General features: G+C 33.7%; 8 protein-coding genes, 1 long non-coding RNA gene and 2 pseudogenes across 13 annotated transcripts; 4 read left to right on the top strand and 7 right to left on the bottom strand.

The window, feature by feature from the left end:
* Positions 1-12,829: 12,829 nt before the first annotated feature.
* On the top strand, positions 12,830-21,216 carry LOC110723319 (annotated as a pseudogene).
* Positions 21,217-21,299: 83 nt separating this feature from the next.
* Positions 21,300-23,344, bottom strand: LOC110723320 (leucine-rich repeat receptor protein kinase MSL1-like). Its single transcript, XM_021902668.1, has one exon. It carries the CDS (start codon positions 23,311-23,313, stop codon positions 22,057-22,059), a length of 1,257 nt encoding a protein of 418 aa, XP_021758360.1. The 5' UTR covers positions 23,314-23,344; the 3' UTR covers positions 21,300-22,056.
* A 1,474-nt stretch (positions 23,345-24,818) lies between these two features.
* Positions 24,819-31,721, bottom strand: LOC110723317. The gene is made up of 7 exons (XM_021902667.1): positions 31,419-31,721; positions 28,989-30,905; positions 28,841-28,895; positions 27,985-28,133; positions 27,784-27,870; positions 26,982-27,110; positions 24,819-25,285 (listed from the first exon to the last, which is right to left on the bottom strand). The coding sequence occupies exons 1-7, from the start codon at positions 31,485-31,487 to the stop codon at positions 25,184-25,186; spliced, it is 2,508 nt and encodes an 835-aa protein (XP_021758359.1). The 5' UTR covers positions 31,488-31,721; the 3' UTR covers positions 24,819-25,183.
* A 3,011-nt stretch (positions 31,722-34,732) lies between these two features.
* On the bottom strand, positions 34,733-38,685 carry LOC110723316 (floral homeotic protein DEFICIENS-like). The gene is made up of 7 exons (XM_021902666.1): positions 38,223-38,685; positions 37,975-38,041; positions 36,259-36,320; positions 36,039-36,138; positions 35,654-35,695; positions 35,494-35,538; positions 34,733-35,154 (listed from the first exon to the last, which is right to left on the bottom strand). Exons 1-7 carry the CDS (start codon positions 38,408-38,410, stop codon positions 34,981-34,983), a joined length of 678 nt encoding a protein of 225 aa, XP_021758358.1. The 5' UTR covers positions 38,411-38,685; the 3' UTR covers positions 34,733-34,980.
* A 9,309-nt stretch (positions 38,686-47,994) lies between these two features.
* On the bottom strand, positions 47,995-49,142 carry LOC110723361. Its single transcript, XM_021902712.1, has 2 exons — positions 48,285-49,142; positions 47,995-48,189 (listed from the first exon to the last, which is right to left on the bottom strand). Exons 1-2 carry the CDS (start codon positions 49,140-49,142, stop codon positions 47,995-47,997), a joined length of 1,053 nt encoding a protein of 350 aa, XP_021758404.1.
* A 10,976-nt stretch (positions 49,143-60,118) lies between these two features.
* On the bottom strand, positions 60,119-66,734 carry LOC110723314 (annotated as a pseudogene).
* A 417-nt stretch (positions 66,735-67,151) lies between these two features.
* LOC110723315 lies at positions 67,152-73,184 on the bottom strand. 4 transcript variants are annotated; one of them, XR_002511708.1, is made up of 6 exons: positions 72,896-73,184; positions 69,490-71,801; positions 69,307-69,399; positions 68,924-69,015; positions 68,486-68,834; positions 67,152-67,960 (listed from the first exon to the last, which is right to left on the bottom strand). It is a non-coding gene; the product is annotated as an uncharacterized LOC110723315 (long non-coding RNA). The 4 variants fall into 4 exon arrangements; XR_002511707.1 differs by having other exon boundaries at positions 69,490-71,796; XR_002511709.1 differs by lacking the exon at positions 72,896-73,184 and having other exon boundaries at positions 69,490-69,631; positions 69,737-72,685.
* A 3,016-nt stretch (positions 73,185-76,200) lies between these two features.
* On the top strand, positions 76,201-82,052 carry LOC110723313 (coatomer subunit alpha-2-like). The gene is made up of 3 exons (XM_021902665.1): positions 76,201-76,786; positions 77,679-78,173; positions 78,637-82,052. The coding sequence occupies exons 1-3, from the start codon at positions 76,579-76,581 to the stop codon at positions 81,576-81,578; spliced, it is 3,645 nt and encodes a 1,214-aa protein (XP_021758357.1). The 5' UTR covers positions 76,201-76,578; the 3' UTR covers positions 81,579-82,052.
* A 12,492-nt stretch (positions 82,053-94,544) lies between these two features.
* On the top strand, positions 94,545-96,536 carry LOC110723239 (protein SHI RELATED SEQUENCE 1-like). Its single transcript, XM_021902576.1, has 2 exons — positions 94,545-95,218; positions 95,848-96,536. The coding sequence occupies exons 1-2, from the start codon at positions 94,756-94,758 to the stop codon at positions 96,273-96,275; spliced, it is 891 nt and encodes a 296-aa protein (XP_021758268.1). The 5' UTR covers positions 94,545-94,755; the 3' UTR covers positions 96,276-96,536.
* A 6,509-nt stretch (positions 96,537-103,045) lies between these two features.
* Positions 103,046-112,130, top strand: LOC110723311 (V-type proton ATPase subunit a2-like). Of its 2 annotated transcripts, XM_021902663.1 has the most exons (18): positions 103,046-103,167; positions 103,445-103,630; positions 104,826-104,870; positions 105,423-105,545; positions 105,651-105,758; positions 105,953-106,060; positions 106,148-106,321; positions 106,596-106,733; positions 107,755-107,862; positions 107,983-108,090; positions 108,223-108,371; positions 109,116-109,269; positions 110,471-110,631; positions 110,737-110,943; positions 111,052-111,235; positions 111,332-111,415; positions 111,563-111,759; positions 111,869-112,130. In XM_021902663.1, exons 2-18 carry the CDS (start codon positions 103,517-103,519, stop codon positions 112,128-112,130), a joined length of 2,424 nt encoding a protein of 807 aa, XP_021758355.1. In that variant the 5' UTR covers positions 103,046-103,167; positions 103,445-103,516. The 2 variants fall into 2 exon arrangements, with proteins under 2 accessions (XP_021758355.1, XP_021758353.1); XM_021902661.1 differs by lacking the exon at positions 103,046-103,167 and having other exon boundaries at positions 103,184-103,630.
* Positions 112,131-112,698: 568 nt separating this feature from the next.
* LOC110723312 (cysteine protease RD19A-like) lies at positions 112,699-115,967 on the bottom strand. Its single transcript, XM_021902664.1, has 4 exons — positions 115,420-115,967; positions 114,704-114,823; positions 113,359-113,605; positions 112,699-113,254 (listed from the first exon to the last, which is right to left on the bottom strand). The coding sequence occupies exons 1-4, from the start codon at positions 115,915-115,917 to the stop codon at positions 112,974-112,976; spliced, it is 1,146 nt and encodes a 381-aa protein (XP_021758356.1). The 5' UTR covers positions 115,918-115,967; the 3' UTR covers positions 112,699-112,973.
* Between the last annotated feature and the right edge of the window lie 3,904 nt (positions 115,968-119,871).

The raw sequence follows: 119,871 nt of genomic DNA, 5'->3' as shown, positions 1-119,871 counted from the left end.
CCAATTCCAAGATTCTATTGCTAGGAAAATATCTAGTTGGTTAAAGTTGCTGTTTTGATTTGCTTTTCAAATCCTTCAGATTTCATTCTCCCTAGTCCCTTACCCCTATCCCAAAAAAATAAAAAATAAAAAATTTCCTCCCACCTCACTTTCCATCATGTACGCCATCTTACACCTGAAAGTCCTGTACCACCAAGTTTGTTTGCCTTTAATGACTTCTTTTCTCTCCTGTCTCCTCTCAATCCTAGAATAATGAGTGAACCAGGTCAAGTCCCGCCATATGTAAATTCAATTTTAACCCCTCCTATGCTGGATTTAGTCCGTATTTCTTTTGAAAAAATGCAAGCCTCGATCTTGTATTTACAACATCACAGCATGCAGACATTCAAAGAGCACCCGATCATCTAAGGATCGTGAGAATGTAAAAGTTATATATAGGCGTTAAATTTTACCCAAAAGTTAGAACTATGTATGCACACAAGCTAGGTTTTTAAAAGGTCAAACAGTAAACACTAAGGTGCAGCCTTTGAATGTCATAAGCATCAGAAAATCCCTGGGAACAAAAACCTATAGATCAACCTCTCTCCTTTTACTTATATACTATATATCTTGGACAGCTTTCTCCCTCGTCGTTTGGAAGAACTTGCAAGGGCCATCATGGAAGGCTGGCAGCAATATGACAGGAGTTTGGGTCTATGGTGGTAAATTGGCAATAACAAGTTATGGAGATTAAGTATCTGTCACCCCGAACCAAAGGGATTTGAATCCATGACACTATGGGAGTGCTGGACTTACAATGATAAGGATTGGCATTCACCAGAATCATCTTAATAATGGATTAAAAAGAAACCTAATTTAGACTTTAAGAGTGTGTTTGGCAGGGAGGAAATCATTTCTTAAGAAAAACGTTTTCCAATATTCTACATTGGTTTGTAAAGGGGTGGATAATAGTTTTCCCAAGGACGGAATTTTTTTTCCATTTTTCATTCGTAAATGCCACATTATCGGATTATCCTCTCTATTTGATACCTTCCACTTTCTCTCCTCCCTTCCATGAAATCCATCCCATCCCCTCCCCTCCCCTCCCTTTCCATCTTTCCCATCTCTCTGACTTTAAAACTACCGAGGAACCAAACAAAGGGTCATCAATTGCAATTTTTCCATATAAAACTTTTTGTCTGACAAAACGGAACCTAAGTGAGCCAAACACCTAATTAGTAGCTACTAGCTAGGGAGCGGGTTTTCCCCATCCCTGTCTGCACCATTAAAAGCTGCGAAGCGGTTGCTTCCTAAGAGTTTATCAAACCTTCACTAACTTGACAACATGTTCTTTCCCACAATCTTATTCCCTCCGTGACCATGATAATTAACACAGTTTAACTTTTTCAGTATTCATATACTAACTTTAACCATAGTTTAATACCGAGTAGGGAGCAGATATTAATGCAAAGTTTAACAATATTAACTTTTTCTTTAAAAAAAATATTAATGTATAAACTATAAAGTATGCCAACAAACTACGGCTTAAGCATAGTAAATTTACTAACTTTGAGATTTCTGGATAGTAAATAAGCTTCAAATTACTCTTGCAATTTGTAAAATTTTCAATATTCTATAATTTTTCATACTTATACAGAACCAAAGTCAAATTCTCATTAACATATGAAATCATCCAAAAGTACTAGGAATATAGTTATTAACATGGAAATTTAAATTAACAAACTATAATTCAGCTAAATTTGATTTTTCGAACAAAAAATCAACATGAAAAGTTAGTTAGGTAATAATGCTTACATATTATAAAGCTTAAACTAGGGTTTAGTAAACATACCGAAAACAGAAAATTTTGATATCTTCAGAAATTGATGAAGATTAACTAGGGCTAAACAGAATTCGTTGGAGATAATTTGCAGAATATCCGAATTTTGTTAGGGATAAAAACCTAATCAATTCAAGTTTTATAATTGTTCGTATGCGCATGTCAGGGACTTATTGTGGAGAGTGGCGCGAAAGATGGGCATGGGCATGGGCATGGGCCGAGTGGGTAGGCCCATGTACTGTGCCTCGTGCTCAAGTGGGTCGTATCTTAGATGGACCATGAAATAGTCATGCCAAGACCAGGCTTATGTTGATCTTTTATAAACGAAATCAATGCACAGTTCAAGCCACGTGCCAAATCATGTCGTGTTGGTGAATTCCTTAATACGGAGTAATTTTTATATCTCTGATTGATTAAATTGGTAAAAAAAAATAAGCAGTTCGACTCGGATTTGTACCAAATCTTGAAAATGAAGCTCATGCACAAGCCATGGCCTATCACGTGAGCCTCTCGTGGCGTATTGGGCTTGCGACGGGCTCATGCCAAATTGGGCCTTTTGTGTTAGCCCAGGCCCAACCCATTTCCATCTGAGTGGATGTGGTGCTGGGAATAACAGACCATGCCATTAAATAATATGTATGGTATGATACTCTAATAAATGTCGTTGATATTTAAGACTTGTGTAGTTTGCCTTATTTTTACTTATCTAACTTGATTTGATTTGATATGATTGTTTGATTTGACCAAACTTTAATCTTATGTGTAAAAAAAATATTAAGTGGGTCTTGTTCGATTCGTATAAATGTGTTTTTTTTATTAATATGTAATCTTCATAATTTTTCATTACGAAATTAAAGATATTTAGTGATAAAAAAAATGCACCTAAAACGAGCGATGATATAATTAATCCTAACTTATTTTTCTTTTCTTATCTGATCTGAACTTAAATTTTCTAAAGTAAAATAAAATAAACTAAACATGGCCTTAATTAACACTTCCTTTGTTTTTGTTTTAATGTAACAATTTGATCTTGCAATTAAGTAGTGCCAAAGAATGAAAAAACTCTCGTTGTCATACATGCATATGATTACATTTAAAATTAAAAATTATAAGAACTTGCATGTATATTATATTCAGCACATTAGTATAATTGTATATCATAATATATATACACACACTTGTAATTTGTGATGTGTTAAGTCTTCAATTCCATCAAAAACGTATCAGAAATTTGGTCTGGTAATAATTCACTATCACTTAAAAAAAAGGTATAAAATTAAATTAATCTAGTGATCAATACACTATCAATCGATATGCCTAAATTAAATTTGACAAGTGATTTTACTTTTTCGATGCCTAGAATATGATTAACTCATCCAATATCAATTTAATCACCACATGCCTAAAAGTAATTATGATTAAATTACTTCTACATATTCGAATCACCACACGTTGGTGACCTTGAAACATTCCTACAATTTTCTCTAAATATAAACTCTTCATCATATATACCAAATTTAGACACCCTACCCTAAAGCTTGAACCCTATAAAATGCGAAGAAATCATCAAAACAATCAAACTTCATTTGGTCATCAAATAGATAATACATTTATACAAATATTTATATATAGGCAACACAAATTAAAATTTTGGAGGAGTATCAATCATTAGCATACTGCTACAATGGCGTTAAACAAGAGTGTCGCATTTCTCTTGATCACCGTGGTTGTCATGACAACAACGACGACGACATTGGCTGCTGATCAAGGACGACCAGGATGCGCGAAGCCATGCTACAAAGAATGTTTGGTTATGAAGAAATATCAACCAAAAGAATGCAAAGTAGCATGCACTAGTATATGCAGAATACAGACCAAATTCAATATTGGTGTAAAGGCTAATTCTGTACAATCCAATTCAATACAAACCACTTCGATTTTTGGCAATGTAGATGAGCTTCTTAACGTCTACTTTAGCGCCTACAATGGCATGTAACATTTTTGTGACCTATATACACAATTTGTATACCAAACTGATGACCAAATGAAATTATTATTGATCCTTCGAATACATGATACATTCATTTAAATGGTGCCTTACCTTTTTCAATAATTTTTTTATGTTAATTTTATTTGTTGCACGTGTTGGATTTTTTCACATCTACATTGTGATCTTTATGAACGTATGATCACGGAGTATATATGGTACATATGACTATATGAGTGCAGTCGTGCATATATCGATCAATGTGACGATGAAGTATTTCATATATCCTTAAAAATGTTAAAATTGAGGAAAATCCTAACATCTAGCTATCTTTAAGATTATATTCAAGGTCAATTATTTAATTTACTCTTGTAGTAATAACTTTGACCATCTCAATAGTTTATCAATATTATTTAATTTCATAGTAGTTTTTCTTATAGTTGCACAATTGACAATTCTAATTGAGGCACATGAGGTTTTTTTTTATTTATTTTTTATTTTTATTCTTACATTAATATTATTATATATCTTGTTTTGATATTGGCACATCATAGGAATTTTAAGTTAGCTCATACTCTTGAATTAATTAGAACGTTAGCCACCCCTAAGCTTAAGAAAGCCGAAAAGAAGATAATTGACGAAGCAAATTGTCTTTTTACGTAAAAATAAAGTTGTAGTAAAATGTAAATAATATAGTCTTGCTTCATCAAGTCTATTAAACTATGATTTAAATTAAAGGTTGTTTACGATCGACCATTATTGCATTTGTTTATTATATTATTGGTTGTTTGCAGTGGCGGACCCAGGAATTTCCGACTGGTGAGTCACAATCGATAATCAAATATGTAAAATTTTTTTTTTACCAAACAACCAAATAATAGTACTAAAAAATACATCTAAATATTCAAACAGTACAAAATACAACCAAATGTTCATATAATACTACAAAAGACAATTAAATAGTAATGCAAACTTATTACAATATTTCTCGACGAGTTTTCATGTTTTGATATCGATTTATGATATCTTCCATGCTAACATTCAAAAACAAATCATTCTCCAAATAAGTAATTAAACAATCATTCAACATCTGATCTCCCATGTTATTTCGTAGTTTGTCTTTCACTTGCTTCATGCCAGAAACAACACCAACTTCAAAAGTAAATAGACCCTATCATGAGTTTCAGACAATCCCGTTTCAACCAATTTGATTGAAAGTTCACTAAGACCCTTCAAATTCCAAAACCTTTCATCTCCTCTAACAGAACAAATGTAACTCTCAAGTGTATGACCAAAGACTATTTATGAACTTGGAAATTCATTAGGATAGAATTTTGCAACCTTAATCAATTTTTCCTTATCAAACTTAGAAAAACGATCCACAGGACTCAAACAAGACATACACACAAGTAGTTCTTTAGTTATTTCGGGAAATCGATTTTCAAGTTCTTGCAATTGAAGATCAATGACACCAAAAAAAAACTTCAACTAATAATTAACAAGCTAATAAACACCCTAAATAAACACTGACCACAATTCACATAATCGCATGATAAAAAAGGTTCAAATTTCATCAAAAAGACAAAAACCCAACAACATTAAGAAAAGGTTCAAAGTTTACCAAACAAACAACAACAAAATCAACCAAAGTTTAATAGAATTAACTAATTAGACTGAATTAAATTGAAGATTAGAATTTTAAACTAAAAATTAGAAATCAACTTACTAGCAAAATGAGAATAGGAGATTAGAATTTTGAAGAAGCGACGAAGCGAAGAGCGGTGAGCACAGAGGACAGAGCAGGCGAGCAGCAGCCAGCAGCACAGCCAGCACTGGAGGCGTGAGCAAACTAGCGAAGAGCACTGTCAAACATTTCAGAGACTTTGGGTTATTGCAACTTTTCCAAGTCGTCTCATAATCACAATTCACAAATTCACAATAACTGTCAAACTTTGAAGTTTCAAACGAGAAACATTTTGCCACTGTCATAATCACAAATTCACAATTTTACAAATTCACAAGAGCACTGTCAAACTGTTTCCAAGTCGTCTCATAATCACAATTCACAAGAGCAGTGTCAAACTTTTCCAAGTCGTCTCATAATCACAATTCACAAATTCACAATTTTGCCACGACGGTGTTACAATGTTACTTGATAATTGACATTCCTTTAGATATTAAGTGCATCGTTTTTCTCAATTGAATTTTTTTAGTATATGAAATCCCTAATTCAGATAATGCAAAATTCTCTGAAATTGAGTTGATTATTGAAAAATTAGGGTTTAAATTTAGTATTACTAAATCATAACTAACAAGTAATATCAACAATTAAATAAATAAATAAAAAAAAAGCCGAAAGATGAGTAGATGACTAACCTGAATTTATCTAGCTGTGCCATCGCTTCAGTTCAGCAAAAATGGTGAATTGCAGCTTTCTTCTTTCAGTGTTCAGCAAAAAAAGCAAGGGCCCAATCCATTTCAATAAAGAGGAAGATGAAGCGAAGAGGAACTGAGGAAGATGCGAAGAGGAAGATGAAGCGAAGAGGAACTGAGGAAGAGGCGAAGAGGAAGATGCGAAGAGGAAGAGGCGAACTCAGAAGTTAGAATTTTTTTTTTTTTTTTTTTTAAAAAAAAACTTAAAATTTTTTTTGGGCCCTGGTGAGTCATTTGACCCACCAGGCACAAGGCCCAGTCCGCCACTGGTTGTTTGTGATATGATTTATATGACACTCGTACCTTTTTTTACCGTACCGTGTTATAACTTAATTCATGGAAAGCTTTAATTAAACACTCTTTCATTATTTCAAAATTAAAGGCCATTTAGTGTCAAGAAATAATAATTAAAAAAAATTATAGACCACTTACATTTTTATTATTTGTTTATTTTTGTGTACGTATGGTAATCTATAAGAATATAAGAAAAATTATTTATATGATGATTATTTTTTTAATTTTTTTTTTTGGTGTTTAGACTTTAGAGAGCCACAAGGGTGGGTGATGGGAATCGATCCCAAGATCTGTTGGAATCGGGAGGAGAGCTCTAACCACTTGATTTATCCCTCACTCTCTTAGATGATGATTGATGAGTAGTCACTTTTTGATATTGTACGTTTTAGGACATTAATTAAGATGCACGTCCAGAAAAAATTGTCATACAGAGATTGAATTAGTATATGCACCCATGCATTCAGTTTACGAGCAAAAGAATGTAACAAACATGGAGAATGGTCATTGTTTGTTATTGGTACGTGTTGCATGTATAACTTGCTGCTTGATTTATTCCACCAAATAATCTCATGCACGTTATCCCCTAAAAAAAAAAGAAAGTAATCTCATGTTATCAATCATAGATTTTTATCTTTCAATAAAATCTAACATAAACTAGCTAGCTAGGTTAATCGATCTAACTAGTTATCGATCTCTAGACGGTCTTCATAAATACTATTGTACGTAAAATAGATTGGATATTCATTGAAGAATGACTTATTTAGAGCATTTTCAATAGTAAGCTACAATACCTTGTAGCTAATTGTAACCTATCTTGATACATCAAAATTTTATTTAAGCAATATATTTTTAAGCTACAAAGTACTCCAATGGTGAGCAGTAGCACATTATAAATTGGAAAAATACATTAATTAATAAAGTGTAGCTTTTATCATACACATGTCATAAAATAAGTGGATGAAGTTTTCTTTGAAAAACCAAGTAACGTAGCTTGTTTGAGCATGATTGCTTAATCTAGCTACATGTTACTCCAATGGTAAGCTACATACTTGCAGTTTTATATAATTTGCAAATAGTTCTTTTTTGTATATCATCGGAGATGCTCTAGTTTTTGAATATTCACTGAAGTATAATTAATTTAAATTAAGATGAAATATAGGGCAAGAATAATATATTATTATTATTTTTATTATTATTATTAGTACTTTATGACAAACTTGAAGTACGACTGGTTTTTCCATACAAGTATAAATTATAATTCTAATAACTAACTCACCACTCATATCTCAAAATATTAGTGGTTGTACGGGTGTCTTCTCGAGATAAACCAAGGCAATTTGTGTTTAACTTTTTAGTTTTTTTAACATGAATTTCTCTCACTCTCCTTTGATTGTATCCTTTTTTTCCCGTCCACCCCTCTTTCCTTCCCTACTGCTTAATTACCACACAAATTCCTCTCAATTTACTTCGTACTCGAATTTTTAGCCACTTTAATCACCACCTTTGGTAGGCTCAAAACTTGCCTATAATTTCTCTAGATGAAACTCATCATATACCAAAATTAGGCACCTTAAGGTCTAAAGCCTACAATAAATGGAGAACAAAAAACATAGCTTTTTAAAAAAAAAATTAAAAGACATATTATTTCATCTTCACTTTCACTATAAAAATAAAGTACATACTCCATCAATAAAACCTAGCTATTATATACATCTACAATGGCATCAAACAAGATTGTTGCATTTCTCTTGATCACCATGATTGTTATGACAACAACTACTACATATGCTACATTTGATAAGTTACTAAAAGAATGCAAGACAAACTGTCACAAAGAGTGTTTGGATCATTTGGGGCAATTCGAGTCATCAAAATCATGTGGCCAAAGTTGCTCTATAATGTGCGGTGGTATGTTTGGAGGAGATCATCACTAAATTATTATCTTCTTTAACATTTGATAAGTTGTACTTGTTACTACTCAAAACATTAGAAATGTTTAGTCCAAAAAATGTTTTAAATAGTGCCTCTTTATTGTAGATGAAAACAATAATCTATATATGTTTCATGAATAGTGTGTTGCCGCTCATAAATTTGTTGAGTTTAGATCCACATATATTGAATCAACAGTCTTGAGATTTTGTTTTTAGTTGATTAGGGAAGATGATAAAACTGTTTTATCAATAAGATCAATAGATTTGGTGGCATCAAATAAAGGGAATGAATGATGTAACTTTTTATATACTACGTACAATAATATATAGTTGAATGCAATACAATAAAAAGTAGCTTTGGCCCACAAAATATTCATCGCATGACCTTTTTCCCGTTGTCCATGAGTTGGGCGATGAAAAAAAACAAAGATATAAATTGTTGACTAAGGTCCATCACCCAATTGGGTGTAGGGATGACACGGATTAGACTTGAAATTGGATTATGCTAAATTCATTTCCGACCCTATAAGAAGTCGGAGGCTAAATCTGACTCTGATTTCGAATCCGAATTCGACTCCGATCCGACTTTAATATCCGACCTCTGACTCCGACCCAATTTCAAGTTTTTTTTTCATTATTCAATTTATTTTGAGAAATTAAGCTATTTGGGCCTTTGCAACCCACACTACATACATATATACAATGATCATAAAAACAAAACACTAATTGAATCCACAATTGGAGTATAAAATTACACATAACCCCCCCAAAAAAAAAAATTTATATATAAGTCGGAATTGGAGTTAGATTACAGGTCAAATTGTATCGGAATCGAATATCAGTAACATAATAAACAAGTAGATTGCACATTTAAATGAGATTAGTCATTATTTAAATTCATTTTTCAAATGCGCATTTTAAAGAGAGAGGGGGGTAAAGTTTATAAAAACTTGAGATCAACATAACCTTATTGCAGTTGAATCCTTCAACATGAGACACTATGGTACTTTGCGGATCTTAGGGTTATTCAAAATGAAATTGATTAATTCAAACCTTTCATAATGGCAACATAAACCTCATATTCCAACCAAAAACCCTAAAAAAACTCTCAATTATCTCTCTTCAGATAAACCTAGCCACCATAGTAAATCTTAGGGGCTGCCATCAATTTTATCGATGGTAAGCCCCAAATTATTGTTCAATTTAATGTCTTTAGCCAATAAAGATCATCGACAATATGGTGATTATAGTCAGTCCCTCCATGTAGGGTTTAGTCAGTTCCCTAATAGTGGGATTTTTAATATAGTTTGTTTGTTTGTTTTTCGTGTGTGCAGGTAGGGATACAAATTTGGAAGATTCGTCTTCTAAATTTGTGGAATTACAGGTCTATTGGTTTAGGGGTGCAGATTTAGAAGATTCGTCTTGCAAATTTGCCAATCTTGATGACCAATCAAGTTTTATCACTTTCGCGACTATATATCAATGGAGATCCGTCAAGAACGATGCAAAGACATCTAAAATTATCCAGGAGCGGTTCAGAAGCGATGCCATTAGTTTAGAGGTGTTAAATGCTTGTATTGAGAATTTAGATATCTTAAGAGATGATTGTAAGCGCCGAAGGGCTATTATTATTTAATGAAGTCATCTATCCCTCCCTATTCCATTCTAAAAAAAAAAGAACAAACAAAACTCATATTCCAATTTGCTTACATATTACAATTGGAATTTTTGTGAGTTTGAAGCTCACTACTGGGTTGTCATAAAAAAATTCCAGTCATCATAGGTTTAATTTTTTTCATCTACAAGCTAATATTATTAATAGATCACTTGACCTTTAAGCAAATTTCGGGACATAAAATTCTTTTTTGAAATAATTTTGTCGTATTTAATCATAAAAGTAAGCATTTGTAAATGAATTTAGTACTCCGTAAAATAGAATACCAATTACATAAAGAGAGACAATGCATAACAGGGGTAAGACCGTAAAAACGACTCTAAATAAAATCTTAAGTAATTAAATAATATTTTTCGTAATAAAAAATGTAATTAAATAATGTTTCTTTTCCCTACCTCATAAAAACTATAACTATACTCTTATGAATAGTGTGTTTCCAGTTATACCCCTAAAAGTGTTATTTTACCTATTTGCCCCCATTAAAATTTTGAAACCTTTCCCCTCTTTTCTATGGGTTTGAAACCTTGCCCCCATTAAATTTTGAAACCTTTCTTCAATTCGTTTTCTCTTCCTCCAACTCCTCCAAGGCACACCGTACCCTCTCATTTTTCATCATCTAATTCATCTTTCTCATTCTATTTGGTCACTTTCTAACCTAGATTTTTATTTCTGTAAATCTACATTTAAGTTGGGGTAAATTATGGCGTTTTTTGATGACTCAGAGGTAAAAATTATAGTTTCTGTAACAGCCTACAACCATCCCAGGTAGCTTATCTCTCTCTTATTGTTTTAATTCTTCCTAATTTATACAGAAACGTTAATTTTGAATGGAGAAGCGTCGTTGTTGTTGTTCGTTGTTGAAATTAATTGGGATTTTATCTTTAACTATATCCTAATGTTGGCTTACTGAAAGATAAGTAGCCACTAGTGTTGCATGAAATGATAAATAGGAGGAAAGTAAGATTTAAGGTCAGATATTAGGTAAAGTTGTGCACAATTTTTTTATATACTAATATATATTACTCCATATGTTAAATGTAATAATTTGTTTTCTAACTTTGTTCACATCTGGCCAGGACATAGCAAAAAGGTTGGACACCAATACAAATTATGAGGGATTGACAATTGTTTGGCTTGAGTTTGCCTTAGACATCATTTGGGGATTGGAAGAATGGTTGTATACTTAAAGTCTCTAAACATCACCTTAGGGAAAATGATAGAGATATGTTTTGAGTAGGATCATTTGTGTATTTAATTTGAGTTAGTGGCTTGATGTATTCCATATTTCTTCCAAGGAAGTTTCATTTTTGCCTTTGGTATTTCTCACCTTTCAAATGTTATTTTGAGTAGTTTATGGTATATAGGTACAAGCACTCAACAATAGTACAAGTATTATATAAAACGAAAATGTCCGTAAAATTTCCCATTTATCATTGTGGTATGTGTACAACAAGCAATGCATAGCAAACAAAAATCAACATTACAATCTAGCTATATAACTATATAGCTACAACAAAATACCATGCAAACGGCCCTAAAACATAGCACCAACTACTAAAACTCTTTTAGAAGATCTAACTGTATCACACGCGTTGGAACCCCTAGTAAAAATAAAAATTAGATCAACAATTAAACATATATATATATTTTTTTGACAGGAACAACTAAACATACTTCTAAAAAAATTGATCACAAGGTTGTGTTTGATAACTAGCTTATTTGAGCAAAATTAGTTTATTTGACCAACATTAGCTTATTGACTACTCCTTAAATAAGCTAATTCAAGGTGTTTGGTAGGAAGCTTATTTAAAGAGCTTATTCCACTAAATAAGCTTATACAATATCTTAAGGTGAAATGATATTTATACCCCATTTAAATTAAAATCCAACCACAACTACAACTACCTACCATCACAATTAGCTTATTAGTCATTTCACATATTCAAACAACTTTAAGCAATCAGCTATTTACCAAACACTTTTATATAATCAGCTAGCTAATAAAATAAGTTAGTCAAATCAATTAATATAATCAGCTAGTCAAAATTAACTAACATAATCAGTTTTAGCTTTCAGCTTTTCACCAAACACAGCCAATAGCTATGAAGTGGTTAGTACAAACATATCGATTGTAAATTTGTACGGAGTAACTAATAAATGAAACCTTATTTATTTTTTTGACAGAAACGAAACCTTAATATTACCATCGAAACCTTAATATGACGTTGAGGGATGAACTGGGGACGTTGGTGGCTGTTGCTACGCAAAGAGTGAAGGTCAGGTGACAGGTGGAACAAGCTGAGGTGGCTGCTGCTAGATTTGGTGTCCAGATTGCTCATCAGCTAGGCTTCACAAAGATCGAACTTTAGTGTGATGCTCTTACGGTTGTGCAGACCATAAACAACGAGACATTGGGATATTCTCCTTTGATGTTGTTCTACGAGGATATCGAGAGAGATTGAAAGTCGAGTTTGAGTCTTTTATTTGTTGTCATGTGCGTCGGGCGGGTAATAATCTAGCACATTTAATAGCTAGACGTAATGTTAGTGAGTCGTGTTTTGAATGGACCGTAAATTTTCCTCAAAATTTCACAACTTTGACGAAACTTGATGTGATTTAATAATATTCCCCAACTAAAGTTTCTTTTAAAAAAAAATGCCTATGCATAGAAAATAAAGTACTCCGTACAACATATAACATGACCAATTAAAGCGAAGTAGTACATCCATTTTCAAAAAACAAAATAAAAAAATAAAATAAATTTTTTCTGAGATTTCTAAATTTCTTCAATTTTAAGCAGACCAAATGAGAGAATTTAATCAACTCATTTAAATTGAATAATCTTAGTTGGTTTGAAGATGTTTTGACCTTTGAATTGAATCTTTCTTCGATCTCCATCACATTTCGCTAAATTCTTTGTGTATTTTTGTTAAATAGTCAAATTTGTTCACAGGTAAGATTTTTCTTCAATTAAACTATGATTCAATCACATTATATTGTATTCTTTCAATTTGAGATTCAATTTTCGGTTTTTGTAATTTGAATAAGGTTTTTATACTGATTGTTGTTGCCCTAGATCTACGATCTTGAATTTCGGCTTCAATTTCCCAGAATATTTGCAATCAATTCAAGGTTTGAATTTTTTATTGCTTCTTTCTTTAATTTTGTTCATTGGAATTGGAATGATTGAATTTTATATTTGGTCAAGTATATTGAGCTAAATTATGTTGATGATATGTATACATTTCATTTGAGCTAGATTATTACTGTTAATTTTGTTGATTGAATTGTAATTACTTGGATTTGGTTGATTTTATTGAAATGTGGTAATTTAATACACTATTTAAGGGACGAGGTTTTATGAATGGAGGGATGGTCTTGAATTGAGCTCGAGATAGCTGTATAAGATTTGTGATGATTTGGTATAGTAATATCCAATCCAAGATCCATTTACTTATCTTTGTTCTGTAATCGGAGCACAAGACGAGTTGAATTCCCGCCCTTTCCTACTCCAGTGGGTATGTATTGCTAGTATTAGCCGTATTTGCTTTCAATTTAAGGCTTCCCATTTAGTTTCAATTAAGATACAGAAAAGCTAGATTGCACTTTGTCTATGGAGGTGGATTGACTTGATTATTACGTTTATGTAGCACCTTTGCTGATTACAACGTAAGTAGCTCACTTGAAAATTGAATCTTTTCAGTCGGTATTGAGTTATAAAATTGCTGTTCAAGTCAGGTCAGATATGTGTTGGCTTTGGGATCAGGTCGAATTTTAAATTAATACTAAGTTGGATTAATAGTTTTTGGGTTAAGGGTAGACTTCTTTGTTGGACTTGGGCACACATAACACTTCTAATGATGCTATATGCCTATATCTTGCACCATATGCTTCCATATGCACCTCGATGAGCCAGCCAAATTACTCTCAGCTGTTGTGTTGGATCTTTAGGAGCCGAGTTCCTGTCCTTTTATTGATGCAAGGAGATCTTTCATTTCAACAATTAACACAATTTAATATGCTTAACAAAAATTTGGATTGTTAACTGTCCCCGGTAAGCGGGATCTTTTCGTTAGATTATAGTGTTGTGCCTCATTGTTGTTTGCTCAAGTGAATCATAGTGCATGTTTTAATTTGTTGATAGTTTTCTGATTTGTCATTCTATTGATGTTTACTATACCATGCTGAAGCATATATTGATAACATTGCACAAATGTAATATTGAGTGAATTTAGATGAAAGCTTCAACTAGTATATGCTTTATAGCGTTTCTTGCCATTTTGTTGTTTTTGGCAGAAAAATGAATGTCAGCACAGAGGAAGACATGCGGCCAGATGGGAGTGAAAGCTCGTCAGCTTCACATGCTGATGTAAATGGTACTCACAGGGAGTCAAAACTGGAATTGTTTGGTTTTGATTCTCTTGTGAATATTTTAGGCCTTAGAAGGTACAAAGTGTTTCCCTTTGGTTTTTCTTTTTTCCTCTTTTATCTGGATCTTCATTTTATTTCATTATTTTTGCAGTTTAGTTGTATGAGGCTATTGTAAAGGAGCTGCAAAATGGACTTGCTTTCCCATTCCTAGTTTTAATATGTGGTTTAAATTTTAACAGCCTATTGTCTGACTATCAAAGACTATCCTTTACTTCAGGCTTCGATATGATGAAATAAAGATTGGAAGTATAGGTGTCCCCATGTTGTTGTTTAAATTACAAGCTGTATCATTTTGGTTTGGTTTGGTTTGGCCTAGCTTAGCAATGGGAATATGCAGTTTAGTTTAACTGTTGTGTTTTATTATAGTATAGTTTGTTGTTCCTGTTTTCTTACGATAAAAAAACCATCCCAACCGCATGTTGCAAACAAAGTTCAATTACTAAAACAACTTTGTTATTGGTGACATTGAGGTAATTAATAGTGCCGTCTCAGGCAATTTCGTGGCCCAAAGCGAAAACTAAAAAATGGCCCCTAAACAGTAGAGTCGTATTTCATAGGTGATACATCGACAAAATATTTCATACATTTTATTTAAAAAGTTCATCAAATTTACGAAAACATGGTGTTGCATGAATATTATATAATTTTGTCTATTTTATTTTTTATAGGTCAAAATTTAAAAAAGAATAAAAAAAGATGTGGGGCCCTTCAAAGCTGTTGCTCAAGGTGCTCATGTGGTCATGCCTATAGCTGGCACTTTTACTTAACTAGATTTTCTTGATTTCCTCTGACAGAAGATAGGCCTAATTTCTCTTGGTAGCTTATTGTAACGGAACCTTGATTTGTGCCTTGGTGATTTAATTTTTCAGTATGACTGGAGAGCAGAGTCATGCCCCGTCTAGTCCTAGAGATGGGGAGGATGTGTCTATTATGCTTGAGTGTCCAAAGGTATTTTGGTATTTTATCTAGCAATTTTTCTGTCACTTCTAGTTTGTCTGCACTTTTTATGCCTTTTCATATCATTCAGTTTGTAGTTATTAACTTTGTCATTGAGGGGAAGGGATAAATAAGAATAAAAGGACAAAATGAACAATGTGGGAATAATAAGAGAAGATGAAGAGGGAGTTGTAGACAGCCCATGATTTTCTCTTCCTTTGTGACGTTATCTATATAGCGAGCCTCTACACCTTTTGTAATGAGGGAATAGTAAGACAAGATGAAAAGGGAGTTATTTTCTTTTCCTTTGTGATGCTATCTACACATGAAGCCTCTACACTTTTTGTTTTGCCAAGTATTCCTTTGTTGTTTATTTTAAAGAAATCATGTGAAGTAGTGCCAAGGAACAGTGGTCAACTTTGAAGACATCTATAATGATAACATAGCTTAATAATGGCATCAAAACTACTCAGATATAAGAAATTAGGATTGCTCCTCTTATAGAGTTATAGACATATATCTATAAATTTTATAGGGTGCACTGGGAAATCAGAAATAGTCAAATACTCCTCAAATTTGCAACCTCTCAACTGCTCAATCTTCCTAATATGCTTGCTGTCACACATAGTTTTCTTGTCTGTCCTCTATCCTTTGGTGTTCTTCCACTGTCCAGAAATAAACTATTGGATGCATCTTTCTTATTGATCCAGTTTGCTTGCCCTGTACTTGACAAGGTACAATTTAGTTGGGACATGTAGGATCAAACATTTGTTTGGGTTGCTCTCACGGTCTCACCCTTTTCATGAGGTGGCATTTTGGAGTCCCACTATTTTGAACTCTTAAAAGCACTTTATATTCAAGCTGCCTTCGTACTTTGGCGGGCTTTCTTAAGTCATTTAGAGATATGGTACAGAATGTATCTTTACACGAGTGGACCTATAAGTTCGTTGTACTTAAGAAGCTACTCTTTTGATTGTGGGCTCAGATCTTTCTTGTGGGTAGTTACTAGAAACAAGAATATTTTGTTTTTATGTATGTTAAAATTTGGTCTAAAAATAGTTGCCTTTGTTTTGATTATTATTATCCTCTGTGTAAGTTATTATAGCAAAAATCCTGATTACATTTTGCAACATGTTGATGTGTAATTATTATTCAGGATGCTGATGTCAAATTGGGAACCTTGATGGGAGTATTTTTGCCATGCTTGCAAAATATATTGGGAATCATATACTACATCCGGTTTACCTGGTAATTTGCTTCTTTTGTACTTTGATTTCGATGAAAACTCAATAGCTACACGGGCAGGGCTTGGATATCATGTCTTTTCTTTTAAAAGTCTGACTAATTTAACTACTACTATTAGATTTCTAATTTTTAAGCTATTTAAATTTCTTTTCTTATCTTTCTCCACCTTGGTTGCTTTTAATTATTTGAGCCATTTTTCCTTTTGCTTTATTTTGTGCATTTTACAGGATTGTTGGTATGGCAGGCATAGGCCAGTCCTTATTTCTCGTGTCGTTCTGCTGTATGTGTACGTTCTTGACAGCGGTATCATTAAGTGCAATTGCAACAAATGGTGCAATGAAGGTAAACTTAGCAGTGACTACTCTAACTAGTTTGTGTTGTTTGATAGCAGATGATGATTGTATGCAAAGGTAATCTGTTAGCATATGCAAATTTAGTTGTTGGGCTGAACTATCATTAAGCCAAATAAATACTTACCTGGCTGCATGTTAATGAAAAGCAATACTATATTGATCCAATTATTACCCGTAGACCTTGTAAGACTGATCAATCTACGACCTGTACTTTAACCTTAAATGGGTTGAATTGAGAGACTGTACCTAATCAGTAATGTAGCATAAATCAGTTATGACCTGGTAGGAGATTGAATGGTGACCCAACTAAAATCCAATTTGAATTTTTGATCTACCAGTTTGCTGGGTCTGAATTTGTTGTGAGCAATGGTTTATTTTATGCATTATATTATATATGATATGCGATCTGTATTTTTCCCTTTTGTCCAAAATCAATTTGGTAATAAGATCTCTTGATGTTTGTTAGCTTTCATGCAATTATGGAGACATGTACTTTATATATGTGAATAATTGCATGTATTTTAGGGAATCATTTTTTTATAGTGTGAAATCAATACATATATTTGTCTAGTATGAAATGAAATAAATTTGTATTTGTGCATTACAGGGTGGGGGGCCATATTATCTCATTGGCTTGGTGTCAGCATTGGACTTTGTTTTTTTCTAGGAACTGCAGTCGCTGCATCTCTGTGAGTGCTCACCTTAGATCTTTTATTTTTGTTGTTTTTTTTTTCTTATTTTTTTTGGGGGGGTGGGGGGTTGTGGCAGTGATACCTAATATGACTTGCAAGCAATGTTTATTGTGACTTATTTTATATGTTTCTCTGTTTTGTCCCCAGTTACGTATTGGGAGCTGTTGAAACATTCCTTAGTGCTGTGCCAAGTGCTGGTATTTTTACAGGTACTAATTAGGAGATGATATGTTACTTAGGAAATATTAAGAGGTGAACGTACCTTGCATGGCTGTGCTTGATATGTTTGTCTTTATGTGGGTTATTCTGGTTTTCTAGAAGACCTGATGTTGGAATCATGGGGAGGCAGACTTTGAGCCAGGATCAAAGCTTGTGTGCTCCTGGGGATTTCGTGGTGGGAGGTTTTGGGGCTTTAGATAGCCTAGACCTGACTTTCAGTAGTTTGCATCCATAAATACCTTTATTAGCTGGTCTTTTATATGCTTTGTTTGTGGTCAGGGAAAATTGTCTCAAATAGCACAAATTTTGGTTGTCTGCAACCTTTGAGGCTTTGACACAACTTGACTTGATAACAGTGTTACCTATAATATAATTTAACCCCTAATATCTCTATTTTATAGCAACAGGCTTGACTTGATAACAGCATTATATAAATCTTTGATAATATCTAACATGAAAGCATATAAGCATAACATGTAAAAAAAAAAAAAAAAAAAATCACCTCACCTTCCTTCAATCTCCCTGTTCTTAGATGGAGAAAATTAAGGGGTGTGTAATAGAAACGAACTGGCATCATTATAGCAATTTACATCTTTGTGCCAGCATTCATGTTCAATCTTTAGACAAAGTATTACCTCTCACTTATTGGAGCAACTATTTGCATAGGTATGGTTATTTTAATTATTATTAGTATTAAATTTACTCATGATCTGGCATCTTTTGGTAATTGTTACTCTGAAAAGGTTGATGATTAGGAATTTGTACATTTCTAATTTAAAAGGCATCTAGGCTGCACGAAAACATGCTTTGGGGTGCTGTAGTTGCCACCATAGAATATTCTACATCTTATGGATGTGAGAGAAATATATATTTGGTAAAAGATGAGGGACGAAAGCGAACAAATAAAGTTCCATCTCATTAAGAGAGGTTTGGAGCATTATAAGAGGAAGGAAAGGGACTAGAAGTGGAAGTGAGAGGAACTAACTAAACTGAATGATGTTACCCAGAATATTTTATGCTGAGAGGTTGGGCACTTGTGCCGGTATCTATGCAATCCTGTACTGGCTACTCTAACTAATACTAATGGTGCGCATTTGCGCCAAACAAGACTCTTCTTGTTAGATTGCATAGACACCGACATGGTTTTTGCAATGTTTCATTCCCCCGTCTTCTCAGTTATCTGATTCATTTAAGGCTTCTTGCTGTTCCAAACTAATGAATTTGCGTGGTAATCTGGGTTGATTTCATTTTGGGAAAATTTTGATTCACTTCAGGGTTTGTATTGCAGTGATCATGTTCTTGATCTCGTGGTCATTCTCAATTGTATCTCTTGCCCTTGCATGCCTTATATACAAATATGTGTGCATCAAAGGAAAAGCAGGAGATTGGGGTGATGGTTTCAAGAGTGCTTATTTTCAACTTGCCCTTCGAAGTCTTCGTTCTCTTGGAGGTATTGATTTAAGGATTCTAATTTTTGTTTCTAATGCTATCATTTTCTTGTCAAAGATCTATGTTTGTGGATAGGTAAAATTTGTACAAAATTTGGACATTGATCATAGGCTAAGCATATATGGTGCTTTAGAATGTTTTTAGTACCAGTCAGCTGTTTGAAACTTAATTTACAATCACCCAACACTTGTTTTAAGATCATATCATCATAGGCAGCATTGATGCTTTTGGTTTTGTTCAAACCTGCTGACAGTCAGAATTGTCCACTAGCTATGGTGCTTGACTTTGTAGGATGTTGGTTACAGTTGAGGGTCATAATCTCAATATGATTGTTTACATATCTGTGAATTACTTCTTTATATCTAGACCAATTTAAATCAATGTAAGATTGTGCAATTGGTTTTATTAAGAAGTGGACTTTATTTATACCTTTTTAATTTCATTTAAGTAATCTATTTGTACCGTTGCCAAAAAAATAAATCTATTTGTACCATGTGCCTAACTTTATAGCAATTTCAGCAAATCAGGTGCATGCAAAGAACTGGTATCCTATTCCATTGATCTTCTGCCGGCCTTGGGGCAAGCTACCAGAAAATGTACCATGTCACCCCAAACTTGCAGATTTTGCAAATTGTGTGAAAAAGAAAGGTCGTGGAATGTCAATCTTTGTCTCTATCCTTGATGGGGACTATCTTGAATGTGCTGAAGATGCTAAAATTGCCTGCCAGCAGTTGAGTACGTACATTGAATACAAGCAGTGTGAGGGTGTTGCAGAAGTAGTGGTCGCTCCTTACATGTCTGCTGGCTTCCGTGGGATAGTCCAAACCATGGGCCTTGGAAATCTCAAACCTAACATTGTGGTAATGCGGTACCCTGAAATTTGGCGTCGTGAAAACCTAATTGAAATTCCATCCACCATTGTTGGAATAATCAACGATTGCATTGTAGCAAACAAGGCTGTTGTCATTGTCAAGGGTCTTGAGGAATGGCCCAATGTATTTCAACGGCAGTTTGGCACAATCGATCTATATTGGATTGTACGGGATGGAGGTCTCATGCTTCTTCTCTCCCAGCTTCTCTTGACCAAGGAGAGCTTTGAGAATTGCAAGATTCAAGTCTTTTGCATAGCAGAGGAGGAAACTGATGCCGAAGGCCTCAAAGGAGATGTAAAGAAGTTTCTTTATGATCTCCGTATGCAGGCAGAAGTAATTGTTATTACAATAAAAACATGGGATGTACAAGTAGATGGTGGATCCGCACAGGATGAGTCAATCGAAGCATTTACAGCTGCACAACGTCGAGTTGCTGATTACATGTCAAAGATGAAAGAAACAGCTGAGAGGGAAGGCACTCCTTTGATGGCTGATGGTAAACCTGTAATTGTGAATGAGCAACAGGTGGAGAAGTTTCTTTACACTACCTTGAAGTTGAATTCAACAATGCTAAGATACTCAAGAATGGCCGCTGTGGTACTTGTTAGCTTACCACCACCACCTCTCCATCACCCATCTATATTTTATATGGAATACTTGGATCTTTTGGTGGAAAACATTCCGAGGCTTTTAATTGTAAGAGGATACAGGAAAGATGTGGTCACGTTGTTTACATAACTTCTTAGACCCCAATTTTTGCTAGGGGGATAAACATGGTGTACTTGAGGACCAGAAAACTTGAAATTACTTATTTGTTCATATCTTCTGTTTTGACAATTCATTGTATCTTTACAATTTTGTCAATCATTCTTTTTGTAGATGTATGTTTAGGCAGCCCATTCTTTTCTTTTTACCCGACTCAGATATTTTTGGTTTTTGTGCTGTTGGTCATTTGATGGCTCTTCACTTCTTGAAATTCATATACATTAAAACAAGGTTGTGTTGGGTAGTGAAAACGAGCTGCAACAATAGGAAAACTCTGATGACTGCCATTGGAGCCCTTGGATGGAATGAGCTGTGTTCGGCGAGCATGGGAAGGTGGCGATTGCTGGTAGTTGATTCAATGAAGACTAATCACATTGTCGAAAACGCAGTAGAAAATTACGGCAGTTAGAATACGCTTTTAAGTATCCTGCTTTCAAAGCTGTGTTGACAAGATCAACATCCGAACGACATTTATGGGAATACACCTGCTAATTTTTAAAACTACTTGTATTTAAATCAATGTTAACATTATTATATTTTGTGATTTTGTGGTGGAACTATTTTTATAAGTTTAAGAGTTATTATGAGTTTTCTTGTTCATTAAAAAAAAAAAAAAAAAGTTTGTACCAAAAAAAAAAATACTGTGCGAAGTACAAAACAAAGATTTTATGGTCAAGAGCCCAAAAACAGACACAACAAAATTGTAAATACTACTTGATATCATTAGCAGAATAACAAATTTAAAAAACTCCACATTTTTATAGGAAGCAAATGTATCAACCTAGCTCGCATAACATAATATGCATTTTTTTGCTTCTAATTAGTTCTTTTTGTGTATCCATTTTCATAATCCTCTAAAAAAGCCTTACCCAATTTTCTTTTTAAAAGGATTACTTAGATCATGCATATATTATGCACATCTCAATTATGCCAAATGAATTACCAAACTAAACTCCTAAGGAATCCTATGCCTTAAACTTTTGCACTGAATCAGTGTTTTCTGCTCACCACCTTGACAAAAGAACAAAGTAACAGGGCAAGTATACAAGCAATTATCAACCAAACTCACTGTCGCAGAACCAGGCTCCACCCGCTTTAACGGGTCTGGTATTGGCCCGAATAAGTAGTTCCCACCGAGCAAAAGACGTTGAAACGACGCCGTTGCAACCCTGAGGGCATACACTGGGGGTATCATCCCTGTAAACATGTTATGCTCCAATGACAATGCTGATAGATTTGGCAACTCAGCCAAAAATTTTGGCAATAACCCATTTATCTTATTGTAGCTGAGATCAACAGCCAACACATTCCCTCTTTTTTTCCCTTTACCATTGGGCGAATTGACGGCTGAGAACTGATTATGAGACAGATTGAGTTGTTGAAGTGATGGAAGATCAAAAACTTCCCCTGTAATTGTACCACCTATCTCATTGTAACTAAGATCTAAGACTTCGAGGTCTTGCATGTGGAAGAAATTTCTAGGCATTTCTCCTCTTAAACTGTTGTTTCTCATTGAAAAGGAAATGAGGGAAATAGGAAGAGAAAGTGGATTAGTAGTACCAAAAGAAGAAATGTTATTGTCACTTGCATCAAAGTTGTACAAATTTTTCAAAGAACCTAAAAAAGGGAATTCACCAGAAAGCTGATTTTGTTGTACTGCAAAGTCTGTAAGGTGACTTAGCTTGTTTAAACTCGGCGGGATTGACCCGCTGAGTTGATTGTCATCTAGATAGAGCTCTTCTAGGTAAGGTAAGGAGCCAATAGAGGTTGGAATGGAGTTAGAAAATGCATTCTTAGACAGACTAAGTCGTCGAAGGTGAATCAGGTTGGAAAGGGATTCAGGCAGTGAGCCTGATAGAGAGTTGCCTGAGAGGTCTAGTGTGTTGAGATATGGGAGTAACCATGTAATGTTAGTGATTGAGCCCGAGTAGCCCGCCCCATCAAGCGCAACCTCGGTGACTCGACTTAGTCCTGCAAGACTGAAGTCACACCTGATACCACAGGTAAAATATGCACTGAAAACATGATCACAGGGATCAACAGAAAAATCCCAGGAGCTAAGACATGATCCTGGTGTTATTGATTTCGAGTCGATTAATCTCTTCAAATCCTTCAATACCTCTATGTCTCCTGGATTTGTTCTTGCATCAACCACAACTAAACAGAACAGACAGAAATATACACTAATAAGAAAATGATGCAGTAGCTTCATTTTTCTGTTAACTTCAGAAGGTAATTTTATTTTTTGGTTCACTGTTGAAGTAAAATAAACAGCAGTACTAATTGTACTACTTGAAAGAGTGAGTGAAGTAAAGGAAGATCAAGTAGTTGAGCCGTACAAATTAAACTGACAACAGATTAATTAAGTAAGGAAATAAGATCTTGGCTAAAAATACTACCTCCGTTTCTTATTATAAGCAATAAAGGAATATTTTATGTCTCGCAAATAATATCCTTTTGTTGCAAATAATAAAAAACGAAGATAGAAGTAAAAGTTAAAGCTGTAATGGTCGGTAGTGTAAGGCAGTAGGAAATACAGCATAATTATAGTTCAATAATTATGAAATAATAAAGTCAAGTTGGGAAATTAAAAATAGTTATGGAACTGACTATTGTGTGCAGGTAAAACATAGGGATTGAGAACTTTGAAAGTTGTTTATAGATCTGATGCATTGACATTTATAAGGGTTTACTAACCCAAAAACTGTGATTAAATTCCTTTACTACATTTGTCAGTAATTTGTTGGGTTAAGACTTAAGACTCAGGTTATGATTCGTATTTTGGGGTTTAGTTAGAGTTAATCTATTTGTTTAATTGTTAGTTAACCGTTAACGTACTATTAAATGGTAAAATATTTTAATGAATACTTGTCATAATAGTACTAACTATTATTTATACTTCAATATTTAACTTATAGGTAATGATATATGTAGCCCTTACGAGTTAAGACTACAAATAAGCAATTAATATATGGAAAATGCTATACATAACCCTTAGGGCTACATATAAGGAGTTAAAAATTTAAAATATATATATATATATATATATATATATATATATATATTAATTACATTAATTCGTAATTTTATCATGCATTCCTAAATTAATATCAAATTAGAAAATATATTAAATGCTTATTCTTAGCCCTAAGGGCTACATTTAGCATTACCCTTAATATATTTCTTAATTTGATATGAAATATTAATTTAAAAACGCATGACAAAATCACGTACAAATCAATATAATTAATGTCATACTACGTATTTTCATTACCCCCCCTCGCGCTATAACATTTTCCATTAACTTATTAAATTTTTGTTGGATTTTGCTAAAAGAAAAAAAAATTATGGGTTTCATTTTATAAATCATGAGATCGAGTTTGGACTTAAATTCAAAAGTCAAGGATTTCTGCTAAAAAACTGACTAGCTTACGCTTGCTCTTCAACCCATCGACCCATATGGTAGATTTGTCATCTCAGTGTCCTCAGGGCTCAGGCCAATATTTTCAGGTTAAGGTTTAACATTTACCCTGATAATTCAGTGTTTGATCACCTCAACGGCTTTACTTGTCACGTTTGGTATGCAAAAGTTCATTAAGGTAACACTTGTGTTCGATCTTCTCCCCACAATCTCTCTCTACTACCTCTGACTATCCGAGTGAGCATCATGCCATGCTAGAAAGAGCTTCATAGTTTTAACTACAGAGAGCATCACAGTGAACCAAGACTATATCCATACTTCCATAGAGTTCAAATACAACGAGACCACAACATCATGCTCTTTAGCCTTCTGGTTTATAGATAGATACAAAGAAGGATAATCCATTGTGATTCAAAAAATCAATTTCACTTCGAAAGTGGGGCAGCAGTAGCAAAAAATGGAGGATTTTAATGAAGACAGTGACTTTTGATAGTTATCCTACTATTTCGAGTTAAGCATACAATTTACAGGCCTACTTCTAAACATCACCTAATCCTCTACGCAGTCAGCAGGGTAGATACAAAGACCTAAGAGGCTAAAGTAAAAAATATAAACCAAGAAAGTGCAGTAAAACAAGCACCTCCAGTGGTCATCAAACTCTTTAGATATTCACCTTCTTGTCCTCAAGTTTCCGTGCAGCATTATCCAAATATTGCTTTACACGAGTCTGGCTTGTCTCAAATATGAATGGCATTCCCCTAATCTGCAGATAAATCCAAAATATATGTTAAGCTTGCATTTTGTAAACCATCTTGTAGAACACTACCAGCTACAGTAAGTTTTGACTGCATTGTTAAAATGACAAATAATGAAACAAAAACAATAAATCAGAGAGGGAGGCCAACTATCTCAAAACAATACCAGTCAGTGGGCATATTTAATTATGGTGACACAATCATCTTGAAGATACACAACATCACCCACAAACAAATCAAAGTGGGTAAATTACTCAATGTTAATAACAGAACCAGAACAGAAAATTACTAAGAGAAACTATAACCGCTTGCTGCTAGTGCAACATACATAGGATAGTCTATTTTAAGTCTCAGAAGATAGAAGTGACTTTGCATAGTACCTAGGGCCTGTCTGATTAAAACCCAGAAAACGAAACAAATTATAATCAAATATAGACAGGAAGAAGGAATAATTTATAAATATTCCATATCTTTGTTGCCCATGTTTGATGATTTATTTCAGAGAGAGAGAGAGAGATCCCCCATGTACCATAACTATTAGAAACATGCCATGAGCTAGTTTAGCTGCCAAAAAATGCTATATAACCAATTCTCTTCAGGGAGAGACAGATCTTTGATGGAAATTCATAGCTAGACCTGCCTTTACAGGTCATATGGCTGGTTTCCAGTTGATCAGAAATAGGTTCGTACTGCCCAAGGTTTGGATCAATTCTAGTCCAGGTTTGTATATTTTGGGCCAGGTCAGGCACGACCATAAGGGTTGGATCGGTGTCAGATTGGGTTCATATCAAGCTGGGTCCATCACGTCCATGTTGACTTGGGTAACTATTGCATCTCATCAACATTGAGTTTTTTTCTGAATCAAGTCTGTGCTATTAAAGGGTAGATCAGAATTAAGATGATTAAAAAAAAAAAAAAAATCAGGATTCAGGGGAAGCCATATCAGCAAATATCAAGTCTGTATCTAAGACATTTTGAATTATAATATACTTTATAAGACATCAGATTTTTGCAGATGTATTTTAAGTTGGATTAACCATTAAAAGAAACCTGAATTGTTACATAATCCAATGCTTTTGCAGATTTTCCGTATTACAATTGTGCGGTTCTATGCTATAAAATTTAGGTTACTAGTTATTCATAATGAACCTAATTTTATACATTGCAATTTTTACATTTATATTTACACCCAATATCAACATCATTCAAAAATGCGTATCTGACATAGACGACTATGTAGTTGCTGAGTCATTCAACCAAAGTACCAAACCATCATAAATTCTAAGAGGTGTACTTCATTCAATTCCATCTAAGAGATATATTACTTATTTACTTCCTACATCAAGGTTCCTAAGATTTACAGTGCAATAAAAGTCTACAAAGCAACCAAAATTATAAGTAGCAAAGTAAGATGAAATCTTCAGTCAAGTCGAGTTTGGGGTCGGTTTGCTTTTAATTTGGGTCACCTAAATTCAGGTCATAATCGTTTTTGGTCAGTTGAATCAAGGCAATTCGAGTAAGGGTGAAATTGGGTCGAGCTAAGTTGGGTTGATCCTAGTCCCTAATCAGGTACCATTTTGGGAATTACAAGATTCGGAAAAGATTGGGTTTGTTAAGTACATCTACCATCTGCAGACATTAGTCACATTACAGATATAAGGAATAGAATCAAGTGCGCATTTAAAATAATGTATAGTTAAATACCTCAATCAAGCAATTTGAGTGCAGACCAAGACTTTGCCCTGGGAAGACTTCCTTGCTATTTATATAGATTGAACATTTTCCAGTATTCTTTATATTAAAAGCTCCATCTTTGTCCATCTTTATAATTGCCTGGGTCATAAACAAATTAACAACCACATCATAAGTCCTCAAGGTGAAGCGATCAATACGTGAAAGAGCATAAGAAAGAGAAATGATGCTTGATCAGACAAGCAACATTTCCCAATGTGAACAAAAATACTGAAAATTCAAGGATTGGCAAAAGTTTCAGAATCAGCAATAACAGTTCAGCAGGTGGTAGATTTACGAGCTTTGATCATGAAATTTAGCCTATTCCATTTTGTTTGCACTACTCATATACCTTCCTCGGCATAAATCTATTCAGCTATCATTAATTAAAGGAATAAAGAGGGAATGGTGCATTGTGGACAAGCCGACAAGCTACAAATCGATACTCTATAGCAGCACACAAGCTTCCTCCTACCCCTGCCCCTCCAACCCAAAGAAGGAAACAGAGGACTGCAAAGCCCTAGGTACAGCAACCATTCAGAAAAGAAAATCTATGGAAGAGACCAATGCTTGAATAAATAGACTACTAAACCTCTTCAACGCTAACAGATTAAGTTAAAAGCAACTAAATTTAACATTGGTAGTATACCATTTTAGCACTATAGACAGAAGCATTATCGATAACAACAAATGAAAATATGTAATCAGCTCAAAAGAAAGTGGAAAATAAAAAAAAGCCATGGTTGATATAACATGAGTTTACAGGATATCTCACCTGCCGCCTTGATATCTTATTTGCACGCCCTTCTCTGCCCAAGTCAATGTCAACCGTAACATCCTCTGTTGCTCTTCCAAGCAAGACCTACAATTCAAGCAAGGTATGAGGGTCACAAGTCAAGTAGATACAGCGAAAAAGATGACAATTGTCAACTAGGATGCAGCAAAAAGAATGAGAACCAGAAGCCAAACAAAGTACCTCAGGTTTCTTAATGTAATGCTTTGAGTGCCGACCATATAATATTGCAATTGCACCATGTGATGATATGGCTCTCTGCATATATGAATGTGCATTTTGCTCCAACCTTATGATCGCCCTCTTCACATCCTCGTGCTGATATTTTGCAACTGAAAATAAACAGAATCAATAAAAAATATAGATACAAAAACTATTTTTTGACAGAAAATTAATTTAATAATTATATAAAATTAGATGTAATTTAAAGAGTATAGATGGCAATGCCATGGTAAGGGGAAAAGGTATTTCCTCACAAATTTCAAGCAGTAACAGTAATATAAAATTTCAGGTGCAAAGGCAGGTACATTGCAAATGTGACTTCAGTAGATCACTTATCAAAAAATCATGCGCATGATACTGATTGCCCAGAAAGCTGAAATGCCTCAAAACAATATATGCATCTTTTGGTTTAGTTAAATGCGCTATAATTGCAACCCAAAGACAGACAAGGCCAAGGGAGGACCACAAAAGGCCGGATTTAGGTTAATAGTACTCAAATATAGGTGATGTTAAAGGATGAAAAGACCTAAAAAGGAAATGTTTTAACAATGTCCTCAGAAATAAACAGATCATCATGTTATAACAACAATCTCAATTGTGTCAAAAAAAAAAAAAAATATATATATATATATATGAAAAAAATAGAGCATGGTTTTGGGAGACAAACAACTGACCTATAGAACAGATTATTAAGTGCCAACCATTATAGATGAACTTTCAACTAAAGACTAGTGTTGGCAATAAAAATTAAATACTAAGGGGAGGAATGTAAACAAAACATAGGCAGAAACAGAAGGTCCAAGCTAATTCATTGTACCTTCTTTACTGCAGAAAAAATCCTGATCTTCTGGACCCAAGTCCATATCAAGTATCTGGCACAAAAAACCAATTGATTAGAGGAAATGATGGGGAAAAAAAAAACTTTACAGCAATACAATACAGTGCTAACAGAATTTGAATAGTACCATTGCTTCAACATCAGAAAAATAAGGAATGTCAGTATCACTCTCAGAAAATTGCACTTCAGGGTCAGATAATAATGGATCTACACCAGGTTCTGCAGCCATACCATCCGCAGATCCCAGTGTGAGTGATTCCTGATTTTTAAGGGCCATTGATGTCTGACCATCCTGACTAGTTCCCCCAACAGCAGTGTGTATATGGCCCACATCTGAGAGATGACTTGACTTCTCAGCAATGCTGCAGCCAGGATGTCTAGCTAGTGGAAGTTCTAAAGGTTCTTTCTTTACTCCCTGACTACTTTGACATGGAGCTCCAGGGCCACTACTAGAACTCCTGGGGCCATTAAACGTTTCAGGTCTAGATGTCTCAAATTTAACCCCAGGCTCGTTAACTGCACGATTAAGTCCCACATCTGGACCTCGTGTCTGAGAAGCTTGACGTGATTCGCCAAACCGTTTCTGTTCTCTCTTCATTGTGCTTAGACTTTTTCCACTAGATTGAGTGCCTGTGTTATCCTTACCATGTAATGATAGGTTATTAGCCTCACTCTGAGTTCTTCTACTGGCAGATGCTGACCGTGGCTTACTAGGAAAAACAATATGATCGTTACATGGAATTTCAGGATCCTCAGTGTTTAATACACAGCAGATAACACCATTACAATATTCCGGGAACTCAGAGTTGACATATGCAGTTGATGTAGGCATTTGAGTGTCTGAACTATTTTGAAAATTACTGTCACCCATGTGAGAATCAACATCATTTTTTTCAAATGAACCTGTATTACTCGGGATATCTATATAAACGTCAGTAGCAGATGGCTCTTTCGTTTCAAACACATTGGGCAATCTATCATCTTCATTAACATCATTAGGGGAGTCTAACAAGAGTAGGTTTAACACATCAAGATTCCCTCCATCAAAGATATGCATCTCCTCTTCACTTGTGAATTCAAAGTCAGCAAACATGCCCTCAGTGCAACCTCCCGGATTTTCCAAGTCATCACCTGGTATTTGATTGGTCATATCGGGATCTGTGTGCATAACACCATACTCAGCTGTTCCTCCAGCATCATCATTAACAAAAGGATCTCCTATATGTATATTTTTTCCCCTAAGGCTTATATCATCAGGCATTTCTGGCACTGACATGCCGTCAATTGGTTTCCAATCAGGCATTGCAGGGGGTGGAGATGTGTACTGCAAATGATATTGAGCTTCACTCTCAGGTATAGATTGATTGAAGGTTGTGTTTCCTTCAAAATCAGAATGCATGATGTCTTTACGATTACAATCAGGATTTACTTGAATACCGTCTCCTTCAAACATACTATGACCAGGAAGTTCTTTGGAAGACACATTATGCAGTAGCAAAGTGTTATGCTCCATATGATCTTCAAATGTATTATGTTGCTGAATGGGAAATTCACTAACCCCACAAGATGGAGCACCACCTCTCGTGACTTGAGGAAATTCATTACGCAACTCATCAAAATCGACATGTTCATATTCCCCCAGCCCAAAATGACCAGCCATTGGATCTCCAAGCATGTCATCTGGGACTGGAGCTTCAGCCCCATTCATAAAACAACTATCACTAGTTCCAACAAGAAAAGCCAAATCACCCTGGTTATGAGGCTCATTGCATATTCTTTTCCTCATAGCATAATAACATCTACGTACACTTTCAGCCCTCCTCTTCCCATGGGCATTTTTAGCTCCTTTCGAATTATCAGCTCTGTTAGATTTTGAAGCAAGATTCGATGCAGAACGTTCTAACTCCACCATTTGTTCAGCAGCTCTCAACGATATAATAGGATCATAAAGAAGAGCAAGCCACCTATCTTGCAATTCCTTAATAGTAAATCTCCGCGAAAATTGCACGGCACCCTTCGCTAGTGATTCCAAGGAAGCACCAGCCTAAAAAAATGCAAAACACTCAACATTCACATAATCGGTAAAAACAAAATCATAACATGCCGTAATTACGCAAACAAACAGCAACAATTCATTCTTAATCACTATTACACATATAACTTAAACCTTAAACCCTAAACCCTAATTACAACACCAAAATCAAATCTTTATGATCACCACCAAAAATTAGAATCATAAACTCAAATCAATTGGAAACGACAATCAATTCGAAACTCAAATTACCCAAATAAAGAACACAAAATCAAGAATCATAATTCCAATCACACACCCAAAAACCAAAATCATACAAAGCAAAAGCAAAAAAAAAAAAAAAAAAAAAAAAAAAAAAAAAAAAAAAAAAAAACGCATTAAACCCTCAATTACAATAAATTAAAAGACCCAAATACTGAAACTTCATCAAATTCCCGAAAAAATAAACAACCAAATTCAACAAACATAAAGTAAAATTCCAATTTCAATAATAAAAGAAAAAGGGAAATTTGAAAAAAGTGGTACCTCGATTGCATTCTTAAGCATAAGGTCATCTTCAGGAATCCAAGGCGTAGGAAGAGCAAGAGCTCCCATACCTCTCACTCTTCTCCTCCTTCAATGGAGGTTTTAATTTGGCGGGGTTTAATGGAGGGTTGAGGAGAGAGAAAATGCAAAAAACCCCAAATTTTTTTAGAGAGAGAAAAAGATTGAGACAGGAGGCGGGAGGTTCGGTAAGAGGAGAGAGAAAGACCAAAAAAAAATGTGTATGTTTATCGCGGAATTTAGTTGCTGAGTTTAACGGAATTGAGAAAATTGAGGAAGATGAAGTAAACACCAATAATAATACTACTGTAAGGCCCTGTTTAGCTGATCTTATTTTTGCTTATCTGATCTGGTCTGCTCTGATTTCATCTGGTCTAATCTAATCTGATTTTATTGTCTAATTTGACCAAATATATCAGGTGAGATCTTTTTAGATTTGTAATAATGTGAATTTTATTAATATGTAATTTTCATAATTTTTTTCATCACGAAATTAAAGATATTTAGTGATAAAAAATTGCACATAAAACGATGATCTGATCTGAACTTATTTTTTCTTATTTGATTTGATCAGAACTTATTTTCTCTGAAATAAGTAATAATAAGTTGAAGTAAACAAGGCCTACATATGTATTGTTTGGTTCATGTACTCTAAGGGGTCGTTTGGTTCACAGAAGAGAATCGGAATGGAATGAACAACGTGAATGAAATGGAATGGAATGGCAAAGTGGAAAATTTGGAAGGTTGTTTGTTAAAAAAACCAGGGAATCATTCCCTCCACCACAGCACCACCACCACAGCGCAGCTCCGACCGCCGCCGAACCCTCATAGAACTCTGCCGACCGTCGCCGACCCATCCCCGACCATCCAGCCCCCATCGCCGACCGTCGAACTCCCTCCCCGATGCTCCAGCCCCCCTCCCCGATGCTCGAACTCCCTCGCCGACAGTCGCGCCCCCCTCGTCGACGGTCGCTGACCCCTTGCCGACCCTCCAGCCCCCCTCGCCGACGGTCGCTGACCACCACCGACCACAACACCACCTCGAACTCCCTCCCCGATGCTCCAGCCCCCCTCCCCGACGCTCGATCTCCCTCCTCCACCACAGCACCACATCGCCGACCACTCCCCGGTGCTCGCCGAGCCTCCCCGACCACTCCCCGGTGCTCGCCGACAGTCGCCGTCCGACCACCACCGGCGTATATGGGTGTTAGTGTTAGGGTTAGGGTTAGGGTGGGTGGGGAATAGAATGGGAAAGTGGGGGGGGGGTGGGGAATGGGGAAGAGGGGTTTTGGGGTATTTTGAAAAATGAAATGGGGGAATGATTGAGGGAAAAAGTGGCAAACAAACAGGTTGAAAGGGAATGATTCCCATTCTCTTTCCTGAAACCAGCGAACCAAACGCACCCTAAGTGTAAATGGTTTGATTATTAGAGAATAAATATATGGAGATGAAGAAAAGGTGGTGATCTTGGTTTGGGTCAAATGCAACGATTGGGGTGATTTTGTGTGATCAATTTGGTTGATTTTTTGATTTGGAAAATCTCTTTGGAGATCTTTGATAATATTTTTGATACCGAAATTGATTATGTGGAGGCAATGTGTTACGGTCTTAGTTGTTACATGTCAGGTGAGATTACAGGTGTTAGTTGCTATATGTCAGGTGAGGTAGGGTGTTACAGTTTTCAATTGTTTATATCAGGTGAGACGTAAAAGGTTGTGAAGTACTCTGTAATTTTGATTTTATCATCTGAAAGGATTTTGTTATAAAACTTCAATGGCACGTAATAGAGGTTTAATGAAGGCATGTGTCAATCTTTATCAAAAAGGAAATTTCGCAAACTAAAGCAGGTCATCTCAAATGCAAAATTAAAATTGAAATAAATGATCTAACTTCTAAGATCTTCATAAACAGTTAATACGTCGTCAACCAACATATTAATTCATTTATGTCAATTGTCTAAATATTGTCTTTTACTATAATTGATTGATTATGTTTCAAAAAAAAATTGATTGATTATATCAAAAAAAAAAAAAAAAAAAAAAAAGAGAGAGAGAGAGAGAAGTAATATGAAACTACTCCACCTACAAATCTCATTCACTTGTTCAAGTGCCGTATCGAGTGGTTTGAAAATCTTGTGTTACATCTAGATAGAATTCCAAAGTGAAAAATATGTCCATAATATTAGAGCATCATTGAATTATGAGAAATATAAACTTCTTCATTCGCATTATTATGGCATCATTGAATTGTGAGAGATTTGAATTTATTTGAATTCTTGTAGGTAATAATGCACATGTTCTTTTTATTGAAACAAAAATCAATGAGTTGTGTGACGTTATCTTGGTGATAACCCTAACTCTTTGTTTTGAGTAGAGCAACTAAGAATTTTCCTCCCAAGTGAGTCCGAAAGCCTGCAAAATAGAAAGAAAGTATGCTGCTATGAGTTGAGAAGGCCTCTCAAATTGCACATGAAATTTCATTTTTGAAACAAAAACAATGAGTTGTTTGAGGGGAATTTTAGGGATAATTTGTACTCTTTGTTATGAGTTATGACTAAAGTAGCCAAAAGTTATCCTCCCAAGTGAATTTGAAAGCTTGCAAAATTGAAATAAAGAATGCTTCCTCGAGCTGAAAAATCACCCCTTCATCAATTAAGTTAGAATTGTCTTTTATGAATACTCCGATCCGAATATAGTAAAAAGGTCTAAGGAATTTTAAAATTATGCTTTTCTCCATGTATTTTATAGAAAATATTTTGATGACAAATTTATATATCTTGAATTTATTGGGGTAAATTCCATAATAGGAATATGAAGGGACTTGTTTAGAAGAAATGAATTTGATACCATAGAAGGGTATTTTCATCCTTATTGCTAGTTTTTTAATAGTTGGGCCAAACCTGGGTCAGGCCCAAACATGTTTTATATTTGCTAATTTGCTACCATCTAAAAATAGTAGTGTTTGTCTTCTTAGTTGATTTAATTTTAATTAGAGCAAATTTGTGAGTTAGAGACTTTTATCAATGGTAACTATAATTTTAATATTAAAAATGACCAAAAAAAATTCCTTAAATGTTTCAAGCCATTTTGTCCTCGCCATTCCTTGTGTCGTGGAATGTCATTTCCATATGATGTGATAACATGAGCTTTGTGCTAGGACACAACCCAATGTCATCTCTATTAAATACACTTATATATAGAGGTCCCAAGAGAAGCGAGATGCATAACATGTCACCCCTTAAACTCTTGACATTCTATCTCAACATATCACTCCTCAACAATATAACAACTTTAACGAGTCATCAACAAACATTCACCTGTATCTAGATAATATCTTAATAAGTATCCATCAACTTCTTACAATGATTCAAACAGCGAAACAACTCAAGTTCTGTCATTAGTTTTAGCTTCACAATAGCATATAAGTTACCCTGCAAACATTAGACTTACTGATCCATTAAAAACTACAGAGTACAAACACAAACTAGCTAATAGATCTGAAGTTGTTATGAACTCATAACATGGGACTGGTGATACTTAAAGCTTCAAAGCAATGTGTAAGTTGTTACACATGATCCTGACCCTGCACCAGCATGAAGATTAGGCTGACACGGCTGCAATCGCAAAGCAAGTATACGAGAGTCATCGTTATATCCAAGCACATGATTGTACTCCCCATTATCAACCAATCCATACTGTGATTCCTCCTTCGGAATATCCTGCCAAAATAAAAATTCATGAGTAACCAAGTAGAATTTCTGTACGTTCTGGTAGTTTTCTTTTAGCCATTCGAAAGCAGGAAAATGCAATTTGCATCAACAGAGAATGACTTAAACTTCTGCAGTCAAATTTTAATACACTTTAAACAAAAAAATCATTACGGAAGAGAAGAAGAACATTCAATATCATCAGAAAAAAAAGAAAGAAGAAGACAAACATATTCAGGTGATTATAGTGTAGGGAACTAGAGAAGCAAACAGACATTTCAGCAGAGGAAGTTAAATGATAATCGAACTTATTAAGGGTGTATAAGTTAAATTATAGTGTGATATGCTTACAAATTCTTGGAGGAGGCTCCTGTGTATTTCTTGACAATTTCGCCACTAGTACAGAATGCAAAAAAAGAAGGAATTATTCGTAATTAAATACATAGGCAGACAAGGATGAGAACATTAACCAAATTTTAAGAACGAAAGGAAATCATAAAATCGGACTGACCTTTTTCTTCGAAGTATCAATATTATTGTCAATCTTCTTAGTCTGTCAATTAACAAAATGGCAAATTCGTTTAATTTCAACTCACATTATGAATCTACATTGTGCTTAAATCAGAAGAATAGGTGAACAAACTATTCTAAAATCGAAACTACCCTGATTTTCTCAGTTCAACTACATTACATATTAGTCCTAAACTGATGCAGAAACCCATTCAAAACCATACTCTCTGATCACAGTTTTAAACTGATAATTGATATATGCTCATTTCAACTCGCAAATCAGAAATTCAAATGATCTCTACAAGACAACATAATATATAACATGGTAGAATAGACAGAAAAGTGTATTTTGTTTAGCTGAATACATGGATTATGAGAGTTTAGACCTTGCGTTCACGAATGACCTTAACAGCATTCACCATCTCATCTTCAAGACAGCGCAATTCATTAATATCCAAGTCCTCCAAACAATCTCCCATCCTTCGCCTACCAACATTATTAACCCACAGTTCAAACAAAATCAATGAAACCAAAATAATACAATTCATATATCCTAATAAGATGAGGAAACAGTTAAACTTCAACATGCATCAAAATAATCGTCACCTGATATCCTTTTGAAGCCCTCTATTTATCTCATTCAGCTCCTGCAGGTCTTTTTGCATTTTCTGCACATACATATAACCTGATCAAGCTCATAATTCTAAAGAGATAACTGCAAAGTATCGAGTTGGCTTTATAGTGCTTTTTATCTTTGAAATTGCGTTTGAGTAGAACTGTTGATCCTTCAAGTAAGAGTTAATCACTCAAGTACAAAAATCGAAGGCAATTTAGAATTATAGATTGGGGGACTAATAAATAAGAGCAAATCAGATCAAAGAAGCTCCCTTTACTGATCATTATATCTTACTTAAATGATTTTTTAGTAAAATCCTTACTAAAGACATATTCCATTAATCCCTCTAAAAATAATTGGCACATTGTTCCAACCCCTTATGTTAGTAGTATAACATGTTTATTTATTTATTACAAAAGAGCTTAATAAAAATTGGATCATCGTCATTAAGTAGAGGCGAATTGGAAACTTTATCATAATTCTATTATAATAGGAAATGTAACGACTTACTCTAGACTTTTTAAAAGACGGAAAGAATATAGGAAACTATATAATCTTGGTTTATTGATGGCTTGTATCCCCACTTGTCCATTTTAAACAAAGTTAAAGAGAAGATCTCTAAAGGGATTATCAGTTCGACTTTCAAATCATAATTGAATAAATCAGATTTTTTGCTACTTGTACATTGTTTATATACAAAGACAGGCTAATCACTGTCAGATCACAGGTTTATAAAAACAGACTAAACAGAGATTTTTCCTTAAGAAATACTAGTAGTCAATATAAGGCCAACAAAAGCTCTATACACATCTAGTGTAATTGTGTCTATTAAAGCCTTATATAAGTTATATTACCTCCCTGTGACTAGTAACTATACCCTGTAGCTCGAACCTACAATATGGCCCTCAGCAATGGGTTTTTGCTTGTAAAAGATATGGGCATCTCCAACTTATCCATTGCAGGCGACAACCAAGTCATTATCAACATCATTTGATTTCCCATTCGGATCTTTCTTTACCTATTTTGTTCTATAGTTTAGGTTTCTCTAAGAGAAGAGTCTCCTAGACACACCTTGAAACTCTTAATTTTTTAAAAAAAAAAGAAAAGAAAAGAAAAAGAAAAAGAACTACCCAAATGTGATAAAAATTATGAAAGAAAAACAAGGAGCCTTGTTAACAGCTTAACAAATTACCAAGAATTATCCTAAGTTTGCCAAAATCTTCACTTTACAATCGATTGCACCTTACAACTTACAAGGGACAACCAAAGCTATTTCTTTTTACTGATTTGGTCATTTGGAAAATGAGCTAAAAAATAGTTCGTTATGATTGTATTTTAATCAACATACAACTGATTGTACATAGAAAAATGCCCTAAAATTCTTGATATGGCCTATGCACCTTATAGATAAGATTCCAAATAATTCTTTAATGCACATATATATTATGAAAACTAGTAAAATATCAACAAGATTTAAGATACAAGACCAAAATAAAGATCTTCTTTTAAAGATGATGATTTTGAAGTCTAAAGTCATTTCACAAAATATTGAGCAAAACCCTAATTCCTAATTCAATATTAGTACACAAATTTCTATTGTTACACAAAAATCTAAATATCTAATTAACCAAAATAATGAAAGCAAAATCACCTAAAAATTTAATCTTGAAAATTGCATATAATTAGAATAAAATAATTTAGCAAACCTGATATTGCTTGGCCCAAAGATCAACCTCCTTAACCCTCTGATACTTATCATAAACCTCCTTGGGCCTGCAAACATTAAAAAAAAAAAAAAAAAAAAAAAAACCTAAAATAAATCAATAACTATACATCAACCTCCACAGTCCACACTGATATAATCATCTCAAAGCGACTTAAAAATTACATTATCAACGTGACTATTAACTCCGGACAATCACGAAAAAAAAAAAAACCGAAACAAGAAACATACGTGATTCCGGGGCTATGCTGTTCATGAAGCTTATTAGAGCTAGAAATCATAATGATAGAAACAGAAGCATCACAAAGAACAGCAAGTTCAGTAGCCTTCTTAAAAAGCCCATTTCTTCTCTTAGAATAAGTAACTTGTCTATTAGTTTGATTCTCTATTTTCTTAATCTGAATCTTTCCTCTCGCCATTTTTGATGATTTCTTTAGCTTAAACCTTTTTTTTTTTTGGGTTCTCTCACTAAATTTTATGCTGTTGTTGTTCTTTCTGAATTATTTTCTATGGTTCTAGTTCACCCAATTCTGAAAAGAAGTTGATGATAATAATTGAGGTAAATGAGGTGAGAAAGAAATGAGAGAGAATTTCCAAAAATGGAAAAGCTTGCTGAATTGGTGAAAGTTTTAGTGGGACTCTAAGAAAAAGATTCTGAAACATTATGCAGTTTATAATTTGGTGAATTGAATTGTCACCAGTTTTTTACTTGGTTACAACTTCTTACGTCTTGTATCCATCAATTATTTCTATGATTTGTAACCTATGCTACCAAAGGATTGTTTTGTTGTTGTTGTAGGCTTAGGTTAGACCTCATCATGAGTTCTATGGAGTGCCTAAAGCCCTAAAGTATGGGCACGCGAACGTGTCCATTATATATGTCGATAATTGTTCATCGTGCACTCACAACTTAAGTTCTTTAATTTTAATGGGTGTATCCGTGTATTAGAACTTATTTGATAAAATTGGTGATGGTTCAAGTAGTGATAATTGTTTGAACAAGTGTTTCTCTGGATATGAGTATATAACTTTTGGTTTGATGTTTGAGAAAATAGTAAGGACACCATAATATTTTACTTCAAACAACATTGAAAACGAATTAAAACCACTAGCTTTTCGTTTGGCATCATAGTGGTTTTCTGTTTTTTAGTTTTTTGTTTTTCAAAATCATATGATACATGTTATATAATGAATCAAAAATTAGTCAAACTTATTAAAATCATGATAAATTTGCAAACTTGCAACTAATAAGTGGAAACACCTATTTCTTATTTTTTGTTTTTGGTTTTTTGTTTTTTAAAAAATAGAAAACTAAAAACCATAAACGATGCCAAACAATAGTGACACCGAGCATAACTTTCAACATTAATTTTAAAAGAACTTTCTTACAATAAGTTTTTCTAACTTATTTTGGCCGAACTTGTCTTACACTCATTCAGTAGTCATTCTCATATACACGGCATATTCCTTTATTACAGTCACAAATTCATTCTAGTCTACTTAGCGAAGTTGAACTCGAATATAGCTAATACAATATTTTTAATATTTTCAAAAGTGTTGGACATGGCACAAGTTGGACAAAAGCTTTTTGTCATGCTAAGAATGCTAACATTAGAATTTACACGAAGCCTTTAGCTTAGTTTATAACTTTATACCAAACACCAACCATCCAATTATTTCATAGAACTTCTCATCAGAAAACTGTAAAACGTCTTCTCAAGTCTTTATAACTCTACTAATACATCAATTAATTTTGTATCACAAAATAAAAACAAGGATTTTTTTTAAAATAACCACCCCTCAAATCACTCTATTTTAAAATAACCACCCCCTTTTTTGAATATTTTAAATAACAACCCCATAAAATAAATAAAGTTAGAATTCACCACCCATTGCCTGAGTCCGGCCAATTTTACGTCGAGTGGGCCCACATAACAGCTATTTTTTTCATTTTATATACTCAGAGCCTCGATTCTTTTTCCCTCACTTCATTTTCACCAAAAACGGACATAAAAAAAATAAAAATCTCTGAAAAATCTCCATATTCTCTGAAATTCTTCTGCAAAACAAAGGAATCCTATCAAGAATTAATCAAAGAAGCTAATTCAAACAGTTGAAGCCGGAAAACAGGTAATTGATTAACATCCCATATCTTTCGTTAGTTGCCCAATTTAATGAGTAGAAATCCAATTGTTCGGGTAATTGCTGCTGATTATATATTCAATTATTCATTTAATTGTTCAATTGTTGTATGCGACAGTGAATAGTACCCAAAATTGAGAACTAGGGTTTACGAAAATTAAATTGGGGATTTGTTGAGTAATACCTAATATTGGAAATTAATCAAACTTGTTAGGTATGTATGTGTTGAATGATTGTCAGAATTTCTTTGGTTTCAATTGTAGGTGATATAATGACTCTGATAACCTCATCAACCTCCAACACAAAAGAAATGTAAGTGTGGAGTACACTTGCCAAGCTTACTTCATGGACTCCAGAGAATCCTGGGCGCAAGTTTAGAGCATGCAAGTTCTATGATCCAACAACTGAAACCAGAGGGTGCAAAAGCTTTCATTGGGTGGATGAAGACGATGGAACAGCGGGAGAAGAAATTCAATACTAAGGCTTGGAGTAGGCAGAGCATTAGTTACCTAGGGGAAATCGTGAAAAAAGAATAGCAAAAATGATATAGGTGGGCCCACTTGACGGAAAATTGGCCGGACTTAGGCAATGGGTGGTGAATTCTAATTTTTTTTTTTTTTATGGGGTGGTTATTTAAAATATTCAATAAAAAGGGGTGATTATTTCAAAATAGGGAGATTTGAGGGGTGGTTATTTCAAAAAAATTCTAAAAACAAACACATCAATTTATTTAAACGGTCATTTTTGTAAGACCCACAAACAAAGAAATTAAAAAGGGAAAATGAAAATTACAAATTAAAGAACGAATGAGGTAAGCTATACGGATTTGTACGTACCCATCATTTGCTTACCTTTCAAGCTAAGTTCATTTCAATGCTTGATTGGTGAAATTGGGCCCATTATTATTTATTAACTTCCATTTATTTTCTACTATTTATAAAATTTAGTTGTATTCCAATTCTAAACCTTTAATTGTTATTTGTTTTGGTATTTGATTACAACAAATAATCTAACAACTACAAGAACCACTTCTTTTTAGCACCAAATAAAAAAAAATTGCAAACAAAGTGAGAAATTTTGAAATAAACAAATTTTATGTCGAAACTTCTACTTAATTATTACCTTTTAATACAGTTGATTTTTTTTGGTGTTTAGAGAGTCACAATAGGCGGGGGTGAGAATCAATCCCAGAATCTCCTGGAACTGGGAGGGAAAGCTCTAACCACTTGAGCTATCCCCCTCTCTCTTTAATACAGTTGAATTGATAGATTGAGTAACTATTGTTGGAAAAATACCTGTTGAAATCAAGAACAAAGACAAGAAATACCGTTATAATTGATCAAGATCCGTCCTCATTCGGTTGTGCCGTGGTTTGGAATCCACTGTCTTGGAAGCGAAATACGCCACCACCGGTACAGATATCCTAGTGACGCACGTCCCCTTAGTTTTACAGAACGACCTTCGCAATCCGTGTATCCGAATTCGAAGGTTGGAATTGCTCAAGAAATGTTCAGATCTCAAAGGCTAAGTTTGTGTTTTGTGTTTAGGGTTTCAAAGAATGAATAATCAAATGATTTTTGGTTAGTATATATATATATATATATATATATATATATATATATATATACACACACACACACACGTGAGAAGATTGAAAGAAAAAAGGAAACAAAGCACTCAAACCGCCTCACTACACTCGACAAAACCCGCCCCCGCAGGAAAACCCGCGTGTTTGTCCCGCGGCCTCTTACGGCAACTCATCGAAACTACCCGCTCGCGGGAAAGCCCGCGCCCACAACCTATGCCCATGCGACCACGAGACGGAGCTTTACAACTCACACATATCCAAGTTCGGGTTTTGACGCTTAACAACGAGGTAATAGAGGAAGGTATTAACAAGATTGAGCATGGCTAAAGCACAAAGGATCACAAACCAAATCATTCGGATGCATTACAAGATTTCAACAATCCCCACTAATCCATACGAATCAAATAACATGAAATCTGAACAGTGAATAAAAGTCTTAGTACTTAAATGCTAGTATCCGAAGATTTTAACTAACACATTTAGTGCACAAGGTTTTAAACATTTTCCTAGTGAGTATCTTAAGATTTTAACTCCTAGGAGCGAGCAAGGGAACTTGGAAACACATACCTTGACTTTAGAGCTTAAGCAATTCTGCAAATTTGGCTACTCTTGGGAACTAATAAGCAATTCTCCCTAGAAGAGCGTTACTCTTCGTACTCATGCAGGTGTTGCCTGTGAACCGAGCTCATTGCTTCTTCGAACGTTTTGGGATCTTCATCTACAACCTGAAGGCAAACCATGACCTTATCCAAACCATCCTCACCTTCCATCTTAGTTAGGAACACTGTAAGGAAATCAGGGCCAAAAGTTGCTTCTGTTCTCTTCCGTTTACTTCTCCTAGGCTAAGTTAACTCCTCAGTCCTGGGATAAGTTTCAACCTGCTATGTAGACAAAGGAATTGAAGAAACATTGTTAGTAACATCAATTTTCTTCAAAGGGAACACTTGTTCGAAGAACTCTACATCACGGGACTCGCTAATGACATTGTCACCCAGACTCATAAACCTGTAGGCAGGCACTGTTCTTAGCATATCCAATAAACACTGTATCAAACGTTCGTGAACCAACAGTCGACCGTTTGAAGGAAGGATATCCCACCTTTGCCAGACACCCCCACACTTTCAAGTAACTCAGATTCGGGGCATAACCTTTCCATAGCTCGTATGGAGTCTTGTCTAACTTCTTGTGAGTAACTTTGTTCTGAACAAAATTTGCTGACAGTACAACCCCCCTCCCCCACATGTTGTCTGGCAACCCGGAACTCAAGAGCTTGCATTTATCGTCTCCTTTAGAGTCCTACTTTTCCTCTATGCGATCCCATTCTGTTGTGGTGTGTACGGAGCTGAGATCTCATGAATAACGCCCTCAACTTCACACACGCCCTTAAGGAAAGTTGAGCCGTACTCTCCTCCTCTGTCAGATCGAACCCTTTTAATTTTTTGACCCAACTGATTTTCAACTTCTGCCTTATGCACAAGAAACTTGGACTCAGCTTCATCCTTTAACCTCAAAAGATAAACCCTGCAGTATATAGAGTAAGCATAAACAAAAGTAACATAGTATCGTTTGCCACCTCTACTCTCCAAGTTCTTAAAGTCAGCTAAATAAGTGTGATTTAGCTCTAGCAATGCTGTTTCCCTTTTTGTGACAGACTTGTAAGGTTTCTTCACAAACTTAGACTGTGCACAAAATTCACATTTTTCTAGTCCATCTAATGACATATTTAGGAGCAAATTTAAACGCTTCATACGTTTCAGTTTGGTAGCACCAACATGACCCAATCTAGCATGCCATAAATCAAAGGACTCAACAATATAAGCAGAAGAACTCTTATTAATTGAAGATTCAGTTACAATTTCAAGAACAAAAAGACCCCCACTAAGGTACCCTTTGCCAACATATTCTCCTCCATTGCAGGTTAATACAAGTTTATCAGCATCAAAGACTAACTTAACTCCTACTTTGTTAAGCAAAGCACCATAAATAAGGTTCCTACGAAGAGAAGGAACATACAGTACATTGTGCAGGGCCAAAGTCTTTCCCGAAGTCAACTTGAGCGTCACCTTTCCTCTCCCTAGCACTTCAGAGCTGCTAGACACTATAAGAATCAAGTCGAATTCCGACGGACACGTAATTCTGTCGGAATAATCGGAATTTCCGACGGATTTATTTTCCATCGGATATTTCCGAGGAATTCAAAAATTCCGTCAAAAATTTCTGACGGATTTTTCAGTCGAAACACTAAATTTTCGACGGAATTTATATCCGTCGGAATATTCCGACAGAATTTCCATCGGAATCTAATTTTTTTTTTAAAAAAATACCAAACCCTAAAATAGCCAACCCCCCCTCACTTCATTTTCGCCTCTTCTTTCCCCTTTCTCCTCCCCTTTCTCTCTCCTCTCCTTTCCTCTTCTTCTCGATCTCTCCTTCACTCCTCCTCCTCCTCTTTCTCGATCTTCTTCTCCTTCTCCCTCCTCTTTCTCTTGTCTTCTTTCTCTTCTCTCTGTCCGTCCTTCCTTCTCTCTCCGTCAACAACAACATCGACGCTACAACGTCAACACCAACAACAACGGCGCTGACAACCACCGTTGCGAGCCACCCATTCTCAAGGTTTTTGTTTTGTAGATCTAGTTTTAATTTAGGTTAGATTGTAGATCTAGTTAATTTTATATGTAATTGTAATAATGTTAATTATTAGATAATTGTATATTTATATATTTCCTTTAATTTTTGTTGTTTAATTATCGTTTTTTTTATTTTTTTTATGAAATTCTAATTAAATATGTAGATCTAATGGTTTTGATTTTTTTGTGTGGTATTTTTCGATTTTGTTGTGTTAATTTTCGTATTTTTGGGCTAATTTTTGTTTTTTTGGGGTTAATTTTCGATTTTTTGCGTTTTTTTTTTTTTTGCTAAGTTTCGTTTTTTTTGGGGTTAATTTTTTGTGTGGTGGTGTCGGAGGTGGTGTGTGAAGGTGGGATAGGGGCTGGTGTGGTTGGTGTCAGTGGTGGTTTGTGAAGTTGGGGTTAATTTTTGGTGGTGTCAGTGGTGGTGTGTGAAGATTGGTTAATTTTTGGTGGTGTCGGTGGTGGTGTGTGAAGGTGGGATAGGGGCTGGTGGGATTGGTGTCGGTGGTGGTGTGGTTGGGATCTGTGTGCAGTGGGGTCTGGTTGGGTGGGCTAGTGGTTGGTGGTGTGGGCGGCGGCGGTGCAGTTTTTATTTTATTATTTTTTTTAATAGGATTTTCCGACGGAATTTCCGTCGGACTTTTCCGGCGGAAAAATATTGTAACACCCCCAAATCTCCCTCTACGGAATATGTAGAAAATACGTATAAATATCGTAGAGATAGATTGGGGCGTATAACCGCCGCGTGATAACGCAAGGCTTATACTTTAAAATACTTTTGCAGCGGAAATTCTTTATTCTTATTAATAAACTTTAAATAAGACTTGTTCATAATTTGTGACACAAAACGACTCCAACTTTTCCTAAGCTAGGTGAAATTCCCGTGGACTCCCGTATGCATCAATCAACTTCCACCTGAAACATTCACCTGCTTACCATAAATGGTAAACAGGGCAAAGCCAAAACAAAAGCACGTATTAGCAAATTATGCTAAGTAGATTATGTGTAAAATAAGTAAAACATAATTTAAATCATTTAAGTTTAATTCAAAGAATTCCAATGCCATACTCATGTAAGAGCTTTTCCAATTCAATGCTTTCAAGACAAGTTTAAAACTCAATCGATTACGTTCCAAAACCATTTCCTCACTAAGTGTGCACACCCCCAAGTGGTTTACTTTATAATCAAAGGCCAAACTTGAGGAAAAACTAGGTCATGCAAAGTCCATAGTCTTCTCTAAACCATTCCCTAAGTGGGATTCAACATATCGATTGATTTGTTTAAAAACTCGTCTTTAAAAATCCATCACACTTACATAACAACAAACATGCAAATCATTTCCAATAATTTTCCAATCACAATTTAAGGTCCTTTTTTATTTAAATCCAAATCATTTAATTCAATCCGTCATGATTTCATAATTTAGTACGGAACATAATATCATAAATTCATACGAAACATAAAGCATGATTTCATACGGAATGTAATAAAATATGATTTGGTACGGAACATAATAATTTATAGACTCATAATAAATCATAGTTTTATACGGAACATAAATTATAGTTTCACAATTAAAATTTTATACGGAATAAATTATAATTTCATACGATCATAAAAAAAAATGTAGTTCCATAATCAACTTTCGAAGGTATCAAACCACATAACGTACCTTTATTCCGAATATCAATCAACACTTCGCACTTTCAAAGTTCAATCACGAATACACCTTGCAATTAACATAACCATACGGTTATCACAACATCTTTAGACATAAACCCAAATCTAATGTGCATGGACTATAAAACTCTTTTAAAAATAATACTTTAATATAAAATTGAAACTGTGAAATAAGTAATTATATTTTAGAAAACTAACCATGAAGAAAATAAAGGAATAAGATTAAAGGAAATTGAATTTGCGTTGCAAAGGATAGGCAGAACTTGCAGAGGTCATAACTCCTTTGATATAACTCCGAATTGGGTGATTATTGAGCCTAAACTCAAGGATTTTTCGAGAGGAATAATATTTTGTGAAATAGAAAAATCCAAAAACTGACCAGAAGTGCCCAAAAATTGGCTCCAAAGATATACGGGCAAATTTTCTTATAGAAAAGAGGAAAAGAAAAATAGGAAAAGTTTGAGGGAAAAGAAGAGTTAAAGAAAAGAAGGGAATCGAGTTTTTAGTGTGAAGAATATGAGAGGTATGAGGGGGGTATTTATAGGTGTTTAGGTGATGGGTTTATGACAATTTAGGGTTTATGATTTAAGGAAGTTTTGAAGAATAGAAACTAGGGTTTTAAATGTATGGAAGGATATTTGTTTTATTTGATCATGAAATTTAATTTGGTAGGTTTTGAGCTTGGAGTGCAAGTATAGAATAAGATCAAATAATTTTTAGATTTAAGAATAGAAATAAGGAAATTTAAAGGATTTTATTTTTAATAAAATAAATTAAAAATCCTTTAGAAAATTCATGAGTGGCCGAAAATATTGAGCTAAATATTGTTCAATATTTTCGGTCCTCTTATGTTAGTTTAGGGATTTTGTAAAATAAGTTATTTGTCTAAAATTCATGATTCAATAAAGTTTATAATATTTGGAAGAATAAAAATCAATTTCTTACTAAATTATTGGGGTGGCCGAAAAAATGGCCTATTAAATCAGATTTTTATTATGTAAAATCAAAATACCATTTTATTAGTTTAAGAAATTATTTTATTTCATAAAAATAATTAGTTTAGCAAGATATTAAATAAAAATCAGATTTTTATTATGAAAAATCCGAAAATAACATTTAATTAGTTTAGAAAATTAATTTATTTCATGAAAATAATTTACTTAGAAGGATATTAAATAAAATCATATTTTTATTTTGTAAAAATCCGAAAATAACATTTATTTAGTTTATTTTATGAAAATAAATAAAATTAGATTTTCACTATGAAAAATCCGAAAATATCATTAGTTAAGGAAATTAATTTTATTAATTAATTTATAGGTATATTTCCTAAAAATAATTAATTTGGAAAGGTATTAAAACAATTAAGATTTTTTTTTATATGAAATCCGAAAATACAATTTAATTAGTTTAAGGAAATTAATTTAATTAATTTATTTTAACCGAATTAATATAATTTCGGTTTATCTATTTAATTTTTGAGAAATCAAAAATACTATTTATAACATAGGTATAAAATAGTTTCATTTATTGGATTATCCATTTTAATTAGTTTTGTAAAATTATAAGACAAATGATTTAGGCGCCAAAATTTAAATATCATTTTGGCTCCAAAACTAAAATACTCTTTAGAAAAATAATTAATTTAGAAAAATACGTCAAAATACGAGACTAAAATACTCTTTAATTTAGAAAATACCTTTGAAAAAATACGGGGTATTACAAATATCCGTCGAAAATTCCCGACGGACTTTTCCGGGCCAGAAAATGTCTTCCGACAAAAAATTTCCGTCGGAAAACTTGTTCCGACGGAATTTCTATCGGAAAAGGTGGTTTTTCCTACAAAACCTCTTTCGACAACCGCTTCCTACGGAATTTCCGTCGGAAACGGGTTTTTCGACGGAATTTATGTCGAAAACGGGGTGTTTCTGACAGATTAATTTCGTCAGAAATAATCTGTTTTCTAGTAGTGAGAGTTCCCCATATAGACTTGTTCACCTTCCTTGGCTTCCTCCATACTAGCAAACAAATCTTTGTTGGCACAAAAGTGTTTGGAAGCTCCTGTGTCAACAATCCATTCAGTGTTATTCTCTACCAAGTTGACCTCAGAGACTATCGCAGCAATCACATCATCATCCTCATCCTCAGCTACATGAGCCTAATTTTTGAATTTACCTTTCTTCCCATTCTTGGCTTTCTGATCATTCTTGCCCTTCACCTTGCAGTTCACAGCGAAGTGTCCCACTTTGTCACAGTTCCAGCATCTAGCATTGGCCTTATCAATCTTGCCTTTAGGCTTAAGGTTATCCTAATATTTTTTAGATTTCCCCTTGGAGCACGATTGTCACCAGAATTCCTTTCATTGTCAGAATTAAGTTCTACTAGATTAGCTTTCACAACTAGCTCATTTTTCGTCTTGGAGTTTGAGTCTTTAAGCCGATTAGCCTCTTCAATTTTCATGCGACTCACCAATTCTTCGAGGGTTAAATCTCCTTTCTTATGCTTAAGATGATTTTGGTAATCAGACCAGGAATCAGGTAATTTCTCAATCAAAACATTAGCCTGCAGGATCTCACACATCTTCATACCTTGAGCAAGAATTTCAGCAACATAATTTTCATACACATGGACTTGATCCATGATAGGTTTCGAATCGACCAACTTAAAGTTCAACCAATTTCCAGTCACACACTTCTTTTTCCCGGCATCATCAACACCATATTTCTTTTCTAAAGACACCCACATCTCCTTAGCAGATTTCATATTAACATGCAAATCAAATATGTTATTTTTCATGTGGTTCAGAAGATGACCCCTAACAAACTTATTATCACGATCAAATTTCTTGATTTCAGGTTCATTAACAATAACAGTAGTGGTGCTCTGGCTAGGGTCAGATTCTTTATTCCCAGCAATAGGAGTACTAGGAATTTCAATCATAGCATTGGTTTGAACAATAGGTTTTGGGGCATCCTTAAATAAAACATAATCAACTTCTACTTGTTCAAAACCAATCAACATTCTTTGTGACCATCTCTTATAATTAATTCTATCAAGAGACTCAACCTTAGACAGATCTAGGTATAAACGAGTTTGAGAGTTGCTATTCATGATATCAACAGATCTAATAATGTTATTTCGCTTCTAAATTGTTGGAAAAATACCTGATGAAATCAAATAGGTGTCAGAAAAATGGTGAGAATAAGGGACTTCATAGAAAGCATATGTATCATATATACTTATCTTTATCTGATGGGACTTCATTGTTTTAATTTCTGTGAATTTTCAATAGTTTATACACTATAAAAGAACTTTTTTGTAATGCTGTTTTTTCACAGTAACTATTTGGACTAGTATCTAACAAATTTTTTCTAAATGTTTACAATGCAAGGAAGGTTTAAACTTTGGAATGACAATGGAGTGTGCATTGGTACAACAAAGTAAAAGAATGCTCCCACAAAAGTATTGAGCAGGAGAAGTCTTTGAAGCACAGAAGAGGAAACTGGTGGATTTATAATATCCGCAACGTTCAAAAATCTGGTTCAAATCCTTTTGTTCTTGTAATATTTATAAAATTTTTGATTCCATCTGATAGTAAGATAATAAAGCCAATTTGGTTTACCCTTGCTAGTTGTTCAAAAATCTGATTCAAATCCTTTTGTTCTTGTAATGATCAGGCTTAGTCCTATGGATAATGCAATGTTAATTGTAGATTGGATGTAATCTTATAATTATTAGGTTTCACCGGACTATGAATTTTAGTTATTAATTCAAAATATTTTATAATTATGATTTTTGATTAATTAATTATTTGTTATTTCTTTTTTTGTAATTTTATTGAATATTATAAACTTTATAATTGTCTTGAAAAATGTTGGTACTATTACAGGTTCTTGTTAAAATTAGATCTTGTTACCAACGAAATAATTGGTCGTTAAAAATCATTATTTTTTTTTATTTTTTTTTTGTCGTTGGATATGCATTTTACAAGGGATTATTTGGTCGTCATTGCCTAATATAGGTCATCGTTAATAGAATATCAACTAACGATGAACCCTTTATTTATTGTTAATGGTTAACGACGGAATGATACATGGTCGTAATTATTTAACGATGAACATCGTCGTTAAAACCAATAACGAGGGAGCCTATTACATCAAACAAATGACGAACTTATTTTGGTTGTTATAAGTATTAACGACAGTTTTTTGGGCTTTTAACGACGAAATAATTCGTAGTTAAAAACTCTTTTTCTAGTAGTGTTACTAGATTTCAACAATTATTGTCTATTGGAGTGAGATAATTATTTCAAAATATCTTCTTAATTTATTATGCGATGTTACAAATCATACAAATATATAAACTCAAATTGAAATTATGAAATAAGGCATACCATGCACACAATATGATTAACATCATAAAACCGTTTCATTATTTTCATACAAAATTTGTATAGTCATCAACTTTTCGTGATTAAAAAAATTATACTTTACACCCCAAAAAAATCCAACATGAAACTATAAAATAATTATATGTTGTGATATTCTTGCTCAATTCGCCGCGGCACTTATTTTGACTTTTCTTCTGATTAAATATTGTTGAGTAGTTAGTTTCATCAATTAAACAAATTGATTCTCTAATAAAAAAAAATGTAAAAAATAATTAAAGATAAACAAGTTGATTCAACGTAGGTTATTTGTTGTTGACTTTTTTGATTTCCATGATTTGTCTAATCAATTTTTCTTCACAAATAAAATTAATTCGTGCATGCTTGAAAGATTGAAAGCTACTCACTTATTCACTTCACTGGATGTAACTTAATCTACATTAAGTCAAGCAACTAGATCATAATCATACGTAAGATAATTAAAATAATATGTTTGGGATATTTCACTCATTTTTTAATTCATTATTTACACAATAATCTCATTATTCTCAAATCTAATGTATGCATAATGCATAGGTTTGGAACTTCTTAGATTGACATATTCTAGCTGATCGATCGAGATGTTGTATGTAAAATTTAACATCGTCCTAGTTCAACCAAACAACGACTTGAGTCAACTGATCGAGCTGAGTATTGTACAATTTCATAATACCAAACCACATAGTTAATATATAGTTAAGACTATATATTTAAGTCTTACATAAATCTAAGACACAATCTTTCGTTAGCTCAACATGTTAAATGGTTTGGTTTACTAACCCATGCAGCATGCATTCTAGGATCCGAGTATAGACAAAACACATAAGGCATAATATGATTATGACATTTTACAGATTTTTTTTTACACTATTTAATTAATTTACATTATCACATCTCTTTACATGAGAGACCTTTGGGCTTGAAATGTGGATGCAGCATGGGCCTTTCGCATACGCAGCGATTTGAACCCGTGACGTTTGTGTCACGCTGACTTCGGTACCATGTTAGAGGACTAATTCAACCAAAAACTTAAGTTGATGGTTAAGGCTCAGGAATATGTTTTATACTCTATCACAAATCAGATTAATATATTCTCCAAATTTATTGGATTATTTGTTTGATGTTATTTAACAGTATTAATTATTAAGCTTGACGATCCTCGTTGCCTTAAATGTCAATTTCATGCCAAAGAAAAATTTAAAGTAAATTCTCTACTTAAATCTGCCAAATTGGCATGCAGATTGCAGAACAGCTGGGAAATCATGACTTAATTGTCCTATGTTTTGTTTGCATTTGGTGTAATTAATAAACTAGTACTCGTATAAAATAATTGTAACAAGATTTTTTAATGACCCAAACATTTAAATTTGGATAAACATTGAGATTTGTCTATATTAATTCAAATTGCTATTGACAAAAGTATCAATATTAAAGTTCAATTCATTATATTATCGAAGAGATAATAGAGGATTAAACGCATTAGTAGACCTGTGCATTTCAATATTCAAATATAACTTAAATAGTAAATAGTATACTATCCACTTTTTACAAAGCACCTTGAAAGTTTTCGATGATTTGTCATTTGTGTACATGTATTATGTATTTAATGGGGCCAGTGACGAATCTAGGAACTTCAATAAAGGGTACAATAGTAAAAAAGATTATGCTTTAATAAATATTTGAAAATAATGCATGCACTCAAGTAACACTCCTAACTAAATTATGTATACTTCGTGTATAGTTGCCAGTCATATGTTAGAAATCTTAGAATCACTCGAAGAAACTTAATACTCGTACACATTATTAGTCCATGATGGTGCCTAGAGGAGTATGGTGTTGAGGACATAGGTAGGTTGTCTGTAGTTAGTATGCATAGCATACCCAATACTTTGTAGTCTTGGTTTGTAGGGTGGTCCTTGTGAGCCTTTATGCCTTTACCCAAATAATTAACCATTTACTTTTTCTATATGTAGACGCAACTCCAATTAGGAATGACAAGTTGACAACGTGTCAGATTCGAAACAAATGTTGAATAGTCCTCCTACTACTCAAATTAGATTTATACTCGGTATTCAATTGTTAAATACAGGCTTGAACCGTATTCGTTATCAAGAGAAAGAATCCACTTTAAAAGATCATGGAAATTTCATCCTAAAATTATATGGCAATAGGAGGAGTAGTCCTTTAACCTTATAGAGTGTTTAAGGCTCTCTTATTTTCTCGATGTGGGATATTTACATGTGTTACTTGGGAAGTATATACTTTAACACTCCCCCTCACATGTAAGGTCCCTCAAATTTCGTCTCATGTGATATTTCATGTGCTAGAGCGCATTTTTTTCACTCCCCCTCACATGGACCCATTCAATTTGGGCCAGTGTACTCATTATTCAAGCTATTTGTGGATCTGGCTCTGATACCATATTAAAGGGTCAACTCAACCAAAAACTTAAGCTGATAATTAAGGCTCAAAAATATGTTTTATACTCTATCACCAACAAATAATGTTTAAGTTTGCGGTTCTTCCTTGACAGAACTAGAATAAAATTTGTTTATAATGCGAAATATAGCCTATACAACTTAGTTATGGTTGATTATTTAATGTCATTCTTTAGAGGTACGTGGAGAAGAGTGGCTTCTTCTCACGGTGCTCACTAGTCACTACGTCTCAGGACTCAAGTCTCAAATGGTTGGATGACTTCATGAATTTTTATTTTTATTTAATAAGATTGATTAATAGATAATAAATCATACATCATATATCTTAAAAGAGATTTAAATATATACTTATATAACCTAAATGTACATATATATAACATACACGTACATATATAACAATTGAATCAAATTACTTCCTTTTAATGAAGTGCAATTCGATTAATCGAACACACTTCATATCCTCTTTTACATAGTTGTGTTTTATAACTTTCTTCAATGATGGGGTCTATCGACTTATTGTAGCCATAAAAATGACCACTAACTAGTCTTATTCAACTTATTGTTTTACGTATATATTATGGTTGATATTTTAAACTCAAATATATTACAATTTTATTAATTTTGTCTTGGAATCATGGAAGAATGACGAATGCATGGGTGTGACTTGCACTCAACTATCTCTCAATCTAAATAATATGGTTACGAGGTGATTCAAATTAAAGGTTAAAATTTATTTCATTAGCTCTTTAAAGAATGATGATCACAGGCTCATATTTTATAAGTATTGAAAAAGTTATGCCTGTACTACGAAAGTACGAAGAAATGTCCAAAGCTACAAGTTTTTGCCCATCTGTCTTTCGATGAACATTAGGGAGTCACCTTAATATTTCCCGTTTTCAATCCGATTTATGTTTTTTTTTTAATCCCTACGTTGTTTCCTATTTTCATGGTTGGTTCACAATGGATACAACGAACATTATTCTTTGTAGGATATACAATTAGGGTTTCCTTATAATAACACTGCACAAATAAAAGAAACACTTTAGTGTACAATAATTAGAATCGCATAAATTATTCAGGCCAATATGTAACTCTACTCATTTTGAGAGAGAGATTGAGTTTGTATGAGGAGGAGTGGCATGTCTCCTCTATTTTACTCTATTTTGTTCCTCTGTAAATCTTTCATGTCGATTGAACCTTGTATATCTTTCATCATTTTTACTTTTATTTTCTCATATATATATTCCAATTCTAAACATTTATTTTTCGTACAAACCAAACCCATAAGTCCACAACTCAAATCAATCAATTAATCCGCCTTAGTATAATTTTACAAAAAGTAACAACCCATAACATCATTTGTGGACACCACTTCATTTACTTCCTTGTAATAGCTTCATTACGCATATTCGTGGATCATGGGATACAAAAATTAATTAATTTGATGATGACGAAGGAACAACCAAATTGCATCCAACTGAATAGCTAGCTTGTGGTACAAAGTACAAACCCTACGAATGATTTAAATTTGGTCCCAACAAAAATCTTACCGACACAAGAAAATTTGAGGCACCTAACTAAGACACAAAGCAACTTCGAAATTCAACAAATTTTGTGCTATATACCCTAGCTAATTAAAAAAACCCTTTAATCTTATTAGTCCAAATGGTGAGTTATTGTATGTTACATGTTATATTGTTATGCACAATTCAATTTGATAATGTAGGCCAACAAATTTAGATTTTTCACGTATAATTTAATTCTCTAATACCATTGTTAATTAACATTAGTACATTACTCATTAATCAATGATATAATATGTACTTAAAAGGTTGGTAAGATAGTATACAACTAACTATATATAATACACGTCTAATTAAGATTGTCTTCTGTTAAAATAGTTTAGTATTTTAATCAAGTTATGGAGTTTGATTTGTACTGCGGCCTTGTACGATCTGTTGAAGATGTGTAGTAAGTATTTTTATTTTATTTTTTTGGTAGTGGTAGACTGGTAGTTGTGTTTTTGATGCACTATGAGATCTATGCATACGATTGTGAGGTTTCTTCTCGAGCCTTCCTATAAGATGGGAATTGATTTAGATCTTTAATTTGAGTGAAATGTATAGATAATGTGATATTCGTGTACTAATTAAATATAATAATCAGCCCCGTCTGAATTGTATGAGGCTCGCCACACCTTGTGACAGGTTGTAAAAGAACAAAGTAATCCTGTAATACTGACAAGTAACCCCTATAACACTAACAAAGTAACCCCTGTGACATTGAACGAGTAACCCGGCCCTATGACACTGATAGTAACCCTTGTAACATGGCCGAGTAACCCCAATAACATTGACGAAGTACCTTGTAACATTGACCGAGTAACCTTCTATAACACTAACAAAGCAACCCTCATTATGACATGGCCACATAGTGTCACATATAAGAATTTGTGTTTGACAATATCTTATTCTTTTTATTAAAGAAATAATAGGAACTTGTTATTACTTTAAGATGACAATATATAGTTAGATCTTATTAGATGCTCGATTTGCTCATTTCTACTTATCAAAAAAATTATTTAAGTTACATGAGCATGATGAATATTTGCTAGTCACTAAAAATGTTGATTTAGATCTTTCATCGAAATCTAAACCAAAATTTCGAAAATTCAATTGAAATTACATATAGAGTTTTCCTCACTTTGATCTCCGAACCTGAATTAGCCCAAAGGGTGAATCGGGTGGAACACCAAAAAAAATGTACTCATCTTCTCATACTCCGTGTCAAATTTAACCTTGAATTTATGAAAAAAAATTCAATCATACCCTAGACTTATCTTATTTGAATTTTTTAACATAAAAAAAAAATAAAAAAAAAACAACTTAAGATTATCTTATACGATTATAAATTTATAATGATCCCTAGAATTATCTTATCTAAAATTTATTAATCTGAAAAAATCAAATAAGAAAAATAAAGTCTATAAATTTATTTTGAATATGTAGTATTCAATTCATTACTAGTGTCGTTGTTTCCGTCGACGTGTGCATGTAATATTGTTAGAATATATGCTAATATATTCTAATATTGTATATATTTAGTTTGGTAAATGTATATATCTTTGCCTAGTTTGTAGCTAGTGAGTTTCCTAGTTTATCTCTTGTAATTGTGTATTTATATTCACGGTTAAGCAATAAGAAAGGCAACCGATTAATCACTTTCATGGTATCAGATTAGAGTTTCAATCCTTGGTTTCTTTTTCTCCCTGACAATCGGCCCTCCTCTTCTTTCTTCTCTTATTCCGCTGCATATTCATCTCCATGGCTGAAACACCCAAGTACCACCCAGCCTTGGCCATCACAAACGTGAAGTCTCTCATCCCAATCACGTTGGATGCCGACCATGGTATGTACCACTCTTGGGCTGCACTTTTCAAAGTGCAAGTTAGGGTTCACGATCTTCACAATCACATTATTTGTCCTACGGAGGAGGAAAAGGCAGCATATAAAGCTTCTAAATCAGCTGATCTTGCCATGTGGAAACGATTAGATGCGGTCATCCTACAATGGATATACGGTACTATTTCCATGGACCTTCTCAATGCTATCCTTCTCAAGGACGATACCGCTCAGGCTTCTTAGGCTCGTCTCGAGTCCATGTTTCAAGACAACAAAGCCTCTCGAGCCTCTCATCTCAAACAAGAGCTTGCTGACCTCGACTTCGACAATTTCTCGTCCATTGATGGTTATTGCATGCAATCACATCAAATCGCTTGTTGATCGTCTTGCCGATGTTGATGCTCCGATTCCCAATAGTCGCCTCATTCTTAAGATGACCGCAGGACTCCCGGAAGCTTATACAGGGACGGTGGATTTTATTCAGAATCAAGAACCATTGCCTACTTTTGAGAGCTGTAGATCACGCCTAAAACTAGCTGAGCGGACCATCAAACACCGCCTAGCTAAGGAGGGTGGATTTGTTAAGTCACACCACTTGCTGGGGTCGCGGTTTCTATTCACCATTCTAGGCGGCCTCTGCCATTTATCATCAGTTTCGTTCACGCTGAAGATGTGAGATCTTAAATGGGTGAGTGGAGTATATTGATCGAACCTCCCGGCTCGTGCTCCTCGTTTTTGGTTAGATCTTCTGATTCCCACTGACCTATCTGCATCTCTGCGACCTTGTTCAGCCCTACTAGGCTGATCCATCTTGCTGTGTTCTCATCCTGGATGACTTCAGCCCATTTAACTGGGTCATTGTGTGCTCTTCTGCTCAACATAGCTTTGTCGGTCCTATCTTCCTTTATGAACTCGTGCGCTTTTCCTAGCGCTTCAACCAGTGTCTTAAGACTTTTTCGTCTCATGTATGCTCTGAATGGTGAGCCTGGTAAGAGACCACTTTACATTGCCAGCAGGGCTACCTCCTGGCTCATGTTTGGGATGGTTGTTGCCTCTTTGTTGAAACGGGTAATGAAGTCCTACAGAGGTTTATCTTTTCCCTGAACCAATGACATCAGCTCGGTAGTCATTTTAGTCCGATCTACTAGTGTGAAAAAGTGTTCCATGAACATCTGATTCATCTTGCTGTAAGAATAGAAAGATCCTTTTGGAATGGCTCCGTACCACTTGGTAGTCAGTCCTTCCAAGGTCGGTGGAAATGCCTTACACCAGACTGAGTTCGTTATGGTGTATAGCACCATGTGCTTTTTGAAGGTTGAGACATGGTTCTTAGGTGTTGTTGTACCATTGTACTTACAGCTAGGCATTTTGATCTTCTCCATCGGCTCCTCCTGAATCTCCCTGCAAAATGGGGAATCATCTGGAATCACCTGGATCCGTGCACGTTTTTCCCTATCCTAGCGTGGCCCTCGCTCTAAGATCGGTGACCGGCTGCGAGTGGCTCGTGCCTCCGGCTGCCTTAATCCGTGGCTGCATCTTCTCCCCACTCCTGGTTTAGATTTCAGGCTTCCAGTTCTAGCACCTTCTTCCTTAACTGGATCAACTCCTTTTGCTCCAGGGTGAGAGTTAGAGATGCAGCCTTCTTGGCGACTGGTTCTGTAGCAGCAGCTACTGATGTGGAGCTCGTCCCTTTGCCAAAATTGGTGAGTATTGACGTCATCGCCGCCAATTGCTCCTTGCAGCACTTAAAGAGGTTTTGAAGGATGGTTGGCATATTGACAGGTTGAGATTTCTGGGTTACTGGCGTTTAAATGATGGGTTCATTGTTCGGACCTGTCACTGGCATTCTGAACTTAAAAGAAGAACTGGCTCCTACCGGATCTATTGGTTTTACCACCTCTTTAATCATACCAGATGTTGATCCGGCAGGGTTGGTTTTCTGGGATACATTTGATTTGGGTTTTTCGGTTGATCCATTAGGGTCTATGGTTACTGACGCTGTTTTTTGTGGTGTTTGACTGGTTTCAGTGACTTTGGAAACTGGTGTTTGCGCTGCTTCCTCTCCAGCCATGGCGGTTAACCAGCTGGTCCTGCTTAGTTGGTGAACCTAAGGTTGTGATGATCCGACCCTTCCTTCTAACGCAAATTGTTCCGGGTCTGAGGGCAAGAGTTCTGACTGCGGCAGGCTGGGTCTAGCTGGAAACCTGCGCAAGGTAACACACTTGATTGCCCTCGGGGGTGGCTCGAGGAATCCCCCTCCGATGCTTAAGTTAGAATGCGTTTAGAGAGAAAGCGTACTTAGAGAGATAGAGAGAGTGTAGTAACTTGTGTGTCTAACCTCTTTTCCGTTGTACTTTATCCCTTATTTATAGGTGTACGATCTCCTTTGTGGAGAGTCTTACTTGGTCAGCCTGCGAGCTGACTCTATCGGGCTGGTGAGCCCTTCTGAGTGTCCTTCCAACGGTGAGTGCGCACCCCATGAGTTAGACCGGGAGCCTGGTGATAGCTCAGTGGGAGCTATCCCATACATATTCTATTAATATTGTGTATATTTAGTTTGGTAAATGTATATATCTTTGCCTAGTTTGTAGCTAGTGAGTTTTCTAGTTTATCTCTTGTAATTGTGTATTTATACTCACGGTTAAGCAATGAGAAAGGCAACCGATTAATCACTTTCAAATATGTTTGACTTTAAGTAGTGAGAGTAGTGATTAAGGTCTTAAGGTCTTGGTATATATAGTTCAAATCCATCTTCCCTTGTGTTATGGTAACATCTATTCAACAACGTATGCAACACTAACCAATAAAAAGGGTCACTAAATTAGACAAGTTGGGAACCCGAACTTGTTACTTACTCCCGTAGATAAGATTATGATTCGAGGATAAACTGTTCGATCTTCTGCAATAACAACTGGGAGAGGATTAGAACTTAACCATTCAGAACTGATTCCCGAATTCAGATTAGTCCAAAAGGTGAACCGGGTGAAATACAAAAAAAATAAAAAATAAAAAATAAAAATAAATAAATAAAAGTCGAGGAGAAAAGAATGATGTAATACAGGTAAGGATGTCAACGGGGCGGGCGGATGTTGGCTTTCTTATCCCCATCCCTACCTAACATTCTTATCCTCATCCCTATCCCCAAGGCGGGTCCAAAACTCATCCCCATCCCCGCCCCACCGGGTCCAATTCTAAAACCATCCCCGCCCCACCCCTACTTGGATATCCACCCCCACTTAATCCCCACCCAAGACCCGCTTAATCCCCGCCTCCCAAATACAGCAACATTACATAATATAGATTACAACAAAAAATTTCATTGTTTATATTACACTTTTTTAATTTTTTTTAAAAATATAAGTATATTACAATGTATTATATTTATTACTTTATTTTACATAATTTTTTTAATACGAAATAGTATAAAAGTATACAATTTTTTTTTCTAAATATATAGATGGATATGGGGCTAGTACGAAGCGGAGCGGAGCGGAGCGGGGATGAGATGGGTACAACCTAAAATCCTCCCCCACCCCATCACCCATGACGGGTATGATTTTTATCCCCGTCCTCACCCCACCACCCGCCAAACCGGAAACGAAAACCATCCCCGCCTCATTAGGCGGGTCTCCTACTTGACTTCCCCCACTAACATTCCTAAATACAGGTCATACAGCTATAAAAAAACAAAAGCACCCAAAAACATAATACAGTACAACTGTACAAGTAATTTCAGTGCTATTTAAAATGTACAGATATACCCAACAAGGCAATAGCCCTCCATCTCGTTCTTTCTTTTTTTTTTTTTTTTTTTTTGGTAGCTAAAATAAAAATAAATGCGTTTGCCGAGAGTCAAACCCAGGTCTACAAACGCTGGTGATATCCTACATCTCGTTCCTGGGTAATGACTCATTAGCCAAATTTGTTTTTTGGTACTTTTTTCTTTTTTTTTTAAACCTTGTTTTTTGGTACATAATGTATAGGTATTAACACTTTACACTTTATTTACGATTATTTAGTGTTTTTTTTATTTTTTTTTATATGGTAAGATACGGCATGGCCCCCGGCCCCACCCTATCACGGGAATAGGATTTACGATAATTTAGTTACCCCGTATTAAGTGTCGATATTTTTTAGAGTCAGGGATAGCTTAGCTGGTTAAATTTTCCTAACTTGTTCCATGAGAACTTGAAAATGATTCTCATTACCGACATTAGTAAAAATGTATTGAATACAATACACCCTAGATTACTTGCCTTTAAACTTGTAAAAAAAAAAATACATGATTATAAAGCACGCATATATGTGTTTTTTCTGTATAGAATTTCATTATTATATGTATGTTTGATCTAGATCGGGACAATAATGGTAAAAAATGGTAATTTGACTAATTTCATAAGACTTTTTTTTTTTGTTGTTGTTGAGATGAGACAACCTATAAGATGAGTCCTTAAAGGCTTAAATTAATGAAAAAAAAAAAAAAAACAATATATTATGTTGAACAACTCATAATTTTTCATAAGTTCAAATTTAATACCACTTGAAGAAATATATTTAATGCTTTTCCGTATGATAGAATATACAAATATACTTCGTACAATATTTTCAATAAAATTATAAAAAAAAAAATTAATAAGAGAATCCTAATTTGACCCGGATCATTTATCATCAAATAAGAAACCAAAATTAATTAAGTTCAAAAAAATGTTTCCAATTTTAATAATTCCGCCCAATATCCAAAGGAGTTGTACGAGTATTTATAGTAGGTAAATGATGAGGCACAGGAGTGACAGCACTAGAACTAACAAAAGGATCATTATCAGGCAAAAGCATTTTGGAGTTGAATAGTAGTGTAAGTATGACCAAACTGAAAGTGACCAACATTGACAATGATGCTAAAACTAGCATTAATACATCTGCTAATTTTCCCTTTACTTCCTCTGCGTACTCTGTGGCAGCTATTGCTAACACCGTGATTGGGAACGAATATGCCCACCAAGTCACGTTGAACCTCCTCATCGCTTTCTTGAATAGTAATGGCCTGCATACCTATTTTAAAATTTGTGTGTTATTATTATAGTTTATTATTGATTGTATATAATTAGAAAACAAGAATCATATAGCCACATTTGTCCCGTCACAACCCCCCACCCCCACCACACACACACAATATTGTTTCCGTCATTTAATTTACATTGAAAGTCACGTGACCGTGGAAGAGATATCACTTCTAAGAATTTGTCCAATTTGATATCAATGTTTGTGGTTCTAATGATGGGAAAATTTAGAAACACAATTTAACTATATGCTTGTGTAATATCAACGAAGTTTATCATATTGAAAGGAAAAATCGAAATGGATTTTGGATTTTATTCATTAGATATTTGAATGGTAATCATGCATACTATGATACGAGTACATACTTTGACTAAATGATACGGAGTATTAATTGAGTTTTATACGTATGTACTAGGATTGTAACTCCAATTCAAACCCTTTTACAAATTACTTCATCTCCTTTAAAATCCCTCTCATCTTTTTTTTTTTTTCTAGCTAGTTTATGTTTCTTTTTATAGCAAACATTGAATTTAAGAAAACCTTATAATTATATGAGGCTTGGAAGAAAAGGGGACACCAATTAGTATGAACCACAAAAACCAAGCACAATTAGCTGGACGATTTGGACTGTAATACAGTTTGTACTTTGGCAAAAACTGTGGAAAATTTAGCATTAATTTCCACCGGCAAGTATGCGTCAAATATGCTGTTCAACCACTTTTCTATAAGTACTTAAATGTGATAAGTCGACTTTACTCTCAATTGGACTAACTTATAAGGGTACTATTTGTCTATTTCTACATAGAGTCATGAGATGTTAAGATGCATTTATATATGTAAAATACTATTCAAACATTCGGTCAACTTATTAGCTATAGGTTGAATCGGTAATTTTAAGTCTTTTATGCCATAGTTTGTTGTATCGATCTCGAATTAGACCAGTCTACCTAAGAATAAGACGGGACAATCTAGTGAGGAAGACTAGGGATCGGAATTGGTAAAGGTTTTGATTCCATATGTGAGGCTCAATTCGACCCTTTCCTAACTTTTTCTCGAGTACATAATTACCTCTCGTGAGGAATAAATATTCCTCGGGCATGCCCATTCTAATGAGGAAAATATAACCTTCTAGAAAATACTCCTAAAAAAGGTAACATTTTTTCATTCTAAAGCTAAATTTACCTAAACAAAACCTTCGGGCTTCAGCATGGACATACATAATCATACTTATACTTTAAAAATGCTCCTTCAGGAGTTAAAAACTTCAATACTAAATTAAAACTAGCTTATGATGATCAATCTTTAAATGTACTCGGTGAACTACTACTACTACTACAAATGGTTACTTATGATGATCAATCTGTCTTAAAAGGAATATTTATAATTATATAACCAAAACAAGTTTTATGAAAAATTTTGTTTACTCAATGAAAGTGTTCATCCTCCACTTAGTTGTAACATTATATTACAACCCCTCGTAGTCTCAAATTCACAGAATATGTGAGTTTTTTTTTTTTTTTTTTTTTTTTTTTTTATGCGAAAAGATAAAATTTTACACTTGCAAGTTGCGATTAGTTGTATGATGAAGATTACATATCTCCGCAACAAAAGTTTACAAATAGTTGTTGTTGGTGATGATACAACATATACTCCATCCGTTAAGAGCTAGACAGACATGGTTTTAGAGCAAATATTAATTAAATCAATTATAAATAATGAAGAAATAAGGATAATTAATTAAACGTTTTAAAAACATACTTGTAGTTTAATACTTCGTCCGTTCCTAATTAGATGACACGTTTCTTTTATCACGTTTGCCAACGCACAATTTTAACGATTTATATCTCCCATTATCAACATTGTAAAATTATAAAAAAATGAATATTAATAAAATATACATTAAGACGATTCAAACAAGATCGCACATGATTATATTGTATCGTAGCTACAAATCACAAAAGCTAGTCAAAGTGTTGTTTGTGGATAGTGTAAAAGTCAAATTGTGTCATCTAAAAAGGAACGGAGAAAGTATGGAATAAAAAATAAGACTAGTAGAGTTTTACTTGACGACAAAACCTTGTCAGGTTAGCAGGACCGTACCATCTTCCCAATTTTGCTGCAGTGATCACATAAATCTATGTTATATGCTGCAAATTAATTAAATACTAATGTAATTAATGACATACGTAGTTAAAGTAATCAGCCATTACTCGTAAAAGCCTGTTTTTTTTAGGTGTTTTGCTCATAATCTAGTATACTTTCCTCTCTATCTTTTACTATAACGGACGACCAAAAATTTCTCCCATATATATATCTAGAAGCAAAGTATTAATTATAAAATCATCGTCATTTATAATGATTTTTGAATTTTGATAGCAAAAACCAATTAGAGATTATGTACTTGAGTTAAAAAGAACTTAAACTACTTTCATACTTTGTATATACTACATCTATCTTTTAGACCATTTCCCACGAGTCTTACGACAAAGAGTTTATGTCAAAACTTAAGATGAAGGAGAGTGTTGAAAGAAATAAAGTAGAGTCGCGTATCATAAAATTAGGTATTTTAGTCTGATGAATTACTTCGTAATTATTTCTCTGTTCACGAATCTGAAAGTACTAAGTTTTAACACCACAATAATAATTTTATTAAATTAAAATGTGGCACAAACGCATAATATTCAATTAATTGACTGAAAATTACAGCTTGTATTTTTCTTCTGAAAATGATGGAGTACTAATTTATTTCTAGAAAACATGGACCGTTTTTTATTTATTTATTTATTTATTGTTAGTATCTAGGTATATAGCTAATTAGCTACGAACTAAAAAATTAATAATAATACACCCTAATAATAAAAAGATCTAGCTAGAGATTCTAAACCATGCAGAAAAGGACTGGAACCTACGCAATCAAAAACGCCAAGCCAGGGTTTTTTTTTTATTTTTGAAAAATAAACAAAGTTATAAAGAAAATGGTCAATTTAATTGACCCCTACTTTGAAAACCATAGGCCGCAAATTCTTACCAAAGACATGAAGAGGAAGACAGATAGAAAAAAATAGCATCTTCGCAGTTGTATCGAACTTTCCAGATATAGAGCCCCACGCCAAGCTTGCCACCCCCGGCGCCGCGAAGAATAGGAAGAACACCGGTCTAAGCATTGCCGGGAGCTTATCGCTCCCGGACAATCTTTGATAGAGAGTCACAAAGAGCACTAAGTAATGTACCATTCCTAGGGAGAATAGTACCATTGCTGTCTCATTCCACCCCATTTGTGCCGCCGCTGTGGACCCTACTAGGTTTCCTATCACACTCATTTGACTCGCTGGGTTTGCCACTGCAGTCAAGTTGTACCTGTATTAATACATGAAATCATTTACGAAATAAGTTACAAATTCAACTTTTGAAACGTAGTTTTAAGAACTTTTAGGTGAACTCATATTTTGTCCATTTCACTCTTGTGTGCTATACTGCTATGACAATATGTGTCACTTATTTTTATTTATTAATTTATATTTTAACATACTGTATATGAGTAAATTTATAAGAGTGACAACTACTTCCTCTGTTTCAAATTAGTTTACATAGAAGCGAGACAAAAACAATAAAAATGGGTGCGTGGGACACAATGACACAAGTTAGACACACAAAAGTGAGACACTCCAATTTAAATATATTTTGTTGATTTGTTGTATATGTTAGTTCATACTTTGTTCCTTTGGTAGTGAACCATTGGCCATAAATCTTGAGATCAAGAGCAACCACCGGAATAACAAGAGTCCACCAAAGGCTTAAGTAAACGCCGGTCTTTTGGTCCACCCACGGCGAACACTGAAGAAGTAAGAGCCAAGAAATCCAAGGGGCAAAGAGGTAATTTACACCAACATGGTGAAGGAACTCGGCCTTCACCATGTTAAAGTGAAAGATACAACGAAAGAGATAAATCAAAGAGAGAAGAACAAGAATAGCAAGAGAAAATGCCCATAAAGACACAAATGTAATAGGGTGAAATCTATGAAAAATATGTTGTATTAATGGATTAATAGTATTATGACTAGTAGGTTCAATTAGATTTTTCCATAGTAACGCTTGGCTTCCTAGGGATAATGTTATCCTAAAATAGCCTGCATGAAACCTAGTTAAGATGGATGATATTGATCGGATCACGACGGGGAAACATCGATGATCGTGGTTGGAACCCGAGGAGGGGCCGGGGCCGATGGCGATTAGGGTGGGGTGTGGAGGGAGAGAGGGGTTATTGTGGAATTCCATGGGTGTATGTTTTGTGTGGAAGGTGAGAATGGAATGTAAGAAGAGTATGTAGTTGTACTTGTAATTTATAAGAAAAAGATATGTGAATGAGACAAAAAATTATACTAGTATTTCAAAGAAAAATAAAAAGAAAGGGTATAACATGGAAATTAATAAAATGGTAGAAGAAGATGTGAAGCATGCAATGCAAGTTGGAAAATAAAGAGGAAGGAGGAATTTGGGGTGGACTTGAATTGATTTGGGGGAGGAGTTTGGTGGAGTACGGTACTAATCGTAGGTGGGAACCAGTTAAGGTGATTTTATTGCTGACGAATAAAGCAACTTTTTTTTTTATACTTTTTTTTCTTTTTTTTTTTTTTTATAAGTTTTTGTTTTTTTTTTTTTTAAGTTTTTGCTTTCAAAGAAAAGGCGTGAATGTGAAAGCAAACAACGGAGTATTGGATGATAATAAAACTTTATGTGATTGTCACTGGTAAATGTTATTTTCGTCTCGATTTACTTTGTTTTAGATGTATTTACGTATGATTTACTCGTATGTAAGTGAAAAAATAGAGAGAAAAGGACGGGTGGATAAATGTGGGATTCAATTTAAGATAGAAAGATTAGGAAAAAGTTTCCTTGAAAGGAAATTAGACAATTAAATTGAAACATCCAAGAAGAATATGGTCTGGAGTAAGTGAAAGTAGATAAGGGTTCAATGTACATTGTTCATGTGAAAATGCTAACAAGGTAATGACTCTTTATCTCATGGAGTCCAAAGTGTCTTAGTAGTATGTTTTTGGGATTAACAAATGGTTTCTAGTAAGGATTTTGCTAACATACAAGTAATCACATACATGTCAACAATGATTGTCAGTTAATAGTAGTAATTAAAAACATAGTTGTGTCCTTTCAAAGAAAAAAAAAATAAAAAATAGTTGTGTAAAGATAATAAAGCAATTAATGGTATTCAACCCACGATAATCATTCACGAGCTTGAAAATAAATAAAGATAATCAAGTTGAACAATTGCTTAAATTTATAAAGAAAGTTACTTCCCTTATTGGCTCACAACTAGAAAAGAATTACTTACATTGAATTACATCAGGTCACCAAATTACCGTTACAAAAGTAAAATGTAAATATTATGACATTATCTTACAATATCGTATTGTGAAATTAGCATTATAACTTTTTAAAATTTTGATTCAAGATAATTTCACCAAAGAGCTTTATTAGTGAAGAAACAAAAAAAAACTTCTTTTTTTTTTTATTTTATTTTATTTTTTTTTTGTTTTTTCCAATCTTATAATCTAGTAATCATGATCCCACTTTTTTCCAACCAAAAAAAGTTAATGGTAAAATGTAAATTGTTGAAATGACTATAAAACTTTTGAGGGAGCTCCGATTTCTCAACATGAGAAACATGAGATGTTTCTCAAAATGGCATTTGTGTAAATAAGGGGAAGTTCATGATTTTTTTAATTTTTTTTGGTAATTTTTTTTTTTGTCCTTTTCTTCTTCTTCTTTGTACTCCCTCTTCTTCCTCCTCTAACTTCTTCCTCCTCCTCCATCTTCTTCATCCTCCAACTTCTTCATACTCCCTTTTCTTCTTGTTTTACTGCTCCTCCATTGTAGTAGATCGTGAACACCACTTTCACTACCATATTAGCCGCCGAACTAAACGAAAACCCTAACCAAAAATGGTGAAAAGAATGATATGGTTAACCCTTAATGCACTACAAGATATTATATCAAAGAGGACGATTTAAATCGCCCTCTTAGATTCAAATTTCGCCCTATTAGGCAAAGAGGGCGATTTTAAAATCGCCCCCAAGTCGCCCTATTAGCTTCAAAGGGCAACTACAATCTTTCGCCCTCTTCGTTAAATATCAAAGAAGGCAAAAAATTTCGCCCTCTTTGTTCAAAATCAAAGAAGACAAATTTTTCGCCCTCTTTGATTGAATCAAGCCAGACGATAAGTTTTTTTGCCCTCTATAAACAACTCAAACAAGTCAATTCATATCGCCCTCCTTGCTCAAAATTCGCCCTGTTTAATCAAATTTTAAAGGGAAAAATCAAAGTCGCCCTCTTTGTTCAATTTTTAGTTTTTAAAAAAAAAAAAATTCTAGGAGGGATTACATTTAGGAAGAAAAAAGGTGTTAATAGGCATAAATTCTAATTTGTCATTATATATACAAAAGTATTAACCAAGTTTTCCTAAATAGCAAATATAACTAAGCCAAAGAGTACTAAAATTTAATAATGTATGCAATTTCTTAGATTTTCTATGTTCCTTCTACCAGCATCTTACTTCCTTGATCTTGTACCCTTCTCCAGATTTCTTCCTTCCTGCCAGCATGTTTTAAAAATGATAGTCATTATCCAAATAGTCATTAATCAAAATTGACCACATTTTAACAAAATAAACAAAATAGATAAGAGACGCCCAAGCATTCATTTTAGCACCCCAGCCAACTCAACAAAACATCACATAGGCATCAAATGTACAATATCAGCCCCGCCGCAATAGAACCAAGGCAGCAGACCAGTAAATTCCAGAAGGCATAACTCCTAGCACACACTCCAAATCGAGAAATTCTTGAGCCTAGATTGAATAACTTTTTGAGATCTACAACCTTCATGAAGGGACTATGAGCTAAAAACAACTTCAGGTTGATGATTTTTGGACGAACAGAACAGCAGTTACAGGGGAGCACCAGAATAACAGCAGCAACAACATGAAATAACAGCGGCAGCAACATGAAACAACAGCTACCCTCTACAGTCACTCACAACAGCAATATCTAACTTTTAAAAAAAAAAAAAAAAGTGCAAATGGAGAGAAAATTCTGTACTAAATTAAGAAAATATTACCTCTATCAAACATCAAGGCCATCCTCTCCATGACTAACCGAAGCTTTTGTTCTAGGTCTTCTTGTTTCTTCTTAGACGCTTCCAACTCAGCCGCGTCATATTATTTTCATTTTGTAGTTGTTCGAAATTATGTTCTAGCTCAGCTCTTCCTATCTTTCCATCTTTAGACAACACCGGGTGCCCTTTGCCTAAACCTCGGGCATAACCTGAACAATGTCCAAGAACCTTCACATAAGCTTCTTCAAGAGTAAGATTATCAACCCCCTTTTCACCAATTTCATTCTCATGCAACTCCCTTAATTCCTTGAACTTCTCCTCGGCCTCATCGTCAAACTTCCCATTTTTGTGCCTAAAAATGGTTACAAGAAAAAACAAAATCAGAATTTTAAAATTAAAGAAAAACAAAGTGTTCATGCATTAGATAAATATTCAATGTACCTCTTTGACTTCTACCATAACTTCAAATACATGGGATCCTCATTAATTTCAATGTCCTCATTCTCATTTTCACAAGCTTGTGCCTCAAGTTCCTATCAAATCACATACACTTATTAATTTCAGCAAGATCAATTCCTTATTTCAGCAAGACTAGGCAGAACCTCATTAAAGGTTAGAGTGATACATATGTAGCATAATCTTTAACTCGTTGTTTGGTAATTCAGTCAACTTATATCAGCATGAATAATAAAAAAAAATTCTGACCAAAAAGCAAAGCCATCAGACATCAGAAATTGAGACTAAGTAACCTTCAAGTTCAAGCATTTAAATGTCTAAACAGAATTAGTCAAAAGAAGTCCATAACTACAGATTATGAAGCTCACCAATTCATAAATTATGCGAGCTATTGATTTCACACCACATGCCGACTTAATCTTCTTTGCAAGAGCATTTGCCCGATTCTTCTCACTCCTTTCCTAAAGGTTACAAAATAGCACATAGGATTAGTAAAGGGGAAGAAATGCCAATTGCAGAATTTTGATTACAAGAGCATTCCCATTACTTACCTTTTGTTTAGGAGAGCTCCAATAGTCATAAAAAAGCCACTTCCATTGGTCAAGTTTTATTGAAGGTGGGCAAGCACGCTCCGCCTCTAATAAAGATTTGCGATTTGAAAAATAGTCAGCCTTCAACCTTTCTCTCCAAAGCCTATAAAGGGTTGAGCATTGAATCTTTATTGCTTTGCGAATGTGTGAACCTTCACCCAATTCATACTTTAACTACAAGGATATTTAAATTTTTAGGGATATGAACCTTTTACAGCACACTAATGATCAGAAAATGCCTTGAAATGCCGGTGTAAGCAAATCTTGCATAAAAACATGACAATCATGGCTCTTCATGTTCGAGATTTTTCCATCTTCTAAACTTGCACATCGAGCTATGTTAGAAGAGTCACCATCTGGCACTTTAACCTTGGACAACCACTCCGATACTCTACGCCTCTCAAGCGATGTCAATTGATAAGGAGCTCTAGGAATGGCATATTTATCACCTATCTTGATAGGCCTCAATTTCTCATGCATGTTCATCTTCAACAAATCCTTTCGTAATTTCAAAGTGTCCTTTGTCTTATTAGGAATATCAAGTACAGTTCCTAATATACTATCACAAGTATTTTTTTCAATATGCATCACATCTAAGTTATGCCTTATCAAAAGCTTACTCCAATAAGGGAGTCTAAAGAAGGTACTAAACTTCTTCCATTGGTCAAAAAAGTATCCTTTGGTTCTATTTCTCTTCTTCCCAAATATCACATTCGGAACACCATCAAATGCTTCTACTATCTCATCCCCCCGACAAAGGTACAGGAGGTGGTCGTCTTTTTGTTTCTCCATTGAAAGATTTTCAATCCATTCTCCATCTATGATCAGGATCCAAGAATCTACGAGTAGCATCAAAGAATTCTTTCTTTCCATGCTTCAATCTCTTGTGTGAGGTATCTTTGTGACATGACGGACAAGCAAGTTTACCACAAGTACTCCAACCACACAAATTTCCATAAGCTGGAAAATCACTCATTGTCCACAATAGGGCTGCCTTCATTGTAAAGTTTTGGTGACTATGTGAATCATAAGTTTTCACCCCAACTTCCCATAATTCTTGAAGTTCATCAATAAATGGTTCTCAGAACACATCAATATCCATTTCAGGAGACTTGGGACCGGGAATTAGGAATGACAACATGATGTATGGACTTGTCATGCACATCCATGGTGGAAGATTGTATGGCACCAAAAACACTGGCCAAATGCTGTAATTAGCGCCAAAATGTCCACCGGGATTGAAACCATCAGTCGAAAGACTTAATCTCACATTACGTGGATCGATTGCAAACTCCGGAAATGATTCATCAAGCTTCTTCCATGCCATTGAATCGGATGGGTGCCTTAATATGTTGTCATCAAGTTGCTGCCTCTCTTTATGCCATCGCATGTGCTTTGCAATTTTCGATGACATGAAAATCCTTTGAAGCCTTGGCACTAAAGGAAAATGGCGAAGAACCATACGAGGTACTTTAGGCATTCTTTGTGAGGCCCCTTAAGATTCCGAGAAGGTAACACTATCATCAAATTCACCGCTACCTTCCTTCCATCTTGACTCCTTACAAATAGGGCATGAATCAGCATTTTTCATACTATTTCTATAAAGTATGCAATGATTGACACAAGCATGAATCTTCACAAAATTCAACCCAAGGTCTTTTGTGTACTTCTTGGCTTCATAAGAGCTTTTTGGAAAGTTTGGATCATAATTAAAGGCCTTTTGTAATGCACTAAGGAGCTCACTAAATGATTTCTCGCTCCAACCCCCACTAACCTTAAGGTGTAAGAGAGTTACAATGAATTAAAGCCTTGAAAATGTTTTACAACCCGAAAATAGCTCTTCTTCTGCATCTTTCATCAATCTATAAAATTGATCGGGAATCTCAGAATAATCTCCATCCCCATCATGCAAATGCTTCTCCGGCACTACATTTGTCGCATCATGTACCAAAGAAGCCATCTCTTCTGATACAAGAGGATCTTCATCATATAACTCAATCGATGTCAAAGGATTGTTCCTCTCCATGGAGTACCCATGGATTTTAATCAGGATCTATTCCCACTCGAAGGAGATTAACACGCATTGTTGCCCAGTCATGATCAAAGTAATTTCGACAATTCAAACAAGGACACCTCTTCTTATCCCCAGAATTAGGGTTAGTGTCCTTGAAAGCAAAATCAAGAAAGTATTTAACACCATTTCGGTAACTTGGTTGAAGCCTACCTTTCAACCCTTGAACATGCATCCAACTCCTACCATTATCCATTCTATACTACATAAAACAATATATAAGTTGACACAAGGGATGGGTGGAATAAAATCCAACATTATAGCAACATATATAAGTTGACCAATAGTCTAATGAAGCAGAAATACAAATTGACAGAAACTAATCACCTACAAAAGCAAACATCTGTCACTGAAAATACTTTTATAGCAACATGCAGCAAGCTAAAATATTACCTAACTTGATAGTTAGAAATAATTATCATGCAGAAATTATTATCACCTAACTTGATAGCAACATGCAGCAATTCAACCACTTACAAACTGAAGTCCAATTTAAGCTCAAGCAAAAGGTCTGAAGCTTTTGTCGAAAAGAAATCAGAGAGTACTGCATTCAAGTAGAAGCCAAACCTCCACCCCCACCCTCTCACTCTATATATAGCTCCCAAAAAACAGTAGCCAGCGACAGCAACTATTACAAATTGTCTATTGTCTGAACAGCTAGAATTTCAATAGCAAGTGTTTGTCTAATTTCAAATACATATACAAATTCAACCAGATCTCTTACTTTAAAGTATGAAGTATAAGATTAATTAGGAAAACAGAAATTTCAGCCATTCATTCTTAAATCATTAGCCAAATACATATACAAATTCAACCAGATCAATCATCAATAGCATAACATAAACTGCATTCATTCCTAACTTGCTTCACAGTAATCAATAGTCGAACAGCGAATCGATAGCTCATACAAACAAACCAAAACAAATTACAATTATCACAATTCACAGTAATCAATAGCTCATATAATTAAGCAATTGATTCGATAAACAGCTGATAAAATACGAATAATCCTGACTTGCTTCTCCTTACGCACATACATGCAATTAAGAATTGAACAAAAACATCTCAAATGTAACATGCAATGAGACAATACCTGAAACTTTCGATTTAGGTGAGATTCGAGCAACTTGCAGATATATATAGCAATACTAACAATGCAGCAACAAATTGACAAAAAAATCAACAAATTTAGAGCAAGGATTTCGAGAATCAACAAATTCTTACAAAATCAAAAGCTTAATCACATAATTTTGAGCCAAAATTAGTAGAATTGCGAAAATTTACCAAAATCGATACCTGAACGACTTGCGATTTGACCGACTTCGAGCAATGATTTGGAGCAACAATGTGTGAAATCTGAACGTCTATTTGGAGCGAAGAATTAGAGTAGCAATTTGTGAGAATCAGAACGAAGAATTCGAGTAGGAAAAAAAAAATTAGGGTTCATACATTTTTGCTGGTGAAGAGAGAGAAAACGTTTAATTTTTTATTTTGTTTTGATAGAGAAAACGGTTAATGTTTTACCTTTGTTTTATTTTATTACAATGTTTATTGACCAATGAGGGCGAAAATGGAATTCGTCCTCTTTGCTATTGGAATAGAGAAGAAAATTAAATTCGTCCTCTTTGCTTTGAAATAGAAAGACGAAAGTAAAATTCGCCCTCTTTGCTCTGTAATAAAAGAGCGATTATAATTTCGCGCTCCTTGATAGAAACTAACAAGGCAAAGTACAACTCACCCTCCTTGATTGATTTATGTCGCCCTCTTTGATCTGTTTTCTTGTAGTGATAATAAGGGTTACGTCCACCTCCATTGAAGACTAGCTTCTCCTTGTTCGATTCCCCATTGAAGTCTTGCTTCTCCATTATCGTTTGACTGTGGTTCTTCAATGAAAACTCTTAATTTGCTAGAAAATACAGATTTTTTTAGACAAATTTACAACACTAACCCAACTTATTAATTGAAAATATCGAATTTACCCCTTTGAGAAACATGAGGTGTTTCTCATGTTGAGAAACTTGTATTTTCTCAAAACTTTTTCCACTTTTGAAGTCAAGTGCATGCCTTCTTCTGGGCCCAGCTCAATTCCTTGAAAATCCTAATATGAAATCTCAAAAAAAATTCAAACATTGACTATTTGACTATGAAAAGTAAATACAGTAGAAATTTGGTAAATTTCACTACAAAGTACTTGGACTTACTTCACCACCGCACTGTATAATATGGGCCATTTCTCGCTTAATGGACTTCATCGTAAGGCCCATATTCTTATTTTGGTCTGGACCATGACGCTAGTTATGTTCTTTTCGATTTTGGAAAATTTTGTGTTCTTCGTTTTCTTGTTCTCAAAAATTGTTCTTACGTATCAAAAACTTTTAATGCTTTTTTTTTTTAATTTTATTTTAAAATATCATCTTTAATGATTATATGTAAGATAAATCAGAGTCATGGAAAATTTTGTTCGGTTTATTTCAATATATGTTTACTTAAAAAGATTGAATTAAATATAATTAAAATTATGGGTGCTAAATGAGAAAATCACACTATTGCAATTGAAAGATGGAAGAAATAGATGGCGACGAAAAGTAATACGAAGTAATTGTCTAGTGTGTACCCATAAACATTGTTAGAAAAAAAAAATGGAAGTATGTTAGAGGTATGAGATATCGAAAAATATATGTGTGCATATATTTTTTCCAATATCTCATACCTCTAACAAAGTAATAATTGTTGACCTTGTAAGGTTTTGATCATGGCAACCTTAGGGGAAATAATTGCTACTCGGTAGGAACTTAGTTTGTTAAGGAGATCAATTATTGGCTCGAGTTAGTATGTAATGAGTAGCAATTGAGTTGCTACTGTAAGATAGTGAAGATGTTGAGCTAAATATTCTTGTGGTTTTTCATTTATTTTTTTTGCGCTTAGCTTGGTGAAAGCTATTACTTATGGTTTGAAAGTTGTAGGCACGTAAATTTTATATAAGTACCACATTGGATATTATACGGGTCAAAAATCAAAGTGTTGACTCAAGTTTATTTTACTTTTAATTAGAAATTAATTATTTTGGGTGAAATAACTCAAATTAGCCCATTTTTATTAGTGTTATATTATTGTCAAGCCCATCATCCAATGTACATCAAACCCTAACCCCAGGGTGTCCTCACTCTATAAATAGAGCACTCTCTACATCATTTGGAGAGGGGAGGAAACAAGGAGAATCAAAATACAAAGAAAACCTCTCAAATACTCTAAACCTTTCCAGAGAAAACATCTCAAAACCTAGAAGAAGAACAACAAGCATTCGACGTGTCGTTCTACTCTAGAAGATCACTCGTGGAAGAGATCAAGCCTCGACGGCCCTCAATAGAGAAAGGAAGAACATCAAAACATCAAGCGCATCACAAGTCCGTGCAGTTCAATCTCTACATCAAATAGTCATTAATTGATATCAAGCCTCGTCGGCCCTCAATCAAGAATTCAAGTCAAAGGTTTACATCAGCAATCAAGATTGAGATCACGCCTCATCAATCGGCCCTCAATCAAAACCCAGGTCAAAGTTCTACATCAACTATCTTCGATCGTGATCAAGCCTCAACGGCCCTCGATCAAGAATCAAGTCCGCTTGTGAAACAAGTCAAAGCTAAAGTGGAGATCGAATCAAAGAAGCAAATTAGAGATTGTACTCGAAAATATCAAATTTATAAAATTAACGTTTTGTTTTCATCTATTTTGAATCTATATTTTGCAGATTTAAAATCCGTGTTTACAGAAGTAACACTACTTAATACTCCATACAACAATAAAACATTGCGTGAGCTTTGCTCACACCTTAAAGCGTTACACTATCGCAACCTACTCTAATCCTTGGGAGACAATAATACTCTAGGAAATGGATGGCAATGAAACAAAAGAATTAACCATAACATGAGGTCAATACGATATGTTGTGTGCACGATATTGTAGGCTGTGTTGTCAAGCACGAAATGACAAAATTAATAAAATTTGGCATGACATGACATATTCACGTAAGCATGGCATGACATGACATATTCACGCAAGCATGCCATGACATATATATGGGCTCGAGCCATGCTTAAGTCGTTTGAAAATTATGGTAAGACATGGCAAGTAGATAACAAACTATGTCAAGGTTCATATATAACTAATTCTAAACTCTATTGACTTAGCATGAGGCATTAACTTCTTTCATCTTTTGAGTGACGTCTCGTGAAAAAGATGAATATTACGGAGTAATATGTAAGCTTTCCACCAATCTCAAAAATCGAATTATTCAATCAAATGCCTTACACATCTGCCTTCAAAACTATGAATTTTACACATCACGATGTCACGTGTCCCTTATTCTTCTATTTCCATTAACTTTTTCAAAAAAACAATAACCATTGGCATTTTCCTACCCATAATTTTTTCTAAATCGCCATCTACTTTCATCGTCTCAAAATTTTCATTTTAATATTAACATCGTGACCAACAATAATTTTTAAGATTAGCAAGAAAAAACTTGTACATTACCAATTCATACGAGATTAAATCTAGTTAATTTCAAAAGCGCATGGTACAACTCGATAGAAGAATCCGAAAACGTCCCCATAACAAACAATTACATACCCCGCGCATCCAGACTCAAGACTCATAGCCAAAACTGAGATCGGCTGTTAGAAGGTTCAAAGCCAGATCTATAACCTCCTTCCTCTTTCTCTCTCTTCGTCCCACTTTCTCTCACTACAATGTCGAATTCCTCCTAAATCACCTTCCATTTTTCGCCATTTTTGCATTAGATCTGAGTTTTCAAGCTCAATCTCACATTCTCCTTTTTCTCAATCAATTCTAGGGTTTCAATTTCAATTTCATCCTTTAATTCTTTCAATTTCGATCTGAATTCACCAATCCTTTTTTGATCACTTCTGCAATTTTATGAATTGATCGCTGTTCTTCTGGAAAATTTGAATTGAAGAACAATGTTGACGAAATTCGAAACGAAGAGTAATCGAGTGAAGGGACTGAGTTTTCACCCGAAACGTCCATGGATCTTGGCGAGTTTACACAGCGGTGTGATCCAATTGTGGGATTATCGTATGGGTACTCTCATTGATCGATTCGACGAACACGATGGTCCGGTTCGAGGCGTCGATTTTCATAAAACTCAGCCTCTTTTTGTTTCTGGAGGTAATCTTATCATCTTTTTGAGTGTCGGCAAGTTTTAATTTGAGTTGTTTGATGTTTAGGTTGATGTACATTGTTTGTTTCAGTTGAGGATTTTGCTTATTTGATTCACTGGTTGGTTTAGTTTGATGAATTTGTTCGTTTTTGATCATTTTAGTTTAGACTCGATTGTATTGGATAGTGATTGTTTCTGGATTTGAAAGATCTGTTGATTTGGTTATTTGGATAGACCTACATTTGTGTGATTTATTGGAGTTTACGCGATGGATTGTAGACGAGTTTTGATAGGGATTTGAGCTGCTCGGTTTGTGTGTATCGATGAGTGTGAGTGATGAGGTGTGTTTAAGTATAGTTGTATAGTGTTAACACTGCTTTTGTATTCGTATCGGATTACTGATGTGCATTGTATGACCGAGGATCTGCCTGCTTAAATCCTCTCGCGCTAGGATTTTTGTGGATCAGTAGTTTGTTCATCGATCAATTATGATGGCTGCTATCGAGGCATCAGGCATGTCACTGCTTCAACTTGGCTTGAAGTTTATGAATCTTAACGGATCCGTATATATGTTTGCTGGGCTGTTTACATACCCTTACCAATTGAATGGTCATTTGGGGTATCAACCTGATCTTTGTAGGAATGTAGGGGAACTACTTACACTATTTAATAGCCAGGACATTGTTTTAGCCTATTCTAAATAGTTAATGTTACTGAGAACTATAAATGGTGCATTATCTTTACTTTATTGTTCAGGTCTTTGCATTTATATGATGGATTTTGTTCTGTGACTTGCTGTTTTGATTTCTGTAGTTTCTTGTGCAATGCCCTTTTATGAGTTTTTTTTTGTTATTTTTCTGCCATTCATCTTATGATACACCTTATTTGATGGCTTTGCAGGGGATGACTATAAGATAAAAGTATGGAACTATAAATTGCATCGATGCCTATTTACTCTTCTAGGACACCTTGACTACATCCGTACTGTCCAGTTTCACCATGAATCTCCTTGGATTGTCAGTGCTAGTGATGACCAGACCATAAGGATATGGAACTGGCAATCACGTACTTGTATCTCTGTGCTGACGGGACACAATCATTATGTTATGTGTGCCTCCTTTCATCCCAAGGAAGATCTCGTAGTTTCTGCTTCTTTGGATCAGACAGTTCGTGTTTGGGATATTGGCTCTTTGAGGAAGAAAGGCGTTTCTCCTTCTGATGACATCTTGCGTTTGAGTCAGATGAATTCTGATCTGTTTGGCGGTGTTGATGCTGTTGTTAAGTACGTCTTGGAGGGTCATGATCGAGGAGTTAACTGGGCTTCTTTCCATCCATCTCTCCCTTTGATTGTGTCTGGTGCTGACGATCGCCAAGTTAAAATCTGGCGTATGAATGGTATGGATGTGAACGGTTTAAATTCCTTTTGTTTAGTTAATATTTTAAAAGCTGCAGAATTTATGTGAAAATTTTGTTTGGAAGATAATTTTGTATAGCAGAAATGCATAGCTATGAGTGCACTATGTATTGTCAACTTTGAACTTGGAATATAATTTGTAATGTACATAGTGGTAAAGTATTCTACTGAACAATACTGTGAATTGGAAATTAATCAGCAGCTCCACATTAAAAACTTATATATAACCAAAGACAGTACTATGTCTAGGCCTGGCTTTATTTTATTACCAGGAAACTATCGTTTTTATTCTTATTTTATTTGTGTTCAATGACATTGGAGAACATGCTAGGAAGAGTTTATCATGAATCATAAACCCTTAGTATTATTATAAGCTGTTCCCTAATCAGTTTTATATATAGTCTCTATTTATGCAAATTGGGCTGCATCTTGTGTGATGTGCAGATACCAAAGCTTGGGAGGTGGATACCTTAAGAGGACACATGAATAATGTTTCTTGCGTTCTCTTTCACACTAGACAGGATATTATTGTCTCAAACTCAGAGGACAAAAGTATTCGTGTTTGGGATGCCACAAAGAGGACTGGCCTCCAAACCTTTAGGAGGGAGCATGACCGCTTTTGGATTTTGACAGCACATCCTGAGATGAACCTTCTGGCTGCTGGTCATGACAGTGGAATGATTGTCTTTAAGTTGGAGAGAGAACGCCCTGCTTTTGCAGTTAGTGGTGATCTTGTATACTATGTAAGGGATCGCTTTCTTCGGGTTTTTGAGTTTTCAACCCAGAAGGATAGTCAAGTCATCCCCATACGTCGACCCGGTGCCAGCATACTTAACCAAAGCCCAAGAACGCTTTCTTACAGTCCAACCGAAAATGCTATTTTGATTTCTTCTGATATAGATGGTGGATCTTATGAACTCTATATAGTACCCAAAGATGGCTGGGGTAGGGGTGATTTGGTACAAGAGGCAAAGAGGGGTCTTGGCTGTTCAGCGATTTTTATTGCTCGGAACAAATTTGCTGTATTGGAGAAGAGCACCAACCAAGTGCTGGTGAAGAACCTGAAGAACGAGATTGTGAAAAAGGTTGCCCTTCCTGCATTGACTGATGCTATATTTTATGCAGGAACTGGAAACCTTCTTTGCAGGGCTGAGGACAGAGTGCTGGTGTTTGACCCTCAACAGAGGTTAGTGCTTGGGGAGCTTCAAACTTCTTTTGTTAGATACGTTGTCTGGTCCAATGACATGGAAAGTGTTGCTTTGTTGAGCAAACACTCCATAATTATAGCCACCAAGAAGCTTGATCACCGATGCACACTTCATGAAACCATCCGTGTGAAGAGTGGGGCCTGGGATGACAATGGTGTTTTTATCTACACAACTCTTAATCACATAAAATACTGTCTGCCTAATGGGGACAATGGTATCATTCGGACTCTCGACGTTCCACTGTACATCACAAGAGTGTCAGGGAACACAATATTTTGTTTAGATCGAGATGGGAAAAACCGTGTTATCTCAATAGATGCAACTGAATATTATTTCAAGCTATCACTTTTGAGGAAGAGATTTGACCAGGTTATGGGCATGATTAAGCGTTCTGAGCTTTGTGGCCAAGCAATGATTGCCTATCTTCAGCAGAAGGGTTTTCCAGAGGTTGCTCTTCACTTTGTGAAGGATGAGAAAACTCGCTTTAACCTGGCATTAGAAAGTGGTAATATAGAAGTAGCTGTTGCTTCTGCTAATGTGATTGATGACAAAACCCACTGGTATAGATTGGGGGTTGAGGCTCTTCGTCAGGGTAATGCAGACATTGTGGAATATGCATATCAAAAGACAAAGAACTTTGAGAGGCTGTCATTCCTTTATCTCATAACTGGAAATATGGAGAAATTGTCCAAAATGCTGAAAATTGCTGAAGTGAAGAATAATGTTATGGGTCAATTCCACAATGCTCTTTATCTGGGTGATGTTCAGGAGCGGGTTAAGATTCTCGAAGCTGCTGACCATTTGCCCCTTGCTTATATCACTGCCAAAGTCCATGGGCTAGATGATGTTGTTGAGCGTCTAGCAGCTGAACTTGGGGATAACATTCCTGAAATCCCAAAGGGAAAGTCACAATCTCTCTTGAAGCCACCAAGTCAGATAAGCTGTGGTGCAAACTGGCCATTGTTGACAGTCATGAAGGGAATGTTTGATGGTCTTGATTATGCAAGAGATGCGCAGGATGAGGATGCAGAAGTTGCAGAGGATTGGGTTGAGGCCTTGGAGATTGTCGAGGACTTGCAAAATGGAGATATAATTGCTGATTTAGATGATGAAGAAAGAGTACATGACAATAATGATGATGAAGTAGGATGGGAAATTGAGGATGATCTAGACCTTCCCGAGGTTGAAACTCCTAAGGTGACAGGCAACGGGCGTTCTTCTGTATTTGTGGCACCTGCTCCAGGAATGCCAGTGAGCCAGATATGGACCCAAAGGTCATCACTTGCTGCTGAATGTGTTGCAGCTGGCAGCTTTGACACTGCTATGCGTTTGCTTTCCAGGCAACTGGGCATAAAAAATTTTGCTCCATTGAAACCACTGTTTATTGATCTATTTTCTGCCAGCCATTCTTACCTGCTTGCCTTTGCTTCCGCTCCTGTGATTTCTTTGGCACTGGAGAGGGGATGGACTGAGTCATCCAGTCCTAATGTGAGGAGTCCACCTGCTCTTGTTTTTAGTTTCTCTCAATTGGAGGAAAAGCTTAGAACTGGTTACAAATTAACGACTGCTGGGAAGTTGAGTGACGCACTGCGTACCTTTACCAATATTCTTCACACAATTCCATTGATTGTGGTTGAATCAAGGAGAGAGGTTGATGAAGTCAAAGAATTAATCACCATAGTGAAAGAGTATGTTCTGGGCTTGAAGATGGAGCTGAAGAGGAGGGAGCTGAAAGACTACCCAATTCGACAGCAGGAATTAGCTGCCTATTTTACTCACTGTAACCTTCAGGTGCCTCATGTAAGACTTGCATTGCTCACTGCTATGACAAATTGCTACAAAGCAGGAAATCTGTGCACTGCTGCCAATTTTGCCCGTCGACTCTTGGAAACAAACCCCACCATTGAGAACCATGGAAAGACTGCACGACAAGTACTCGTGGCTGCTGAGAGAAACATGAAAGATTCAACACAGTTGAATTATGATTTCAGGAATCCGTTTGTGGTTTGTGGGGCTACTTATGTACCTATTTACCGTGGTCAGAAGGATATCTCATGTCCTTATTGCAGCTCCCGCTTTGTGCCAGATCAAGAAGGCCAGATTTGTGCTGTTTGTGATCTCGCAGTCATTGGGGCAGATGCATCTGGCTTGCTTTGCTCTGCTGCACAGGTAAGGTAGGACGATTGGCACTCTGGTTGGAGCTGTTTTACTTTACAATTATAGAACTGAGTTTCCTAGATGCAATTTCTGCAAAAGAGGTAGGAAATCGAAAATGAGTCTAGTTCCCTTAAATTTCCGGCCATTTTACATTTCTTTCTAATTTTTTTCTCTCTTTGTCACATATTTTCATACCTTGTCTCTGTTTTTAGTTGTTTTGAGTCTCGACTGTGATTTTGTGCAATAAACCATGAGAAATTCTTCGTAGGCTATTCTTTGGATTCGAGAATTAATGTCCTGTGGGCAGGAAATAGGTACCTACTACTAGTACCAAGTTTGAAGGGTTTTATTTCAACTTTTGTTGGCACAATAGATTCTTTTTCATATTATAGTTACTGTTATATTGCGATGTATTAATAGATTTTGTATATTTTTGATGAAATTCTTTTTCTAGTCGTGCTTTATATGATTATGGACAGTTGAAGTTTTTGTGCATCTCTGTCATACCATATACTGATATACTGCCTAGGATTTTTTTCATTCATCAGTTGAAATTAGTCTATATGGGAAATGGGGTAAGCTGTACGTATCCTTCCTTCAATGGCGGCAAATCCTTCGTTCAGATAGTATAGATTTGACCACCTCCATTTTTGTTTGATTTCTAAACTCTAAAGAGTGGTTTTTAAGTATGTATGGCGAAACATTTCAAACACTGGACAAAGTGCTGAAGCACAGCGTGCTTCTGAAACCATTTGGAGCTGAAAGTGTCGCATGTAGAGAATTTTGCTACTCTTTTCAGTTGCATGGTGACGAACCTTGACATATTGTATTTGAGGTGTATGGTCGTAGCCTCATATGGGGTAAAATCATACAAGGGGAGTACTAGAATTATATCCCTAGAGTATTTTCACACGACGATACCATCATCTTATCTTTCAGTTACAGCAACTTCAAACCACTATCTTCCATAGAATTTGGGGCTCGATACCTGAGATTCAGAATGTGTGAAGTCTCAATTTTAGTTCAAGGCCACCGAACATGTGTTTGGATGAACCATATGTACTGGACTTGGTAAAACTGAGTAGAATGTAACAACTATTTATTAAACACTTTTACGAACTACTCTGTAATACAAGAAGCTTGTCAAAGCAATACATACAAACAACTAACCTTTTGTCGTCAAACAATAAATTGGGGACCTGAATTTGGGATTTAGGGTGCAACTTCGAAGCTACCAACCCCACATTATACAATTCCCAAAACGAAATGCAATTTTTTGTCTAGAAGTCATTCCATTATCCTGTAGAAAAGCACAAGTTTTTAACAAGCCTATAAAAAGAGCCTTTACATTTTAACCAAATGATAATGATAAAACAAGAAGCTAAGAGTTAGATTAGGCTCTTGTTGTAAAGGTCATGTGTGTAGGCATGTGGCTTTATGAGCCCACTTATTTTATACCTTAATTCATACACTGTGACAGGTAAAACCCAATACCCCAATTATTTACCTCAATACACTCTTCGTTTCATATTAATCGTAACAAATGAGTATTTATTGTGAGACATCAAAAATTCTTTTATTGCAACTAATATAAAACGGATCAACACATCTTGTGAGGGCCGACTAAACCATGTGATCGATTGTAAAAGAACATAATAACCCTATAATACTGACCGAGCAGCCTCTGTAACACTGACCGAAAAACTCATATAATACTGCTCGAGTAACTTGTGTAATACTGAAGAAATAACCTCTATAACATAATCTCATAATGGCACGGTGTAACCAGTCACATATGAGAATTTTTGTAAACCGAATTGTAAATAAATAAATAAAATAAAAGTAAGAAATACTCAGCATTTACCTTTGATTTTTCTTTTTATTAATTTATGCTTGTATTGAGTATCTCTCTTGATGATTGGGACCCCTTCACATGAACAGGGCCACACTATGATATTATGTGAGAGTATATGATAGGAATGTGGGGTCCATTTTATGATTTTTATCATAAGGGGACCATTTTTATCACAAAATTCTGCCAAATAATGAGTAGCTGAGAGTTTAATTGAAAATAGTTGAAAATTTTTAGGGGGAGTTAAAAGGGCTGAGACATATGAACAGTAGTTTCCATTTATGGATACTATGTTTGGTTATAAGTTCAAGATATACTTCTTATGCATATCTCATGAAAACAAAGTTTGCTCTTTCATTCAAGAGTCTTGTTAACTTTTGCTCTTTCATTCAAGAGTTTTGTTATACTCCTTTCGTTTTTTAATATTCAACTCATTCAAATTTACTGTTTTACAATGTGCATATTTAACATTAACTTTAAAAAAAAAATTAAAAAAAAAAAAAAATGCTTGAACAAAGAGTAATTATACCAATAGTGATTAATTTAAGCAGTTGATGTTATCCTAAGTAATTACACCAAATGTGTATTTCTCTTGTCTCCTACATGCATGTTACATACTAGCTTGTATATAGTTAGACGTATTGGGCAAGCTGAAGTTAATGTAATGTAAGAAGTATGTATAATTGATGAATCTCTTGAGATTTCCTCGCTTAGCTAGCAAAAGGGTTGATTGGGATTATCTTCTACGTAAACTTCATATTAATAACTTGGTGTTATGACTTATGAGACAACGAACTAGTGTGGTTAATGAAGCTCGACATTATCTTCTATCTAAACTTTATATGAGAATAGTGAACCGATTATATACTAGTCTGATCATGAATCTCAAGGTCGGTTATATGTAACAAACTAACACTACATGATATTGAGCTTAACTTTATACATATGATCCCTTTCATGAAAGCAAGAATTTGTACATGATCAAGGTTTTATTTGTTTAAAAGCTTGTTTTAATAATAAGATTTCTAAATCATCAAGAGCAAATAAAAAGTTGGAATGCAAAAAAGTAAGTACATATATATTGGAATAAGTAATAAAACAGTCAAAAAATAGCTGAGCTAAGTAACCAAATTTTTTACCTTTTATACCCCAAAGAGGAAAGAAGATAAGGGGGGGTCGTCTTGGGGGGGTGGATCAAGATTTGAGCAGCTCACAACGACTTTAATATAAGTTGATAGAAAAAGTTATAAAGAACCCAATCAAGCTAAGGAGAAGCACTAAGAAAAAGGGTTTTAGGATTCTTCAATTAACGCAACATAATGCTCAGATTGGAAATTTGCAATTTGCACTTGAAAGGTTGATGTGTATGCATTGCAGCCTTTTTATTCCAGCTGTTTATTACCCTAAAAAGATACCACAACCAACAACACTCCATTTTCATTGTCGTCTACCATCTCGCTTTATATCTTTTTTACGAAGTACATCTTTGATTAACCTATATTGTCCTACATATATATTATCAGCATGATATCTGGTAAACGATAATATATAAATGATGGTGTTTTTTGATAATGAACTCATTATATGAGGTTTTGTTACCGTGTATGAATAATATTGTATTAAGGTATTTAGATTAGTTCATATTGTTTTGTATAAATAATGTTGTAAGAAATCGAGCTAGTCATTAATCAAGGGATAAATCATCCATTTGTGCGTACTTTGTATGATTAATCCTTGTAGTATGGAGTACGTATCAAATTATCATGAAAGATTTCTGGATAATATACTTCTTGGACGTTTATAAACTTGCACCACAGTCCACATGCATGCATGTATGTCACTCAATAATATGCACTTAGCACTTGTATGACTAGCAAGAGCCTAACAGTAGATACAGTACATTTAGCTCAAGAACATATATATACTCAAGGTAAAGTTAGGTTGGATGTATGAATCGTGAGGACAAAATTAGTTGTTGCTAATTACGGATTAAGCATTTGATTATATTTTATGTTATTGCTTTAAGAGAATATGAAAGTTAATTTAAATGGGTCTGGATTTATAGGAAGTCTTTCTCTCCACGAAATTCCATACTATTTGTCACTTTTACAATATCAAGATTACTTGTCCTTTTACAATGTTATTTTCACTTACATATTTTTATTTAGGTACTTATTTCGTATTGATATTACTTAGTCATCTTGAATTGAAATTAGATCATTGGATGAGATCAGATCATATCACAAAGTTGATTCATTCTCATAATACGAAGTGTTTCATTTATTATGTATTGGAATTAGATCATTAGACGATATATATATCATAAAGTTGATACTCATAATATTTTATTAAATTTATTAAGTATCAACATAAAACTAAGGTAAAAAATTAGTCAAACACTCAAAATATATATTCCAATTAAACTAGCTGGAATGCCTTATACCAAATCAAAAAAAGTTAAACTAGCTGGAATGATTTAAATCAAACCTTAACAAATTCATCAAACTTGTTTTTTCTAAATTATGTGACGAGAACACAACTTAATTACGATTTTAGTACGTTTTTACATATTAGTATATACTCCGTAACACTTAATGAATAAATGATGTACTTTTATGGAATATTTATTTTATTTTAATTACAAAGTATAAATTTATTAATGAGTTTAATGACCCTAATTCCCTAAATACCATTGTATTACTTTGCTTCAAATCTTCAACTCCACGTACTCTTTCTATTTTAGGCAATTTTGTCTTATTACATTATTTTTTGACGGGCAATTTTGTCTTATTACATTAGCTCCGCAACATAAATAAATAAATAAATAAATAAACTAGAATATAACAAATAAAAAAGTATAGGATTTTAATAAACGCAAGTAAAAAAAGTTGAAATTTATTCTCAAAAAAAAGGTGAAATTAAAAAATAATAATAATAAAAAAAAAAATGAATGGAGAAGTCTGAATTACTGTAGAGAGTCAACGGAAGAAAATAAAAAGGTGAAAAATAAAAACAGAAGACACTGGGCTCGAGGATGAAATCCCTTCCTCACTCCTCAATCATCTCATTTACATCATTTCACGTCAATATTTTTCTGTAATTAAAATTAAATACCCCTTTTATTTTTATTTATTTTTTTTTCTCAAAAGAATTGCAACAATCATAAATTGCCTTCAAATGGTTAAAATTTTAGCAGCTTTTCTTTTTAATCTTTAACTCTCTTTTCCCTTTCTAAACGACAAGCATTCAGCCATTCACCCAATTTCAGGACAAAAGAAATTAATTTTCATGTTTTATTTACTTCTTACATTGGTTAAAGTATGTTTAATGAATAGTGCCAAAAATCCAAATGTGACACTTAAAAAAAACGGAGGGAATACTTGCTTTGTCCTGAAATTTACTCCTTATTTGTTGTGCAAGATTTGAACATATGACTATTATGAGGATATGATTTAATGTTAAATTAAAGGATTCGATCATAACATACATTTAATAATCCGATTGAGTCATTCTAAACTAGTGATGAAACTGAATAAAGATTTTTTGTCATCATATTTACTTCCACTATTTACAATGTTGTTTTTGCTAGAAAAGTTTAGTTGGAAGGGAAATAAAGAAATTTGCTTAGTTAGTTGATCCGAGTCCTGCAAGACAAGTTAAGTGAATAGCTTTAGGGGCTAGGGGGTGATCCTGAGAAATCCCTCCGATGGTTAAATCAGTAGATAGGGTTTCCTTTATGATAAGTCTTGACCATTGAATATTCTTATTATTAATTAATTATTGTTGAATTAAGAAGGTTTTATGCCTTGAAGTATCTTATCATCCGAAATTTTAAAAAAATCAACGTCTTTTATGTAAGTGTAATCAGTAATAATGTGCTTATGTGCATGTTTTCTTCCTTATTGCTTAATAAATTGGTTTCGCTTAAATGTAAAATCTTTTTGTAAAATTGGTTTCACTTAAAGATAGAATACAAAGTAACTACTAATAATTAGATTGACAAATACTTGTATATAGCTAGACCTATTGAAGTATGTTACTCTATATAATTACATAATTAGTCCTTGCCAAAAAAAATAAAAAAATAAAAAAAAATTACATACGAAGTAGTTAGTTAGTAAATACATATTGCACGGTACAGTACAATAACACCAATAGTCAACTTCTCTGTAGAAGAAATTAGTAAGTTGTTCGTTGACTGAAAACGACTATATAAGTTATATACAATACAATTCTTAATTATATTATTCATGCGAATTATACTAATCAAAATTACCTCGGCAAATACTATCCAACAACAAAAAGACGATCCAAGGGTGAATTTTGGGGATGATGAGATAAATTATAATAAGATTAAATATATTTTTTTTACCTTATTAAAACAATTCATTTCAATTAAATTGCTCTTTTAAACAAAAGTTTACAAGTCAACTATAGAAAATGACTACAAAAGAAAGAGACAAAATAGTTAAAAGATAGAGATAAAAGCGGGGGACTAAATTCTTCTTTCTCGGGCCCTTAAACATGATATTTCAATTATTATTTCTTTAATTCACTGAAATTCTGTGCTAAAAAATAAATTTAAAAAAAAAATTAATAGACTTCATTACTAAGCAAATAATAGACAAAAATAAAAATAAAATAAAATAATTTAATAGAATCTGTCAAATTGTCACAATTTGTGTAGCCTCGTGTACGGCTTGTTTGTGGCGTTAGGCGGCGTAAAATGATTTCCGTACTAAATTAAATTAATTACTAATCATAATTAATTTGACGTTAATACTAACTTTAGTGAATAAATCAAAGGATTATAACTACTAAATTCGCCAGTTGTCTTGTGATTTGAGGGATTCACGTGCTGTTTCATAAAAGTTGGACCAACCTTGTATTTTTCTTGGCGTTATGTTTCTATGTGGTGCCCATCGTGTTACCACTTTTATGTTTACATAACCTTTTTGCTTACCTATATCCTTTGTTTTAGCTTGTCATAGTTTAAGGATATGATTTTGCTAAACATAAATTCTTAGAGGGGTATAGATTAGTATCTATAAGTATGTATGATGACATCAAATGCGCGATGTGAAATTTTGTCATACATTCAACGATATATTATACTGGTTATGATTATTATGTTTATAAGTAAGAAGCCGGATTGTTGATGGTAAACAATTAAAACAAAAACCAAGTCCAAACGTACAAAGCTTTTATCTAATTTTTGTAATACCAACATCGAACATGTTGATTCCGTTATTGTGATCGAAAATGAAATGTTACATTAGTTTTTGATTGATCTACACCAATGTCAATAAGATAGTTAATCACATTTTTTTAACCTTTTGATGATGGTTACTTTAAATTACCTTCCCAATGTGTTGTTAAAAATGATGAATAGAGGCATAATAAAATTAAAGTATTATTGTCAATATGGGTCTATAATAAGAAATTTGTATGTATTGATTCCATCCTTCAGAGTATTTCAATTTTAGTGGTGTTAGATTTGCATTAAGTATGATTATATTTTGCACAACATATAAATTAACAAAGGTGGTCATAGGAAAAATAGCAAAAAGTTTCAGAGGTTACAACTAAAAGAGAATATATACGTAGTATAATGGAAGAAATATTAATAAACAATATGATGTCAAAAGTGGAATATTGGAATGGAGCACATACTCAACAGTATATTCAAGTAGAATTAGAGAAAAACAAAATTAATATGTAAGATTAATAATTTGAAATATATTAACATAATTTATCACTCCTCCGTTCTTTTAATACATCAATTTTCATATTTTTCTTATAGTACTTTACTTTCTTGTTTGGAAATAATCTGTTGTTTTTTTATTATGCGCACGCCACTCCTCCCACGATCCTTTTCTAACTGTTTTTTTTTTTTTTTGTTATGTTTTCCTTATCACAATTTTTACTTTCAATATACCTTAAATTAAACCACTATTTTTTTTTCCAATCATATACAAATTGAATGGAGTAGTTTTTAATTTCCTTGTTGACCAATTCAAAATTATCAATATTTGAAAATATTCAACTCATACTTCTAAAATTTTGTGTCAATTAAAACACTAAACTGATGATCGAAACACCTACGAAAGTCATAATATTAGCCCCACGATATCTAAAAATAACAATCGTCTCACAAAACAATAAAAAACTTGAACATGAAAACTTTTCCCTTTAATTTTTATCCTAAAATCAATATCCATTAATAATTATTGCGGAATGCAATAAACAATTATAAAAATTATATTTAAGTATTTGAAATTAAAATTTTAGACAAATCTATCAAAAGCTTGCACAACTACACAAATACTTGAAGCATGTATTTATCGTTAAACTATAGGTTTCATTTATTGTAGAACCTCTCAAGAAGTATATTAAAAATTATAGTTATATAGTACTCCGTAGAATGAATATCTTTTAAGTTTTAGTGATGTTTTCATGCTTACTTACATAGTCACACACTATAGGTTAACTGATTCATGCTGTCAAAAAAAAGTTGACCTCTAATCTGGGAGTGGATTGTTCATCAAAACCAACTGCTACGCTGATAAGTTTTAATTAAATTTTAACCATTACATTAAAATAATCACACTGAAATATTATCTAATGATGAATATAGGTCAAACTTTCAATAATTAGCCCAAGAATGTAGAGATAGGAACACAGATTGCTACCCTATAAAGCAATACATGAAACGCCTCGTTTCAAGTCACATGATATTAAAAAAAAATTAACACTAATTAACTACTTCATTCACCTAAAATTAGGTGTAACATTTGACATTACACAAGATATAATCATATGAGATATGACTCGTATGATTTATTTTACTATTTTTGATATTTTGAAAATATATACTTTATTTGTTTCCATATGGATAGGGAACTTGTATGTGGAGCTAGTAATGATTTCATATCATGTTTATATTGATCTCTAAACAGTCAACATTAATAAGCTACTTTCAAGGATTTGTCATGTGAAAAACGCTCAAATGGTAAAGTTAGTGCAGTTCAATAAGGATATAATGAGTAAATTAAGTGGTTTAAGAGTAATTACATTCGGCCGGGGGGGGGGGTGGGGGAGTATGAGGATATATATATAGAATACTAAAAGCACGTGGCCTAGGTATCATGTCAAGTGGTTAGTAGATGTCCACGTGGCCGAAAGCAACTGTCTATGTGGATCTAGTGAATAGGCCGATATGAAAATACTCATATGTCGATAGTATACAGGTCCAAATTCATAAATTCGACTCAATTATTCGATCCATAAAAATAGCCGGTATCAACCCATACAATATTGGAACAAATTTAACATCTCAATTGATACAATTAAACTTTGTATACTAATGGAGTTATAAGATTATAAAAGCGTAAATTTTGATAAAAATAATTAAATTGCGTTACACTTATGAGATGAAAGAGTAAAATAATAATCAATTTTCTGCAAATTTCAGTGAAAAGGGTAAATACGTTTGAAGAATTTGGTTTTTTTTTTTTAAAAAAAAAAAGTTTTTTAGAAGAAAAAAAAAAGAGCGAGAAAGTGTTAAAGACAGTCTCCAGTCTCAAATCCACCAAAAATCAAAACTTACTCATAATATTAAAAAATAAATATGAATTAGGAGTAAATAAATAAATAAATAAATAAATAAAATAAAATAAGGAGAAAAAGAAGTTGATAGAAAAACCAGCCTTATGTCTCTAGAAAGAAAAAAAGTCAGAGAACAATACAAAGATCGAAGAAAAGTGGGTCCAATTATTTTTGACGCCTGTCATAAGATCACCGGAGCAGGACACTGGCAGCCGTCTGATTACATTTTCCTCTTTTGTTATTTCCTTGATTACAAATTTGCAAGTACGAGTATGATTTTTTATCCATTTTGACCTACTTAACACACAAATTTAATTATCAATATATATCTTTGATAATAAATTAGAAAAAAAAAAAATCAAGTAAAATTTGATTGATACGTTATATTTATACAGAGTCCATTTAAAACTATGGCTTGCTAAGTCAAATATTTGATACTTCAAAAAAAAAAAGTCAAATATTTGAAATTTTTTAATTGTATAAATTTGATCCAAATCCAAAACTGAAAAAAAAAAAAAAAAACCGAATACAAAATTAGTGTTTTTGGTTATCCAAACTTACCAATCGGAAACTTGATTGACTAATCGTCATTAAAATTCTTAAATAAGATATTATGATATGGTATATTAGCTATTTATGATTTCATTCTAATACTTTCTCAGTATCTTTTTATTTTATTTGACACCTGCGAAGTATTGATTTTAGTATTGTTCACCCATTCTCCTTTAATTTAAATGCATGTTAATATAATAATGTAGATTCTTATAAGTTTGTTTCAATATGTAAATTTAAAAAATTCAAGTTCTTACAATTTTTGTTTATGTTCAGTAAAAGTATATTATATATCATCAATTATAAGTGTCAACTAAATAAAAACTACAATCACAAGGTAAAGTTTACGAATTAAATCCTATTCAAATGAATAAGGACTATAATGCAATAAACAATGAGCTCGTCGAGCTTATATAATTGAAACATTATAAGTGGTAGATCGTACATTGGAAAATTTCAACTTGTCATTAGGAAAATTGGGTTGCTCCATCAGTCTTATTTCAGACATACAATTGAAACTTCAATAGTCAAAAGCTATTTTCATTAGCCTTTGAGTTTAAATAACAAAATTTTACCAATAAAAGAAATAGTTAATACAAGTGCAAATCTTATATACTTCGTATATCTTAAAAGGGCATTCCAAGATGTCAAAAATGAGTTGAAAATTTTCAAGAAAGATAAATTTAAATAACCTGTAAGAAGTTAATTAAGGAGAACAACAAGAAGAAATCAAATCAAAGAAATTTTAATAATAATGATTGTAGAAATAATCCTATTGATTTATAATTGAGTCACCAATCATGCATCTGCGCTGTGGCGTTGCGGACTTGCGGTAACAAAGGGAGCAATATCAATTATCAATGCTTGAATTTATGTATGTCCTCTTGTGCATTAACCTAAAATTCATTAATCATTATGCCCAAATATATACTATATACAGTAATTTAGTGTAGTAATTTTTTATTGTAAAATTTTGCTAATGTACACGCGTATACATAGATCATACATAAACAATAGAAAAATAGGATCTAGAAAAAAAGAAGTATATATTCAACTTGTGTTTAGTTTATTATACACTCTAATAAGATATACAAATTAAAGTATATATCAATTATGCAATTTGTAGGGTTTGAGAAATTTCTTATAAGTTGTTCAATAAAAACAAATCATGTTTTTACGATCAAAGAATCAAGAATTATAGTTTACTTATTGTGGGTTAGCTAATTTCTATATATTCTGAACATACACATAATGAAATTATGAAATTTATATTTCAAGGAACTAATTACACATGCAACCACTTGAATTATCACTCAAACTAATTACTAATTAATGTAGTAATTAAAATATACACTTTAAGATAAAATTTCAAACAATAATACAAGTCAGCTCGTATTGAGAAAACTATGTACAAGTTCATCCCACTTTTCTTTTTTTGCTTGTCTTCCAAATAATACAATCTCGTTGCCTAATGTTTTACCTACTTGGTTTTTGCATAGTTTTTACTTTTCAACTAGTGTGTAGCCTTAGCGATGCTCCGGATTGTGACTTTGAATACTTGTAAGTAAATAGATAGACTAATTCTTTATTCTTTAATTATTTATTCTTTGTTTATTTATAATAATTTTTCATAAAACCTTTGAGAACAACTATTGACTAATTAGATAAACATGCCCTTCGTATATAATCTATAATATAATGAAAACAAAGATATAATTATTATCAAAATAATTAAACAATTAAAATAAGTTTATAATAATTGTTAATTCTTCTTTTATTCATTACCTTAATGAGCATTATTAGCAAATAATAGAATCTATTATTTTTTTTTCAAAAAAAATTGTAGTTATTAAATGTTTGTATCTCCAATCCATATATATATTTATGAGTTGAGTATAAAAGCATGATTAATTGTTAGATGAGATGGTAAGACTTCTAATAGTACATCATTGGTGGTTAATATGTTTAATTATCTCACTTCTTTATTTATATATTTCGTATATACTTTGTATAATTCATAAACTATGGTCTTTTTCTTTTTTTTTTTGGTTCTTACCACAATTCTCAACATTTGGCATTTCCTTTTATGATTAAGGAAACTAAAAGTGCCACATTAGAAGCTAAAAATGATTTAAATAAGATTAACTACACTAATTAATCAAGAAATTCAACAAATATTGTGATTAATATTATCAGTAAAACTAGAGAGTATAATAACTTGACACAGCTCAGAAAAAGTAGAGCGGGTTTTTCGGTGCAAGGACGAATAAGACCCAAAAGCTGATTCTCTGACACGTGGAACAAATCTAACCATCCGATTCATCATCCAACGGCCAACATCCATTATTTCAATGACGAGATTCATGGCACTGCTAGATTAAACTGTAGAGAAGTGGCAGTAAAGACCAACTCATTTTAGGAGAGAGAAAATCATATCAAACCCAAAAAATAAAAACCCGCTTCTCATTTTCTTACAAAACGCAACAACACAAAACCAAAAACCAAAACAACAGAGAGAAAATCAGTGTTTTCAGTTTTCTGTTTTCCTTTCTTTGTTGCTGTTGTTGTCAAAAAATTTGTTCAGAGGTAAGAAAGAAAATGAACAACGTTGCTGCTTCAGTTTGGCGGCGTTGCAGTTTTTGCTTTTATTACAACTGATTCTAAGAGAGTAATATATAAATTCTCCTTTTCTTTTTTATATATATATTTTTTCTTTTTTTAACCTAAGAAATTTTTTTATTGTTTTGTTTTGGTTATGAAATTGGAATTTTTTGAGATGAATCTGATGAGAATAATATGGCTGCTTTTTTCTCATTAGGAACACCGGGGAGCGGTAGTTCACAAAACCCGCAAAATAATAATAATAATAATAATAATAATACTCCCTCCAGTAATTCTGAAAATCAAAATCAGAATTCCTGGTTTCTGAATAATAATAATAATAGTAATAATAATAATAATAATAATAATAATAATCCGGGTTTAATAATTTATTCTCGAAATAATAGTAATAACAATAATAATAATAGCAGTGAGGAGATCTACCCAAAAGGTAGTTTTGAGATATGGCAACAATACGTGCAGGTCCACCATCATCACCATGTACCGAAGCTACACCTTCATCAAGATTATCACCACCATCATCATCATCAACAACATGTTTTTCTAGGGGAATCACAGCCGTCCATGGTGGTAGGCCCGTCTTCGGCCGCAACTACTAGTCGTAGGATCTTTGGCATTGATGAGTACAACGATCATAACAGTAGCAATAACAATAACAATACGGTCGTATCGAGTGGTAGTGGTGGTAGATCCTCGGGTTTTAGGCAATTAGGTGCTAGTGTTGGGGGTATGAATTGTCAAGATTGTGGTAACCAAGCAAAAAAAGATTGTGTTCATCTTAGGTGTAGGACTTGTTGTAAGAGTCGTGGATTTGATTGTCCTACTCACGTTAAGAGTACGTGGGTGCCCGCCGCTAAGCGCCGTGAGCGCCAGCAGCAGTTAACCGTGCTACAACAACAACAACAGCAACAACCGCAACAGCAGACTCAACAAATGATGAGACCATCTGTTGGAATTGGAGGTGAAAAGAGGACACGAGAAAACCGGAGTAATTCTCGCGTCCTCACTGCCGCTAATACCACGGCAGGTAATTAAGCACTAAATTTGGGAGTCTAGACGACTAGACGAGGAGTGGATGCCCTCACAATTTTTAATTTTATTTATTTATTTATTAATTCATCTTGTTTTGTTTGAATGTAAATAGGCACAAAGTGGTAAACAGAATGATTGGGTTGAGTTCTTTGATAGCATTTCTTTTGATTGATGGATTTGATCTCAACCCATTCAATTCTTCTCTTTGAAATATCATTGATGAAGTAATTGTGTTTTTCATAAATTTTTTTTTTTTTTAAAATTTTATAAATAGTTTGGCATGTGTCATTCTATGAAAATTGTCACTCAAAATTTTATGATTTTACTACTAACCAACAAAATTCTTATCAAGTTATCATAACTTTGGAACAGTATATCATTTGCATGTTTACTAGTCTACTTCTATAGTACTCTCTCAAAAACATCTTGCTTTACTCTTTCTCTTTTGAGTTATTATTCTATCTTACTGTTCAAGAGTAAAACCCAATAAAAATAATCTTAAAATCATAATATTCCATGAGTTATAATTTCATGTTCATCATAATCACTACATTTTTTTACATCTATTTTATGTGTAATTATAATAATTATTGAAAAAAAATGTTGTTTTGTGTAATGTACTAGGGTTGGAAGTGGGTAATTTCCCACCGGAAGTGAACTCTCCAGCTGTTTTCCGATGCGTTCGGGTGAGTCCAATAGATGATCCAGACGAACAATTTGCGTATCAAACAGCAGTAAACATAGGAGGACATCTCTTCAAGGGCATCCTTTACGATCAAGGTCCCGAAACACGCTATGGAAGTGGGGGAGGTGGTGGTGAAAGCTCCTCCGGGGGTAGGTCTCAACAACACGGTCTTATGTTAACCGCGGCTACTACCACTACTGACCTAATGGGTACGGTTGGTAGTGGTAGTACTAATAATAACGCGACAACAGCTACTGCAACAGCTAGTTTACTCGACCCGATGGGTACGAATAATTCTTCCATTTATCCAACTCCTATCAATGCTTTCCTAGCTGGTACGCAATTTTTCCCACCCCCAAGATCTTGATTATCCAAATTTCCTACATACATTCTCTCTATCTAACTAGCTAATCCATCATTTGATGATGAGCAAAAAAAAATGTGGAAAAAAATTGTAATGTTCTAGGATTTTATTTGTCAATTTGGTCATTGGGAACTTGGCAAGGTCTAGCTAGTCTTACAAAAGAAATGTTTTTTATTTCTTTTTTGTATGATCTTTAATTAGGTGATTTTCTAATTATTATTGGATATTGTTAAGGTATGATGATGATCATCATCATGCTAATTATTCACTATGACATTGGTTTATGTTAATTAATTTGATTTCATGTTTGAAATCAAACTTAAATTAATTTCCTTTGCTTGATTAGACATCTTAATTTATTTGTTTTCAATGTTTTATTTAATTCTATTTATTTGTTTGTGGTAGCATGTGGATATGTGCAAAATCTATGATTTTGTCTTTGCTTTTTGTTTCATTCATATATATGCTCAAAGTTTATTTTTTATTTTATTTATTTAATGAAGAATTGTTTGTGTGAGTGTTTGGTAATGAATTGAATTGGTGGTTTGCTTTCTGCACTGGGGTTTTGAACTCGAGGCAGCCACTTTTTCCAGCTTATCCGTCAGTTTGCCGGACGTATAAATCTTACTACTACTGCACTCTGCATTCTGTACTTCTTTTCTACACTTTCTTCTATGACATTTATTTCATGACATGACCCTTTTAATTCCTTCTATTGTTTTTTAAATAATTATTACATTACATTATAAAAAAAGACATTAGATTATATGGTGTTACTTGTTACTTCTACTTCCACACAATTTGTATTTTGAATGACATGCATTTAGCCATTAGGTAAAATCTAAGAGCTTGCATTCTTTCTAAGCTAGCTACATTATTTTGTGCTAATCGATCTCTTGTTTGATTCGTTCGTGTATTAACTGTCGTTAAAGAATATGATTTGGTTAAGTTCTATTTGTTGGAGATGCATTTACGTTTTAAATGAATTTGATGATGATAATATACGTACGAAGTATATTGCTATGGTTTTTGGATGGTGATGAGATGGGATGGGTTAGTTGCATGGTCTAATAGTAGGAAATGGTTCTTATTATGGAGTATTAAGGTACATATTGAGGATTAACATGAAATGAATCCTTAAGCTTGTATGTTGATGTGTCAAATTTATGCTATAAATTTCCATCTAGTTGATTAAGAAGTTAGATCTAGTCGATTAGGGCAACACATGCATAAATGAAAGCGAGTCAAGGAGAAGAGTAACTACATATTTAATGATCAACTGCCTCTATCCATATTTGGTTTAGGTTAAACCCTAGGGAGGGCCGGCCTAACACATTACACATCCTACAGAAGATATTCGATTCACACAACTAGTTCGATCAATTCACACTATTAAAGTGACCATTGTATTTGGACGGATAACTAGACATATAGAGTTTTTGTATTATTTTTATCATAACGTACATCATATTGTGTATATAAGCATCTGAAATAAGAAAATGAATTATAGGATGAATATTGTTGAAGTAGACATGCAAGGATGTGACCTTCATAAGAGAAGGGCCGGCTTAGCTAGCTTATTAGCATGGGGGTGTGTTGTGTAGAAGCATTAAAAACTGTGTGTAAGTATTGCATGTGATTGTTTTTGTCGTAACAATAGAAAGTGAGAAAAAAAATAAAGAGAAAGAAATTATACTATATGATATATAAATGTTATGATTTGGGGTTTTGCAATTGTATAATTGTCAACTACAAATAATTATTAGGGTACATACTGCATGCAGCAATTAAACTAGTTAAAGGTACCAAAAACAAACTAGATATATGATAGCATATGATTTATTAGGAAAAGATGCTTTTTTATATATAGATTACTAGATTTGCTAACTTAAATTAAAAAGAAAAAAATTAAAAAAAAAATTATATAAGTGGACAAAATTTTTATTACCTAATTTATGAAAAACTTTCTGACCTATATATCATGTGCTCATATATATCCTTATTTTCCTTCCAAAAATTTCTGCAGTTTGTTTGCATTTCATCTTCATATTTCCTTATTTTTTTCTGATCTTTTTAGTTTTTCTTTCTTTTTGCCCCCTTATTCTGGCTTATATATACTCTTTTATCTTCTGACACATTTTTGATTGCACTCTATAATTTGTACACAGAAAACTCAAACTGTTTTCTGATGATTTTTTTTTTATTTTTTTATTTTCTGAAATTAGTTGGTTTTGTCAAATTGTTAGTTGTTTTCAGACAGGAACTTGCAGTAGTATGAGAGAAAATGACTGGAATTTCTATTTTCTGTTACATTTTGTTTTAAATAAAAAATAGATAACTACAGTATAATTTTTTTGGTGCAGTGGTTTTATACTTTTGTGTAATAAAGCACTCCTATTTCAAGTTCATATTTGTGAAAATAATTGTTTGATCTGTATAAAATTTTAGAGTTATTATAAGAACTTTCAAGATCTTTTGGTGAAAGATTAGTAGCATGCAACTTTTAGAGGGCTCCTGCATGTTGGTTAATGATTGATGTATGGTTAATAATAAGCTAAATACTTTTAGTTTTTCTCAAAAGGATAACACTAGTTATTATAGGAGTATTAAGTAGTAATAAATTGAAGTAGGAGTCTTATTATTTATTAACCTAATCAAATAGTAATAATCTTATGTTTAGATGTTTATTGTTGGTTACTTAGAAGGGTAATAGCAATAACAATAACAACAATACAATTCATTAGCTTGTACTTCGTATGAGATAATTTTCACATCAATTTAAGTACTTAATTTGTATTTGATGTACTTTGTTAGGTTTAGTACACACCTCTATGTATATATTTTCCATCTTGCATATCCAACCGTTTATCTATGTTTTAGTTGTTCAAGTTTCTTCGATTATCAGAAACGTTTGTTTAGCGGACTCTTCTGCGTTAATTAGAAAGATTTATTTATGAAGAAATTGCATAAAATAGTGATTAGATTACTCTCGGCCACGCAAATTAAAGGTTGAATAATAATGAACATGCATGATTTATGAATATAATTCACAGAGATTTTGTTTGAGAATATATAATGTAGTAACTTGTTATGATTTACTTATTAGGTCATGTAATTGCTACAGAAAAAACGTGCAAAGAAAAAGTGGAATAGTTGTATGCCGTGAATAATTAAAGAGGAAAATTAAAAGAAGGAAAGGTTTTCATGCAAAGTCTCTCCTAATGCATGCTTTAGAGGAATGATTGCTGTGTCAACAAAAAAAAAAAAAAAAAAAAAAAAAAAAAAAAAAAAAAAGAAAGAAAAAAAAAAAGAGAGGAATGATGCATCAAGTAGCTGGATCTTATTAATGTCTTTGTTGCTCTTTTCTTCGCTATTTTGGATTCCATTATTCATTGTTTCATAATTCATACAGTAAACGACTTTTATCGATCATTCTTTTTTCGTTTTTGTTTAATTTATTAGCAATGACTTATATTCATCATAAAGTAAGTTTCTAGAACATAGAAATCACATACATAATTTTATATCTATTATATTCAAAGTTAAGATGATGGAAATAAGATAGAAGTACTGCGTAATATAATTGGCCTGGCGTTGGTAGGTTATAGGCAATACGGCGAACTATGAAGTGTATCCTAACTTAATAAACTCTCCAAAAGTTTATTGGCTTAAAACACTCATATAGTCATATGTAGTTTTGTACGGTTCTTACTAAATTTTTTTGTTATCAACATATGCAATTATATGTATAATTTACCATCAAAAAAGTAGATACATAATCTCAAAAAGTAAATGTGCGTTATGTATGTAATGTGTATCCATTATTTTGCACAAGACTATAAAGATAGACGCACCGATGAGTCCGATCGATCCATACTTGAATTGATATTGCTATTTTAGTGCATAATTTTTTAGTGAATTTCCATACTTGATTTGATTTTTCTGTTTAGTGTATATACTAACTAGTACCGAGTAATGTACACTTTAAAGTTGGTCAAAATAAGAAGAGAGTAGCATTGTTTTGGGTGATATTTTGTGTATGGAAGACAAACATGCATGGTAACCTTGACATTAAGTTGTACGTTAAAGACTGTAGCAAAGAGTTACTCACAGCTCATGCGTATATCCGCAAGTCAAGGGATGTGTTTAACTGTTTGATTTCTTGACAATCTCCTGTTTTCTCTTTCAATTTTTTTTTTTTTTTGTCACCAATAATATTTAATCTTCTTTTTCTTTAACATATATTTTTTTAATTTTTATTAAAAAAATAAAATAATAATGATGATAATAACCTTGAGTATCATTGATTGTGTTGTGTGGGCTAGTCTCAATAGGCTTGTGTAGATTTATGGAGAATTCAATGAAGATCTTTACACTTTAATCTCTAGGCTTGGGATGTGTATTATTTGATTTTGAAGCTAGAGTTTCAAATCCCAAGTACAATTTTGTGTGAAAAAGTCTTTATCAAAATATAAATGAGTATTTTATAATTTACTTGCATAATTTACTCACTACTCGTCTTTAATAATGGACATTTTAATTTACCGGGGATCAATTAGATTATTACCCATTGAGTATATAGATAAAAACCACATGTAGAAAAATAAATTCAATCGTCCATGTAATAAATTATTAGTTTTACTAAATTTTACTCCGTCTAAGTTTTAACTCCGTCATTGCTCATCTTACACGTTTAACATGCTACATACTCCGTAGTTATATTTGTAGTCCATGGACTTAGGGTTATAAGTTTAAGCTTGATAGTCCAGTTTATGCGGCAACAAGACAAACCATGTGAGGAGAAACAGAAAGTTTAATTAGCAAAGAAAACTGCCTAAAGAGATTAAGCAAGCAAATAACCAATGTATAGAAAGTCTAGAGAAGTAGAGAGCTATAAGTAGGCTAACTTTAGTGGTGTGTATAGAATTAGAGTCCATATACTAGTAATTTTCTTCAAATTTTAAGATTAGAATCTTTTAATGTTGACATCTTCATCATCATGATCTATATCTTAGAGATGCTTTTATGATAGGAGTCACCTATAAACATGTACATAATTGAATTTCTAAATCATTAAAAAAAAAGAAAAAAAATATATATATATATATATATATACTTGATCATCAATTGCCTTTAAAAAAAGTTTTGGTTTTGTAAAAGAGGGTAAAAAAAAAAAGGTCAAAAAAATGGAAAGAAAGTAATGTACTGTATTATTCTTAATCCATAAAAACTTTCAAAAAATTGATTGCACCTAATCTCATGTTAATTACTCATCATATTACATACAGATTATATAGCTAATTATATTGAATGCATTCATATTACTATGTAAGGAATGCACCTTCATATTACTGTACTCTATACACAACGAACAACTTGTAGTGTATAATGTAAAGATTGTTTATACTCGTTATATATATATATATATATATATATATATATATATATATATATATATATATATATATATATATATATATATACTTCTTCTATTTTTTTTTATTTTTTTTACTTGCAACATTTTAATTGATTGTACACTATTTACTTACTCAACCTCAATCATATCTCGTGATTTTTACTCATATTATAAAACATTTATATAGCCATATGAGATCATGTTACAAGAGAATTATTTTTTTATAATTATTACAATTGCATAATTAAATATATAAAATGGGTAATGTTATGCATTGATAAATGGGTAAAATAGAAATTTTGCAAGTAAAATTTTTGCTCCATAGCTCGAAACTATACTATCCACATAGCTTTCTAATTTCAATCATCATTTTTTTTAAATAAAAAATTGTATCAAGAAGCTTTAGGTTTTGATTCTACCAGTTTAATTACTTATGATACAGCCATGGTCTTTTAGATAATTTCAATTTCTAACTTGATTTAATAGTAATTTACGAAAATACAATTCAAAAAAATTCTTTATGGAAGAAAAATAAATGTAGGAAACAACTGATTAACTGATTTTAACTCATGTAAGATCTAATAGGCAGTGATTTTATTAACTGATTAACTGATTTTAACTCAATGCCATTATATAGGCTACAAATAAGTACTAATATTCCTAATTACATTAGAAATCCTAGATAAATCAACTAGCCAAATTCCTAAACACACTCCTAATAAAGATAGAATTATTAAAAAGATAAAATTTCCTAAACTAAATCCCTAAACTCAAAAACTAATCATAATAAATAACAAGATTAAAATAAAGGAATAAATCCTAACCGCTTAAAACAAGAAAAACCCTACTTGTAAGCAAAATCTAAAATAAAAATTAACCTATTTAAGATCGAATTCCAAGAGAGGAAAGATTTTCCATTATTATTTCGCATCAGTGTTGAGACCCACTATAGTCCCTTTTCGAGTGTTTCATATTACAAAAAGCGTAGAGAAATAAACACATTATAATGTAGAAGAGTCGCTCCTAATATTACCAATTGATTTTAGTATGCAATCTATTCAAACCTTATTTGTGAACTTTAAATGTACTAAGTACTCCCCGTAGAAGGGATACTCGTATGGACTATCGTACTAACTACTAAGATTAATAACACACAACCCATTCAATCTATGTCACACTAATCAGACCTAATTAAATTTTAGTTTCATGATTATGTACATATTCATAAAGTCTAGGTCATTTGCAAAAAAAAAAAAAAAAAAAATCTATCAAACAAACGTTAAATTATCCAACGTAAGATATCAACCACTAAAATCACACATAGCATTAATAACATTCTATAATCTATATATAGAATTATTTATTCATCTTGTTATTAAAATAAAGTTTCAATTCAAAAAAAATAAATTGTCGGCGCGTATTGACTAGTGATTAGTGAAACTCCGAAGTCGAAACTTCATCATCGCTTCCTTCTCGGTCGTAAGTCGCTTCGTCAAATTCGAACTTACATTTTAAGACACCAAAAAATATAAAGTGTGATTAAAAAAAAAAAAAAAGCTTGAAAAACGTCGAAAACAATCCTTCATTTCTTTTTCATTGGTCGGTCTATCAACCACCCAATAAATTTCCACTTCATTTGATTATATAAAATCTAATTCGATGCTCTCATTTTTTTTTTTTAATAAACTGATCGATTCTCAGTCGCATCAAAATCGATGAATTTCTGAAGTTTTAGAGCTGATTTTTGTTGAATTAGGGTTTTGAATCTTCAGAAAATCGACAGATTTAGGGAAGAACAACAGTGTTGGATACTACAAGTTGGCCGAAGATGGATCTAATGAGATCAGAAGAAATGCAGCTAGTTCAGCTGATTATTCCGATTGAATCTGCTCATCGTACAATTTCGTATCTTGGCGATCTTTCTATTTTCCAATTTAAGGATGTAAGTTTTCAATTTTTATGATGTTTTTCAGATTAATTTTATGTTTTTGATTTATTCTATAATAATGCAGATGTAAGATCTTTGATTTAAATATAATGTGTGATTTTATTTGTGAATTTTGAGTTTTGATTATATTGTTTGGTTTTTGTTGGGGAAATGAGCTTTATTACTGATAAAGTTATTTGGATCAAGTATAATGTGTTATAAATTTAGTTATTAGGAGTTTTTAATTAGATTGTTCTGATTTTGATTGTTTCATTTGGTTTATTGTGCATTGTGTCATTGATTCGGTCATTCGGAGTATATTGAATGGTAATTGATTCGGAGTATATTGAATTACTACCTTTGTTTCTGTTTAATCGACACACTTTGTACATTTGCACTATTCACTTACTATACTTTGCCAAATGGTTTGATCACATTATGGTTTGAGTTGTCTCAATGTATATTTTCAGGACATCAACCTTTTATAATTAAATGTGTTGAGTATCATAATTCTACGTTGCCAAATGGTTAAAGTCGAACTAGAATACTAGATTATATAGGAACACATATAGTAGATTAAAACTCCGCTGGTGGGTTTCCCACTCCCCAAGCCTAGATAAATGAGGAGGGTTACGGTATGCTAGTGACAGCCAGTCTAAAACTTTGTCACATCGCTTGAGACGAGCCACCATGATTGAGAGTAGTATTAGGATGGGTGACCTCCTGGGAAGTCCTCATGTTGGTTCATGTAGCCAACCCCGCTTATGAGATTAAGACGTTCAAGCAGAAGAAGAAAACAGATAGTAGATTAAGGTATTAAAAAGCAGACTGAGGAGTAAAAATGTACATTGGATAGTTGGATCAAGAGTACACAATTTTTTCAGTTTCATTTTGTGTGGAGAAGGGAGGAGTATATTGAATTATACTTCGTATTGAAGAGCTTTTGGCTGATCATGGCTGACTTCTGGGTCAGTGAGTGTCAGCATTCTGAAGGGAACACAGAGATATTGACAGATAATCATAATTTCCTTTGCTTGCGTAATCAGCAACACTTGTTGCGATTAGATCAATGTTGTATCTATTTTGCTTTGTGATTGAAATATTTTCATGATTGTCATTATAATGTATTCAATTTGTGGTTTTAGTTCACAATTTAATGTGATTAATTGACCATTTTTATGATACTACTCTTTTTTTTGTTCTGTTACAGCTTAACACAGAAAAGAGCCCATTTCAGAGGACCTATGCTGCTCAGGTGCGTTCTGCTATCATTATCATTACACACTGTTCTTGTTAGCAGCTCCTTCTATGAATGAAAATACTGATATCCATTTTGAGTCTTTGGGAAATCGGGGTAAAGAAAAAAATGTCATCTTATTTTTTACCTGAGTTGTTTTGCCTGCTTTCAGTGAAGTGCTTAATCTGAAATCTTCCAATGAACTTCAAACCCATTCTAGCGTGATTTTGCTTCTAGATTTTGAAGAAGTTATTATGGGAATTAGATGACAATAGTAAGAACATCAAATCCCAAATTCATGAACTTTTCTTATTAGCAAAATGTGTGGCTTTCCATTAATGTTAGCATGGTTATAAACTTTATTCTTGGTAAAGGGACTCTATATTAAATTGTTAAACTTGTCATTTGTAGCTCCTATGTCATAGTTCTTTTTTTTCTTCTTTTTTTTTCTTAATTAGTTATTATTTTTTGTCTGCAGTTACAGTAATCCACCAGTGAATTATTTATATATTGTCTTCTTTATTACTCCTTATTCACTTCAATTTTTCATGACTTTGTTCATTAATCCAGATAAAAAGATGTGGGGAAATGGCTCGCAAGATTAGATTTTTTAAGGAGCAGATGAATAAAGCTGGTTTACTGCCCTCAACTTGGTTTTCTCCAAGCGACAGTGTCAATTTGGATGCATTAGAGGTATGCTATATGGGGATAAGTCTGCCTTATTCATTTTTTGTGTTTTCCCTCTTTTCTTTTTAAAATGTCCTCTTCTTGGGAATAATAACTCAATTTGATAACCAGATGAAACTTGGTGAACTTGAGACTGAGCTTCTAGAGATGAATGCAAATAGTGAAAACCTACAACATACATACAATGAGCTTATAGAATTTAAGTTGGTGCTGCTGAAGGTAAGTTCAATTTCCATCGTGATGTTGATGAAATGAACTATTATGACTTGATGCCAAAGATAGTGAGTCGCATCTAGCTTTGCTTCTTGTTACCCTCACCTCTGCCAATGAAGTGCAGTTCATCAAATTTTTAACCGATTTTCTATATGTCTTGGAGAAGTCATTGTACTATATTAAAGATTAAACTGTTTCAGGCTGCAGAGTTTTTCCATTCAGCCTTTAGTACAGCTGTTCAGAAGACAGAAAATGAAGCAGGGCTCTTGGGTGAAAAATCAATTGATAGTCCTTTATTACGAGAACAAGTAAATATAGCTACACTATCCCTAAATTCAGTCAAAATACGTTTCTTTTTATTTTTCTGGATGATGCTTAACTTTAGTTTTATTCAGGAAATGACGGTTGATCCATCAAAACAGTATAGGCTTGGGTTCATCTGTGGCCTGGTCCCTAGAGAAAAATCAATGGCATTTGAGAGAATTCTTTTTCGGGCAACTAGGGGAAATGTTTTTCTGAAGCAAGCGGTGCTTGAATACCCTGTAGTTGACCCTGCATCAGGCCACAAGGTGAATATTGTAATCATTTAAATGCGTCTCTCCTTTAATCTTGTGAATTTTTTCTCCTTAGCTCTCCACATCTCTCACCAAACTAGAGTGGAAAAGGAATGCAATTATTCATGTAGTCTAATGGCCAGAATCAGCATTTTTTTTATTTTCAATGTGATATAAGCTTACTAGCTCGTCTACTATGCTAAACATGTTTCGTGAGGATCTTCATATAATTGCACTAATTTTTCTTTATTTGCTTATGGTTATTTGTTGGGATTATATGATTGTGCAGGTTGATAAAAATGTATTTGTGATCTTCTACTCTGGAGAAAGAGCAAAAAACAAAATAGTAAAAATATGTGATGTGTTTGGCGCGAATTGTTATGCTTTCTCTGATGAGCCAGAAAAGCAACAGCAGATGTTAAAAGAGGTATTACTTGTTGTATAATTCAGCTTTGACTTAGGTTTATATATTTTTATTTTCTGCTGTTAAAATTTTAGTAATTTGGGAACACTGATGCTGGGTCATATTGAAGTTTCAGCCAAGTATTTCAAGGGAGGAAAAATTGTCAACGTATACCATTTGATGTGAGGTCCTGTATTAGAGAATTATAGTACATTAGCTAGTCTTTGACCCTAGCCAAGCTCGGAACATTGTGATGTATTTTCCTCTGGTTTTTTAAATTGGCATGTATAAAACCCAATATTATTCATAACTAATTCAAATTTGACCTAAATAAGTTTGCAGGAAAAAAAAAATCTAGGAAGATTACCTGATATTTCATTTAAAAGAAAGAATTTTTCATTCTAAGGATCGTAAGTTTTTGAGGTAAAATTTTTTTAGACTTTAGTAATATATTATTAGACTAGATCTAAATCAACTAATCTAAATTAAGTCGTCTATGTTGACCTTATCCATTCTTTAAAAAATAGTGCATACTGTTAGATTGCCTTCTACAGATAGGCAATTATCTTTTCTTGAAAAAAAGTTATCTTGATTTTTTATGTAAAATGTTTGTAGGAATTTCTTATTTCCTGGAGTGGGGCGATTTGATAAAGGAAGAAGTTAAATCAGAGTCTTTATTACTGTTTGTAGGAACATAGAAGAAGTTAACTTTAATGACCTATCTGGGTCCTAGTATTTATGGAAGCCTAAATGTTCAATTAGGTGTTTGAAGCATTTACTTGCTTGTAAGACATACTGCTGCTATGAGAACTGTGTACATTGATTACTGAATTTTTTTTATTGAAGTTAACTTTAAGGACCTATATGGGTCCAAACATTTATGTGGAGCCTAAGTGTTCAATCAGGTGATAGAAACATTTGCTTGCCTGTAAGACATATTGCTGCTAAGTGAACTTGTGTACATTAATTACTGAAAAAAAATTATTGTTTGATCATTCATGTGTATATTTGAAATAACTAATATCATTGATGATTTCATTGGTAGGTCACTGCAAGACTGACTGAGCTAAAAACTACTATTGATGTTGGTCTTGATCACCGTGACAATGTCTTGCGCACCATTGGATCACAAATTGAACAATGGCATCATTTGGTTAGTTTTTAGCAGAGCTGTCCTTACGCTGCTTTTATCTGGTTTTCCTCTTCTTCATTAGTTAAGAAACTACATTAGACATTGATTATTGCTGTTATTTTGGTATTACTTTGTTTGTAGGTTAAGAAGGAGAAATCCATTTATCATACCTTGAATATGCTCAGTATAGATGTGACAAAGAAATGCCTTGTTGCAGAAGGCTGGTGTCCAGTTTTTTCGACAAGAAAGGTCAGAACTGATTACCATGTCATTGTTTAAGTTATGATCGAGTGTTGAAATCAGCTGTTCATACTCTTCACAGAGCTATATATTTGAGAAAAATTGTATTGTATTCTGACTGATCTACAATCTACCTCACAGATTCAAGATACACTTCAACAAGCAACATATGATAGCAACTCACAAGTTGGGTCAATATTCCACACTCTGCCAACAAAGGAATCTCCACCAACTTTTTTTCGCACGAACAAATTCACTAGTGCTTTTCAAGAAATTGTGGATGCATACGGGTGAGTTTTGTGTTGGGTGCAAAATTTGAACTTACAATGACAATAAGCTAAATGTCTGTTAGAACTCTCAATATTTTATTAGTTTGTTGGATCTCCAAGACTCCAAATTCAATACCTATTCATCACCTTGAGTATTAGGTAAGTATATATATAGCTAGATAGGTTGGGAGTGTCCTTTTAAAACACTATCTGAGTTTGGCCTTGGGTTAAGCCAGGGAGTGGACATGGGCCATTAATTTAACAAATCTCAGTTGGAGGGCATGGAGCAAAACTAATCCCACCTTCCCTTTCCCATGGAACTTGGCAATGAGAAGTTGAACAAGGGCCTTTATTCATTCACCATTTGGAATTTTACTTCATGAAATCCATTTTGCATTTATTTCCTTTTGAGCATAAATTGACCATGCATGTGAAAAGAGCTACTTTGAACTCTATCTACATGGGAAGTTGCAAATTAATTTCAAGTTATTGGCTGAAGAGATAACTAACTGGAATGGTGCATAGTTTTTGTGAATATGAATTATAACTTCTCAGCATCGTCTGCATACAGCTCCTATTTAGCCCCACCCCCCAGATCTATCTCAACTTGATCCCTATGCAATTTTGGTGAATAATACTCTTATTTGTTCTGTTGCAGTGTTGCTACCCCACTCCCCCCCCCCCCCCCCGAACAACAAGTTTGTCTATTTCAACCTGATTCCTATTCAATTTTGGTCAATAATACTTTGATTTGTTCTGTTGCAGAGTTGCTAAGTACCAGGAAGCGAATCCGGGTGTATACACAATTATTACATTCCCTTTTCTATTTGCTGTAATGTTTGGTGACTGGGGCCATGGTATATGTTTATTATTAGCAACAATGTACTTGATCTTGAGGGAAAAGAAGTTCTCCAGTCAGGTAAGATGGTTCTCTTGAAAATTTATTCTAGTTACATTCTTGATCAGTTAAAGTTGTATAACTTACTGAGTTTTAGCTTATAGCTTGGTTTTATCTTTGAAGCATTAACACCAAAAAAAGGCTTGAGGCCTGGTAATGATTTTGTTTCATCTATGTTGCTTGGACTTTTTAGAAGTGACTGACCATAAAGTTATAGTTTTCAAGGACAAGTGAAAATCCATTTGAGTTGTAGATGTGTGTGGGACTTGGATTGAGTAGGGTAATTCTTGAGTTAGATTTTTAAATTTGTCTATTAGATATTGCCTCTATTATCTCTTTTGGCAATGCTTGCTGTTCTCAATTTCTTACCTTTGTTATGTCCAATACTGTAGGCTAACAATTCTTTGAACTTCTAACTTTGGATTATGTGCTTATTAAAAATCGCTCGGAAAATATTTCTTTGTGCTTTTCTTTTTATTTTCAAGTAACAAACACCAAAGATTGCTGGTTTAGATCAAGGGCCAATTGATTATTGCCTTTATTATAGCAAGGCTTAGGCTACACATATCTGTCCACCGAACAATCCCTTCCCCCCTCTCCAACACCAAATCCTGCCTTGGGTGTGAGCTCAAGGCATTGGGTTAATCCTGATGCTAATGGCCTAATGATGATTATGATTTTTAATAAATAAACTACATTGATTGCTACTGTCTGCAATGAACATATTCAGCTTATAATGAAGTTGTTTGATATGGGATTGCCATCATGTCTATATATAATGTTTTGTGTAATATTTGAGAGTGAAGTTGATATTGGAGTATGATTTTTGTGCAACTATTTTTGAAATTTGTTTTATTTTGTTATTTGAGTGGTAACTTTTAAATGGTTCACACTTCACACCACCATAACTTTGAGCTTCTTGATCATAGTCATCATACCAAGGTCCATTTAAATTTTTTGTAGGTAGCTTAACTTCCAGTATAGCATGTGATACTGGTGCTATATAATTTTATTACCTGGTTTAAATTAGAGACATGTCTTTTAATGGGATTAACCTATTAAGTTTAGCAGGATGACATGGCTGAAAAAAAACTTGGCCACAGCTCCTGTTGATTGTTTTTCCTTTTGCTAGATAACGTTACAAGTTGCCTTTCTTGTTCTGTAATTGCTTACGAGATTTTAAATTTTAATTTCTATTTATGTTTGCTTTTGCTACAAGCAGAAACTTGGAGATATCATGCAGATGGCATTTGGTGGTCGTTATTTAATCATGATGATGGCTATATTTTCTATATACACTGGATTGATTTATAATGAATTCTTTTCACTCCCATTTGAGCTGTTTGGACAATCTGCCTATGCTTGCCGTGATCCTTCATGTCGGTAGGAACTTTGACCTTCTGTGTTGTGCCCTTTTTTCTCTCTCTCTTTTTTTTTTTAAATCCTCAGTAATTGATGTGTTGGTCCTATGTAATATGTATATGGCAGGGATGCTTCTACTTCTGGTGTTATAAAAGTACGTGACACATACCCATTTGGGGTGGATCCTGTATGGCACGGGAGCCGTAGTGAATTGCCATTTCTAAATTCTTTGAAGATGAAAATGTCGATTCTTCTAGGAGTGGCACACATGAACCTTGGGATCATATTAAGCTACTGTAATGCAAAATTCTTCAAAAGTGACCTGAATGTCTGGTAATCAAAAGAGTGACTTAAATTTTCAATTAACATTCTTGTGTAGTAAGATGCACATATCGTCCCCTCATTTGTTGACAATGCTTCTTGTGAAAACTGCTTGTCCAGGTATCAGTTTGTTCCCCAGATTATATTTTTGAACAGTCTATTTGGCTACCTTTCATTCCTCATCATTGTCAAGTGGTGCACTGGCTCTAAAGCTGATCTATATCATATTCTAATATACATGTTCCTTAGTCCTACTGATGACCTTGGGGAGAATCAACTATTTTTTGGTCAGAAATTTTTCCAGGTAACCTTGCTTAACATCTTTCATACTTTCATTATAGTCCTCCCAGAAGATTGATTGGTGTCATGACTTCTGACATTTGTTGCCCTGACTTGCCAGATTCTGTTGCTCTTGCTGGCCATTGTTTCTGTACCATGGATGCTATTTCCAAAGCCATTTATTTTGAAGAAGCAGCATGAAGAAGTATGCTAACTTCACAACTTCTCAATGAGTTAATTATTGTTCACTTTCTTTTGTAATCTTTCAGTTTTGTTTGCGCTGTTAATCTGTAATATAGAGAACTTCTCCTGATGTATTGCACCCTGTAAATTAACATTTTTTTTTCTTCAGAGACACCGAGGTCGTTCCTATGCACTTCTTGATAATGCTGATGATTCCTTGGATTTTGAGATGGAGCATGATTCACACGGGGGGCATGATGAATTTGAGTTCAGTGAAATTTTTGTTCACCAACTAATACACACCATAGAATTTGTGCTTGGAGCAGTCTCAAATACAGCTTCATATCTACGTTTATGGGCTCTTAGGTAGGTTATTAATAATCTCTCTGTCTCATAATAAGCTTCATACACTTGATGCTGCTTAATTATTGTCAATGTGCTGAGGTTTATCTGTCTTAATGTTACTTGTTTGCAGTCTGGCGCATTCAGAATTGTCAAGTGTATTTTTTGATAAAGTGTTACTTCTGACCTGGGGGTATAACAACATTTTCATCCTCGCAATTGGTATTATTGTTTTTATATCTGCTACTGTTGGAGTGCTATTAGTGATGGAAACTCTGAGTGCATTTCTACATGCTATGCGGCTTCACTGGGTAGAATTTCAGAATAAGTTCTTCGAGGGAGATGGTTATAAGTTTCAACCATTCTCATTTTGTCTCGATGACGAAGATGAATGATGCTACTATTACTTTATTTGGAGTTCAGTAGCTGCTGAGCCAGGAATGTTACCTTTGACAACTTCCTCAACCGGCTTTGCATCTGTGTTGTTTATGTATAACATAGTTGGAGATCTAAACCATTCTCATTTTCGGTTGCCATCCTGATCGCTGGTAGCAGATTATGTACATTGACATCACTGCGTGGTGGGATCCCATGTAAACGAATCAAGCATACCTGGAAATTCTTTCTACATAGAATACGCGCTAGAAGCTGATTATACACTATACATGTAACTTCATTGCTACCTACAATGAAATCTCACGTCAAGTCACATTTTGCTATTTGGTGCACCAGACGAGTTTTGATTAGTCTTGTAAAGTTTTGTAGGTAGTTAAAACAGTGCTCCATCTCAATTTCCTTATATTCTTTAAATCTAAAGGCAAGATTTTTATACTATTGATTATAGCCATTTATTAAATCATTATTATTTGTGATTTTTCCCAGTCCTTGCAATTCACAGTATGTAACATCGTCATAACTTGTGCCATTCCCTGGATCGAAAGGCATAGCATATTAGGGCATATGTCAAAAATTCATACACCAGTCATACACAGCAATTTTATCTGTTAAACACGACAACGCTAGGATAAAGCAACATAAAACCAAAAGCGTACTTAGTTACATTGTTTTCAGTTTTGCATCCTAATATAAGTCACTCAATGCTCCTCGAGGACTAAAGTTTAAGATAGATATAATGTAGAGCTTTAAACAAATTCACCGCAATTGGAACAGCAGCAAACGTGTATTTACAATGGATGTCCACTAATAATACGGACAATGCCAACACAGTCATTTCAACTTTACTGGGTAGATTGAATGTTCACAGCAGCTACAGTCGAGACCATGGAGTCCACACCACAGACATTGTGGCCTCGGCAGATTTTGTAGTAGCCATGATCTCCCCAGTTAGGGCCCCATGAATTCTTAATGATCCAGTATGGCTTTTCCTTGAACCTAATAGGAGCATACCCGGCAGACCCGTATCCAACCAATAGCACTCCATGGTCCAAACTCCTCAAGCAAATCAATGGGCAAGAAACTCCACCAATATATGTTTGCATGGCACCTGCATGAATTCCCACTGCAACAAACAAAAGAAAAACCAGTTAAGCAACACAATATTGATTGATTGATTGATTTAAAAGACGGTGCAAAATAATGAGACATTCAGGCATAGATTTATACCTGCAAGAGGACCATTCTTCACCAAATTGGCAGCTATTTGGTCTTCATTAAGGGCGACCACACTAAAGTTAGCCACTGTTGCAGCAACCTTACTTTTGTCAAATTTGCAGGTGCCACGGTCAGTACCAGTGTAAGGATAGTCTTCCCCACGCTGAATACCACCAGACTTCAGTACGTACTCAAATGCATTATTCATCAAACCACCATTGCAGCCAGCGTCGCATGAGTTACGTTCTTCAGGATCACACTGCAAAAAGAGAACAATGCATCAGAACCTTCACTTCAATACAAAAAGATAAGCAGATTAGGCTTGGTCCTAATACTGAGTCTATTTATAGTATTTTATATCAAATTTTTTTGGTAAAACTTATTGTCATTATAATCATTTAACAACCGTGCATTGCACGGGTTTAACCTAGTTATGACTATTAATCTATTATAGATGGATTGCTAAGTACAAAACTCCCAAGTCCCAATAGCATTACTGATTACTGTCAATCCCTTCCTCTAGAATTATATATCAGATGGATTCAGTATCCGCCAAGGGCCACGTTAATGCAAACTAATACTCGTATAAAGTACCTAGCTTGGTTTTAAGTAGGAATGCTGGAAGCATGTGCAGCTAATTAAGACCATGTGTACATCAATGGTGTACATATAGGCATGAATACGTCCATTTCAGGCAAGACATAGTACCCTATCAGAGAATATATATGCATCACATGATACAAGCTCAACAGGAATCAAACAAGCGTACTGGTAGGGTTTAAACTTTCAATAAGATTTTTTACTGTTGAGAGATGTATAAAATCCCAAACAATATATAGACAACATGTGGGGGTTAGAGTCACACAGTGTCCTTCCTAGAAGATGCCTTATTTGTTTCTTTTCTATGCCCATAGAGTCTCATAAAGTCATAGCAACTTTGCAAAAATATATACAAGTGACAACTCTCTTACACAAGGACTGTAATTTGATACCTTTCTTCTAATATAAGAAAAAATTGGGACTACAACAACTAAGAAATAATCTTTAAAAAGCATCAACAAACAAAACCTATATTTATAACATCATAAGCTTACATTTTTCAACTATGATGTTAATCAACTATGATATTAATCAATTTAACATCCATCCATATGCAACCAATAGGTTTATACTTCGTATAAGCTTATACTCCGTCAACAAAAACATTAGAGCACCAGCAACAAACAAGACAATGCATCTATATAACATCATAAGCATATATTTACAACTACAAAAAAATATCGAGAAACTAAAGCTGATACTAATTATCGTATACACAAATAGAAACTGATTTCAAAGAAAGAGCAAGAGCACTGACCTCATGGTCACAATCTACCAATTGTTGCTCACTCAGACTAACGAGTTTACCAGTTGCAAGATAATTAGCACCTTCTAATGCTCCTGTGGCACTGAAAGACCAGCATGATCCACATTGACCCTGAAATTGTTCCATAAAATTAACATTATATCGAGTTGTAGTTATAATAATCCATTTACAATCAAAATTTATACAAGTCAACCCTATATCATTCCTCCAAACTATTAAAAAATTAGTTACAGAGTACTAAAACTATTCTGATATTATCATCAAAATCATTATATCATCGCCCCTTTTAAAACAAATTTGAACGGTTTCGATCATTTCTTAATCGATTTTCGCAGCTTAATAGTTAATTCTCACAAAACTCATAGCTTAATTTGGCAAACATACATAGCTTTACAACATCAAAATAATAATCAGCTCATCAAAAGATAATTCCAAAGAAAAATCACAAAATTCACAGACAAATAAAGCTGAAAAAAAATTAAACAATTAATATAATTTGAACTACTTCGTTCATTACTGATTGAATTTTTCGCAGCTTAATAGATGATTTTCGCAAAATTAGCTATATTACTTTACAAAATCAAAAAGTAAGCTAATCAGGTAATCAGAAGATAATTCCACAGAAAAAACACAAAAATCAGAGAAAAATAAAGCTGAATTAGAATTAAACAACAAAAAAACACAATTAATTTCAAGAATTAATATACCTGATCTTTGACCTCAGTAACAGCACCATGTTCACGCCAATCAAAATCCTCAGGAAGACCATCAGTAGGTAAAACGGGAGCCTTATTCGCATCAGAAGGAAGTCTCAACTTCCTCCTACCACCTTTCAATCCAAGGTACTTCTCTCTAAACTCCTTCGGAGTAAGATCGGAAAACTTTGTAACACCATGAACAGCAGTAGGATCAATCGCCTGATGACGTTTCGCACGACGAAGATTCGCCCTAAAAATCGAGAATCGACGATCATGTTCTTCCTGAGATGAATACCTCTTGTTAAACTTCGATTTGAAGAGAGAGAAATGATGATCGGCGTTCAAGAGAAGATCGTCGTTGTTGTCTCCAACGGCGGCGGTGGAGGATTCTCCGGCGACGACTTGCCGGATTATGATGTCATCATCGGAGGAGGAGGAGGTTGCGATGGCTGAGGAGAGAGAAAGGATTAAGAGGAGAGAGAAAGTGAGTAGAGGAGACGACGCCATTGAAGGAAGAGGGGAGAGAAAGTGAAGGTTTGGTGGAGAGAGAAAGGGAGTATTGTGTGGTGTTATATGATGGGTTGATGAGACCGAGAAGATTGGGATGTTAAGCCGGTGTGATTTTGACACGTGTTGAGTTGAATTAATCAATGGTGTGTGATTGGGGAGAGATTATGAGGTGGGGTTAAGGGGGGTTGGGAAATGGTTTTGTTTACGCAAGCTGAATTTGCTGATATTTTCAAAGGTTTTTAGATATTTTTTTTATAAGGATAATGATGTTAATATAAAGTATCTAATAAACTTTGTGATATTCGCTTGCTTTGAATTTTTATTATAAAATGAATTATTAAATTTGTTTCTCATATTTATATAAAATTCGTAATATATTAATTAATTAAAGCCTTAATCCCATAAGTGGGGTCGGCTACATGAACCAAATTCGATTATTCCGTGTAAAAAACAAAGATCCTCCTCCTCCATCCCTTATAATCCATATACTTTATATCCTTCCGAACTCTTTCCAACCAAGTCATTTTCGGTCTCCCTCTCCCTCGTTTAACTCCTCTATGGTCCCACTCTTCCACTCTTCGTACCAGTGCACACTCGAGTCTCCGTGTTACATGCCCAAACCAACGCAGACGATTTTCTCTTAGTTTATCTGCAATGCCTGCCACACCTACCTTCTTGCGAATAACCTCATTTCTGATTCTATCTCTTAGAGTGTTCCCGCATATCCACCTTAACATTCGCATCTCCGTAACCTCCATCTTTTTAGTGTGCTCCTTTTTAGAAACCCAACACTATGTACTATAGAGCAACACTGGTCTTATGGCAGTCTTGTAGAATAAAAAGATGATATTTGATTTCACAAAGTTTAATATGTGGCTGGTCACACCGTGCGGTAGGGATTACTTAGTCAGGAGTTACTTGGTTGGTCAAGGGTTATTCAATCGATCAGGAGTTACTCAGTCAGTGTTTACGTGTGTATGTATCAGCCGATAATTAATATAAACTTTTGTTGATCTAAAATAAATTGCAATTCTTTTTTTTCCATTGGCTAAAATATAACATTTTTCTATGTGCGCTCTAAAATTAATCTTACGTGGCATAATCCTATTGTGGCGTTTTAAAATTATTAATCCTATGTGGTGCTTTTTTTTATTATAATTCTACGTAACGCTTTAAAAAAACTAATCTTACGTGGCATAAATCGATTGTAGCGTTTTAAAAATATTAATCCTAAGTGGCGCTCTAATAATTTTTAAGAAATTAAAATCCTACGTGGCACTCTAAAAACTCGGGAAAAAACTCCCCTTTATATATATATATATATATATATATATATATATATATATATATATATATATATATATATATAATTTTACGATAAACTTTTTGGTTTGAATTGTTAAATACGGTCCTATAATCCTTTTTGATAATGCAGAATATTTAAGCATACAATATCATATTGTTTATTTATATAATAGTTTACTTTTTGTAGTTTTATTTGTAAATAACTATACATGTTATTATTGACTTGAAATAATTTTTATTAAACTTAAATTACTTTTACTGAAATGAAAGCATTTTTAGCAAACTAGCTAAAATTATTTTTACTGATTAGAACTTATTTTTACATTCTCTATTTTTTTAAAAAAATTAAATATATTATAAATGAATCTTACTTTAAAGAACTTTTTAAAACGAATTTAATGATAAAAATAGAATCTAGTCATAGGATATTTATTAAAAGTTATGATAAAATTTGTATATATGAAATATTAGAATTATATCGATTATAAAACTCTATACAATATTTTTATCTTAAAAATTATATCCAAAAGTCGTTTACTTAGCATCATATGTGTTACAATAATACCTATTTGTTGCTTGTGTGGCGCGACACTTGGCGAAAAATTGGAATGCCAAGTATCGTTGTCTCGTGGCCTGACAGCGAGACTGGTTTTATTTATTAGTGATATGATATTAGATTGAGTATAATACACTAGTGGCGCGACACTTGGCGAAAAATTGGAATGCCAAGTGTCGCTGTCTCGTGGCCTGATTGCGAGACTGACTTTATTTATTAGTGATATGATATTAGATTGAGTATAATACACTAGTACTTGTATAATTTAATCAAGTACTTGTAATTAATTATTTGATTTTGTATTATTCAATCAATTATGGAGTGGTTTATTACGTACCATTCATTCGGTCACAAATTAATTCACAATTTCTATTTTGAACCAAATCTTATATTTATGTGTTAGAGGTTTTAGTTCGATAGGACACCTTTTCCGTACCTAAAAAAAATAAGCCAAATTCTACCTGATTGATTTGTCTAGTTGATAAAGACTTACACTTACTTGATTTTGATAGATCAGATTTTCTGATATTAGAAGCTTTTCTTTTTCATCCTTTCCATATGATTAGTTTGAATGCATGCAAAAGAAAAGGCCAACTGGAATAAAAACATAACTCTCTCTTTCCATTGCAAAAACACTAATACGTAGTAAGATTAAAAAATAAGGTTGTGTGTCAAAAAACAAAACCTAATAAGGTTCCAACATAAAAAAAATCTAAAACAAATTCACACTACCTAATCTCAAGAGAACAATTGAGCTTTATTAGAGGCTTGTACTTTCAACTCCAACACTTATTATCATATTTTAATTAATAAGTAAAAATCATAAAAAGTTGATATTTTGAAATATACATAACAACGAACCTAACAAAATAACACATGAATATGTTGTATTATAAGTACGAATCACCCTGCGATAACAATAATTTAAACAATGAATAGGAAAAATAGCTAGTAAAAAAAAAGAAGTCAAAGTAAAGTTTATAAAGTGTCAATTGAAACATCTAACCACTTACAGCACGACACTTGGCATTAATAACCGATCATAACTGGTTAAGGACCGATTTGGGAAGAAACCCCTCATAGTTGGGATCGTTTTGAATTAATTGAAAATAAGTACCTTTAAAAGAAGATTGCAAATAATTGGGACCCTTGGTGTCAATTTTTCCAAAAAAATAAATAAAAAATTAGCTCTTATGCATGAAAGCTCAATCTTGAGACTTACCAAGTGGTTAAACTTCTATCTTTATTAAAAAGCAGGAAAAAAATTCATATTAGACAATATGGTGAGGACTGAGGAGGAGTTTGCAACATGTCATGCATTTCTTTCTTTTTTTATGCTATTATGTTTTAACTAGTTTGTGGCCCGGGCGATGCCCCGAATTTTGTTTAAAAACAAAATGAAAAAATAACCTCAAGTTTTTTATAATTTACATGAATGAATGTTAATTAAGTAATAAAATGACATTATTGTGGAATAAAAGCAAGAAATAAAATAAAGTAAAAGGAAATTTTATTTTTGGTGAATCAACATGAAATAATTGTCCACTTGATGGGACAATAATGGTAATAAAAGATGGAAATTTCAAGGGGTGTAAGAGTTTAAATATGGTACAAATACTTATACTATGCGTTGTTATGTCATTATTTACGTGGCGCTATGTCATAAATCGCATTATGACATAAGAGTGACACATGTCGTCACCATGTTATCCCTTTGCGTCTTAATAATATTATAGATGCAACATTGTAGAAAATTTGGTAATTTAATTTGTTGTATACTTGATGTTAACTGCCTTCTATAGTTCTATTTGTTCAATTCGCAACAATAAGTCAAAAACTATAGTACAAACCACATTGCTAGATTTCTAAAAGAGTTTTGGGGTTGAAAACTAAAGTAGCGGATCCAGATTTTTTTTTCCCTTGCAAGTTTGGAGTCTCCAAATACACAATGAATTCAAACATGTCCAAAACTAATAATTCGGGATAAATTAACCCAAGTTCAATCACGACCTTGTTTGAACTTGAGAAAATGGTGACCTAAGCCGAGTAATTATGACTCGATCTAAAATCAATCCAACCCTAATTAACCT

Source organism: Chenopodium quinoa, unplaced genomic scaffold (genome assembly GCF_001683475.1).
Source record: "Chenopodium quinoa cultivar QQ74 unplaced genomic scaffold, ASM168347v1, whole genome shotgun sequence".
NCBI lineage: Eukaryota > Viridiplantae > Streptophyta > Magnoliopsida > Caryophyllales > Amaranthaceae > Chenopodium > Chenopodium quinoa.
Note: the sequence above shows the minus strand (reverse complement) of the source record. Positions and strands in the feature narration are given on the sequence as shown.

Coding starts and splice junctions, on each gene's coding strand:
- LOC110723316 (XM_021902666.1), bottom strand. CDS start 38,410: ATGGCGAGAGGAAAGATTCAGATTAAGAAAATAGAGAATCAAACTAAT. Junction 36,139..36,258: donor GGGCTTCAAAAGGATATCAG/GTGACGATTATT, acceptor TAATGTTGGTAG/GCGAAGGATGGGAGATTGTT. Junction 35,539..35,653: donor TTGATACTTCGAAGAAAAAG/GTCAGTCCGATT, acceptor ATTCTGTACTAG/TGGCGAAATTGTCAAGAAAT.
- LOC110723311 (XM_021902663.1), top strand. CDS start 103,517: ATGGATCTAATGAGATCAGAAGAAATGCAGCTAGTTCAGCTGATTATT. Junction 106,734..107,754: donor AACAGCAGATGTTAAAAGAG/GTATTACTTGTT, acceptor TTTCATTGGTAG/GTCACTGCAAGACTGACTGA. Junction 108,091..108,222: donor CAGTTTTTTCGACAAGAAAG/GTCAGAACTGAT, acceptor TCTACCTCACAG/ATTCAAGATACACTTCAACA.
- LOC110723317 (XM_021902667.1), bottom strand. CDS start 31,487: ATGGGAGCTCTTGCTCTTCCTACGCCTTGGATTCCTGAAGATGACCTT. Junction 27,871..27,984: donor ATTACATTAAGAAACCTGAG/GTACTTTGTTTG, acceptor CTTGAATTGTAG/GTCTTGCTTGGAAGAGCAAC. Junction 27,111..27,783: donor ATAAGATATCAAGGCGGCAG/GTGAGATATCCT, acceptor TTTATGACCCAG/GCAATTATAAAGATGGACAA.
- LOC110723313 (XM_021902665.1), top strand. CDS start 76,579: ATGTTGACGAAATTCGAAACGAAGAGTAATCGAGTGAAGGGACTGAGT. Junction 76,787..77,678: donor GCCTCTTTTTGTTTCTGGAG/GTAATCTTATCA, acceptor ATGGCTTTGCAG/GGGATGACTATAAGATAAAA. Junction 78,174..78,636: donor TAAAATCTGGCGTATGAATG/GTATGGATGTGA, acceptor TGTGATGTGCAG/ATACCAAAGCTTGGGAGGTG.
- LOC110723320 (XM_021902668.1), bottom strand. CDS start 23,313: ATGAAGCTACTGCATCATTTTCTTATTAGTGTATATTTCTGTCTGTTC.
- LOC110723361 (XM_021902712.1), bottom strand. CDS start 49,142: ATGAATAGCAACTCTCAAACTCGTTTATACCTAGATCTGTCTAAGGTT. Junction 48,190..48,284: donor CAATGCTAGATGCTGGAACT/GTGACAAAGTGG, acceptor TTCAAAAATTAG/GCTCATGTAGCTGAGGATGA.
- LOC110723239 (XM_021902576.1), top strand. CDS start 94,756: ATGGTGGTAGGCCCGTCTTCGGCCGCAACTACTAGTCGTAGGATCTTT. Junction 95,219..95,847: donor TGCCGCTAATACCACGGCAG/GTAATTAAGCAC, acceptor GTAATGTACTAG/GGTTGGAAGTGGGTAATTTC.
- LOC110723312 (XM_021902664.1), bottom strand. CDS start 115,917: ATGGCGTCGTCTCCTCTACTCACTTTCTCTCTCCTCTTAATCCTTTCT. Junction 114,824..115,419: donor TTACTGAGGTCAAAGATCAG/GTATATTAATTC, acceptor GAACAATTTCAG/GGTCAATGTGGATCATGCTG. Junction 113,255..113,358: donor GAAGAATGGTCCTCTTGCAG/GTATAAATCTAT, acceptor TGTTTGTTGCAG/TGGGAATTCATGCAGGTGCC.